This window comes from Myotis yumanensis, unplaced genomic scaffold (genome assembly GCF_028538775.1).
Source record: "Myotis yumanensis isolate MYYU_CA2020_CCGP unplaced genomic scaffold, mMyoYum1.0.hap1 SCAF_5, whole genome shotgun sequence".
Lineage (NCBI taxonomy): Eukaryota > Metazoa > Chordata > Mammalia > Chiroptera > Vespertilionidae > Myotis > Myotis yumanensis.
In genome coordinates, this window is record NW_027223756.1 from 82,946,416 (window position 1) to 83,082,907 (window position 136,492).

At 52.8% G+C, this 136,492-nt stretch overlaps 10 protein-coding genes and 1 pseudogene across 17 annotated transcripts in view; 4 read left to right on the forward strand and 7 right to left on the reverse strand.

Annotated features, from left to right (window-relative positions):
• Positions 1-11,739: 11,739 nt before the first annotated feature.
• MRPL4 (mitochondrial ribosomal protein L4) lies at positions 11,740-20,871 on the forward strand. 3 transcript variants are annotated; one of them, XR_011471574.1, is made up of 10 exons: positions 11,740-11,830; positions 11,915-11,981; positions 12,055-12,205; positions 14,179-14,230; positions 15,411-15,528; positions 16,487-16,593; positions 16,697-16,806; positions 16,881-16,957; positions 18,035-18,242; positions 20,708-20,871. XR_011471574.1 is itself a non-coding variant. In XM_070415999.1 (9 exons), exons 1-9 carry the CDS (start codon positions 11,774-11,776, stop codon positions 20,722-20,724), a joined length of 756 nt encoding a protein of 251 aa, XP_070272100.1. In that variant the 5' UTR covers positions 11,740-11,773; the 3' UTR covers positions 20,725-20,871. The 3 variants fall into 3 exon arrangements, 2 of the variants coding, with proteins under 2 accessions (XP_070272100.1, XP_070272099.1); XM_070415999.1 differs by lacking the exon at positions 18,035-18,242; XM_070415998.1 differs by lacking the exon at positions 20,708-20,871 and having other exon boundaries at positions 18,035-18,994.
• A 7,579-nt stretch (positions 20,872-28,450) lies between these two features.
• On the forward strand, positions 28,451-39,925 carry ICAM1 (intercellular adhesion molecule 1). Its single transcript, XM_070416000.1, has 7 exons — positions 28,451-28,558; positions 30,678-30,938; positions 36,506-36,814; positions 37,177-37,464; positions 37,543-37,797; positions 37,982-38,230; positions 38,320-39,925. Exons 1-7 carry the CDS (start codon positions 28,492-28,494, stop codon positions 38,487-38,489), a joined length of 1,599 nt encoding a protein of 532 aa, XP_070272101.1. The 5' UTR covers positions 28,451-28,491; the 3' UTR covers positions 38,490-39,925.
• Positions 39,926-40,046: 121 nt separating this feature from the next.
• On the forward strand, positions 40,047-41,418 carry ICAM4 (intercellular adhesion molecule 4 (Landsteiner-Wiener blood group)). Its single transcript, XM_070416001.1, has 3 exons — positions 40,047-40,514; positions 40,633-40,938; positions 41,078-41,418. The coding sequence occupies exons 1-3, from the start codon at positions 40,121-40,123 to the stop codon at positions 41,194-41,196; spliced, it is 819 nt and encodes a 272-aa protein (XP_070272102.1). The 5' UTR covers positions 40,047-40,120; the 3' UTR covers positions 41,197-41,418.
• Positions 41,419-42,756: 1,338 nt separating this feature from the next.
• ICAM5 (intercellular adhesion molecule 5) lies at positions 42,757-49,324 on the forward strand. 2 transcript variants are annotated; one of them, XM_070416002.1, is made up of 11 exons: positions 42,757-42,838; positions 43,763-44,032; positions 44,207-44,527; positions 44,805-45,092; positions 45,371-45,625; positions 45,750-45,998; positions 46,488-46,730; positions 46,819-47,097; positions 47,176-47,415; positions 48,003-48,269; positions 48,907-49,324. In XM_070416002.1, exons 1-11 carry the CDS (start codon positions 42,757-42,759, stop codon positions 49,179-49,181), a joined length of 2,769 nt encoding a protein of 922 aa, XP_070272103.1. In that variant the 3' UTR covers positions 49,182-49,324. The 2 variants fall into 2 exon arrangements, with proteins under 2 accessions (XP_070272103.1, XP_070272104.1); XM_070416003.1 differs by having other exon boundaries at positions 49,084-49,324.
• Positions 49,325-51,769: 2,445 nt separating this feature from the next.
• ZGLP1 (zinc finger GATA like protein 1) lies at positions 51,770-54,193 on the reverse strand. Its single transcript, XM_070413936.1, has 6 exons — positions 54,051-54,193; positions 53,453-53,809; positions 52,773-52,846; positions 52,339-52,432; positions 52,062-52,187; positions 51,770-51,916 (listed from the first exon to the last, which is right to left on the reverse strand). Exons 1-6 carry the CDS (start codon positions 54,191-54,193, stop codon positions 51,829-51,831), a joined length of 882 nt encoding a protein of 293 aa, XP_070270037.1. The 3' UTR covers positions 51,770-51,828.
• Positions 54,194-54,661: 468 nt separating this feature from the next.
• On the reverse strand, positions 54,662-59,361 carry FDX2 (ferredoxin 2). The gene is made up of 5 exons (XM_070416006.1): positions 59,076-59,361; positions 58,927-58,981; positions 58,634-58,740; positions 55,329-55,416; positions 54,662-55,082 (listed from the first exon to the last, which is right to left on the reverse strand). The coding sequence occupies exons 1-5, from the start codon at positions 59,218-59,220 to the stop codon at positions 54,926-54,928; spliced, it is 552 nt and encodes a 183-aa protein (XP_070272107.1). The 5' UTR covers positions 59,221-59,361; the 3' UTR covers positions 54,662-54,925.
• Positions 59,362-59,432: 71 nt separating this feature from the next.
• On the reverse strand, positions 59,433-75,091 carry RAVER1 (ribonucleoprotein, PTB binding 1). Of its 2 annotated transcripts, XM_070416004.1 has the most exons (13): positions 74,843-75,091; positions 73,182-73,248; positions 69,799-70,268; positions 66,037-66,228; positions 65,739-65,868; positions 65,299-65,393; positions 64,249-64,336; positions 63,728-63,939; positions 63,325-63,633; positions 61,875-61,949; positions 61,290-61,430; positions 60,822-60,905; positions 59,433-60,732 (listed from the first exon to the last, which is right to left on the reverse strand). In XM_070416004.1, exons 1-13 carry the CDS (start codon positions 75,059-75,061, stop codon positions 60,586-60,588), a joined length of 2,229 nt encoding a protein of 742 aa, XP_070272105.1. In that variant the 5' UTR covers positions 75,062-75,091; the 3' UTR covers positions 59,433-60,585. The 2 variants fall into 2 exon arrangements, with proteins under 2 accessions (XP_070272105.1, XP_070272106.1); XM_070416005.1 differs by lacking the exon at positions 60,822-60,905.
• A 555-nt stretch (positions 75,092-75,646) lies between these two features.
• Positions 75,647-82,357, reverse strand: ICAM3 (intercellular adhesion molecule 3). Its single transcript, XM_070416007.1, has 7 exons — positions 82,016-82,357; positions 81,145-81,411; positions 77,464-77,760; positions 76,845-77,132; positions 76,298-76,552; positions 75,938-76,186; positions 75,647-75,854 (listed from the first exon to the last, which is right to left on the reverse strand). Exons 1-7 carry the CDS (start codon positions 82,098-82,100, stop codon positions 75,661-75,663), a joined length of 1,635 nt encoding a protein of 544 aa, XP_070272108.1. The 5' UTR covers positions 82,101-82,357; the 3' UTR covers positions 75,647-75,660.
• A 5,061-nt stretch (positions 82,358-87,418) lies between these two features.
• Positions 87,419-88,241, reverse strand: LOC139009822 (phosphoglycerate mutase 1-like; annotated as a pseudogene).
• Positions 88,242-89,389: 1,148 nt separating this feature from the next.
• Positions 89,390-109,236, reverse strand: TYK2 (tyrosine kinase 2). 4 transcript variants are annotated; one of them, XM_070416011.1, is made up of 26 exons: positions 109,015-109,236; positions 108,129-108,302; positions 107,592-107,807; positions 104,678-104,801; positions 104,410-104,557; positions 103,902-104,065; positions 101,408-101,774; positions 100,772-100,975; positions 100,529-100,686; positions 98,600-98,708; positions 98,321-98,510; positions 98,137-98,240; positions 97,859-98,041; positions 97,701-97,788; positions 96,702-96,829; positions 95,514-95,649; positions 95,276-95,430; positions 94,008-94,158; positions 93,230-93,327; positions 92,930-93,122; positions 92,556-92,674; positions 91,965-92,137; positions 91,653-91,770; positions 90,671-90,781; positions 90,410-90,580; positions 89,390-90,224 (listed from the first exon to the last, which is right to left on the reverse strand). In XM_070416011.1, the coding sequence occupies exons 3-25, from the start codon at positions 107,785-107,787 to the stop codon at positions 90,446-90,448; spliced, it is 3,552 nt and encodes a 1,183-aa protein (XP_070272112.1). In that variant the 5' UTR covers positions 107,788-107,807; positions 108,129-108,302; positions 109,015-109,236; the 3' UTR covers positions 89,390-90,224; positions 90,410-90,445. The 4 variants fall into 4 exon arrangements, with proteins under 4 accessions (XP_070272112.1, XP_070272110.1, XP_070272111.1 ...); XM_070416009.1 differs by having other exon boundaries at positions 100,772-100,990; XM_070416010.1 differs by having other exon boundaries at positions 100,772-100,990; positions 109,153-109,233.
• Positions 109,237-131,255: 22,019 nt separating this feature from the next.
• The window catches only part of CDC37 (cell division cycle 37, HSP90 cochaperone), a 10,806-nt gene continuing 5,569 nt past the window's right edge, over positions 131,256-136,492 (reverse strand). Inside the window, exons 2-8 of the mRNA XM_070416013.1 lie at positions 135,578-135,859; positions 135,116-135,224; positions 134,892-135,007; positions 134,685-134,807; positions 133,449-133,631; positions 133,294-133,365; positions 131,256-131,785 (exon numbers count right to left, since the gene is read on the reverse strand). Of these exons, the coding sequence (XP_070272114.1) occupies positions 131,636-131,785; positions 133,294-133,365; positions 133,449-133,631; positions 134,685-134,807; positions 134,892-135,007; positions 135,116-135,224; positions 135,578-135,859 (1,035 nt within the window). The 3' untranslated portion in view covers positions 131,256-131,635. The remainder of the gene's footprint in view (positions 131,786-133,293; positions 133,366-133,448; positions 133,632-134,684; positions 134,808-134,891; positions 135,008-135,115; positions 135,225-135,577; positions 135,860-136,492) is intronic.

Genomic DNA, 136,492 nt, shown 5'->3' on the forward strand with positions numbered 1-136,492 from the left:
CTCTCTCTAAAAAATACATTAAAAAACACATTTTTAAAAAATTAAAACTGTTTGATACCCAGACAGTGCAATAAAAAGAAGGGAGAAGGTAGATGCTTCAAAAAACAACAACAATATTATGAAAAAGGGTATCTCCACTCCCATGTGTATTGCAGCATTATTCACAATAGCCAAGACATGAAAACAACCTCAGTGTCCCTCGGTGGATGGCTGGATAAAGAAAATGTGAGCCCTGGCCGGTTTGGCTCAGTGGATAGAGCATTGGCCTGCAGACCAAAGGGTCCCAGGTTTGATTCAGTCAAGGGCATGTACCTTGGTTGCAGGCTCCTCCCCGGCCCAGGCCCTGGTCGGGGCTCATGCAGGAGGCAACCAATCGATGTGTTTCTCTTACATCGATGTTTCTCTCAGTCTTTCCTTCTCTCTTCCACTCTCCCTAAAAATCAATGGGACAATATCCTCAGGTGAGGATTAACAACAACAAAAAGAAAAAGTGATATACATTTTTCATATATATAATGTTCCATTTATGATTTCATATATATAAAATATATATAATGGAATATTATCTAGCCTTAAAAGTAGGGAGTCCTGTCATTTGCAACAACATGAGTGGACCTTGAGGGCATTATGCCAAGTGAAAAAAATCACAGGGAAAGACAAATAGTGCATGGTATCACTTGTCTATGGAATCTAAAAAAAGGAAGTCAAACTCATAGAAACAGAGAGTAGGAAAGTGGTTGCCAGGGGCTGGGGTGAGGGAAATGGGGAGAGGTTGGTAAAAGGCTACGAACTTTCAACAATAAGATGAAATAAGGCCTGAGAATCGAATGTGAAACATGGTGACTATAGTTGATAATATTGTATGATATTGAAATGTGCTGAGAGTAGAACTTAAATGTTCACACACACACAACAACACCTCACAAAAACAGATAAATAAGTGAGGTGATGGATGTATTAATGAAATCAATGGGAGAACTCTTTCAGAATGTATACGTATATCAAATCACTATGATGTGTGCTTTAAATACCTTATAATTTTTTATGTCAATAAAGCTGAAATTAATGAAACAAAAAAAACAAAACTGCTTGATACCTTCATAAAGGGTATTGAAAACCAAAATGGTGAAAAAGGAAATTAAATGGACCCATTAAGCCCTAATCGGTTTGGCTCAGTGGATAGAGCATCAGCCTGCAGACTGAAGGGTCCCAGGATCGATTTCTGTCAAGGGCACATGCCTGGGTTGTGGGCTCGATCCCCACTGGGGGGCGTGCAGGAGGCAGCCCATCAATGATTTTCTCTCTTCATTGATGCAATATAAAAAAATATATTTAAAAAACGGACCCATTAATGCCTATTACAAAATTAAAATGGAGTAGTCTTGTTTGTACTGACTGAAATTGTCTTCAACGTGTTAACTTGAAAAAAGCGCAATGTAGAACAGTTTGCATTGTTTGCCTGAACTTCTGGGTGTATTTATAAGGGCTGTATAAATACACACACATTTGCCTCTCTGGGAGAAGGCACAAGACACCCGTCACAGCGGTTAACCTCGGAGGGGAACTGAGCGGGGGGCAGGAGGATAGGTGAGAGGGTGTCAAACTTTTCATCCTGTGCCCTGTAATACTGTTTGAAATTTTTAGTTCATATTACCAATTCAAAACATTTACAAAGACATAAAAATTAAATAAAAGGTAACAAATCACCAGACGTTTAGTTGTAAAAATCATTCCTGTAAGAATAATAATCATCAATATAAATATACAAAGCACTGCTAATAAAGATATGGATATTATTATTCAACTTATAAATACTAACAAATTTATATTAAGAATAAACGTGTTGCCCGGCCGGCATGGCTCAGTGTTTGAGCATTGACCTATGAAGCAGAAGATCACAGTTCGATTCCCAGTCAGGGCACATGCCCTGGTTGCAGGCTTGATCCCCAGTGTGGGGGCGTGCAGGAGGCAACCGATCAATTATTCTCTTTCATCATTGATGTTTCTATCTCTCTCTCCCTCTCCTTTCCTCTCTGAAATCAATAAAAACAGCTTTTTTGTTTTTACACTATAAGTGCAAGTCCTTTTTTAAAAAAATCTTTATTATTGTAACTATTACATATGTCCCCCATTTCCCCCCATTGACCCCTTCTAGCCTGCCCACCCCAGGCTTTCACCACCCTATTGTTTGTGTCCATGGGTTATGCATATATGCATACAAGTTCTTGGTTGGCCCTAACCAGTTTGGCTCAGTGGATAGAGCGTCAGCCTGTGGACTCAAGGGTCCCAGGTTCGATTCCAGTCAAGGGCATGTACCTTGGTTGCGGGCACATACCCAGTGGGGAGTGTGCAGGAGGCAGCTGATCGATGTTTCTCTCTCATTGATGTTTCTAATTCTCTATTGCTCTCCCTTCCTCTCTGTAAAAAAATCAATAAAATATATATATATAAAAAAGTTCTTAGTTGATCTCTTCCCACCCACCCCCCAATAAAAACATATTTTTAAACAATTTAAAAAAAAGAATAAACATGTTGCCCTGGCCCCATTTTCTCAGCGGTTAGAGCACCAGCCCAAGAACCGAAGGGTCTTGGGTTTGATTACTAGTCAAGGGCATGTATGTACCTGGGTTGCAGGTTCAATCACCTGCTGTTTAGGGCAAGTACGGGAGGCAACACATCCCCGATTTGATGTTTCTCACATCAATGTTTCTCTCTCTCTCCTTTCCCCTCTCTCTAAAATCAATTTACTTATCCTCAGGTGAGGATATTTTTTAAAAGTATTTAAAAAATAAACATGTTTACATGATTAACAAAGAAATGCATAAAGATTATATTAATGCTACATATATGTGTGCAGCATATCCTATATAATAAAAGGCTAATATGCAAATTGACCAAACGGCGGAACGACTGGTCGCTATGACGCACACTGACCACCAGGGGGAAGACGCTCAATGCAGGAGCTGCCCCCTGGTGGTCAGTGTGCTCCCACAGAGGGAGCGCTGCTCAGCCAGAAACGGGGAGTGGGCCTAAGCCATCAGTCGGACATCCCCCGAGGGGTCCCAGATTGGAGAGGGTGCAGGCTGGGCTAAGGGACACACCCCCCCCTCCCCCCAGTGCACTAATTTTTATCCGGGCCTCTAGTATATTCATATAATGCTCTGTGCTGGTTCTGGTGATGCCTCCTGGGTCTCTGCCACCCAGACCTGACAGTCTGATGGAGGAGACAGTGAAGAAGCCAGACAGTTCTAACAGAGTAACAGCGCTTTGATGCGGAGATAAGGAAAGAGACCGTGACTTTGCTCCTTTTCTTGAACCAGATTTCAGTGTCCACTCATTTCAGGGCCAGATCTTGGGGTCCACTGACACCTACTGAGTCCTCTGCCAAGTGAAACGTGTTGCCTGAGCAACTGCTCAAAACCAGGTGTTCAACACACAGGGGACAAGGCAGAGAGCAAACTGGGTCTCTTCTCGACGGGGAGCTATCAGAGCGGAAATCTCAGCTCTTTGTGGGGACCTGAAGACTGGGGAGGAAGTGACCCCCCCACACACTTGCCTGGGCTGGCTCAGCAGTTTGCCATCCCCCCAGGGACCTGGGGGTGGGGATGATGTCAAGGCCACAGACATATCTGGCGTCTGTTAGAGAGACCATGGCTACTAGACAAAGGTGATATCCTCAGAGACACAGAGATACACCCATAAGCAACTTCCGTCCCCTCTTCTCAGCCCTCCCACCTCCCACTTCTGGGGCAACACAAGGTCTCGGCTGGGTCAGCTGAGGGAACGGGCTGGAGAACTGGAAAACACGGGAGGCCTGGATTTCCTGAGAGTCGGCCGGGGTGGGGGAGATGGAGTCACAGGGAAAGCTGCTCTAAGGGGACTCCTGAGAGAGAACAGCAGACGAAGAAGGAAATGGCCCTCCTCTTGGGGAGCTACCAGGAAGGGAAACTAGAGGTGAAGAGACTCGGAGCAGCCTCCACTGGTGATAGGGCCACTGACAATGGCTAATGCTCACGTGACACAGACTATTCTGAGTGCAACTCCGAACCCTCCCAATCCTAGGAGGTGGGGAATATTATCATCATCCTATTGTTTTAAATAGGCTTTATTTTTAGGACAGTTCTAGGTTCACAGCAAAATCGAGCGGAAAGTACAGCGATTTCTCATATACCCCCGCCCCCTGCCCTCAGGCATGCAAAGCCTCCCCCTCTGTCAACATGGCACCACAGAGGTGCGTTGGTTATAATTGATGAGCCTACATTGATACCCCATTAGCACCCAAATTCAGAATTTACCCTGCGGTTTGCTCTTGGTGTTGCACCTCCTGTGGGTTTGGTGAAACATATAGTCACTTGTACGTATACAGAATGGTTTCCCTCCCCTAAAGATTCTTCGTGCTTTTTTTTTTTTTTTAAGACCTAGTTCTTTTTTTTTTAAATATATTTTATTGATTTTTTACAGAGAGGAAGGGAGAGGGACAGAGAGCCAGAAACATCAATGAGAGAGAAATATCAATCAGCTGCCTCCTGCACGCCCCACACTGGGGATGTGCCCGCAACCAAGGTACATGCCCTTGACGGGAATCGAACCCGGGACCCTTGAGTCCGCAGGCCGATGCTCTATCCACTGAGCCAAACCGGTTCTGGCGATTCTTCGTGCTTTGCCTGTTCATCCCTCCCTACCCCCAAACCCCTGGTAACCCCTGATCTTTTTTTTTTTTTAAGAATAGTTTATTGATTTTTAGAGAGAGAGGAAGGGAGAGGGAGAGAGAAAGAGAAACATCAATGTGAGAGGGGAACATCTATAGGCTGCCTTCTACATGCCCCCTACCGGGATCGAGCCCCAAACCCAGGCATGTGATCTGACCAGGAATAGAACCAGCAACCTTTTGGTGCACTGGATGATGCCCAATCCACTGAGCCGCACTGGCCTGGGCACCCCTGATCTTTTTACTCTCTCCACAGTTTTGCCTTTTCCTTCTCACCCCAATTTAAAGATGAAGAAGCTGAGGTACACAGTAGTGGGAGGATTTGAATTTGTTTATCCCCAGTCCTGATGCAGCGACCCCTTCCCTGCCCCAGAGGGTCAGGACAGAAGGATGATGGTCACTACTCGGGACCACATGGGTCGTTGGTGAGATAGGATGTTCTTCTCTGTGATCCAGGTGAGGGAAACCCTCTGATCTCTGATTCTTTGAACTCCCCCAGGTCAAGGAGGCCCAGGCCTGTCCTCAAGCCTCTCTGGCTCTCTGCTGTCACCCCACCCCCAGCTCTCCGCTTTTGGCAGGAGACACTGCATAAAAAGAAGTGTCTGAGACAGGTCCCAACTTTCTCATCATCACCCCGGCACTGGGGGAAGGGGCCCCAGCTGCAGAGAAGCTTTCCAGATGCTGATCTTGGCAGACGTTTCCTCCATCCATGGGCTTGGGGCCCACTTTCAGCTTCAGGGATGGGCCGAGTTCCTGCCACGTCTGCACCAGATGCCGTCTCGGCCCTTCCAGCCTGGGAAGGGTGGGCTCTGTCTTCCGGACAGGACAAGGGACAGGAGAGGCAAGCCGTGAGGGGGAGGGGAACACCTGGGGCCCACTTCTCAGGACCGCCCCCGCCCCCCTCCCCGCCACCAGCATAAATGTAACGGCTCACACATTTTTACGGCGCCAGTTACTGTCCTAAACATTTTGCAGCCAGAACCGGTTTGGCTCAGTGGATAGAGCGTCGGCCTGCGGACTCAGGGGTCCCAGGTTCGATTCCGGTCAAGGGCATGTACCTTGGTTGTGGGCACATCCCCAGTGGCGGGGCGTGCAGGAGGCGGCTGATAGATGTTTCTCTCTCATTGATGTTTCTGACTCTCTATCTCTCTCCCTTCCTCTCTGTAGAAAAATCAATAAAACATATTAAAAAAATAAATAAATAAATAAAAAAATTAAAAAAAAATTAAAAAAAAAAAAACATTTTGCAAATATTGGCTCATGAAAAGCTCACAGCAGCCCTGGCAGTTTTGCTCAGTGGTTAGAGGACAAGCCCGACGAGTCTCAGGTTCGATTCCCGGTCTAGGTCACGTACCTTGGTTGCAGATTCAATCCATAGCCCAGTCAGGGCACGTGGCAGAGGTAATAATCTCTTGTATCGAGGTTTTTCTCTCTCTCTCTCCTTCTCCTCCCTTCCTCCACTCTCTCTAAAAAAAAAAAAAAAAAAAAAAAATCAATGGAAGGGATACTTTCCAGTGAGGATTAAAAAACAAACAAACATCACAGCAGCTGCCCTAACTAGGGAATGGAGACAAACTGCAGTCCCTCCTTACACAGGTCACTCAGGAATATATTTGGAACCACCAGTTCCAAAAGGAAGGAGCCAGTTATAAATAACAACATGGATGAATCTCAAATGCATCATAAGGAGGGAAAGCAGCCATACACCAAAGGCTACAGGCTGCATGATTCCATTTCTATGACGTTCTAGAAAAGGCCAAACTACAGGGACTATGAACAGACCAGTAACTGGCAGGGCCTGGGGGTTAGGGAGGACTTGACTGCAGAAGGGGAAAGTTTTTGGTAATGGAACCATTTTATGCCTTGATTGTGGTGGTGGTTACATGACTAGATATGTCTGTGGAAACTTGCAGAACTGTACACTGATACGGGGAGACTTCATTGTCTCTAAATTGTATCTTAAAACAAAAACAAACACAATCCCTCACAGCTGCCTTACATCAGAAAAATAGAAATATTTCAAACAGAGGGGATTTAATACAGGGGTTGGTTACATAGATACGAAACCAAAGTGTAAACAGGGTGAGACTAGAAATGAGCACATAGGGCCTGGCCAGTGTGGTTCAGTGGCTGAGCGTCGACCTATGAACCAGGAGGTTATGGTTCAATTCCGGTCAGGGCACATGTCCAGGTTTTGGGCTCGATCTCCAGTGGGGGGTGTACAGGAGGCAGCCAATCAATGAATCTCTCTCATCATTGATGTTTCCATCTCTCTCCCTCTCCCTTCTTCTCTGAAATCAATAAAAATATATTTAAAAAAAAAAGAAATGAGCACTTAGGCAGGCCTTATCCAGTGGGAGATGTTGCCAAGAGCCGTTTGGAAGAAATATTCTGGCTTCTCCCATCCTCCTGCCTTCCAATCTACCCTCAGTGCCTGCCACTGGTAAAAGCTGGGCAGAAACCAGTGGACAAGGGAAATGTGTGCAGGGGTCAGCCCCGAGCCACGGGACAGGGTCGGCGGGGGAAGTGGGTGTCTGAGGGTACACAGGCTCAAGCTGGGCACACACCCTGTGAGGTAGGCTCAATTACACCTCACTTCACAGAGGAGGAAATTGAGACCCAATGAGCCCATGTGCCCTCCCCAGGGTTTCAAGCCCTGAGGAGAGTCTGAATTTCTGCCAAGACCTGACTGGAGTGCTGGTTCTGTGCCTTTTTTTTTTTTCTTCTTTCTTTCTTTTCTCCAAATTCCTATTGCGGTTAAACTGAAGGTAACTAAAATGGCATGGAAATGACTATGCAAATCAGGCCCATCCTGGGGGTGGAGGGGTGACTCAATGGGAGACTCCTCCTCCAGGGCTTGGCAGTTACCCACAAACTGAGCTGCAAACACACAGCAGATGTTCTGGCAGGTGGCGAGGGGGCACTTTAGACAGCTCCCCCCAGTAGGTCAGATCCCCCCCCCATCAAGCCTGCACCCATGCTCTGCATCTTCTGAGGGCTGCCCCCAACATTGCAGCCTTGACCTCTGGCCTTTGTGAAAACCTTTGCACAGTGATGGGGGAGCCCTAGGAAAGACCAGATGTTGGGGGGCCCTCCAGTTTATGATGTGTCTTCCCTAAATTGCTGTCATGCTTGTGGCCAGCAGGGTCACAAGGCTGATACTGGAGACAGAGGTTACCTGCTGTTGAGCCTTTGATCCACAGGCCTGAGCTGGACATGTTGACCTTTGACCTCCACCAAGGCTTAGGCCAAAATGGCCAAACTTTGAGCCTTGCAGTATGCAGGTCTCAAGGTCATTATTCCTCTTTCATTAAAGGCTCAAAAATCAATATGCTGCCGGGGGCGGGGGTGGGGGAGAGGTGCAGAGCCCTGTGCAAAGTGCTTTCTGTACATCCTATTTGTTCAATTACTATGTACGGAGAACATACTGGGTGCCCTTCTTAGCAATGGAGTCCAGCAGTGAAAGAAACAAAGAACCCTGTTCTAGGAGCTGACGTTCTAGTGGGGGAGACAGACAAGCATCAGGAAAATAAGAACACGGTGTCGTCTGTTAGTATATGGTGAACGTTCTGGAAACAAATGACACCTGGGAAGGCAGCAGAAAATAAGGTAGGAAGGGAGCAGTGATTTTAGACCCAGTGTCATCTGAGAAGGTGACCTTAAAGGAGATGAGGGAGTGAGCCATGAAGACATTCAGGGGAGAGTGGTCCAGGCAGAAGGAATGACAGATGAAAAGGCCCTGAGACTGGCGTGGGAGTGACAGGTCTGGTGATAAGACCACTGTGGCCAGAAACCAAAGAGTGACAGAGGAGGAGGGTGGGAGGCGGTGAGCACAAGTCCTGAAGGGCCTTGTCGGATGCAGGGAGGACTGTGGCTTTGGCTCTAAGGGAAATGGGAAGTAAGAGGGTTCTGAGCAGAGGAGGGATGTGATCTGATCCCTGTTTATAGGTTCCCTCTGTAGGAGAAAAGGGACAGTGGGGAGTACAAATGGAAGGAAAGAGAACTCTGATCCTCCACACAGCTCAGGGGGGGAAGGTTTGTGTGTGTCACACTTACTAATTAGACCTCCGGAAGAGCTAACCACTTGCCGATAAACGTGCGGCCAATTAGCAGCAGCCCCTGGATTTGAACCTGTGTCTATGTGACTCCAGTGCCATTGGGTAAATTATCATTTACTGGGTACCTTATGCGCCTGTGACTTCAGGGGGATAGAGACCTTAATCCAATGGGAGTGCTTTCTCTGTCTCTGGTAATACCTCTGCAACAGGGCAATGAGAAGGAATTGGCTTCAGAAACATGGATTGAGCCCCTACTGTGTCACAGGTACTAGGCTGCATGCTGGGCTATAGCAGGGAACAAAAGGGAGCAACATTTCTTTCTGACTTGGAACCTGGCTGGCATGGCTCTGTGGCTGAGCATCAACTTATGAACCAGGAGGTCGAGGTTCAATTCCCTGTTAGGACACATGCCAGAGTTGCTGGCTTGATCCTCAGTAGAAGGCGTGCAGGAAGCAGCCAATCAATGATTCTATCATTGATGTTTCTGTCTCTCTCTCATTCTCCTTTCCTCTATGAAATCAATATATATATATATATATATATATATATATATATATGTATATATAAATAATTTCTACCCTGGAGAAGTTTATATTCTAATGGGGAAAACAGACAAAAAGCATTTAAAAAGGGGAGGATTATGTAGGATGCTAGAACATAGATACTGATGGGAAAAGTGGGGCAAGATGAGGGAGTCAAAAGGGCAAGGGGTGGGGACTGCAATTTTAAAAAGGATGGTCAATCGAAAAAGACAAAAAAATAGGGTGGTCAAGACAGGCTTCTTGCTAGAGGTGACCTTTTGAGAAAAGAATCAAAGGAAGTGAGAGATCAAGCCATGTGGAGCTCTGGGAAAAGTATGCTCGAAGCAGAAGGAACTGTGGAATGTTAAACGCACATCCACAATTATTCTTTCAGGGATATTCTTGCAAAGACCCAGACGTGGGTTCAACATAAGTGAAGGAGTTGAAAACAAAGCATGTGGCCATCAGGAAGGTTCGGCTCTCCACCCTGTCACCCCCTACTCATTCCCAGGCTTCGTAAACTATGTTCCCTCAGCCTGGAACACCTTTTCTTCTCTGGACAAACTGCCAATGGACCCTCAACCCTTAACTCCCAGGTTACAGCTTCAGAGAAGCCAACTCTGAGACCTCATCCCACAGACCCTGAAGACAACCCCCGCCAATGCCAATCCCTCAGCCTTCTCCACTGGACTATATCTCAAGGGTGTCTACTGGCTTTACTCCAGTGGTATACAGTAGGTGCCTAATATAATCATTAAGCAACTAAGTGCCATTCCATCATTCATCACAAAAAATCTTAACTCCCTGGCGATCTGCCTGTAAAATCAAACTGGTTCTGAGAGGAGACACACAGCTATTTGTGGTGGTGACTTCTGGGAAGGGAACTGAGTTGGGGTCAGGGGACAGAGGTTAGAGAAAACAGATTTTTTTGGTGCTAGTTACCCATTTGTAATTTTTAAAATATATATTTTATTGATTTTTTACAGAGAGGAAGGGAGAGGGATAGAGAGTTAGAAACATCGATGAGAGAGAAACATCAATCAGCTGCCTCCTGCACACCCCCTAGTGGGGGTGTGCCTGCAACCATGGACATGCCCTTGACTGGAATCGAACCTGGGACCCTTCAGTCTGCAGGCCGACGCTCTATCCACTAAGCCAAACCAGTTAGGGCCCATTTGTAGTTTTAAAATTTTTTTTTACCAGGTGCAAATTACCGACACAAACAGAAAATGACTAAATGAAATTCTGCAAAACAAAGGACTAAAAGACTTTTAAATTGCAAAGAGTGTGGAATTTTAAACACACATTCAGTTATTCTTGCAGGAATAGAATACACAATGAAATACATTGTAAGTTTTAATGATCAATTCATACAAATATTCATGTTATATATCAGTTGCAAAAAAAAAAAAGCCTGTATCTTTAACATGTCATTCAAACCCTCCAGGGTCCACCCTCATCCCTGCCTTGGTTCTTGCCTCACTTTGATGACAAAATTCACCTTTAATAATAATGATAATAATGCGATGTATTCAGTTTTTACCTTGTGACAAGCATGACACGCTTTGCCTCCATTTATTTCATTAAAGTCCCACAACCGCCCCATTTTCCAGAGAGGAAGACTGACTGAGGTCGGTGCAGACCACACCGACTCCCTGGTGATCAGGCCTGACCGGGAAGGGAAGGCTGCTATGGGCTCGTAGCGCCCCTGGAGGTCGTGCGGGGAACGAGGCAGAGGATTTATAAATGAGCATTTGGATTTCTGTTGAAAGGGTGGGCGACAAGAAAGGCGATCCGGGATCTCTGGACTCTCCACTTTGCTGTTTCCTTGGAGAGCCTGGCAGTGCTCTGACGGGACAGGAACCTGGCCTAGGGCGTGCGGGAGACACAGACCTAAACTGGGAGGATGGGGGGGGGGCGGGGGGACGGACACAGCCCGTCCCCGAGGAATCTAAGCGGATAGGCACTGCCCTGCAGGCTCAGTCCTGAGGGCTTCCTGTAGAAAGTAAGACCCCGCAAGTCAACAAACAAGCAAAACCTCTCATTGAATAGAGCAAAACCCGCGGAGCCTAGGCGGCTAAAGTGGGCGGGTCCTGGAGGGCGTGACTTACACCAAAGCTTAAAGGTTATTGGTCAATTCCCTTAGGTGTCCGCCCAGGACCTCCCAGCCATGGGCGGGCCACTTCTGCAGACTTAACGCTCATTGGCTGAACGAGCACAGGCTCTACGAAGGGGAAGGGGAGGCCTGGGGGGCTCCATGCTGTGGGGTTGCGTTCCCAGGTGTCGCAGAGGGCCCTTTAGGCCAGGAATGAAAATGGGGGTCCTGGGATGGCGGTGGGTCTCGGCGTCTTCACTCTGCAGTAGACGCTCTGCTTTTCGGCCCCGAACGTGGGCGGAGCCGGCGGCGGCGCTACGTGACGTCATCACTGGGCGCCGCGCGCGCGGAGAGAGAGCCTTGACCTCGGGGCGTGCGGGGCTGCTTCGCGATGCTGCGGCTAGTCCGGGCCGGGGCGCGGGCCTGGCTTCCGCCCACCCGCTGCCAGGTGAGGCCGGGACTGGGAGCGGGGTCGAAGGACCAGGGTTGGAGGGTGCACGGGTCGCCTCTCATTCTCGCCCACCGTTTACAGCGGCTGAACGTGCTGGCGGAAGAGGCAGTGCAGCCGCCGGAGAAGCCGGAGCCGGTGGCGAGCGCGGGTGAGGTTGCGGGGTCGCCCCTCTTGGGAGCACGAACCCTTTCCCCAGACCCCTGACTTACCAATTGCTGCAGGTCCCCAGGCACCGGTACTGCGAAAATGCGAGCTCCCGGTACCCTCACACCGCCGGCCGGTGCAGGCCTGGGTCGAGTCCCTGCGGGGCTTCGAGCAGGAGCGCGTAGGTCTGGCCGATCTGCACCCCGACGTTTTCTCCACGGCGCCAAGGTGAACTGAGAGCTGAAATGGTGAATTGCGTGGCAAAGGGACAGTGAGCGCGGCTTTAGGAATCAGGTTGACCTGGGCTGCAGCCTCTTTAGTTTCTCCACCTGTCAAAAGGGGATGATGATAGCTTTGCGCAGTGGCAATGAGGTTTATCCGGGGCGCGATTATTGCTAATTGAAAAAAAAAAACGGGGGGATGATTTTTCCTGCGGCAGCGTGGTGAGGTTGAGAGCTGAGAGGTAACTTCCTCTAGGCCGGTTCAGGAGGCAGAACTCTGGAGCTTGCAGGGGTTAGGGATGCAGAACCTCTTTCAAATCCTGCCTTCCCCCATTCTATCAAACATCAGGAGGTTGCCGTGATGATTAAATGAGATAATTCTGGCACATAAGTTCAATAGACATGTTGATTATCATTGCTGTTACTGGTTTTTGCAAAAATCGGTTCCTAACAGTGTCTAAATCCTATCTGTGTGCCCGGCACAGCCTATTTGCATTTTCGTTAACTAGATCTCATAGCAACACTAGGAAGGGGTTCTATTAGCCTTGTTTTGTAGATAAGGAAACTGAGCACAGACATATTAAGAAATTTGGTCACACAGCTTGTAAGCTTTAAAGCCAGGATATCAACCTAATGTGGGCCAGCTCCCAGGGCTGGGTTACTGCTTGCCCAGGTGTATGATGCATCCCATGTGCATAGTGTCTGGTACCATAATAGGTGCTATTAACTCATTACTCCTACTCTTATTGGTATGGTTTGCCTCTGGACAGAGTCCTAATCTAGTAGAAGGTGACAAAGACATTTTAAAACAACATATTTTGTTCTGTAAATATTTATGAAGCACCTATTATACGCCAGATTCCATTCTAGGTGTAGTGAATGAACACTGATGTTGCTTACAATCTAGAGCAGTGTTTCTCAACCTTGACTGCACATTAGAATCACCTGGGAATCTTTTTAAAATCCTGATTTCTGGCCCTCGTTCTCCGGAAATTCTGTTTCTTTGTTACTAATGTTGTGGCTCCACCCCATAACAAAGAAACAGAATTTCTGGAGGATGAGGCCCAGAAATCAGGATTTTAAAAAGATTCCCAGGTGATTCTAACGTGCAGCCAAGGTTGAGAACCACTGATCTAGAGGAAGGGTCAAATAGTAAGTACTTCAGCTTTTGCAGACTAACATCTCCATGGCAACTATTGATCTCTACCAATGTAGTGCAAAAAGCAGCCAAAGATGATACGTAAGCGAATGACCATGGCTGTGTTCCAGTAAAACATATTTACAAAAAGGGGCAGCAGGCCAGATTTGGCCTATTGGCCATAGTGTTCCAACCCCTGGCATACTATTAACTCTGGCAGCTGTGTCCAGTGCAGCCACACAATGTGAGCCACACAATGTGTAATTTAAATTCAGCTGGTAGCCACATTTTTTACAACAGGAAGAAACAAGTGAGATTGCCTTCAATAATATAATTTATTTAACCTGATGTAGCTAAAATATTGTAATTTTAACATGTGGCACTGCCCACAGTTTAGGTGTTCAGTAGCTGCACGTGTGGCCAGTGGCTACTGAATGGGACAGCGCAGGGCTAAAGAGTCAAACCAGTTCACAGAGAAGGTGGCATTAAGTAAGCTGTAGTGGTAGGAAAGGAGGACAGTGTAGCTCTCTCTTTTGCAAGGGAGCTTCTCTGGGTGATAATGTTTGGGCTGAGACCTGTAGGCTGAGAAGGAGCCAGTCAGGGGAAGAGCATTTCAGGCAGAGGGAACAGCAAGTGCAAAGGCCTGGAGGCCAGACTCCATTTGACAGAATGGAATGGAGGGCAGTGTGAAGGCGGCAAGACCTGGGGTCAAAGAAAGGCTGAGGCAGATCACACAGAGCCCTGGCGGGGGAAGGGGGGAGCCTGGGTTTTCATCTAGTGGGGTGGGGACTGTGGGAAGGTGTTAAGTTGAGGGAGACATCTCGTGTCTCCTTCCTCCACAGGCTGGATATCCTGCACCAGGTCGCCATGTGGCAGAAGAACTTCAAGAGAATTGTGAGTGTCCTGAGTGGGGTGAGGTGTGGAAGCCCCTCCGTGTGTTGTCTCTGGACTACTGGGCTTGGCCCCACCTTCTCTCTCCTGACCATTCACTGATGGTCGTTTGCCAGGCATTTTCTGAACACCCGCTGTGCACGGGCATGGTGCTCGAGGACGGGACAGGAGAGATCCCTGCCCTCATGCAGCTCACGGTTTAGGTGGAGAGGTGAACAGGAATCATGTAGTATTACCTGTAAATGTCTGATTAGGGAAGTTATCCCACAGAAGGGATATTTAACCTCAGGTTTGCAGTAAGAGTCACTAGGTGAGCCCAGCCGACGTGGCCCAGGGGTTGAGCGTCAACCTAGGAACCAGGAGGTCACAGTTAGATTCCGGGTCAGGGCACATGTCCGGGTCATGGGCTCAATCCCCAGTGTGGGGTGTGCAGGAGGCAGCTGATCAGTGATGCTCTCTCATCATTGATGTTTCTATCCCTCTCCCTTTTCTGAAATCAATAAAAAATACATTTTTTTAAAAGAACTGGGTGAAGGGGATAGTGGGGCTGGGGTGGAGGTAGCGGGGACAGCATATGCAAATGCCCTGTGGCAAGGGCCAAAAACAGCCCAGTGGAGCTCAGAGGTCAGCAGGAGTCATGGTGAAGACCTTGGGTTTTATGCCGAGATTGAAGAAGCCGTTATCAGTCAGGATCTCTCCACCTTCCGTCTGCCCACCTCAGAAGTCCAGCGAGCTCTCCCCCTGCCACACCCTCCCTGGCTCCTTGTTGCTCTAGGAATAGTGGTTAACCCGGCATTGGAAGTTCCTCATGGTCCCCCACCCTGCACCTCCCTCTGATTCTCTCTCGTGTCTGTCCCCAAGCTCCACTTTCCTTTCAGTTGCAGCCCCATTGGAATTATTCCAAAAAATACTGAGCACCTACTGATGCAGGCAGCAGAGTTCCTCCCTTTCTGAGACTGACATTCTGGAGTGCAGGAGGGAACTCTTGATTTCTTTGTCCTTCCTCCCTCTGAACGTGATCTGTGCTTGTCCTGATAGAGCCCCATTCTCTGTGTCTCCTCTCTGGCTCCCCAGTGGCAGGCCCAGTCCATCCAGGTCACAGCTATATTCCTGGGCTTGGTACCTTTTGGCTGCAATGACATCTGCCTCAGGAACCTGACCCCTCCTCACTTTGTGTCCACAGAGCTATGCCAAGACCAAGACTAGAGCTGAGGTGCGGGGCGGTGGCCGGAAGCCCTGGCCACAGAAAGGCAGTGGGCGTGCAAGGCATGGCAGTATCCGCTCCCCAATCTGGCGAGGAGGCAAGTGGGCAGGGCGGGGAGGAGGCCTTGGGCTAACTCGGGGTCTGGTTGTTTCTTTGTACACATCTGGTGTGATGTCTTGTTGGTCCCATTCCCTCTACCTCATCAGCCCACCTGGGGCAGGGACAGCAAGACTCAGACCCACGCACCTCACTGCCCACATGCAGGCAGAGATCTGAGGGTCGCTCACTTTTCCCCATCCCCTGATTCTCCCTGACTCCCCCACCTTCAGCCAACTCCGGCCTTGGCCTCTCTCATCAGACCATGGCCACAGCCCCTTTTGGCCCTACCTCACATCTCACCTCTCCTGACCCACACGTCACACAACACTCAGAGGATCTTCCTAAACCTCCCAGCTTCTGCGGCCTTTGCATGAGCTTCTTACTTTGTCATTTCAGGCACTCCCCATGTCCCCTTCACACCCTTTCTGCCCAGATAGCTCTGACTTAGTCATCTCCCCTTTGCCTGGTCAACTCTGTTCATCCTTCTGGTGTGTTGGGGCCATACTCCTCCAGGAAGCCCTCCCTGACCTCCTTTGGGTTCCCTGTCCACCCACGCCCACTCCCAGACTCCTGGGCTGCCATGCCCAGCCCTGATTCCCTCTGTAACCAAGCCTCTGTATGAATATGAATGGCGTGAGGGCAGGGATCCTTCCATGTTGTTCTGTGCTGTATTCCCAGAGCCCGGTGGGAGCGTGGACATACAGGTAGACAGCCCTCACTCAGGGTTTGATGGCTGAAGAACCAGAGGCCCAGAGAAGTGAAGTTACTAGTCTCAGGTGATGCCCAATCAGGCCTCCCCTCTCCATCCTAACCTGAGGCCCTGCCCTGTTTGCTGAAGTTGAGCCTGACTGCTGGCAGCCTACCCACCCCCTCCCTCACACCTACCACTGGGGCTAATTTTTTACCTCCAGTTCTAGCTGGGGCCCTCACCTGCTTACACACCTCTGTCCCCACAGGAGGTGTTGCCCATGGCCCCCGGGGCCCCACAAGCTACTACTACATGCTGCCCATGAAAATGCGGGTGCAAGGCCTCAAAGTGGCGCTGACCATCAAGCTGGCTCAGGTATAGCCCCGGTCCCATTGGGAGCCCCTGGGGTATTTGGGTGTGTGGGCCGAGAGGGCCTGGGAGAGGTGGTAGCGCAGACCTCTGTCCTTTCTCCCACCAGGACAACCTGCACATCGTGGACTCCCTGGAGATGCCAACTGCAGACCCTCAGTACCTGACAGAGCTGGCCTGCTACCGCCGCTGGGGGGACTCCGTGCTCCTGGTGGACTTGTGAGCATTCAGGGCAGAGGGGTGGGGGCTGAGCTCCATCCTCCGCAGGGCTCACCTCCTGGCCTCTCTTTCAGAGAGCACGAGGACATGCCTCAGAACATTGTGACAGCCACAGCAGGGCTTAAGACCTTCAACCTGATCCCAGCTGTGGGTGAGTGAAGGGCACTGGTCCACTCCCAGATCCTGGGTCAGTTCAAGTCCTGTATCTGCCTCTCAATAACTGAGTGGCCTTGGACAGTAACTACCCTCCCCAATCCTCAACTGGCCCAAACGGAGCACCGGGAGGATGATGTCTTTCTTAAATGCTCTGATACCACATCGTCCAGCTGCGTTCACAGCGCTGGGCGTGGAGTGAGTGCGAGGGCCCGCTGGCTGTCCCCACCTGGCTCCTCACTCAGAGAGGCTGGATCAGGGGTGTCCTGAGCACGTCACAGCTTTCACCCTGTCGACTGATTTCCAGCCTCCCGATTGCATTCCTGCTGCCTCCTGGGTAGCTGCACATGGGGTCTCAGGCATCTCCTTCCTTCCAGTGGCTGAGGCCCCCACCACGCGGTCACCCTCCACTCCAGTGAGTCAGCTCACACAGTTGGCTCTGTCTTTAAACATATCCAGAATCTGATCGCTTCTTGTCACCCTGAGCCAGCCCCCTGCCTTGATCAGCACAGCCCCCTCTGCCCTCATCCCCACAGTCTGTCCCCCCACCCCAGCTGCCAGACGACACCTGTGAGCACCTGAGTCTGCACGCATCGCTCTGTTGCCTCCAGCTCTCTGTGGCTCCCACTGCACTCTCGGGGGAGCAGGGGGGAGCAGGGGGGAGCCCAAGTCCTCCCCAAGGCCCACCAGATCCTGCGTGACCTGCCTTGTCCCATCCCTACCCTCCCTCCTTCCTCTCTCCTCCCCTATTAACTGTAGCCCCACTGGGTACCCTTGGTACATTGTTTTCCTTCATCTGCTCTGTCTGTGGTCAGTACCCATCCATGGGAATCATGGCCAAGCAGAGGGCAGAGCCAGGGCCATGGGAGGCTGTGAGTCAGAAGCTGAGGAGTTGACAGTCCCTTGCCCAGGGTCCCCCATGGTGAGCTGCTCAGCCAGGGTTTGAATCCAGGCCGCAGCACTCTTGACCCCATGTCAGACCATGGTCTCTCTATAAGGGGAAGTGCTCCGGGGAGGAGGGAAAGGGGCTCCAGATGGGTACAACCCCGTTTGACTACACTCCCTGCCTCCCCAGGCTTGAACGTGCACAGCATGCTGAAGCACCAAACGCTGGTCCTGACCCTGCAGACTGTGGCCTTTCTGGAGGAGAAGTTGCTCTGGCAGGACTCACGCTACACGCCCCTCTACCCCTTCCGCTTGCCCTACTGCGACTTCCCCTGAGCCCCGACCCTGCGCCCCAGGCCCATCCGCTGCCTTCCTTCCGGCAGCACTCTCCATGCCAGGTGCCTGCTCTGAGCCACACCGAGAACCTGGCCGGTTTGGGGGCCTTGTGCCCACCCTGCGAGGGCAGCACTATCCAGGCTCCCTCGTCCCAGGAGGAAGCTGAGGCCGTGCAGAGTGGCTGGGCAGGCCAGGCAGGCGTCACGGTCATGACCAGGAAGGGGCAGCTCAGCAGAGAGCCCAATCAAGCTCCCTTCCAATTCTCTCTTTTCTGTTTTAAAGATAAGCTTTATTTTTTAATTACGGAGGAGAAACAGAGCAGCTCATTGCCATGTTGTGAATAATTCCATCTGGCAAGTCGGGCTCTTTCCTCGGTGCTGGGCACCGTCAGTACCTCTCTCCTCAAGGGGCGACCTCAGTGCTGTTCATAGGAATGTCTCAGCGTTAGCTTCCCTAGAGTGAGCCAGCCTCCAGGGACTCGGAGGATGGGAGCACTGCCCTTTCCTGGGAGCCTGCTGGCACCTCCTGGCTCTCGGGCACCCAGACCCTGTTAGGAGAGCGTGTGCACAGGAAGCTGGGAGCGTGCCTGGGACAGCTAGTGCCCGGGGAGGTGGTTCATAGTGCTGTGCACCTGCTTTCCTAACAGGATCTGGGTCCCATTTGTTATGGTCCCTCAGTCCGATGTGCGGGCTTGAGTCCACCAGCAGGTGCCGTAGGCACACCTGAGCTTCCATCACAATGATTTCCCCTGAGCGCAGAATCGGAATCACTGGTGAATAAATGAGAGAATAAATACATTTTTTAAAACACCAAACCAGTATCCCAATTCTTGAGTCTGCTGATGTCGTTTGCCCCCAAGTTAATTTTTAAAATAATCATAATACAGCCCAGCAGGCATGGCTCAGTGGTTGAATGTTGACCTAGGAACCAGGAGGTCACGGTTTGATTCCAGGTCAGGGCACATGCTTGGTTTATGGGCTTGATCCCCAGTGCGATGTGCAAGAGGCAGTCGATGAATGATTCTCAACATTGCTGTTTTTATCTCTCTCCCTCTCCCTCTCTGGAATCAATAAAAATGTATTTTTAAAGATAACCATCATAATACAGACTATAAATAATGTGGCTGATTTTTTTGAAGTCACCCAGAACTATCTGTCATCTGTGTGCAGGCCCAGCCAGGCCTGGCAGCCACAGTGACCACCCACCAGCTGGGCTGTCCCTCACCAAAAACATCTCTGATATGCTTCTCTTGGGAGTGACTTAAGAACTTGAAACACATTCTTTGAAAATTCTCAGTGGACATAAAGTTTGACCCTTAAAGCACCGGGTTTGACTAAGTAAAAAAAAAAATCATTTGGAGCCAGCAGTAAGGGGTGCTGAGGCTGAGCAGGAAGTGCTGTGTGGGCTTGAGACAGGCTGTCCCCCGCTTTTCCCTGCGCCTCTGACCGACCCTGTGAGGCATCAAGGCCTAAAATAAGACCCAACTGTTGCCCTGACAGCACCTGGCCTAGACTAGATACTCATAACTGGAAGTAACACGGCTCAGTTGTCTACAGCAGTCATCGGGAAACCGAATGATCAACCTCTGCCCAATGGGTTTCAAAAAATGGGTCAGAACATGTTTCCCTCTACCGGAGTCCCTCAGCCAGGTCAGAATGAAAAAAGGGCCCAGGCAGTGTGGCTTTGTGGTTGAGCGTTGACCTATGAGGAGGTCATGGTTCAGTTCTCAGTCAGGGCGCATGCACAGATTGTGGGCTGGATCCCCAGTGGGGGGTGTGTAGGAGGCAGCCAATCAATGGTTCTCATCATTGATGTTTCCCACTTCCTTGCTCTCTGAAATTAATAAAAATAAATTTTTTAAAAATGGAAAAAAGGGGGGTGGGAGCAGCTGGGAAGAGGTCAATGGAGGAAAAAGAAGACATGTAATACTTTAAACAACAAAGAATTTAAATTTTTAAAAAAAGAATGAGTTAGTGGAAAAAAGGGGGGGGAGGCATCAGAAAAAAGGTCCAATGCCTAGAATATGCTTTTAAATAATTGGGGGGGGGTGTGTGTGCTCAAACTGCCATAACAAAGTACCTCAGATTTGGCCCGGGGGGAGGGGGGACTTCAACAACAGATGTATCAGCTCACAACTCTGGAGGCCAGAAGTCAAGATCAAGGTGTCAGCGGGTTGGCTCCTGAGTCTGTGTTGAAGAATCTGTCCCGTCCCTTCCCTGGCTTCTGGTGGTTTGCCGGCAATCCTTGGTGTCCCTTGGCTTGTAGACACATCCCCCCAATTTCTGCCTTCGTCTTCAAATGGCATCCCCGTGTGCATGCGTGTGTGTGTCTGGGTCCAAATTTACCCTTTTTATAAGGACACCAGTCATGTTGGGTTAGGGTCCACCCTAATGACCTCATCTCGAGTTCATCATCTTCAAAGACCGTATCCCCAAATAAAGTCTCATTCACTGGTACCAGAAGTAAAAGGAGTTTCTCTTTTTCTTTTTAACATTATTATTATTATTTTATTATTATTATTTTGCAGGGAGGAGAAACAGTTAAACCTGTGACAGTATGTAAGGGGAGAGATGGAACAAGAAGACTGGCTGTGAGAACTGTGGAAGTTGGCACATACGGCTTCATCATATGTCCTTTTTGCTGTTGCCTATGTTTGAAAATCTCTATAATAAAAAGCCTTTTTTTTTAAAAGAGAGATGGGTGAAGACATTTCTTCAGGGGGAGGGGGGGGCTGTTGCTGCCTGCAAGTCCCTATCCCACCTCTTGGGAAAGGGGATAACCAAGAGCCCAGAGCGGGAGGGGACTTCACAGCTTTTGAAAAGTGTCCTTTGTAAAGGCTGCCCAGGACGTTGGCTGACTCAGGCCAGGAAAGCCGGGACCTGGCTCCTGGGAAGCTTGGAAGGCAAGAGGCAGCTCTGATGGTGGAGCCAGAGGGTCTGCTATGGGTGCTCAGTTGACCTGGAAGCCCTCTGGAAGGGAGAAGACAGCAGATCAGATTCCCCAACCCAGCCAAGGGGTCCCCAGGAAAGGGAAAGCCTCAGAGCTCCTCAGATCACATATCCACCATTTCCACCAGGGGGTGCCACTTGAACACACTGCTGGGTCATCCAAACAGAGCAAAGCCATTAGCCAAGAAGGAACTGCCCTGTCCCCTCCCCCCTGCGTCTGGGCAGAAGGCGTCCAAAGGCTGGCGAGAGGGGGAAATGTGGACAGGAAGAAAGTCAGTGGCAAAGGGAAGCCCTTCTTCCCCATTGAGGCCTCCATCCTGAAGAGGCCTGACCCTGGGCTCCCATCAGACACCAAGTCAAGTTTAGAGACTTGAATGTAGTGCTGATCTGGGCCTGCGTCCCAGCGGGAATTCTCAGACAGGGTAGGGCAAGATTCCGCTACAGAATAAGCAGTGGAGGGAAAAGCATGAATTTTCACTCTACACCCTAGGACCACCAGGGGAGCTGTAATGCAGTACGATCAAGACCTGTGGGAACCAGACAAGCCGTGAATACAGTGGGGCCTTGACTTACGAGTTTAATTCGTTCGAGACCGAGCTCGTTAAGGAGCTTGTTAACTGGAATTACTCCATCAACTCAATGCAAAAAATCGGCCGAGAGACAGCTAGTATCTCAAAAAACTCGTTAGTCGGGACACTCGTAAGTCAAGGCCCCACTGTACTCTCTGCTCTCACATCCACCCTTTGAGATATGTGTTCTCTTAGTTCTACAGCTGAAGCCATTAGGTGCAACCAGGGGAAGTGGCTTGCTGAAGGTCACGGCTTGTGACCGGTCCTCTCAGCTGTGCACAACCACATCCCCTTGGCACCAGCTGTCCCAGGCACTCTCCCAGCTTCCTACGCTGGGCTTGTACACCGGAAAGTCAGAAGGACTGGGAAACCACAATGAGATACTACTTCCCACCCATTAGGATGGCAATAATAATAAAATAAAAAATAAGTGTTGACGCCCTAACCGGTCTGGCTCAGTGGACAGAGCGTCGGCCTGCGGACTCAAGGGTTCGATTCCGGTCATGGGCATGTACCTTGGTTGCAGGCACATCCCCAGTAGGGGGCGTGCAGGAGGCAGCTGATTGATGTTTCTCTCTCATCGATGTTTCTAACTCTCTATCCCTCTCCCTTCCTCTCTGTAAAAAATCAATAAAATATATTTAAAAAATAAGTGTTGACAAGGATGTGGGGAAATGGGAACCCTTGGACCATTGTCCATTGCTGGTGGGGATGTAAAATGGTGCAGCCACTGTGGCAAATTCTGGCAGTCCCTCAGAAAGTTAAACACGAAATTACCATATGACCTCAAATTCCACTTCCAGGAATATACCCAAAAGAACCTACAACATGTTCATGCAAAGACTTATACATGAATACTCATAGCAGCATGATTCACAATGGCCTAAACATGGAAACAACCCAAATTTCTATCGACTAATTAGTGGATGAACAAAATGTGATATGTCCATGCAAAGGAATATTATTCACCGATAAGCAGGAATAAGGTACACCCAGCGGAGGATACAGGGACTCCAATAAATGCTTGTATGCCAATGTTCATGGCAGCATTATTCACAATAGCCAAAGGTGGGAAGAGCCTGAACGTCCATCTAGCTGAGTGGATAAGCAGAATGATATATAGCCGTACACTGGAACATTATTCAGCCAAAAAGGGAAGGAGATACTGATGCATACTAAGACATGGATGAATCTTATGGTAAATGTTCTGAGTATCATGCTGAGTGAAAGAGGTCAGACACAAAGGCCACATATTGTTTGACCCCATTGATTTGATTTATTTTTAAAAATATTTTTATTGATTTCAGAGAGGAAGAGAGAAGGAGAGAGAGATAGGAACATCAGTGATGAGAAAGAATCATTGACCAGCTGCCTCCTGCACGTCCCACACTGGGGAACGAGCCCATAACCCGGGCATGTGCCCTTGACCAGAATTGAACCTGGGACCTTTCAGATGGCAGGCCAACGCTCTATCCACTGAGCGAAAGAGCGAAACTGGCTAGGGCTGATCCTGAGAGAGAGAGAGAGAGAGAGAGAGAACTATATATGATCCAGCAATTCTACTTTTTGGTATTTATCTGAAGGAAACAATATCACTACCTGGAAAAGATGTTCATTATTTACAGTTGCCAAGACATGGGGACAGGTTAAGTGTCCATGAGTTGTGGGTTCAATCCCAGGTTGGAGCACATGTGGGAGGCAATTGATCAATGTATTTCTCTTCTCTCCTCTCTCTCCTCTCTCTCTCTCTCTCCATCTCTCTCTCTCCCCCTTTCTCCCTCTCTAAAATCAATAAATAAATTAAAAACAAATTTTAAAGATGTGGTTCATGCCTGGCTGGCATGGCTCAGTGGTTGAGAACTGACCTATGAACCAGGAGGTCATGGTTCGAGTTCCGGTTGGGGCACATATTGGGTTTCAGGCTCTGTCCCCAGTGGGGGTGGTGTGCAGGAGGCAGCAGATTGATAATTGTCCCTCATCATTAATGTTTCTATCTCTCTGTCTCCCTTCCTCTCTGAAATCAATAAAAAATATATTTTAATTTTATATTTTATTGATTTTTTACAGAGAGGAAGGGAGAGGGATAGAGAGTTAGAAACATCGATGAGAGAGAAACATCAATCAGCTGCCTCCTGCACATCTCCTATTGGGGATGTGCCCACAACCAAGGTACATGCCCTTGACGGGAATCGAACCTGGGACCCTTCAGTCCGAAGGCTGATGCTCTATCCACTGAGCCAAACCAGTTAGGGCAATAAAAATATTTTTTAAAAAAAAATAAAGACGTGGTTCATATATACACAATGGAATGTTATTCAGCCATGAAAAGGGGGGAACTCTTGCTATTTATGGCAACATGTATGGGCCTTGGCATTATCTCAAGTGAAGTAAGTCAGATAAAGACAATACTATACAATTTCACTTATATGTGGACTTTTTTAAAAAAAATATATTTTATTGATTTTTTACAGAGAGGAAGGGAGAGAGACAGAGAGTCAGAAACATCAATGAGAGAGAAACATCGACCAGCTGCCTCCTGCACATCTCCTACCGGGGATGTGCCCGCAACCCAGGTACATGCCCTTGACCGGAATTGAACCTGGGACCCTTCAGTCCGCAGGCCAACGCTCTATCCACTGAGCCAAACCGGTTTCGGCTATATGTGGACTCTTAAAAAGAAGACTTATAGAGATGGAGCGCAAATTGGTGGTTGTCTGAGGTGGGGGTGAGGAGGTGGGGATGATGGGGTAGGGAAATGAATGAAGGAGGTCAAGAGGTGTAAGCTTCCAGTTACAGGATGAATAAGTCCCAGCCCTGGCCAGGCACTTCAGTTAGTTAGAGCGCCGTCCTAGCACGCCAAGGTTGTGGGTTCTATCTCCGGTCAGGGCACATACAAGAATCAACTAATGAATGCATAAATAAGTGGAACAACAAATTTATGTTTCTCCCTCTCTCAGGTCAATTTAAAAAATTTTTAAATATATTTTTTATTGATTTCAGAGATGAAAGGAGAGGGAGAGAAATATAGAAACATCAATGATGAGTGAGAATAATTGATCAACTGCCTCCTAAACACCCCACACTGGGGATCGAGTCCGCAACCTGGGCACATGCCCTGACCAGGGATCAAACCATGATTTCCTGGTTCATAGGTTGACACTCAACCACTGAGTCATGCCAACCAGGACAATAAAAATTTTTTTTTAAAAAGCTAAATCCTGGAGATATAATATACAGTATACTGACTGCCAGGTCTGATCGAATAATTGAATGGATACTCCCTCCCCTGGGAACTTCCCTTTAGGCCACTTCACAATGGACATTCCACTTGCTAAGACTCTTATCTCTCCCCTCCGGAGTTTCCCAGAATCTGGGCCTGCACAGAGAATTCTCCGCCCAGAAAAAGCCTGCCTAGAGTCCTTTAAAAACCTCTGACTCCCCGTCTTTGGGGGCTGGCACCACTTTGGGGCTCACCCCATCTGGTATCTAGATGACCTGATAAGCCTCGTGCGTTCCTCCTTCGGCGACCCTAACAATGACTTAAAGTATTGGGGAGTTGACATTCCTGGAGCAGCCTTTACCCAATGAGGCACAGACTGGTGGAGTCTACCCATAACCAAAGTTCCCGAGTGAAATGCACTCGTTTCCCCCAAAAGGGAAATCCACTAATGCTCATCTTCGTGGTCTCCTTTCTGATTCCCTCTGCCCACGTGTTTCCTGGGGTCACCTCCCAGATAAACTACCTGCACGACAACCTGTGAGTGAAATGCTCTGGGAACCTTTTGTAAAAGCGGTGGGAAGGGAATTCTGGGCTAGAGGAACAGCATGTGCAGAATGCTCAGAGATCAGAGAAGTTTATTTGTTCAACAAGGACGCGTTGATCACCTGCTAAAATGACCATTCATTGATTCAGGTTCTGGGAAGCACAGGGTGCCTGTCTTTCTGGAGTTCACAGAAATGGAGGTCACAGACCATCAAATAAATCGAAAGAATTTCAGCAAGTGAATGAAGTTTCAGTAATGAGCCCACTCGGGCAAGGAACAGGGAGTGAACCAGGAGTGGCCTAGAATCAGGGTGGGGGGCGTCCAGGAAAGCTTTGCGGGGAGACTCGGGCCATAAGCAAATAGGGGCAGGCCACGTCAGGGTTGAGGAAAGAGCATTTCAAGCTGAGGAAACGGCACGGTGGCCACACCAGAGCTCAGAGTGAGGGAAGAGCAAGTGTAATGCCATGGAGCCAGGCGTTGGGCTTATTTCTTGGCCTGCCTGAGACGGCCTGGCATCCTGGAGGAAGCCCTGCCTTTCCTGGCGTCAGAAGCAAAGGATTGGGGACCATGTGCTTCCCTTTTCCTTGGAAACACACAAGGGAGGGTAAGATGGAAAGATTCATGCTCCTCCTGCCAAACCTGCCCCCCATTACCATCCCATTCTCACTCAGGAAACGGCCCTCGGGGTCCCAAGGAGTCATCCTTGACTCAGCCCTGCCCTCATGTTCTAGCAAGTCCAGTCGGCCCTGCTGCCAAAGCAGATGCCAAATTCCACTACTTCTCCATCACCACCGTGCAGTCACCACTTGCCCGAACTAGACAGTCACCGCCTCTCTCATTTGTCTTCTACCCTGTCCTCCCACTCCCTGCCTGGCACTCCTGCAGTCTCAGGAGGGCGCCTGTAGACACCTGAGTCAGGGCTGGCCCGTACCTCCTCTGCTCAGAACCCTGCAGGGCTCCCACCTCACTCAGGGGAGAAGCCAAAGTCCCCCCTCCCCACCCGAGCTGAAAGCACAGGCATCCTCTGCCCCACCCGCTCCCTGCCCTCCTCTCCTCCAACTCTCCTCCTCACTGCACTCTAGCCACTTTGGCTTCCTGACTGTCCTTAAGGCAGTTGCTACCTCAGGGCCTTTGCACATCCCGTGTTCTTTGTCTGATACACTACCTTCTTAATATTGTCACTGCTCCCTCCTCACCTCCCTCTGGTCTTTGTCACATTCTCAGTCTTCCCCAGAATACTCTATTTAAAAGTACATTAACCCTCATATTTCCTCTCCCCTTCCCCGTTTTATTTTTCTTTTAGCACTAATAACAACCTAACACTTCATCTATTTTATTTTTGTGTCTTGACTGCTGCCCCCACTAAGACCATCTCAGTATGATGGCAGAGATTTGTTCTGTTTATTGTGTGTCCCCAGCATCTGGAGTGATGCCTCATAGAGAACTGGCGCTCAATCAACACTGCTCAGCGGTGTGGAGAAGGAAGAGCGCTTTTCTGGCTGCAGGGCGTGCCCGGGCCGCGAGGGGGAGCCAGCGGCTGCGCACTTGGATTCAAGGCCAAGGGACCCAATGAGGCCTGAGAAAAATCCTCCGGAAAATAACACCCCGCGTAGGATTTTCCCAGACTCTCTCGAGGGACTCGGACCCCAGGCCATTCTGGGGGTGGACTTTTGCAGCCTCCACCCTCCCCCAGTAAGAAAGATCCCCGTGGAAATTCCTTAGGAACCATCAGGGTGGGGGGAGCGGGACGCATTTCTGGATGGCGGGTGACTCCAAGCACCATCTCTCCGAGGAAGGGCGGAGGCATCCCCCGGGCCCCTTCCCTTCCCCTTCTGCTGGGCGAACCTGTGGCCCCTCGGAGGTCTCCATGGTGACGCGGCACGCGCCGCACAACAGGAAGCCTTGGGCGGCGCTCTTAGCGATCAGAACCCTCCTAGCCTCCCAGCCACCACGTGGTGAATGATGAGTCTTGAGGTCACACGCACGGCCCGTGCCCTCGGGGATGGGGGACGCGGGGGCGGCCGGTGGACGCGGCGCGGGGCCTCACAGCGCCCCCATCACCCTAACGGAACCAGCCCGGACACATCCCTGCCCATTTTTAGTGCTAGCGCCCCGGGTTCGAGTTTCAGGATGGGCAAGGGTTTGAGCGTCCCTTCTCCCCGCCCCACTTCAGAGCCCAGGAGCTGCCCCCGTTTCCCTTGGAAAGGCAAGGGCTCGAGTGCCTCTCCTCCCGCCTCTGGGTCGGCTGCCTCAGTTTCCCCGCGGAGCCTGGGAACGGCAGGGGGAGCGCTGCATGCGGGGGCCACGTGACTTCCTTCCCCTTTCTGGAAACTAAAGACGCCCCCACGGCCCAGGCAGAAAGGGGAAGCGAGGCCTCGGGAGAGGGGGCGCCATCGGTGGGGGAAAGCGGATCCTGCGAAGTGACGCCGCCGCGTGTCCTCGCCCCCGCGGCGCACGGGATCCTGGAGGTGCCGCTCCGGCCGCTTCTCGGAAATCCCGGAGTCGTGCCCTTTCGGGGAGGGACACCCTTGATGGAGGGTTCCCGGGACCCCACCCCAGCGAGGGATCGTCCATTCAGCTCAAGGGACCTGCAGGCGCTGGGGGTCAAATCCCCTCGCAGCTCGGAGCCCCAGTTTACCCCTCTGTGGAATGGGCACAGGAACAATTCCTAAGACGCGAGAACAGCTGTAAGCTCTCAGCGAGCGCAGCGCAAGCGCAGCATCGAGATGGACCCGGCCCCAGAACCGAACCCCCGGCCCGGGGCAGCCCTGCGGTCGCTACCACCTCTGTGGTCCCTTTGCTTCATTTCGGAAATTCCGGCGCTGCAGCGGCCAGAGAGAGGGCACCGTCAATCCGGAAATGCCAGAACCCTCCTTCCAGGGTTTCCGGGAAGGCAGCACCGCCCCCCATTCCCCCCCCCCCCCGCCCCCCGCCCGGGGCCCTGCTATAAAATGACGCGCGCGCTGCTGGCGCCCAGTCCGCGCAGCCGACCTCAACTCCAAGTTCCCCGCTCTCCTCACCTCGGTCGCGATGCTTCCCGTCGCCGCCCGGTCCCCGTGGCCCGTGCTCCTGGCCCTGCTCTGGGCTCTGCTCCCAGGTGAGTGGAGGACAGGGCTGCTCTGGCGAGCGCTCAAGCGGTGGGAGGACCGGCCGGCCGCCGGCTGAGGTCCAGGCCATTCGTATTTAGGTAGTTGTTTAGGGGAAGGTGGGGCTAGACTAGAACCACCCACATATAATAATCAATGAATACATAGATAAGTGGGACAAAAAAAAAAATCTGTCTGTCTGTCTCTCCTTTCTTGTCTCTCTAAAAATCAGTAAGTCGCCCTGACCGGTTTGGCTCAATAGATAGAGCGTCGGCCTGCGGACTGAAGGGTCCCAGGTTCGATTCCCGTCAAGGGCATGTACCTTGGTTGTAGGCACATCCCCGGTAGGGAGTGTGCAGGAGGCAGCTGATCAATGTTTCTCTCTCATTGATGTTTCTGGCTCTCTATCCCTCTCCCTTCCTCTCTGTAAAAAAATCAATAAAATATATTTTTTTTAAATAAAAAAAAATCAATAAGTCAAAATTTCAAAAACGAAAGTCAAGGCCAGCCTGTGTGGCTCCGTGGCTGAGCATTGACCTGTGAACCAGGTTCGAGTTCATGGTCAGGGCATATTCCCAGGTTGCTGGCTCGATCCCTGGTGTGGGGCGTGCAGGAGCCAGCCGGTCAATGATTCTCTCTCATCATTGATGTTTCTATCTCTCTCTCCCTCTGCCTTCTTCTCTGAAATCAATAAAAAAATTTTTTTTTTAAAAAAGAAAGAAAATCAACCGCCATGGGTTCAAATCCAGACCCTGCACCTCAATGTGTGGCCTGGGGCAATCGGCTGAGCCTCCCGGAGCCTCAGTTTTTCACCTGTCAATGGAGAATGTAATGTCAGTGCGCACACTTTGCCCTGGTTGTTCCTGACCCAGCACAGCTTCTGCCCTCAGAAGGCAGTCATGTGATATGGGACGCGGTTACCCTCTGAGCAGCCTGGACCCCCACGCAGCAAGCACAGTTTCTTCCTCCTTTCCTACCCTTGGGGAAGTCCAGACCTGCTTCTGCTCAGGGGAATTCCAAGCCTGACTTGTCCAAGGACCAGAGGCTGAGAAGTGAGATTCCGCAGCACCCCTCCACCAACTCCAGGGGCGGGGGGAGAAGGGGAACAGAGAGTCTCAGAGGGTGATAGGGTTGGGGAGCAGGAGAGTGGAAGATGGACACCATGGTTACCAGCTTCATAAAACGTTCTAACACAGACTGCAGTCCAGATCCTGCCACTTTCTGGCTGAGTCACCACCCCCCCCCCCCTCTCCGGGCCTCACCATTTTCCTCTGTGAAGTGGGAATGAGCCCAGGATCATCCTCGGAGAGCTGTTTTCACATCTCTCCCACCCAAGATAGAGTGGGCCCAAAGCCGAGGGCAGGAATCTTTGGGGGTGGGGTAGGAGGGACGGGTTCAGACATTTTTTCAGCTTTGGAGGCACCAGGGTCTGAGGGAGCTAACACAATCCCTCTCCTTATCTGTGGCTTCTTGCTCCCTGCCCTGTCCTAGGAGTTACTTTCAATAACAGGGTTCGGAGGCTATACTTACAGATGGGGACACTGAGGCAGGAAAAGGGAGATCACTTGTCAAAGAGAGGGAGGAACCAACGTGATTAGAATGCCTCCATCCCCAAAGGGCTGCCCCCACCAGCTGACCTCTTGGGAGGGAGGACCCTGATGCCATGTTCCTCCTCTGCTGAAATCCTCCAGTGGCTCCCCATGGCCTTCAGAATGAAAAACACATCCTTGGCATGGCTTCCACTGCCTGCGTGATCTTCCTGAGCTCATTTCCCCTAACTCTTCCCCCTTGCTGACTTGGCTGCAGACACCCTGCCCCAGGACCTTTGCACTTGGGACTCATTTCCCTTTTCTCTGGGTCGCCCTTCTCATCATCCATATCTGTGCTCATACGTAACCCGGTCATCAAGTCACTGTCCTATCACCCAGTGTTGTTGCTTGTTTTTTGTCAGAGTTCTTATGAACATCAGTTATTAATTATCTTGTTTGCTCGTGAATTTTTCTGTCTCCCACACTGATGGCAGAGAGTTCTGCCTTATTCAAGGCTGTGCCCCCAGCACAGGCTGGGGACCCAGGAATATCGATGAACCCAAATTGCAATGCCTTTCTCCTCTTCACACTTTTGTTCCAGGGCCTGGAGGTGCCCAAACATCAGTGCACCCCAAAGAAGTCATCATACCCCGGGGAGGTTCCGTGTTGGTGAACTGCAGCACCTCCTGTGATCAATACACCCTCTTGGGTCTGGAGACTCATTTGGACAAGAAAGAAGTGGCCAGTGGGTCCAACTGGCAGATGTATGAACTTAGTTCCGTACAAGGAGACACCACTCCATTCTGCTACTCGGTCTGCGACAGCCTCCAGTCGGAGGCGACGATGTCCCTCGCTGTGTACTGTGAGTGGCTGGGCCCAGGGGCTGGACTAGGCATGCTGGGTGGGGGAGGTGGGCACGGGAGTCCATAGTGGGCTGGGACTGCCTTTGAAGTTTGGTGGTGGGGCCGGGGAGGGTCTCACTGAAGGGCAGGTGGTCACATCTTCGGAAAGTCTCCTTGTCATTTGAAACCTCTTCTCGAACGTCCTTGGGTGCACTTATGAGTATCAACAGGGATTCAGCACATTCGAGAACTGTCTCTCTAGACCAGCGGTTCTCAACCTGTGGGTCGCGACTCCTATGGGGGTCGAATGACCTTTTCACAGGGGTCGCCTAAGATCATCGGAAAACACATATATAATTACATATTGTTTCTGTGATTAATCACTATGCTTTAATTATGTTCAATTTGTACCAATGAAATTGGGGGTCACCACAACATGAGGAACTATATTAAAGGGTCGTGGCATTAGGAAAGTTGAGAATCACTGCTCTAGACCTCTGGCAAGGCCCTAGATCTGACTCTTATATATATACTTGAGGCCTGGTGCACGAATTCGTGCATGTGTGGGGTCCCTCAGGGGTGGCCTGCGGGGATTGGGTCCCAGCTCATGCCCCCAGCCTGGAAGCCCCGCAGCCCTGCCTGGCACCCTGCCATGGCTGGTGCCACTCCCTCACCTGCTCCACCATCTGTGGGGTGATCAGCAGGGCAATCAACCCCTGGCTCACACCTGCCTTGGCCTGGCACCGCCTGCTCACCTGCTTCATCATCCCACCGCTGTCCCCTGCTGCTGTCCTGCTCTCCACGCGGCCCATTAGGCTGGCAGCCCCTCCACTGCCAGTGCCGCGTCACTGATGCCTGCCATGTTCTGCACCGCCCCCTGGTGGTCAGTGCACATCATAGCAAGCGGTGGAACTCCTGGTTGAACAATTTGTATATTAGGCTTTTATTAGATAGGATATATATATAATTGATTTCGGAGAGAAGGGAGAGGGAGAGAGAGAAACATCAATGATGAGAATCATCGATTGGCTGTTTCCTGCACATCCCCTACTGTGGATGGAGGCTGCAACCCAGGCATATGTCCTGATTGGGAATCAAACCATGACCTCCTTGTTCATAGATTGACATTCAATCACTGAGCCACACCAGCTAGGCAAGCTGACTCTAATTTACTTATTTTTATTGTGTTTTAAAATATATATTTTTATTGATTTCAGAGAGGAAGGGAGAGGGAGGAAGAGATAGAAACATCAATGATTAGAGAGAATTATTGATCAGCTGGCTCCTGCACATTCCACACTGGGGATTGAGCCTGCAACCTGGGCATGTGCCCTTGACTGGAATTGAACCCGGGACCCTTTAGTCCACAGGTGGACGCTCTATCCACTGAGCCAAACCAGATAGAGCCAGCTGACTCTTTTTTAAAAGATGCAAATTGCCCTGGCTGGTTTGGCTCACTGGATAGAGCGTCGGCCTGGGGACTGAAGGGTCCCAGGTTTGATTCCGGTCAAGGGCATGTACCTTGGTTGTGGGCACATCCCCAGTAGGGGGTGTGCAGGAGGCAGCTGATCAATGCTTCTCTCTCATTGATGTTTCTAACTCTCTATCCCTCTCCCTTCCTCTCTGTAAAAAATCAATAAAATATATTTTTAAAAAAGATGCAAATTAAAACTAGCCCTGAAGTGAAGTTTTCTTCACTTATTGGCAACAATGGAAAGAATTGACAACAGCTGCGCTGACAAACTGCGAGACGGTAGGCTGTCCTGGGACATTGCTGACGGGGTGGGAGCATGAGGAAGCACAGCCCCAGGCAGGGAAGGGGCCTCAGTTCTCCAAATGACACAGGCACGTGCCCTTGGATACAGAAACCCCACTCCTGGGAACTGGGCTCACATGTGTCTCTGCTCAGAGGGACTGGGGGCGGGGCGGGATTATCCGCTGCAGCTTTGTTTGTAAGGGCAAACGTTTACAAGCCGCTCAGATGTCGGGGCTGGGAAATAACTGCTTTGGCTATACAGTGGAATAGTATGCAGCTGTGTACACGAATGAGGAAGTTCCCTGTGTCCCCAAAAGAGAGTGTGCTAGTTGCTGCACACTCTTAGACGCTGCAGTCACACTCGAAAGAAGGAAGGTATGCCCAGAATGAGCGGCATGCCATTCTGTGTGTTAGGGAGTGGTGGAGTGGGGTGAGGGAGGTTGTGTTTACTGGAAGCGGGGGTTCCAGGAGAGGGCAGGAATGAGTTTTTTCTCCTTGTGCCTTTTTTTTTTCCCCTTTGGGCATTTTGAACGGTGAGCATGAGTTACTATGACCATAGGCAATAAATAAAATTCAAATGAGAACAAAACAAACCAAAAAGGAAGGAAGGGAGGAAGCGGGGGGGGGGGGGGGGGGGACTGGTTGCCTGGCTTTGGGATCAGACAGCCTTAGGTTCCAGTCCCATCATGGCCCTTACTGACTGTGTGACTGTGGGGGACCTGGCTTCTGGGTTGACTTTCACAGGCGACCTCCTGGGATGGGTACAGGGATGCAGGAAGGCATGAAGGGCATTCCATCTTCATGGTGTCTGGGCGAGGAAGCCTTTGGGCGAATATCGGTTTTGCTTCTGATATGGAGGATGTTTGAGCAGATGCTGGCTAGGTGAGGGAAGTCCCCAAACATTCCCAGGGGCCTCTGAAAACCCCAGGGAACTCCCTGGAAGGCCCTTCCACAGCTCAGCCTGGTCGTTGAAAGCCCAACACTTCAGGCGTGGGTTCCTGCCTCTGCCACTTGCTCCCTCTGTGACTCTAGAGACCAGACTGTGCCTCAGTTCCCAGCTCTGTGAAATGGAGCAGGTAGCTGGCGCACAGCAGGGGTGTCAGCTGGGAGACGCTCTGGCTTGGGCCTGCCCCGCCCTCAGCGTAAAGACGAGGGGCTTCCCTGCGTGGCTAAGCTTTCTCGAGAAAGGTTAGAGTGGCGGTTTGTGCAGGAAGTGACCCCTCACCAGGCCTTGAAGGGTGCACAGGCATTCTGGGCAGAGGGAACAGCCTGGGCAGAGGTTCGGAGGGGCAAACATGCTGATCCGGGGTTGGGCGGGCCGGAGGGGCTGAACATCCACAGATTAGCGAGGCTGGAGCTAAGGCTGGCAGGTCCTCGAATGCCAGGCTGGGGAGTTGGGGCCCTCTCCCCAGGGGGATAGGGAGCCACACTTCCAAAGTGTGTGAGCAGGCCAGGGATCTAGATAGCAGAAGGCCAGGCTTAGGGGAAGCCAGAGGACAGTTGACTGTGGGCCTTGTCCAGGCCACACATTTTGTGGCTGCTTACAGGAAAGGAAGGGCAGACAAATATTTGAAGAGCCGTGTGACCAGGACTTTGTGAGGGACTGAAGGTGGGGGGTTGGGGGGGTCAAGGAGAGGTACAGGCAAGACAGACCTCTTCTGGCTTACAGCGCAAAGAGCTGGGCTTGAAGGCATGGGGGCTGAGGTTTAAGGAGGCCTCTCACTCTGCACATTGTGGTTTGCAGCAGATGATTAGATATCAGAGCTGGGTGCCTGAGAGTTTTCTGGGTCTTTAAAAAAAGTGTTTTGTTTTGTTTTTTAATTTTAATGATTTTAGAGAGGAAGGGAGAGGGAGAGAGAGATAGAAACATCAGTGATGAGAGAGAATCATTGTTTGCCTACCTCCTGCACGCCCCCTACTGGGGATCGAGTCTGAAACCCGGGCATGTGCCCTTGACCAGAATCGAACCCGGGACCCTTCAGTCCACAGGCCAACGCTCTATTCACTGAGCCAAACCGGCTACAGCTCTGGGCCTTTTTGGAAAAAAACAGATTTGAAGTGCGTAAGTCAGTGAATTTTAGTGTTTATAGAGTTGTTCAACCATCACCACAATCTAATTTAAGAACATTTTCATTACCCTAAAAGGAAACCTTATGCCCATTGACACTCACTCTTTCAATTTCTTAAATGGATTAATAATAATCCTACCTCCAGCAGCCCCACTTTACAGCTCAGGAAACTGAGTCTCCGTTTCTGCAGCCCTGAGGGCTGGGACTGTTCCGGGGGCAAGTCACTCACCCACAGCCCACAGCAAAGAAGCCGAAAAGCTAGGAACCAAACCCAAGCCCCTGACACTTTAACGGCATTGCCAAGTGATACTCGGGGGCCTCTTGAGAAGGGAACAGTGACCCGGGGCCCTCAGGACGCCTCCCTGGGGAGCCTGGCGGGTCTCAGTGCGCAGTCACAGCTCAGCAGGGCTCTGCTGCAAATGTTCACTGGCCATTCGGGCTCAGAATTCTGTTACCTGGCCTGTGAAAACCGAGCCCACAAGTTGTATCTTCAGGGCTATTCAGAGTTGCATTTGAGGTGTCTGTGGGTTCTTACTTTTTTTTTTGGTTCTTACATTTTTAACATTTCAGAGGGTCACACAGCACACTCAGGAACTTCTTTCTCGCTCTCTTTTTAAAAAAAATTTTTTTTATTGACTTCAGAGAGGAAGGGAGAGGGAGAGAACGATAGAAACATCAGTGATAAGAGAGAATCATTGTTCGGCTGCCTCCTGCACGCCCCACACTGAGCAACCCAGTCATGTGCCCTGACCAGGAATGCAACCGCGACCTCCTGGTTCGTAAGTCGAGCTCAGCCACTGAGCCATGCGGGCAGGGCTGGAACTTCTTTCTCTTGAACGTGGGCTCCTTGAAAGGCCTCCAATCGGTGTGTGTGGTTCAGCCTTATTCCTTCTATAAATATAGAGCGCCTCCTGTGTGCCAACAAGCAACATGAGGGGGCAAAGCAGACAAAGATCCTGCCTCCTGGGATCACATTTCATGGGAGGAAATGGAGGAGAAACAAGTTCACTGAGTCGATGATCTTGTGTGTCAGAGCGTGAATGGGTGCTACAGAGAAAAATAAAGCCAAGATAGGGGAAGGGGAAGCAGAGGTCTCTCTCGTTTATTCTGTCTTTTTTGGTTTTGTTTTTTAGTTTTCTTTTTAAACAATTTTTATTGTTTTAAATTTCTTTTTCTGTTCTTAATTTTTTTTTGTTTGAAGAGCAGAGGTCTTTTTAGAAACAATCTCTAGCCCTAACCGGTTTGGCTCAGGGGATGGAGCGTCAGTCTGTGGACTCAAGGGTCCCAGGTTCGATTCCGGTCAAGGGCATGTACTTGCTTGTGGGCACATGCCCAGCAGGGGCTGTGCAGGAGGCAGCTGATCCATGTTTCTCTCTCATCGATGTTTCTAACTCTCTATCCCTCTCCCTTCCTCTCTGTAAAAACAAAAACCAAAAACCAGTCTCTACTGGGCAGCTGAAATACTGTATTTCACCGGATACCTGGTGATTCACTCTGAGGTTCTTTTCCACTTTTCACTCTTAGAAGCTGCAGTGAATAAAAAAATGTTTTGCCCTTTCACAACCACTTGGGGACTTCTCACTGGTTTCCCCTGAAGTTCTTAACATTCCTGAATGACTTAGGTGGCTTGGGATTAGTCAGCCTTGGGGTGTGTTTGGGGCCGTGAGGCTCCCTGGCCCAGGTATGGTGTCCCTGTGCCCCCTGCTGGTGGGTATCCTTCCTGTCCAGCTCACAGGACACTCCTTCCTCTCCTCTCCCCCAGGGTTCCCAGAGCGTGTGGAGCTGGAACCCCTGCCCCAATGGCAGCCTGTGGGCGAAAACCTCACCCTACGTTGCCAGGTGGAGGGAGGGGCGCCCCGGACAAACCTCTCGGTGCTGCTGCTCCAAGGGGAGAAGTTGCTGAGCTGGCAGCCTGCGAAGGGGACGCCTGTGGCTGAGGTCACGGACACAGTGTTGGCACGCAGAGGCGACCATGGCACCAATTTCTCTTGCCGCACAGAACTGGACCTTCGGTCCCAAGGGCTGGGACTGTTCCAGAACAGCTCAGTCCCCAGGCAGCTCCGAACCTTCGGTGAGGCATTGGGAAGTTTGCGGGAGGACAGGCTCAGGCAGTGCTCCTGCGTGGGGTGCGGGGTTCCTGGGAAGGAGGTGCTCCTGGCCTTGAGGGTACGGAGAAGATAGTGACCTAGATTGCAAAGGCTTCTGGGAAGAGCATGTTCTTGGCCACTGGGGTGGGGTGTTGGGGGATGGGCCGCCTGGGCCACAGGATCTTCTGAGAAGGCTGTGACCCAGGGTAAGGGGGACGAGTGTCCTGAGTCATAGATGGCCAAGTCGCAGAGTCTCCCGGGGAAGAGGCGTTCCAGGTGACGGAATGAAAATGCCGCGGGAAAGGGCTTCAGTTCCCCTCTGTTCACACCCGCCTTCTCTGGCCAGTCCTGCCACAGGTCCGCCCACACCTTGTTGCTCCCGGGATCATGGAAGTGGGCACACAGCGGTCCGTGACCTGCTCCCTGGATGGGCTGTTCCCGGCCTCAGAGGCCCAGGTTCACTTGGCACTGGAGGACCAGAGGCTGAAACCCACAATCAAGTACAGCGAGGACTCCCTCTTGGCCACCGCCTTGGTGGAGGTGGCCCCGAGGGATGAAGGCGTCCAGCAGCTGACCTGTGCAGTGACCCTGGGAAACCAGAGTCAGAGGACTCGGGAGAGTGTGACCATCTACAGTAAGTAGGGACAGGCCAGAGCTCTGGATGCCTGGGGCCAGACCTAGGGGCGGGGCTCACTGCGTGCTCCTCCCCCAGGTTTCCCAGCTCCCAACTTGACCCTGAGTGAGTCTGAAGTCCCCGAGGGGACTGTGGTGAGCGTGGAGTGCAAGGCCCATGCTGGAGCTGTGGTGACGCTGAGCGGGGACCCAGCTAAGCCTCCATTTCCGAGTGCCCAAATCATGCTGAATGCCACTGCTGAGTACAACGGGCGTGACTTCGTGTGTTCTGCTGCGCTGGAGGTGGCCGGGAACGTGCTGCACAAAAACAAGACCCAGAAGCTCTTTGTCCTGTGTGAGTAGGGCTGCTGGACAATGACCCCAAACCTCCAAGGCCCAGGCCCTACGGCTCCATGAGCTCATGTCTCTGGAGTCTACCCCCACCCCTGCCCTGGGTTGCCTACCTAACTCCTCCAGACCTGGGTGGTGAGAGGGGTTCTGGTCCCTGACCCGGCCCTCCTCTTGCTGTGTTTCTCTAGATGGCCCCCGACTGGACAAGGAGAATTGCCCAGGAAACTGGACTTTGGAGGAAGACACCTTGCAGACCCTGAGGTGCCAGGCCTCAGGGAACCCAATCCCCAAGCTGGACTGTCTCCGGAAAGGGGATGGGGCTTTGCTGCCCATCGGGGAGCTGAGGCCTGTCACGCGGGATATTTCGGGCACCTACGTGTGTCAGGCCACCAGCCGTCTCGGTGTGGCCACCCGTGAAGTGGTTGTGAACGTGATCTGTGAGTGCCCGTGTTGGGGACGGGACTGGGTTGGGCAGGGTCAGCGAGCCTGGCTCAGCCCCCATCTCCCCTTATTGTTCTCCCTACAGATCAGCAGAGTAACTTGGTCACCATCATTGCAGTGGCAATTCCCATCCTGGTCATTGCAGCCACAGTGGGCACAGCCGCTTACCTCTATAACCGCCAGCGGAAGATCCGGAAGTACAGGCTACAGAAGGCTCAGGAGGCGGCTGCCATGAAGCTGAACTCACCACCCTGAGCCCGTCTCTGGACAGGGCCTCCACCGGTGGCAGACTTATGCCATTCAGCAGCACCCACCTTTCTAGAATGCCAGGAGAGAGGAGAGAGGCCTCAGCCAGAACACAGGCAGCGTTTAGGGTCATGGCACCTGCACACCATGGCACATTCACACCTGACCTGTAGCCACAGGACTGAGCCAAGACTCAGGGGCAAGACTATGGGCATGACTGTGAGGGATGGCAAAGGCTGACCTGCCAGAGGGGTGTGACGGAGACATACCTCTGACATGGGGACACCCATCTGGAAAATATTGAAACTCACCCTCCTGCATGTGCCAAGGCCCTACAGTCCTGAGAGAGAAGTAGCCCTGCCCAGACTCAGGCAGCATCGAAACCAATTCCCACACTTCCTCTGACAGCTCTGACAGTGCTGTCTACTGACCGGTCCCAGCGCTGGATGATGACATATTTATTCATTTTTCTTTTACCAGATATATATTTGTAAATAGTAGTGGGGGGGGGGGTTTAATTGATTTTTTCATTGAGAGAGGAAGAGAGAGATATGAGATCTGCTGCCTCCTGCACGTCCCCACCCCAACCCCCCACTAGGACCCAGCTGTAACCCTGAGGTGTGCCCTGACCTGAATCGAACCAGTAACCTCCTGGTGGATGGGACAATGCTCAATTCACTGAGCCACACTGGCCGGGCCAGTTACCAGATATTTATTAGTGCCTTCTGTGTGTGGTAGAATGGTAAACAAGAGGAACAGAAGTTCCTGCCCTCAGGCAGCTCAGTCTGATCTCATTCAGGGTCACCAGGTACTGATGTATTGGCTGCACAAGAGTGCCTTACAGAAAGACCAGGTGGGGTGGAATTTCCCACTCCATTGGCCAAACTGCTTCCCCCCCAGCAGGGAAACCAACATGGTTTAGCTGGTGACAGGACAACCCACTGGTGCTGACCTCTGTTAGCCGCCTCCACCCACATGCGCCTCTGCTAGTGCTCACAGTGACAGCTGGTGACATGCTTAAACACGAGTGTCCACTCTGTGATAGCTAAACCACAGGACCCCATGGAACTATGCCCAACCCGTGTGTCCCTGCTTTGTCCTGTTTCCATCTCATTGGGACCATGTTAAGAACCGAACGCTGGCAGCTCCAAATCCTCAAGGGCCCTGCAGACAGCTGGGGTGGGACTGAATTCCAGCTCTTCCTGAAGCCTCTCCCTTGTGTTAATAAAGCTTTTTTCACGGGCCCAGCCTCTCGTGAGTTGAGGGGAGGTGCTCCGTCCAGCTGGAGTTCTTCCTAGCTGTCCTACCACAACCCTGTCCTACTTCCTCCCTCCAAGGAAAGGCTGCTCTTCAAGGCCCATTCCTGAGGCCCTAAACCAAATCAGGGCGTATTGGTAACTTTTGAGACTCTGGGGAAAATTAAAGATTTCTCTCTGGAAAAAGCACACATGTTTGGTTTAAAATGGGGTCTGGGATCCCATTCTTGAGTGGAGGGGGAGGGAGGAATGTCGCAGGGCTCCTGGCCCTCTAGGAGCCTCCGTCTCTCCGGGTGGGGCTGAGAAGGCGGGGCTTTGGGCTTTCTTATCTACAGAGCCAGCCTGGCTTCCTGGCGCAGGGTCTCTCACTACGGGCTCTTTGCCATGGGGTTTCTGCTTCCCCTCTCACTTCTGGTTTTGCTGGCGGTAGCTTACCCGGGAGGCAGGAGCGCGCGGAGGTGCTGGGCTGCGCGGGCGCAAAGCCCCGGAGGCAGCTCTCCCACGCTCTCCGCGACCACAGCGGCGTTCTGGGTGCGCATAAGCCCCAATTTCATAGCCGTGCGGCCGGGGAGTTCGGTGTCGCTCAACTGCAGCAGCAGCTGCCCCCTCTTGGAGGGTTCCACCCTCCATACTGGGCTGCGGCGGGGCCAGAAGCTCAGCGGGCCCAGCTGGATCTCTTTCCAGCTGCTGGATGTAAGGGCCTGGAGCTCCGAGGTGCACTGCTTCCTCACCTGCGCAGGAGTAACGCGGGGGGCCACGGCCAGGATCCACGCCTACAGTGAGGGACGAGGGTTTAGGCCCTCCCGGGGAGACGGGAGGGGGACAGAGATGGGGCAGTTGACAGTCGCGCTAGGGGGCGCCCGCGGACCTTGCTCAGCGGCCCCCTCTTGCTTTAGAACCGCCTCACAGGGTGATCCTGGAGCCTCCGGTCTTGGAGGGCAGAGAGCACATTCTGCGCTGCCACGTGACGCACGTGTTCCCCGTGGGCTTCCTGGTGGTAACTCTGCAGCGTGGCGGCCGGGTCATCTACTCCGAGAGCCTGGAACGCTTCACGGGCCTGGATCTGGCCAACGTGACGCTGACTTACAAGTTCCAGGCTAGGCCCCACGACCTCTGGAAGCCCGTGACCTGCCACGCGCGCCTCAATCTCGACGGGCTGGTGGTCGGCAGCAGCTCAGCACCCGTGACGCTGACATCCTTGGGTGAGGCATCCTTGCAATCCTGGGGACTTGAGGGTGGAGAAGGGTTATGACCCAGGAGGGGCACTGGCCCAGCTTGAGCTCCACGCGTGTCATCACGCCTCCGAGTGCTTCATTCCTAATTCTCACCTCCTGCCCCCAGCTTGGAGCCCTGCGTCCAAAGCCTTGGCTTCCACGTCCATCGCAGCCTTTGTGGGGATTCTTCTCGTCCTGGGGGCCGTCTATCTGCGAAAGTACCTACTGATGCAGTCCGAGGCGTAGAGGGGAGGTCCATGCCGGCTGAGTCCGAGCAAAATCTGGGACAATGTGGAGACCCCCTCCTAAGTCAATAAAGCCTTCCTCAGTCAGCCTGTCCCTCGGCATGAAGGTCCCCCATTAGGGCACCGCCTCGGAGAAGTGGTCTTTTTGGCCTTGTCACAATCACTTTCTCCAAATTCTTCGTCTCCCTGAAGGTATCCGGCGGTCCCCAGTCCTGCATTTCCTGCCGGTGTAGTAAACACATCTCCCGCGGGCATTATCAGCGCGGTGCAGACGCAGACGGGCAAAGCCTAGGCGCCGGAGGGCCTCGGGCTGTGGGCGGGCTTCTGCTGACTGGCTCCGCCTCTACCGCGCAACAGCTCTGATTGGATGTTTTGTTTCCTCTCCGCCCTCCCCCCCCTTTCACTTTGATCCCGTACTTTTCTGGTGGACCGGAGTGGGTCTACCACTGACTTCCATAGTTCACTTGTTAGCTCTGGGGACAAGAGCACAGACGGGCGGGCTCACATGTACATATCGAGGGACGTGGATATGCAGAAGGGGTACCCATGTGTTGACTGCTGGGAAGGAGCAATCAGATGGTCCACGTGGCATGGCACAGACTCGCGTTCTGGCAACCTCTTGATAGTCACAGGGCCCGGAGGCCCGGATGCGGGATCAAAAGTATCAACAGGTGGTCTCCTGGGCTCTCGTGGACACAGTCCGAGTGTGCACTGGATGCCGGCAGGGCCCAGCGGTCCCGGGCTCTGGCCGCCACGCGGAAAGGGAACTCAGGGGTGCTCTTCCACAGCTCGTGCTCTCACACGCCGCCGAGTAGACACGTGCCCGCTGCACTCTGGGTAAATACAGACCCGGAGCCGAGCCAACCCTAATTTAGACGCCCGCGAACGCCGCTGCGCACGCACACGTGCTGCTGACTTGCTAGCACTTTGGTCTCCGCCCCCTCTGTCGCTTGCGGGGGCGCAGCCGGAGGGGTACTGGGGCCTTGGCTGTAATCCTCAGCTCCCCGGGGTCAAAAGGAGAAGGATGGCATTCCACACCCGCCTCTAGAACTGCGCCTACCTTGTCCTGCGCTTCCCAAATCTCTCCTAGCCCATAAATCAATTCCGGCACCAAGGGGCGTTGGTGGGAAGGGCAAAATATGGGGGCGGAGCTCGGAGTCCAGCTCATTTTCACAGCATCTAAACTAGGGGTGGAAGGGGGGTTTGAGATGGTCAATCCAGCATTTCCCCCGACCTCCGCGTCGCCTCCGGGGATGACGCGAGAGCTCGAGGCCGCCCCAGAAGGCTCCGGGCGATGGGGCCGGCTTCCACGTAGACCCCGGGGGTCGCTAGCTCCTGCCCGCACGTCTTCACCGAGGCCGGGAGCCTGGCGCACGCTCGCCCTCCCGCCTCCCCGTCGCCTCTGCCGCCTCCCCCTCCTTGGAAACCAAGTTACCAACGTTAAACCAATCCCTGAGCGCAACTCTGCCTCCTCCACACCCCACCCGCCGCGCCGCGCTGTCCTCGAGCTCAGCTCAGCGCTCGCGCTCCCCTCTCCTCCGGTACTTTCCCCGCGGCGGCGATGCCAGGGCCCTTGCCAGGGCTGCTCCGGGCGCTGCTCGGCCTCTGGGCTGCCCTGGGCCTGGGGCTCATCGGCCTCTCAGGTAAGAGCCCGTCCCGGCTCCGGGTGGACAGGGCGGGGGCGGAGTTCCCGACCAGAGAAGAGGCCACATGCCCCTCCCGGCTCCGCCCTCGCCTCGCTCCCACGCTTCTGCCCCCACCTTGAGCCGTGGGCTTTCTTTATATCTCTCCCTCCAACACACACTGGAGACACAGCTTCTCGACTCCTCGCTCGCCCAGATCTCTACCATACCCCCTTCGAGATCCTGGGTTCTCTTCTGCACCCAACCTTGCACCTCGGAGACCCGGTGTCGCCGGGGACCTCCGCACGCTCCGCTATGCACCATGGTCCACGGATTGGCATCTTACCCACCTGCGGCCCGCGAAGACCCGCTCTCTCCATCTGCCGTCACTCAGAGGCTCTGTTCCCTCCCCGCCCTAGGCCTGGCAACCGAGTTCCTCGAGGTTTCCGCGGTTCCTTTCTTGAGCCTAGCCCCGCGACCTCTTTTCGTGTTCTTCACCCGGGTTTACAGTCCTCCCTCATCCTTGATTCGGCTTCATTTCTCCTTTGCCCTCCCCTCAACCTCAGTCTCCCCTTCTCTCCGTGATAACCCTGAGAACCAGTTGGTCCTCCTTCCCCAACCTGGGGTCCCCTCCTCCCAGGGTGCTTGGGTATGGCGAAGATCCCATCCTTCCTCTCACCTTCCCCCATCCCTCCCATGCGTTCCCACCACCCAGCTGGCACCTTGCAGACCAGGGCCCTCCGCTGCCATGTCCCAGAGGCTCCCTATAGGTTGTGCCCTGGGAGCACGCCTCCAAACCTGAGGCCGGAGCAAGACGCTGGACTGGAGTTCTCTGTCTCCGGCCTCTGCTCCTTCCCCGGGAATGCCGGACTCGGCACAGGGGCGCTAAGATGCCAGAGAGTGGGTTCCCAGGCTGAGCCCGCATTTCTGCATTTCTCCGGCCAGCGGTCGCGCAGGAGCCTCTCTGGGCGGACCTGCAGCCCCGCGTGGCGCTCGTGGAGCGCGGGGGATCGCTGTGGCTGAATTGCAGCACCAACTGCCCGCGGCCCGAGCGCGGAGGCCTGGAGACCTCGCTGCGCCGCAATGGGACCCAGAGGGGTTTGCGCTGGCTGGCGCGGCAGCTGGTGGACATCCGAGAGCCTGAGACCCAGCCAGTCTGCTTCTTCCGCTGCGCCCGGCGCACACTGCAGGCTCGTGGGCTCATTCGTACTTTTCGTGAGTTCTCAGCGGCCACGCTCTAACCCCACTACTTTCCCTCCCTCCCAGGCCCCGCCCCCTGGGTCATGAGGTCCTCCCCTTCAGGCCCATTCTTCTGGATCCCCAAACCCACACCTCTCGGCCCTTGGGTACCACCACACGTTTCCAAGAATCTGGGTTCCTCCCTTGCAGAGCGGCCTGATCGCGTAGAGCTGATGCCCCTGCCTGCCTGGCAGCCTGTCGGCGAGAACTTCACCCTGAGCTGTAGGGTCCCTGGCGCCGGGCCCCGCGGGAGCCTCACAGTGACCCTGCTGCGGGGCGCCCGGGAGCTGGTCCGCCGTAGCTTCTCCGGAGAGTCGCCCCGAGCGCGGGGCGCGGTGCTCACGGCCGCAGTGCTGGCGAGGAGGGAGGACCATGGGGCCAATTTCTCGTGCCGCGCGGAGCTGGACCTGCGGCCCCACGGCCTGGGGTTGTTTGAAAACCGTTCGGCCCCCAGAATGCTCCGAACCTTCGGTGAGTGGGTGTGGGGAACTGAAGGGGACGCAGAGGGGTTGGCCCGGTGCTTAAGAAGTTTGGAGGCAGAGAGGTCCGAATTCTTTTTTTTTTTTTTTTTTTATTTTCCTCTTAAAGTATGAGGTCCGAATTCTTATCCTCACGCCAACACTCACCAGCTGTAAGCCCTTTTCCTCTGGCTCCAGGATAGCGGGATAAGATCGTGCTCGTAAAGCGCTTAGTACACACATGGTGGGTGTTCAGCACGTAAGTTCAAGCTCTCTTCTTCGACTCCCAGCACTGTCTCCGGAGCCCCCGCGCCTCGCTGCCCCCCGGCTCTTGGAAGTGGGCTCGGAAAGCCCCGTGAGCTGCTCCCTGGACGGGCTGTTTCCAGCCTCGGAAGCCCGGGTCTACCTGGCGCTGGGGGCCCAGAGGCTGCATCCAGACATCACCCTCGAGGGGGACACGCTCAGGGCCGCTGCCACAGCCACGGCGAGCGCAGAGCAGGAGGGCGCCGGGCAGCTGGGCTGCAGCGTGACCCTGGGGCGCGAGAGCCGCGAGACCTGGGAGAACGTGACCGTCTACAGTAAGAGGGAGCGGGGCCGGGCCTCTCGGGCTCGGGGGTGGTGCCAGAGGAACGCGAAGGCGGGACAGAGAGTGCGTGGGGTCTTAGTATCCGAATGGGCGGGGCCCACGGAGGGCAAACTGAGTGACGAGAGAGGCGGGGTCTGAGCGGCTGGGCGGGGCTGTGGCTTGACCACCGCCAAGTGGCGGGATGAGGAGGGGCGGGGCGCCGTATCCACCGAGGGTTCCCGCAGATCAGGGGTGTGGTCGGTTGACTCCGAGCGAATGTTCCACCCCTAGGCTTCCCCGCGCCCCTCCTGACCCTGAGCGCGCCCAGCGTCCCCGAGGGGGAGACGGTGACAGTGACCTGCGCTCCTGGGGCCCGAGCTCTGGTCACTCTGGACGGAGTTCCGGCCGCAGCCCCGGGACAGCCCGTCCAGCTCCAGCTAAATGCCACTGCGAACGATGACAGACGCAGCTTCTTCTGCGACGCCACCCTCGAGGTGGACGGGGAGGTCCTGAGCAAGAAAGAGAGCACCGAACTGCGAGTCCTATGTGAGTTGAGCTCTCGCCTCCCCCCTGGTGATCAGGGACCTGCCCAGTCCCCGGCCGTTTGTGGAAGTGGAGCCTTTCCCAGGGCCCACGTGGAGCCTTCTCTATCCCACGTCCCTGCCCGCAGACGCTCCCCGGCTGGACGATTCGGACTGTCCCAGGAGCTGGACGTGGCCCGAGGGCCCAGAGCAGACGCTGCGCTGTGAGGCCCGCGGAAACCCAGCGCCCTCCGTGCACTGCGCCCGGCCCGACGGCGAGGCGGTGCTGGCGCTGGGGCTGCTGGGTCCCATCACTCGCGCACTGGCCGGCACTTACCGGTGCACCGCGGCCAATGTCCAGGGCGAGGCGGTCAAGGACGTGACGCTGACAGTGGAGTGTGAGTGGGGGTGCCCAGGGTGCATCTCTCTGATGCTCAGGGTCTAGGGGTGGCCAGCTTGCAGGGACGAGCAAGAGCAAGGTCTCAGGGATGCCTTTGGGTAGGATTCTGGGGAAGGGACTAGGCTGGTGTTTGGGATTAGGGGAAGACCTTGCATGAGAAAGGGTTGGCGTGTCCATAGGAGTGTGTGGGCGTGGCATTTGGGCAGAGTCTCGGAAAAGTGTGTGCTTCAAGCCATCTAACAATTTTTAGGCTGAAGGTTGAAGCTGGGTCCTGTGGGCGCTTTGCAGGAATCAGTAAAAGGTGCCCCTTCATAGCTCATGAAGCCCCAAAACAATGCATGGCTTGACTGGTGTGAAACCTCTTGGTTCAGCGTCCCTGTGCGGGGAGGGCATAGCCTGCCCAACCCTATGTGGTGGCCGTGGAACAGAAAAGAGGTTCTAGGGACGTTCGGACGATGCCCAAACCCAACAACACTCCCCCCTCCAGACGCGCCAGCGCTGGACAGTGTGAGCTGCCCAGAGCGTATTACGTGGCTGGAAGGAACAGAGGCCTCGCTGAGCTGTGTGGCACAGGGGGTGCCGCCACCCAACGTGAGCTGTGTGCGCTCTGGGGCGGCGGAGGCCATCGAGGGCTTGCTGCACGTGGCCCGGGAGCACGCAGGCACCTACCGGTGTGAAGCCACCAATTCTCGAGGCTCTGCGGCCAAAACTGTGGCCATCACGGTGGAATGTGAGCGGGGGCAGCAAGGGGCAAGGGAGGGTGTGTTTGGGTAACTCTGGTCTGATTTTTAGTCCTTGTGTGACTCTCTGCTCCCCAGATGGCCCCAGTTTTGAGGAGCTGAGCTGCCCCAGCAATTGGACGTGGGTGGAAGGATCTGGACGGCTGTTTTCTTGTGAGGTTGATGGGAAGCCGCAGCCACGGGTGGAGTGCATTGGCTTCAGGGACACCACCGAGAGGGTGCTGCTGCCGCTGGCACCCCCAGACCCTAGTCCCAGAGCTCCCAGCATCCCTAGTGAACCTGCCTCTGGTATCTACACCTGCAATGCCACCAACCAGCACGGCTCCATGGTCAAGATGGTGGCCGTGAGCGTGGAGTGTGAGCGGGGCCCAGGCGGGTGGGAGGAGGGTGTGCCCCATGTGGCCCCTCCCTGACCCCCCTGTGGCTGCTTTGCAGCGCCTCCGAAAATGGATGAGTCCACCTGCCCGAGTCACCAGACGTGGCTGGAAGGGGCCGAGGCTGTCGGGCCGGCCTGTGCTGCCCTGGGCCGCCCCTCCCCACAAGTGAGCTGCTCCCGGGAGGGTGGCCCCTGGCCTCAGCGGATACACGTGTCCCGACAGGATGCGGGCACCTACCTCTGCTTAGCCACCAATGCGCACGGCACTGACACCCGGACCATCACTGTGGGCGTGGAATGTGAGTGGGGGCAGCACCAGAGAGAGGGCTCTCAGTTCCCAGACAGGGGCTTGTGCAGGGAGTTCAAGGGCACCTCCCCCCAGTCCCACTCTCGGGGACAAGGGAAGGGACCCAGAGCTGAGAGCAATGAAAACTCTAGGGAACAGGAGCCTGGCCCCCCTCAAGTCCTGGGTCCCTACCTCCTTCCATTCAATGAAGCGGTACCGACTACAGCCAGACTGTAGGGCAGTGGTTCTCAACCTTCTGGCCCTTTAAATACAGTTCCTCATGTTGTGACCCAACCATACAATTATTTTCGTTGCTACTTCATAACTGTAATGTTGCTACTGTTATGAATCGTCATGTAAATATCTGATATGCAGGATGGTCTTAGGCGACCCCTGTGAAAGGGTCGTTCGACCGCCAAAGGGGTCGCGACCCACAGGTTGAGAACCGCTGCTGTAGGGGGAGGGGGCTCTGATAGGAGGCAGGATCCGCACCTGTGCATCCGAGCAGGGGTGGTGTCAGACTGTGGTGGGTTGAAGCAGGGGACTCGGTCATCCTCAGGGCTGGCACTGAGCCCCAGTCCAACCTCCTGTCCCCTGCAGACCGACCAGTGGTGGCCGAGCTGGCAGCCTCGCCTCCAGGAGGTGTGCGGCCAGGTGGGAACTTCACGCTGACCTGCCGCGCAGAGGCCTGGCCCCCTGCCCAGATCAGCTGGCGTGCCCCCCCGGGGGCGCTCAACATCGGCCTGTCCGGCAACAACAGCACTCTAAGCGTGGCAGGCGCCCTGGGTAGCCACGGAGGAGAGTACGAGTGCGCGGCCACCAATGCGCACGGGCGCCACGCGCGGCGCATCACCGTGCGTATTACTGGTAAGTGGTACCTGCGGGGGCGTGGCCTGAGACTCGGGACACCTGACCTCCCTCTCAATCCCCACGGATGAGATTGGAGGAGGCCAGGGTAGAAGTCACGGGGCCCTAATGGCTGGTTGGGGGTGTGAGGTGGAGGGAGAGGGAGCGGAATGAACTTCACGGGGAGGAGCCCTCCAGGGCTGTGACTGCTGTGGGGAGGGACTTAGTAACTTGGGGGGAGGTTTTCCGCCTGGTGGAGACTTGGTCCAATGCCCCCTCCACTGTGTGGCTGTACAGAAGAGGATTTGGAGAGGGACCAAGGGCAGGGGATGGGAGTGGGGGGACCAAGGGCAGGGGATGGGAGTGGGGGCCATAACCAGATCCTGTCCCCCACTTGGTCTCACTCTGAGACTTGGTTCTTTCTGAGATAGAGGAATGACACGGTCTCCCCCCACCCCACCCTCATCGTTTTGGGGGTGAGGAGAGTTGGTTTCTGGGTATCTCTGCTCAGCCAGGGGCTTATAACCCCATGCGCTGGGTGGCATGTGAAACGGATCATGGGTCGCAGCAGCACTGGGGATGGCTCAGGCTTGGCATCTCGTCAGGGTGGGGGGACGCCCAAGCTCGTCCACCCTCTTTGAGGGGCTCCACCCCGCAGGTCCGTGGCTGTGGGTCGCCGTGGGCGGTGCGGTGGGGGGCGCAGCGCTGCTGGCCGCAGGGGCTGGCCTGGCCTTCTACGTGCAGTCCACCGCCTGCAAGAAGGGCGAGTATAACGTGCAGGAGGCCGAGAGCTCGGGCGAGGCTGTCTGTCTCAACGGTGCGGGTGGTGGCACAGGTGGAAATGACAGCGCCCAAGGTGGAACGGAACCTGATGGTACCGCAGAGACGCCTGCGGGGGGCGAGGTCTTCTCCATCCAGCTGACATCAGCGTGAGCCCACTACCCTCTCCCCGCAGGCCGGGGGATGCCCCCCAGACACATACGGGGGCTTATTTATTGTTCTATTTATTCATTTATTTATGTATTCAACTCCAGGATGTCACCCCCCATTTTCTAACCCTCCCAATAAAGTTTTTATAAAGGACTCTGGGTCTGTGTGGGTGGTCTCCGTGGTGTGGAAGCAGCCCATAGGTTCATAAAACTGTTTTGATTTTGAGGGCCTACTATGTGTTGAGAGCAGTTCAAGACATCTTTGCATGCTGTGACCTGGAACTTCTCTCCATTGCCATTTCCTGTTCTCACTGGACCCCTGAGCCAGGCTGGGGACCACACTCCTTCCCTCTCCCTGCTGCTTATGCCTTGGCCTAGAATTGCCCTCCAATTGAGCTAACTCTAGGGGGTGAGAGCTAGGGACTTCCCAGGCCTGGTTCCAGACGGAGCTGAGGCTGCTTTCCCACGACGGATGGAGCCTCCCTCCCAGGGGTCTGGGCGTGGGGACCCTGCCCTGAGGCCTCGTCTGGATAGTAAAGGAAGGCAGTGGCTGCAGCTATGGTGACAGCCCCAGGATGTCCCTGCCCCACTCTCAATGCTGCCTTCATTCAGTGCCTCAGTTTACCCCCAACCTGCCTTTGGATTTGGCCCATCATGGTTCAGTATAGACACACAGGGTATCAGCCACAACCCCACAGCACACCACTGTGCCCCTCACTCCCCACAGAATAAGGAGAGAACAGCTGCCCCCCCGCCTCAGTCTTCTCCTGTCTCAAAAGCAGGAACACAGATGCAGAGAAGGAAGCAGGTCTGGACAGCTCCAGCTTCATCAGCTGCCCATGCAAACATCTCATGCACAAAGGTGAGAGCAGGAAACGGGGGCGCTAGAGGCCAAGCCAGTGCAGGTGCCCAGTACAGAAGGCAACAAGGCACAGGGGGGGTGCAGCTCCTGCTGTCCGACCTCCCTCCCTCCCTCCCTCCGTCCTTCTCTTCACTCCACCCACCTTTCTTGAACCCCACAAAGTTCTGCCTGCCACAGGGCCTTTGCTCTTGCCATTCTATCTGCTCAGAGAGTCCACACCCCAAATAATCCCATAGCTAGTTCCTGATTCCAAGGTCTCTATGCAAATGCCACCTCCCCAGAGAGGCCTTCCGGAGAACCAGGGCTAAGATAGCCCCCCCTCCCCCACTCCTTATCTCCTTCTATACTTTTATTTCTCTGTAGCACTTGACATTCCATTAGTCATGTAATTAAGTATTTACTGACACTCTAGAATATTGGCTGCACTAGAGCAGGGATCTTTGTTCTATTCAGTGTCTTCAGTGGGGCCTAGCACATAGTAGTTGCTCAAAAAATGTTGACTAAATGGCTCAAAGCAGCCTGGAGTTTGTATATACACAGTCTGAGACCTTCATGTTTTCATGAAGAGGTTCTCCATGCCGGACACTGGGGTGGGAACCTTGGACCTTCAAAGCCAGTGTCCAATGGGGGAGAGGAATGTAAAGAAATGACCCCGGAGAAGTAGAGCACTGAAAATTCTGGTAAGTTCTCAGCAGGAGACCGGCCAGGAGCTGAGGTTGAGCCTGACACGGGTGGGAGGGAGGGGTCTGTTTTAGTCAGGGCTGTCAAAGGGGCTTCTTGGAAGGCTGAGCCTCTCCTCCCCAAGTAGAGAGAAGGTGGCAGCTCTGGGAGGCACGGGGGGAGGGTGTTCTGCACCACGGAAGGGTGAGACCAAATGAGTCAGGGGTATAAGGGCTGAATGTGGGCCCAGGCCTCTGCACAAGCCCACCCAGGAGAGACAAAGAGGGTCTTGCATGGGCCTGTCTTTCCGAGGCATGTGGCCAGGCAAGCCTCAGTCACCCCCAAGGCAGGGACCACCCCTGCCCTCCCCGCATCCCCGCCATCCTGGACTCCCAGCCCTCCCTCTCCCTCCACGTGAGCACTGGCAGTCAGCGTGCCCTGGTGACAGCGGCAGGGCTGACCTCTGCCCAGGGCTAGCTTTCCCACATGGCTTTTGGCTTCAGAATGGGGACACCTCTTGGAGGGGTTAGAGCAATCTTGAAAGAGGGGGAGGGGGACACAGCAGGGACTGGTGCCTGTAAGGATGCCATAGGTGACATTCTGCAGGCAGGGGTGGAGCTGACAGGTAAAGGGCCCACTGTGTCTGTATCACTGTGTACCAGTGTGTCATCTGTGTGTTTGTGTGTCTGTTGACATGTGTGTCTGTACTGTATGTGTGTATCTGTTGTGTGTCTATGGACATATGTGTCTATCGTGTATCTGGACAAGTGTCTGTCAACCCATGTGTCTTTCAATCTCGTGTGTATTGTGTCTCTATATGTGTGTCTTGTGTGTGTGTTGATGCATGTGTCTTGTGTGTGTCGTTCTCGTGTGTGGTGCTGTTTCCCTGTGTGGACGTTGTGATGCATGTGGCTAATCCTCTATGGGGGGGCTGCTGCCTTTACATATATGATTATGTGTGTGTCCTTCACAAACCCACATTCTGGGACTGGGAGAGTGGCAGGTGAGGGCACACGAGGTGGGATCCCCGAAGTCACAGCACTGCTTCTCTGAGGAGTTCTGCTCTTTATTGTCCATTCTATTCATAAACAGCACGAGTTCCTACTGCGAACACTTCCTGAGGGGGAGCTCAGCCAAGCAGGGGCCAAGGAAGAGGCCAGTGAACCTCTGAGACAGGGGCTCTAGGGCCTGAGGCCTGGATCTTCTGCCTGGGGTCCCTGAATGGGGAGAGGGCAGAGGCAAGGCAGGCTGGAGCCCTCAAGACCCAAGCTTTCCCCCCATTCCTCTTAGGAGAGCTTCTTCCCACTCTCCCCCTAGAGAAACGGAGGCAGGACCGGCTTGGCTGGGTGAGGAAGGGCTTACCCTTCCTGGGCGGGGCCTTGGTTGGGGCCCAGGAACATCCCGCATCTGCCACATAACTTCTTGGGCTGCACATTCTTCCTGGGCACCAGCCAGCAGCTGGAGCACCGGGTGCCATACTTCTTGTACCTGGGACGGGGGCACAAAAATCCAGCATTCAGGATGCACCGGGGACACAGAAACCACCACAGGGAAACCACTTCCCCTTCCCAATACCCCATGCCAGCCACGCACAGGCTGATGGGGGACCCTACCCAACTCCCTCCTCCAGTCTGCAGACCTGATACCACAGGCGTTGCAGAGAGGTGTCCCGTCTTCGGCATCTCTCCAGAGCGGGGTTCTCTGGGTCCTACAAGAAGCACAGCGCCTGGGCCCTGGAAAGGCAGAGGCCAAAGGGCAGGAGTCAGAGGCCAAGCGTCCAGGCTCAGGAGGCTCGTGTGGGGTGGGGAAATCTGGGAGGATCTCTGTGAAGGCCCTGCCGGGTGTTACCATATCTAAGACAAAGGGAAAGTCAGGAAGGGAGACAGATGGCAAAGCTTGGCAGAGGAGGAAGCCGGGGGTGGGGGTGACTCAGCAGAGTGAAGGGGGGCACTGAGACTCATCCTGGATGGGTCTAAATGGGGAAGCAGGGTGGGGAGTAAGACTGGGAAGATAGAAGGCACCCCCCCACCCCCCCACCCCCTTATTTATAGCTCTCATGTCTCCAGGACTCACCCAGGGCCTCGCTGCCTCCTGGGTTGGCCTCGGGGCCTGTAGGGGGAGCCTGAGAGCGGCTGCTGCTGGCCAGGCTGGGGGACAGACAAGGCGTTAGTATTGGGGGATCTGAATCCTGTCCCAGAAAGCCTCCCAAAATAAAGATTTGCTACGAAGATATCAGGCATCCCTCAGGCGGCATCTGATGTCTGAAAGGCCTGGCTTTGTCCCTCATTAGGAATAACAATAATAATAATTTGAAGAGATAGTTCGCTTGGGGCCAACCTGTCAGGTTGAAATCCCATTTCTGTCTGCCCTTGCTGTGTGACCCTGGAAAAGTGATGGCCCCTCTGTGCTTCAGTTTCCGAATCTGTAAAATGGGCTTTACAAGGCTTCAATGAACCCACATACACCAAGTGCTGCATGTCGCCTCTTAGCTGTTGCTCCTGACAAATGGCAGCTGTTGTCATTATTGGAGGAAGTAACGGCAGCAGCAGCCTTCAGCGTGGCCAGGCCGGTCTCGTAGAGAGGAGACCAGGCTCAGCCCCGGATGGGACCGGCCATGGCAGCAGGACGGGACTGGCACAGTCTTGCTTGGGCCTTTGGCGAGCCCATGCCTGGAGCGCCTCCCCACAGGCCCCTGTCCCTATCATTGCCATTAGCTGCATAAAGGGCGCCCTCACTCACTGGCCCGTTCCTACCTGTAGCTGTGGATGATCTGAAGGCTCGAATCCGGCTTTATCTGAAACCTCAGCGTCACTCCCGTGAACCGAGGGTCCACTTTCTCGGCGCCCTGGTGCGGGTTTGACTGCTTCCGGGGCCTCCTCCGAGGTGGGGCTGAAGGGGCTGCGGAAATCTCAGGAGGCCCCAGGCTGCCTCCTCGCTGACCAGTTGGGGTCAGCATGGCCCTGGCCAGGGGCGGAGGTTCCAAACCCCCCAGGGCCTTCCGCTCCCAGCAGGGGCCCCGGGCCTGGGTGTCCTGGGCAGGGGGCCCCGCCGCTGTCTCTCGGAGGAGGTGCAGGCTGGTGACGGAGTCCTGACGTGCAGGCCAGAAGGAACTGGGGACAAGGGGCAGTGTGGTCACCCCCCTTCCTGGGCAGCCCTACACAGGCCTCAGCGAGGGCAACTGCATGGCCCCTGGCGACACGGGACCCCACGTATCCCTGGGGATCGGAACCTCTGCTTTGTAAGTACCAGTAACTAACACGGTGGCTCCTGAATAACCTCGGGAATGGAGCCAGGGTCATGACCCCTTGGCCACTGGGCCAATTTGGGAGAAGGGGCGGCTCCTTCACGCACCTGCTACTGGGTCTGAGGCATCTTGGGGTCCTCGGCGCCTGTTGGGCGGGGGGTCCCGGGAGCGGCTCGGGGTCCAGACATGATGGCGCCAGCAGTTCTCGCAGCAGCATCATGGAGAGGTCTGGCGCTGGCTCGGCCTCCATCATGCCCCGGCCCAGCCCCCTCCCCGATCTCGCCCCGCCCCGCGGGCCCACGGATGAGCGCCACCTGGGTGAGGCGCCGTGTGCGTGGTGCGGCGCTGCAGCAGGGGGCAATGAGCCCCACCTGGGGGCGGGGCGCTGCCAGACCCTGCAGCCTCGCCCCCACCTGTAGACCAGCCCGCCCCTTCCCTTCCAACTCCGGGACTCCGCTGGGGGCCCTGCACACCCCTCGTGGCCAGGGCGGCCTGGGCCCCTGCAAATCCCTCCGCGGCTGCAGGGGCGGGGCCTTGCTGCTGACGCACACGGAGCCCTCCAGCCTCCAGGCCCTGGGCCAGGCCTCTGCCTCAGTTTCCCCGCTGGTCCGTCGCTGCTGTGCGAGGTGAGAGTCGAGGGCCTGGAAGATGAAGTTGTAGTTCCGGGGCGGGACGGGGCTGCCCCCACCTCCCCGCCAAGGACACTCGGGATGCTGGATTTCCGTAAGATGGTTTTATTGTCACTCTAATTAGATTCCACCCCTTTCCACACGCAGGTTCTCCGGGGTTTGGAGAGGCTGCCCAGTAGGGGCCCTGTCTCCACCAGAGCCTGGACATGGGGTCTCTCTGAAGCATTTGGCCTTCTTGGTGCTTCTCACATCTCTCGGGCCTGTCCACGCTCTGGGCTGGGCTGGCAACCTGGCTGTTTCTCCAGTCCTGGCCCTTGGGCCACGGGTGTCCGGGACGGTCCAGCTGCCCATTATCAGTGCGGCTTGGGGACGTGACCATCCACGTAGAAGTTCCTGGTGATCTTGGGCAGGGTGAATTCGGCCCCTTCCAGCTCAGGGGTCAGGATGATCTGGCAGCCCAGCCGGGAGTTCTCCTGGAGGAGGGGGGCCATGTCCAGCATGTCATCCTCCCTGGGCGAGGGAGGCAGTGGTTAGCAGTGGGCACGCTGGTGCCGCTGGTGAGGAGGGCTCAGAGGAGCAGAGATCACCTTTCAGGCCAGGGAGGGGCAGGCTGACTGAGTCCAGGGGAAGTGGTTTGAGGGGGAGAAAAGCTGGGGCTGCCCTCAGCTGCTGTCCAGTGGACCTCTGGACACTGGGAAGGAAAAGGCTCAACAGCCAACCCTGCGGCTCCGAGCTGCAAGGGGGCTGCCGGCTCACCTCTCATCAGGAGAAGGCAGGAAGTCCAGGTGGTCCTCGCTCACATACACATGGCAGGTGGAGCAGGCCAGGGACGCCTCACAGGCCCCTGGAGGGCAGCAAGTGAAGGGAGTTTAGGTAAGTGGCATCATCAGGCTGGTGTCACCCAATGAAAGACATAAGGGAGAAGCCTTTTGTTTCACCACGTGCCCCTAATCTTCCCCTCCCGCCTGTATGCCCTGTGGGAGCCCCCCCCTCCCCCTCAGCCCGCTGTTCCTGAGTTGTGGATGGGTTTTGCAAAGGGATGCATGTCCAAGGTGTCGCATTTCCCAAGGACTCCCCAGCAAGCTGAGAGGGAAAGGCCAGGCAGGTTCCCAGTAGCCTCTGAATTTCCTTGCTGTGATCCTGTCACTGTGCTGGGCAAATGTGTTCCTGCCTCCTTTCTGCTCCTAAAGGAGGGACTGGCTCACTCAGCACCAGTGCATTAGGGGAAGGAGACAGGAAATAAAGGCTGAAAGATGCAGAAGCTGGGGTTTTCTGATTGTCCCTGGACACATTCCCAATCCTCTGACTGATGACTGAGAACTGTGCTTGGGGATAATGTCCCTCTTGGGCTAAAACCTTCCAAAGGGTCTTCACAGCCAGAATAAAACCCAAACTCCTCCACTCAGTCCTGGTGGTCCCCCCACCCCTTCACTCACTCCACATCAACCACACTGGCTCCCTGGGCTTGACGCCACCACCACAGGACCGTTGCACTTGCTATACCTTCGGCCTGGAATGCTCTTCTTGCCACTCTTTTTGTGGCCAGAACTTGTACTCAGGAACCCAGCTGTCCTCCAAGTCCCCCTGCTTGTTTCTTGTCCTTCCCCCTTGTTAATTTATTAATTTCTGTACAACACTGATCACACCCTGTCAACCTGTCTTCCTCTCTCTGTACTTGGCACTGAGCCTCACATGGCATGTTGTAGATGCTTGAGAAACATCTGTTATAAGCAAATGACAGGACAGAATTTTCCTTTCTCTTCCAGACATGTCATATAATGAGAGTAGAGAAGCAAGGCAGCCTCCTGACCCAGCAGAACCTTCCTGTCTACCAGGGAGAAATCAGGCCTTAAAACTCCAAGTGGTCCCTAGCATCTCTTCCTTCACCTTGTTTCCCACCTTGTTAGCATCCTCATCCCTGAGATCAAGATTATCCTATCTAATAAAAGAGTAATATGCAAATTGACCATCACTCCAAACACACAAGATGGGCACCACAACATGGCCAGCAGAGGAGGGCAGTTGTGGGCGATCAGGCCTGCAAGGGAGGGCATTTGGGGGGGACCAGGCCTGCAGGGGAGGGCAGTTGGGGGAACCAGGCCTGCAGGGGAGGGCAGTTAGGGGTGACCAGCCAGCAGGGGAGGGAAGTTAGGGGCGACCAGGCCAGCAGGGGAAGGCACTTAGGGGCAATCGGGCCAACAGGGGAGCAGTTAGGCGTCGATCAGGCTGTCAGGGGAGTGGTTAGGGGGAGATCAGGCTGGCAGGCAGAAATGGTTAGGGGCAATCAGGCAGGCAGACAAGTGGTTGGGAACCAGCAGTCCTGGATGGTAAGAAGGATGTCTGACTGCCCTTGAGGGGTCCCAGATTGGAGAGGGTGCAGCTGGGCTGAGGGACCCCCCCCCCCCCCCCCCGTGCATGAATTTCGTGCATCGGGCCTCTAGTCTAATATAAATGTCCCAATTGGTCACTACACACTAACCATGTGTCAGGTACTAAGCATTACACGACATCTGTTTACTCTTCTGTAGCAACCCAAGGAAGAGGGAACTAAGTTATCCCATTTTATAAATGAGAAAACAGAGCCCAAAGGTGCTAAGTACCTTGCTCAGGGTCACACAGCTGGTAAAAGGCAAAATCTGAAAACAGGCCACCTGCCTCTAAAACTCATATTCCAATCTATGTCCTATACTGCCAGCTATTGGATTCCAGAACAAAACTTGAGGCAGGCCTGCCATAACCCGCACTCCACCACCAACATCTCCACCCCTCTAATGACTAAATCAGCCTCCCTATTACATTCATCCAACAAATAACCCTGTACATTTTTTTTTCAGACTACCCTTTTTAGTTGCTGATAATATAATTACATGTTTACTCCCTATTAGGTTAAAACTGCTGTGAAATGACAGGAGCCTTACCTATTTTAGTACATGTTGCCTGGCACACACTAGTGTTCAGTGTTCATAGAAGAGCAGCATAGGTTTAGTGGCTAACATTGCTGGGTTTGAATCTAATTTTGCCACTTCACCTTGGACCAGGTGTACGTAACCTGGGACTCAATTTCCTCACCTATAAAATGTGATAATCTGCCTGGCCAGTGTTGCTCAACCCATGAACCAGGAGGTCACGGTTCCAATTCCTGGTCAGGGCACATGCCAGGGTTGCAGGTTCACTCCCCAGTAGGGGGCATGTAGGAAGCAGCTGATTGATGGTTTCCCTCATCACTGATGTTCCTATCTCCCTCTCCCTTCCTTTCTGAAAATAAATAAATAAATAATTTGAAAATAAAAATAAATAAAATAATAATATATAAACAAAACAATATGACATAAAGTTGTCATGAAAAGTCAGTTAATATGTGTCAACATGCTTAAAGTAATGTCTGCTATTATTATCTTTCCTTCAACAAATACTGACTTAAAAAAAACAACAAATACTGACTTAAAACCTGTTGTGTCTAAATACCATGAGGTAACAGATACGTGTAAACAAGGCAAACAGGGTTTCTGATCTCATTCTGAGGAGAGATGACAAAGAAGGAAACAAAATGGTAAGAAGTGCTATGAGGACAATAAAACACAGTCACGTAAGAGGGAGGCTGGGCCATGCGCACTCTAGGTCACTGAAGGGGATGCTATTGTCAAGAAGATGACATTTACATTGAGACGTGAAGGATGAGAAGAAACCAGGAGATCTGATGGAAAATCACTTCAGACCCTGGGGCGGCAAATGCAAAGGTCCTGAGGCAGGAATGAACTAGGCAGTTTGAGGAACAGCAAGAAAGCCAGTGTGGCGAGTAGAGGGAGGAAGGAAGGAAGGAGAAAGACAACACAAGCTCCCAGGCAGGAGTTGTCATGGCTTCCAGTAAATGCTCAATAAACAACGCCGGGGAAGGAACCTTGAGGGCTCCCTGGGCAGGGGATGAGGCAGTGCTGAGGAGTCTAGATTTAGCCCAGGACCGTGGGAAGCCATGGAGGGTTAATCAGCAGAGAGACAACTAATTTGTGTGTGTTGTTTCCAAGGAATGAAGGGCCTCGGAATTCCCTGTGCCTGGCTCCCACCTTCCAGGTCCACCCCATGGCGCTGGGCCAGGTGGAGAACATTATCCCCGACTCTGCCTCTCACCGGGATCCGCTGGCCCGACCGGTCTACGAACACCACGTTCACCCTGAGGACAGAGGTTTGCGGATGCCGCATGGACGCGGGCCCGGGTTCCGGTGGAGTCCAGGCTTAGGGCAGGGAAACAGGACGGAGCGCAGGGGGACTCTAACGGTGAGGCTGCGGGGAAGGTGGGGACCGGGAAAACCTCGGGGCATTAGGAGTGGGGACGCCTCCCGCCCCCAGCCGCACTCACACGTCCCCGGGCCGCTGGGGGCCGCTCGGTTCTTCCTCCACCGCCGAGCGCGAGCCTAGAAAACACAGTTGGGTGAGCGGCGCACAGCGCCCTGCGGGCATCCGACGGGTTAGTGCTGCCCAACCCCGGACCCGAGGCGCCGCAGGTACCTGTCACCCGGAATTTCCTGGCTGTCGCTGGTGACGCCGCCTCCCCGGATCCCCCAAAGCCCCCAGGACGGCTCCACCAGCGCCCTTTGGCCACCCGCAGCAAGAACCCAGCACTCACGCCACCCCGCGCCACGGAGGCGGCCATGACAGGCGTCACGTGACCCGGAACTGGGGCATGCGCGGTAGCGCGCGAGCGAGGCGGGCTAATTACCCCAATATAAGCGCCGACGGCGGTGGGGCAGCAACGGCTGGAGTTGGGGGGCAGGGGCAGCGACCGGATCTGGCACACCAAGACCTGCAGGGGCCACCCCAGCCCTCCCACCCAGGCCCACTGTCTCAAGAACCAGTCAGCTCTGCTTTCTTTAAAACCATTTACTTACAAACTTTAATTCAGCAAAGGTCTGTGTGAGGGGATGGGGGACCCCCAGAGTAAGAAGGAAGCTGTGGCCTGGCTGGCCAGGGGCGGGGCCAGGGTCACTTCAGGTCAACAGGTCCTGCTGGTGGGCAGGGGCAGAGTTTATCTGCATGGAGTTGTGTGATTCCAGCAATGGTCCAAGGGGAGGCCAGCTCCAAGTGACCTGGCCAGGGATGGAGGTGCTCATCTTCCACATGGGGGGAGTCAGCAGAGGCTCAGTGAGGTGCACAGTGCCGGACTCCCATAGACAAAGAGCAGGGGACTGGTTTCAGTGGGCAGAGGAATGGTGGAGTTGGTTTGCTAAGACCAAGGCTTTGGCCTTCTATTGACCCCAGGGTGGGGACCCTGGGTAGAGGGACCCAATGCCCAGGCCAGAGCTGTTTGGTCCTGAGTCAGGCTTCCAGAGCTTGACGTCTGAGAAGCTCTGGCCAGGGGGTTTGGGGCCCGGCTTTAAGGCATCAGAAGGCAAGGGGACTGTGGCAGGGAGCAGGGCACCCAGAGCTGGAGTACAGGCCAGACTGGGCCGGCAGAGGCAGGAGGCAGCTATGCCTGCAACAGACATGAGAGGAAAAGAAAAGAGCCGAGCCATTTCAAACCGAAGAGTGTGGAATGGAGGCTCAGACATGTTGAAACTTGCAGGTATAAGACCTGGGGGTCGTCCTGGATTGTTTAAAAAGTAATAAAAATTAGAAAAGGAAACAAAAGTCAATTGTCAAAGTTAAAAAAGGGGGATAGTCTCTGATCCTCACGGGAGGTCAGGGAAACCTCCAAGGCACTCGAAAGGCCAAGATACAGGAGCGACGAGGCAGAAGAGGGCTCCCCGAGAGGCAGATGCTGGCGAACACAGGGAGGGCAGAAAGGGGCCCAGCCTGCTCTCTCTTAAGGCTGCAGGGTTTCCATGCTAGGAGCAGACCAGAGATGCAGAGTAGCCCCCGGACTCTCCCATACTTCTTGGGCTCCAGCTGGTTGGTCAGCAAAGTCTTTCAGAGATTTTCTATTACTGAAAGGAAAAAACAAAAAAAAAAACAACACAAAACACCAGAAAACCCAGAAGCGATTTGGTGCAGGCCCTGGAGCATCTCTGGCACTAGCCCCTTAGAAAATCCTCTTGCGCTTCAGGTACGAATCTGCATAATGGCCACCAAGGCCTTGGGAGTGCTGTCCCACATAGCTGCCTTCTGGGCTGGGCTCTGGCGAGGGCAGCAGGTGGGCAAAGCTGCGTTTCTGGCCACCCAGTGGCGTCTAGAAACAGAGGAGAGGGGGTAGCAAGTCAGGGGCCACCTGGGGATCGCCGTTCCCCAGCTGTGTGTGCCCTCAACCCTTGCCCGTACCTTCAGCAGGTGGCTATGGCCATTGGGCCCAGGGCCCAGGCCCAGGAGCCCTTCTCCGGAGCCCAGTGGAGAGGAACCAACCGCCTGGCAGAAATGGGAGATGGGATAAAAGAAACATCCCCCAGAGCAAAGGTCAGGACTTCAGGTTCAAGTCATGCCTCTGCTGTTTACTCGCCATGATTGGGGGCATATTAGCCCTGTCTCTGAGCTTCAGTTTTTTCATCTGTCAACTGGGGCTAAGACCATCCAACCCCTGGCTTCTGGGAGACTAAGCGGAGGCTCAGAAGGCTGGGCAGCACCAGGTGCTACACACACAGGTGCATGAAGGCTGTTCTAATTCACCTTGGCTCTAAGCAAAACTGGTCCCTGCCACCACCCTAGCCTTGACCTAGGCACCGAGCGTCACAGGGATCCCTTGCATCCAGGTTGTCCCTGGGAACCTGTGCTTGGCTGGGGGAGGCTCCTCACCTTGTTAAGGTGGCTTTGCTTGAGGCCAGCCTGCAGGCCGCTGGTGAAGTAGGAAGTGGGCGAGCCCGAATAAAAGTGAGAGAAGGATCCCCCACCACCTCCACCACTCCGTTCGCTGAAGCCACTGGGTGGAGGGGACATCTGCAGAGAGGAGGCAGGCTGAGTGAGGCAGACTATTGCAGTATCCACCCGCTTTTGTAAACCACTCCTAAATGACTCTGGACTTTGGCCAACAAGCAGAGGTGCCTGCCTCCCTTCTGCCTCTAGGGAATCCTGGGATCACCACCACGTGTATGTACACAGGCTGGCCGGCTGGAGGGTGAGTTCCACGTGAAGCTTGAGGCCCCCAGACAAGGCCCATTTACCAGCCTACTGGCCACCAGGTATATGACTAAGGCCCTGTAAATTGTTGAGCTTCAGCTGAGCTACAATGTGAGTGTAGAGAACCACCCACCCACCATCCCACAGAATGGTGTGAAATGATAAAATGTTTGCTGTTCTAAGCCACAAGTGGTAGGACCACTTGTTATGCAGCAAAAGCTAACTGATACACCTGGATGGTGGGATTTAAAGGGCAGCTCTTACTTTGTGTCGGCTGGGTCCGTGAGGCCCGAGGGCTGGCTCCCGTGGGTGGGAGAAGAGCCGCCTAGGTCCCATGTCCTGAATCAAAGTGGGAGAAAGTGTGTTGGGTTGGGGTCTGCACCAACCTCACTCTTAGCTGAATTCTCCAGCACAGATGTCATTAGGGAAGTTTGCCCCTTCCAGTAGTGGGGAAACTCGACCTGTAGAGTGGGGTAATGAGAAGGAATGTGCTCTGTCCAGGGATGGCTCCACCTAAGACCCAGAGGTGAGTGCTATGAAGTCATGTGGCCCCACTGGAGCCAGGTGTTTGGAGTTTTCAAGGCAAGCTGAGCATCAGGGTTGTGTGAATGCCTGCAGTTTTTATATGTTGGTATCAGCGTTTATTTCAGGTTTTTTTTTTTTTTTAATAGACTTCACTATCAATTGTTATTTTTTTATATATAAAAGGCTAAGTGACCGACCATACGTCCGTCCAACCATCTGGTACATATGACGTGCACTGGCAATTTAAAAATAAATGTTGACTCATGCATGCGCGATACATATAAAGCTCTCACTGGCACCAATCTAGACAGAGTAGGAATATTCCTACCTGAACCCGTTTTTGGACATGGTCAGTTATATATTGCTTTCTCTCAAGTTTGAAGAGTGCGTGGCATTAAAGTTGTAAATACTTCATCACAAGGGAAATTAGTCAAGCACTCTGAAAGTGTCTTTACTCTTAATGTGGTGTACAGGGAGATATTAGAGTAAGTTTAATCAATTTATCAGTCGTTTTTATATCATGTTTTTGGTTTTTTTTGTATCATGTTTTTGTTTTCATATCATGTCTTTGTTGTTGTTATATCATGTTGTTATTGTTTGTTAATCAATTTATGTATTATTTTCATATACATTTTACTAATTTTCTTTCATCTCTGACACTTCTATTATAGAGAAAGGACGAATAGCGATATTAAATTATTTCTTCTAATTGATTTCCTTTCAATGTGCACGAATCCATGCACCAGGCCACTAGTTTTTTTTATAATACAGTGTGGGTCAAACATAACACAGGTGGCCTGCAAATGGCCAGTCTGCAACATCTGACCTGGAAAACGTTGGAGTCATAGAAAGAACAATTCCCCAGGGACAGAGACAGGAATCTCAGAGGGGAGAGGAGAGAGAAGGGCAGAGACAGGAAGCTGAGCCCTGTCTCTAAGGAGAAGCAGAAGTACAGCCTAAGGCCTCTTGGAGAGAAAGACAGACAGGAAGCAAGGTCTGATGTGCAGAAACAGACAAGAGACTGAAGGGCAAGGACTGTGTCTGGCATGTTCCCCACTGTCACAATGCTGGGCCTGGCACAGTCAGTGCTAGAGAAATATTGGTTTGGAGAATGACTTGCTCCCAGGGGACAAAGGGCTACAGCAGCCAGCCTTCGGGAGGGCTGACAACAGGGCAGAAAGATACTCACCGAAGGGTAGTCGAAGCCATAGCTGTCAGGAAGCCCTGGTTCGGGGGGCAGGCGCGTGCTGGTGAGGGGGCTGAGCAGGCGGGACTTAAGCTGGAAGGCTTTGCTGCTGCCACCACCTCCACCACCGCCACCTCTGGGGACTGGGGGGTTAGGCAGGGGGCCCTCAGCTGGGCGGCGGCTTCTCCCGGCGCCTCCCCAGCCCCGGGCCTCCTTACTCGCCAGATTGCTGGCAGGGAGCAGGCTGTGTAGGTTCAGGTAAGGGTTCAGGGGGATCCGGAAGTCCTTGGGGGGCTCCCCCAACAGTGAGACCTGTGGCGAGAGGGCTGGATTCGAGAGGGTTCCTGACGGGAAACATCGCAGGGCAGGAGACTGGAACAGTGCTGGGCCCAGGACAGGACCTTACCCCGGGCGGTGTTGGCAGAGGTCCACTATCTTTCTGTAGGCCTCTGAGGCCAGTGCCTAGGAGTCCCACAGGGGCAGGGGGTGTAGTGAGCTGGGCTGCTGGGGGACCCAGGCCCATGGGTTCTCGGTCACCTCCGGAAGGACCAAGCAGTGGCGGTAGCAGGGGTGGTGGCTTCCCTCGCCGGGGTGGCAGCTCCGGGGGCAGGCCCCCTCCTACAGAGAGAAGAATGTCAGTGGCCCCAACACACAGGACCCTTCCCTCCCAGGGTCCTAAAGCATCTGCTTGGACCAGGGTGAACTGCTGAGGAACAACTATGCGCTGGGCACTGAGCAAGCCCTCTGAGTGTATCAACTCCCAGAATGCTCATGGGTTCTCCCACAAGGTGGGCACCAGCTGACAAACACAGAGACCCAGAAAGGTCAGGGCACTTGCCCAAGGCCATGCAACTGGAAATTTACCACCCAACAGGGAAAGGGGAGCAGGATGGGCCCAGAGAGATGACAAGGGGCAGGGTCTGTTACCTGCAGACAGCTCCCCAAGGAGGTGGTTGGCCGACTGGGCACCAGGCTGCAGGGGGCCCAAGGGAGAGTCTCCCAGGATCCCAGGCTTCTGGGGACAGAGCACAATCAGCTGGTGATGGGGGCAGTGTGGCCTTAGCAGCAGACAGGTATTGCCCAGGGTCTCAATGCCCCGCACACCCAAACTCAGCCCACGCTGTTCACGGGTCCCCCAATGTCTGTGACACCCTGGCCATCATCCATCTGGCCAGCTAGTGGTAACCAAGGACCTCCTGCATGCCAAGGCCCACCTGAGACCCAGGGAACATGGACCATACACTCAGTAGTCAGGGCCTACCACCCCAGTGTTAGTATCACACACACACTGTGACAATCCTTAGGCACCCACCAGCCCACACCCAGCCTCCTGCTCATTATCACGGAAGGAGTCATTCTTAGCTACACATGGATTCAGTCAGTCTCTTAGACACACGAAAGTCCAAGCCCACAACTTCACACTGTCAGTTATCATCAGACATACACATGCCACTGACAGGGCCCCAGTGAATCAAACCAGACAGGGTAGTACATGTATGTTCTATTTTTCTGTGTCCATCTATGTGTGGTGTGTGTGTGTGCGTGCACGCGCACGCACATGTCTCTGTCTGACACACTGGTACCATACTGAGGTGTGGTGTCTATTTTTGTGTGTGTATGTGTCTCCATGTATATCAGTTTTTGCATGTTTGCATGTGTCTCCGGGTGTGCACTGAGGTGGTATGGTATGTCTATTTGTGTGTGTGTGTGTGTGTGTGTGTCTATTTTTGTGTCTTTGTGTGAGGGAGTAGGGGTGAAAGGCCATTCTATTCCCTGGTGCGGCCAGGTCTTTCTTCCCCAAACTGAGTCCTGGGTACCTGTGACAGGTCAGGCCCCATATCAAGCACCAAGGACGCAGCCAGATGGCCCACAACCCCGAAGGCGAGGCCCAGATGTGAGTACTGTTTGAAACTGAAAGGGAAGGGGCTGTGGCAGCACGTGAGTGAGGAGGGAACCTAGGGCCCACACCCATGTTACCTTCTGACCCTGGGTTTGCAGGGCCAGCTGCAGCAGCGCCGTGGACAGAGCAGGCCCATTGAGCAGTGGCATGGCTGGAGGGGCACCCAGGAGACCTGGAGGGAGACCCGGGAAATGGGCGGTGATCCCTGGATGGAAGTCCCCCTCTGCAATTAGAGGCAGCCCTGCGCCTGAAGCCATGAGAGAGCAAGTGAACAGCCCAAAGGAAGGGCCTGGGAAGGGAGTCTGCCCTGGGAAAGAATGGCCCCTTTCCCACCACCTTGCCTCACTGCAGGCTGCAATGCTCCCACCTATGACCCCATGCAGGTGACCTCCATTCTTAACACAGCTCTTGCTCATGGGGCTCTTGTTACAGGGAGCTCAGGTGGGAACACAGTCCCTGGGAGATGCCCGGCTGAGAGGCTGGGGACCCCGCCCACTGTCCACTTGACACGCCTTACCCTGCTTGCCTCCTGAGTTGCTGTGAAGCAGGGGATTGAGCAGCAGCTGGAGGGAGGCGGAAGGCCCCAGGTTGTTGAGCAGCTGCAGGATATTTGGTTCAGGCAGGAGCCCTTTGCCCCGATTGAGGGCCTGAGGAGAGAAAAGGACGGTGGTTCAGAGCCCTGCCAGGCCACAGAGGTGAGGCCTCATCCTTCCCTATCGCCCCCAGGACCTGAGTGGTGACCGCCAAGAGCCCTGATTTCTCAAGGAGAGCCTGGCGCCCAGTTTCCCATTCCCACTCCCTGGGTACACACTCACCGTGGCCTGGGCAGCGATGAGCGCAGCCAGCATGCTGCGACCAGGGGGCCCTGGGGCACAGAAGGAGATGCGCAGGTGGCTACCCCCCAGGGCCAGGCCATCTGCCTCCTGCTGCACCTCTTCAGCCATCTCGGCAGTCTCATACTCCAGCACAGCGAAGCCCTTCAGCTGCCCATCCTGGCCGTACGCCAGCTGGTGAGGGTGGGGGGAGGTGGATGTGAGTGCCAGGGGGGCAGTGACCACTCTCACATAGAGTGACGACTGTGACCAGGCATGGATCCCGATTAAGAGAGACCCCCTCCCCACCAGAGAGGGTAGATTTTTGGGCCTGGCACTGTTCTGAGCCCTGTTCCTCATTAGCTCACTGAATCTTCTCCATGGCCCGGAGAAGCTGCATCCTACCCATTTTTCAGAGGGGGCAACTGAGGCTCAGAGAAGTCACACAGCTGGTGGGAGGACAACGCTGGGACCCATCTCACAGGGATCAACTCCCTTGGGCTTCATGCCAGTGTCACTTTGGGACTTTGAGATTCCCGAGCAGAGGAAGCAAGCTGAGGTTGCAGGGCTGGGAGGAGGGGCTGGCTGGAAAAGAGGCAGGTGGGTGGCTTTGGAGCACCACCAAATCAGGAGCCTCAGGCCAAGGACACTGCAGCCAGGGCTGGGAAGGCACACAGCCTGGGGGCAAAGCAGGTGGCCTCTGAGCTCAGGCTGGTGGTGAAAGGTAACAGCCAGTGAGCCACAGGGAACAGAGGTGCGATCACGGGCAGACCAGGGAGGCCTGTGCATCCCCCTTGATTACAGCCATTTGGTACTTTAGCTCCTCCTCCAGGCCCTTGGGCCAGATGTGTCCCCAGACTGAGAATTTTTAAGAAATCAGAAAGGGAGAATGCCACACATATTATATATTACGTATCAGTCACTCCAGTGGGGTCCAGGGCACCCTGAAAATCAAACATGCAAATAGCTCTGCATCAAGACACAAAGAGAAAGGCCACGGACAGGCCCACATTGGTTCTCTGCTGCTAGACCTCTTGGTTTTCAGGATATTGTGAGTGCTGGCATTGTGGATGGGGGCTATCCCAGGGAAAGCAGATCCTGGGTGAGAGCACTCAGCTGGGCTCTTCACTGTGTCCAGATGCAGGCACTGTCAGCATGCCCACTCTGCAGATGAGAAAACTGAGGCTCAGAGAGTGGCAGTCCCTTGCCCAGGCCACAGAGCTGGAGCTGGGATCAAGCAAGACAAAGCTGATACCCTTAACAGGACTGGCCACCTCAGGGTGGCGATGGCTGTCCCAAGAACTAGTATCATTTCTCTGGGTTCCGATTGATGTAGTGTGGTTTGGGATCAACCCAATGTCCACCAGGAGGGAATGGTCCAGAGTCCATAAAATGGAATATGGCACAGCTGCAAAGGGACTGAGAAAGCTCTCATGTCTGAACACAGAAAGACGCCCAAGACAGAATGAGTGGAAAAACCAAACCAATGCAGGCACAGCAACGAATGGATCAAGAAGAGAGGAATGCAGGAACACACAAACACAATTGTTGAAAATGCTTAATAAAATCTCGCTGGAAGGACACAACAAACTGGTACAAGCAGGGGCTCTGCAGGAAAAGTGCTGGGGGCCCGGAGGGAGCCTGTACCACAGAATGTGCTGATTTCCAAATGTGATTGGACTGTCCTTTCAGAAAAGCAACTAAGTGGAAAGGCTTTTTTCACAAGGTCTTGTGAAACCTGCTTTATACATATTTATAACATTCAAGCATTTTTAAGCAACTCTGTAATGAAATAAAGCAACTATAATATGTAAATTGGCCTGTGAATAAATGACAAAGTGCATTAGAGTGAGTTGCTATGGGACTTTGGTCTCATCTTGATTATGTTGAGAATAAAGCCCCCCATCCCCAGGACGAGAGCAGATTCCCAGAGTGGCATCAGCCATCGTGGGAGGCAAGGGCACCCAGTTAAGAGCTCAGGCCCTGGAGTCAGCTGCCTGACCTTGACTCCCAGCCCACCTCCAACTGGCTGGCCGGCCTGGGCAGGTGCCCATCCCTGGCCCTCAGTTTTCTCACCTGTAAGGTGGGGCAGCTACTGTATCTACCTCAAAGGGTAGTTGTAGGGATTCAATAAGATGTTCAACAAGGGCAGGGAAGGGTCCCACTCCAGCCATAGTAGCTCAGGGAGGCTGTCGGCTGGGGCCTGGCTTTGCATGCCAGGCAGGGTAGCCTCTAGCCATCAGCCCATCTCTGGCCAGGCCCCATACCAAGGCCGGGACACACATCTTCTCACAATCACAGATGAATAGAGACTCAGAGGGTCAAAAGGCAACCAGATGGGGAAACTGAGGCTCAAAGAGAGAACTTGTAGTTCTTGCCAACCTCAACCTTCGCATGAGGAAGTAGCCATCGAACTAATTCATCTATGTCCTGAGCCCCACCCAGGGCCTAACACACAGTAGGTACAGGAGCATGAATGAATGCTGAGAGAGCAAGGAGAGGAGTTTCCTACACATGTCCCATTCCCCAGGTCCTAAAACCCATTCATAGAGTGGGCCCCACCTAACACCAGAGCTGGGGTCTGAGTCAGGCTGCAGTGTTCCAGTCCTGGCTCCACCATGTCCTGGCTGCATAACCTGGGGCATGTTACTTGACCCCTCTGTGCCTCAGTGTCCCCACCTGAAAATGGGGATAATACCTGTTACAGGTGTTACAGCATAAAGGGACTGCAATAACGTGCTCAGAATCCAGTGAGTGCTAAAGGAACGTCTGCCTTGGCGGGAGGGAAGGGCAAGACCATCTGGGGCTCTGCCAGGGCTGGGCCTGGCCTATGCTCACCCCACTGTGCTTGTCACGGGCACACATACAGAAGTGCCTGACAAATGTGACTTGGATGAACCAGGGATTGTTTTGCTAACCAATGTGTGAACACTGAATCTCTTAAGAATGAAGTTGGTCAATCCATTTTCTAACCTTAAGGCTAAACAGACTGTGGGCTCCTCCCGAGCAGTCTCCCCAGTGCTGGGCCTGGGACCCAGTGGGTGTTCAAGAGACAGCTAATGAGTGCAGGCGTGAAGGTGAATGAGGGATGAACAAGCTTTCTGCCCAGCTTTTACAAAGGCAGCCTCACTTGCACTTCACATGGGGAGAGGCCAGCGAGGTTAATCCAGGCACTAGGGAAGCGGTTCTCAACCTGTGGGTCACGACCCCTTTGGCGGTCAAACGACCCTTTCACAGGGGTCGCCTAAGACCATCCTGCATATCAGATATTTACATTACGATTCATAACAGTAGCAACATTACAGTTATGAAGTAATTTTATGGCCAAACCAATGGATACGGACAACAGGAGGATGAAAGCATGAGTGGGGGGGGAGGAGGTTGGGGGTTAACTGCGGGGGGGGGGGGTGGGGGGTGGGATGAGGACACACTTGTAATACCTTAACCAATAAAGAAATTAAAGGTTAAAAAAAAAAAGAAAATAATTTTATGGTTGGGTCACAACATGAGGAACTGTATTTAAAGGGCCAGAAGGTTGAGAACCACTGTCCTAGGGGGAATGCAGGGATTTGAACCCCAGTCATCTGGCTCCTGTCTGAGCTCCACCAAGTGGCCTAACAAGAACCCCATTCAAAATGAGAACGTTAACACTTTACTGAAAAGGGATCCAGGAGATTGGGGAGGGAAGGTGGACCCAAAGGACCCCTCCCAGGTGCTCCAGGCCTGGCATCTGCTCCAAGGTTCCCACTCCAGGCACAAGCTCACCTGGCAGAAGGTCGGTGTGTGGACAGCCGACAGAGCCCGACGCAGGGCGTCCACATCACTGAAGCCAGGGGGCAGGCGGTCAACACAGAGGCAGCGGGAGTGGAGCAGGGCGGGTGTCAGCTGTCCCGCATCTGTCCAGTGCACATAGAGGGTGCGCGTGCCCAGCGGCTTGCCCAGCAGGTCCGATTTGGCACGGGCAGCCGAGTCCTTCTTCATGTACTCGGCAAAGCCATACCCCTTGGAATGGCCAGTGCGCTCGCTATAGACCAGGAAGCAGCGCTCCAGGCTGCCGAAGGGCCGCACCAGCTCCTCGAACTGCTGCTGAGTGAGGCTGGGGGGCAGGTTGGCCACGCAGAGCAAGGCATCAGTGGGCTGCAGCTGCACAGATAGCTCGCGCTCCCGCAGGCAGCTCTGATGGAAGGTGCTGATGGCGGCCTCGGCTTGCTCCCCGTTCAGCAGGGTCACAAAGGCTGCAGCAGGAGGGGGAGTGGGTCAGTGGGGTCCCGGAGGGCCTGCCCCTCCGCCCCATGGCTGCCCGCTCTTACTTCTCCTAAACCATGTGTGATCTCAGAATACTGACCCACTAAGACACCTCAGGCCCCAGTGGACTAGATAGCTGCCAGCCTTGAGCAACTCGTGCAGGTGCCTTCTACCTCCAGGAGGCCTGCTCCCTGCCCTCACCCCCTAGCCGTTCTCAACCTACTCATGAGCTCACCTGCCCTCTTCTATACTGTGCACCTGGCTAGGTGACAATAGGTGAGTAACTTGGGTGACACAGAGAGTAGTGGTCAAGCACATTGTCACTAGAGCCTGGTTTCAACTCCAGCTTAAGTGGCTGTGGGGGTCTCAGTTTCCCCATCTGTTAAATGGGAATAACTTACTCCTCATAACCACCATTGTGCCAGCAAGGAAATGAGTGCAGAGCAGGGGCACCCCTAACAGAGGGGAGGAGTCCGGACTTGAACCCAAGCAGACAGGCTCTGCACCCCATCCTCACCACCTCTCTAGGCCAACACCTCTCACCTCTCATGTCCGAGCCCTGGCCTAAGCCTCAGTCCTGCTGCCACTCCTGGTTTGCTGTCCAGCCAACAGCTAGCTTTTCAAAATGATTATCAGAATGTGCCATGCCTTATCCAGGGGCTTCTCACTACAGGCGACAAGGGAGCCTGTGTGGCCTATCTTTGCTAACCTCCTCTCCCATCTCTTGTCGCTACTTCCTGGACTATGCCAGGCACATGGCTGCGCAGGCCTTTGCATCTGTATTTGCCTGGAACACTGACCTCCCCTTCTTCACCTGGTTAATCCTGATCCACCCTTCAATCTGACTGCAAACATCACTTCCCTCATGAAGCCTACTCTGACTGCTCCTATTTCAGATCACAGCTCTGGGCTCCCACAGCACCCAGTAGCTTCTAGTCCTATGACCACTTCACCTTCACACCTGCAGTTGTGTGAATGACATTCTCCCCACAGACTAGATCAGGGGTGGGCAAACTTTTTGACTCGAGGGCCACAATGGGTTCTTAAACTAGACCGGAGGGCTGGAACAAAAGCATGGATGGAGTGTTTGTGTGAACTAATATAAATTCAAAGTAAACATCATTACATAAAAGGGTACGGTTTTTTTTTTTTTAGTTTTATTCATTTCAAATGGGCCACCTCTCTAGGCCAACACCTAGAGAGCCGTAGTTTGCCCACGGCTGGACTAGACCATCGCTGTTTGGTTCACAGCTGTGTCCTGTGTTCCAGCATATACTGGCGCTCAATAAACATTTAATGAAAAACACTATTGCCCTGACCGGTTTGGCTCAGTGGATAGAGCCCCAGGCCTGCAGACTGAAGGGTCCCGGGTTCGATTCCAGTCAAGGGCATGTACTTTGGTTGCGGGCACATCCCCAGTGGGGAATGTGCAGGAGGCAGCTGGTCAATGTTTCTCTCTCATCGATGTTTCTAACTTTCTATCCCTCTCCCTTCCTCTCTGTAAAAAGTCAATAAAATATATAAAAAAAGAAAAACACTATTAATAAGAGTCACTTAACCTCTGGAACCTCAATACCTGGCATATACACAGAAGAGGTGCTTAGTAAACAGTTCTGACTTGTTGCCCCTGCCAGTGTTTACTAAGTATCTACTGGGTGCCAGACACCCACAGCCTTTTTAGCTATTTTAACATGTTTTACCTTGGGGCCAACCCAAGCAGGTCATGCCCAATTTGCTGTGAGAAAACTGAGGCTCAGGAGGGGTGAATCACTTGCCTCTGGCCTCCAAGTGAGGACAGACCAGGACTCGAACCCAGGACTATTTGTCTCCAGGTCCCAAGATTTTAACCACTTACCCTAGCCCACCAGGTAGGTCTCCAGGGTCCCCGTCCTCACCTGCTTCTCACCCACGTTACAGATTGCAAGCACAAGGCCTAGAGGACACAGACACCCACTGAGGGTCTCCCACAAGGTGGGGGGTGCAAGGCTGACAAGACGTGTCCCTGTTCTCATGGAGATGACCACTCAGTGCAGGAGGCAGTGAGTGAGCCAGCAGTAACAGCCCAGAGTGATGGAGAGAGGCACTCAAGGGCACTGTTGAGGAGCTGCCTGCCTGCATGTGGATAGAAGAGGAGACAGCTAAGAACAGAGGCAGAGGGAACGCCTGCAAGCTTTCCACTGAGGAGGTGGCAAGGCCGGGACACATCCTTGCAAGATAGTGTCAAGAGGAGCCTCAGACAGGTCTTAAGGAGAGAAAAACAATCAGGTTAGGATTAGGTTTTTTTGTTTTGTTTTTATATGTTTAATTTTTAAAATTCATTTCAGAGAGAGGAGAGAGAAATAGAAACATCGATGATGAGAGAGAATCATTGACTGGCTGCCTCCTGCACACCCCCGACTGGGTAGCAACATGGACATGTGCCCTGACCAGGAATCGAACTCTTGGTTCATGGGTCAATGCTCAACCACTGAGCCCACCAGAGGACCAGAATTGCAATCAACTGATCAAATGTGATAGACCCTGGCTCCCTGGGGGAGGGCAAGTAGGAGTGTGAAATCATGGAGAGGCCAGTGGTGACTGCCATTTTGACAGAGATGGAGGAGCACTAATTGTTCTGGAGGTCTTGACAAAGACCAGACAGGCCTAAGTGACTGGCTGGGGGTATGGTGTGGGAAGTGGGGAAGCTCAATGCTCAGGTATCTGGCTGAGCAGCCTGGAGGAAGAACAGGAATATCAAGACTGCTCCATAACGAGCACCCAGAAACGATTGGGGCAACAGTCTGTCTTGGGCCGGCCTAGAGGATGTTGAGCCCAAAATTCAGGAGAGAAGATGCCAGGCCAGAAAGCACCTGGCTTCAGGGACTGTCACCCTTGCCACTAGCCCACCCCACAGCCCCACAAACCTGTCCCTTTGTATTTGTCCACAAAACAGTACTTGAGCTCATAGTCGCTGAGCAGGTCATGCACTTCCTGCAAAGACAGAAGCCAAAGGACAGGGAGTCACCACGGGCTGACGGAAGCAATCCAGCGCAACCTTCACATGGAACAGCTACAGAGGCAGGTCAATTATAGTCCCCATTAACAAAGGAGGAAACTGAACTCAGAACAGTTACTTGCCCAAAGCCATTGAGGCCACACCTGGCAGAGCCGGGATTCAAAGTCTAATTGCAGATCCCATGTTCTTAACCAACACAAAATACTCTTAGAGTCAGGTGGGTCTGAGTTCAAGTCCTAGCTCTGCCTTATGCCATTAGGGAAGTTGTTTAACCCAGGGGTCGCCAACCGATGGTCCGCGAGTTCCAAAAGGTTGGCGACCGCTGGTTTAACCTGTCTGACTGACTTTCAACTGGAAGCCTGACTCCTTTCAAGATTACAAGTTAGGTAATAACAAACCCATCTTGCAGATGAGGAAACAGGCTCAGAGAGGTGAAGGTCAAGACAGCGGCAGGAATGCCACCCAGGGGTACCTGACTGCGGACCCCGTATACTTGAAGCCCACACTGGGCGGCTTCACGTGCTTCCCAGTTCCCTCCCGCTGACACGGCCGCCTTCTTGTAAGCCAGCTGCGGGGGCGAGGCTCTACGGCCTGCTTGTGCCAGATACACTGTGCACCCTGCAGGAGAGACAGTGTGTTCCCAGCTAAGTGATGGCAGGTGCTAGGAGGAGGGCTGACTCTAGGAATAAACCAGACCATGCCTAGTGGTGCTTGCCCCAGGTCTGTCCCCGAGTCACGCCCTCCCCACACTTTGGTGGCCTTACCACCCACGTGCCCACCGACAGGGAGGGTGAGCCAGCGGCAGATGTGTCGGTGGCCCAGAAAGGAGGAATCCTGAGCAACAGGAAGAGAGAGAGAGCCCATTCCACCACCGCAGGGCAGGGCAGGCCAGATGCAATCTCCTTGGGTCCAAAGAGCACTGGAGAGCCCTGCACCTGCAGGCCCCAGGAGAAGAGCACCCCTGGCCAGACCAGCCAAGGGGGGGGCTCCACACAACACGGGCCCCTCCTTTCTTTCAGGTCTGTGGGCTGGAAGCAGGAGACCCCTTTTTCCAAATAAATTCTGGGGCTTTGGGAGAAGAAAGGTCTCAGGAGCTGCTACTACTTCCGATCTATCTCTAAGAGGAGTTCATAATCCGTACTCTGAGCCAACCCTGAACTTCTGACTATGCGGTCTCGCCACCTCATGGCAGAGGGGAATGAGGATAAACACAATCAGAGCAGGGAGCTCCTGGCGTCTCTATTCCCACAGTCCGGGTCTAGCTGCCCATTCACAATCCCCCAACGTGGCCTAGGCTGCCCGCCCACTTCAATCACTAGTGCTCTTCCAAGCCCGTGGTCGCCGTTTACATCCTCCCTCAGTCCAAAGTTGGTTTCTCCCTCCATCACCGCCCCCCCCCCCCGCAACAATCCGCCCTTGGTCTCTCCCAAACCCTCATGGATCCTGCGTTCGGACTCTCCCGCCGACGCCCCCTACACCCGAGCACGCCAGCGTCGGTGTTGCCTGGTTCCCCCCCGCGCACGCGCACGGTGGTATTTCCCGCCACGCTCCCACACCGCCCCCCCATACCTGGTTGGTCACGTCCCCCGGGAGGCCCCGGATCAGTATCTTGCGGCGGTTACGGAACTGGCGCTCGGTGTGTTCCAAGCGTTTCCTGATCTCCTCTGGATCTAGCGGCTGCAGTTCTTCTTCGGGCGCCCGGCGCTCTGGGGCATCGTCAGCTTCAACCTCGGCCCCAGGCTCCGGACTCAGCGGGGGCCGGTGAGTAACGGACACGTCGGCCGCCATCTTGGGAAACCCGGCGCCTTCTGGGACCAGCGAGCCAAGGCGGAGCGGCATAGAGCGGCAACGAGGGCGCGTCCGCCTATTGGCCGAAAGAAGCTCCTCCCCCTTCTCTTCAAATCTCTCAGCCCATTGGCTAGGGCGCAGCCCGCCTCCCAGAGTTTACGCCCTCTCGGCGCACAGCCTCCGCCCCTTACACCGCTGAGATGTCACTCAATAGACGCTCAGCGCTGTTGGGGATCCCCTTAGCGCAGGTGGAATCCAGCCTTAGACTCCGGCGGGGCTGGTGTGGTTCAGTGGTTGAGCATGGACCTATGAACCAGGAAGTTACAGTTCGATTCGCGGTCAGGGCACATGTCCGGGTTTCAGGCTCGATCCCCAGTAGGGGGCATGCAGGAGGCAGCCAATAAATGATTCTCACTCACCATTGATGTTTCTATTTCTCCCTCTCCCTTCCTCTCTGAAGTCAATATATATATATATATATGTATTTTTTAAAAGCCACAGACTCCGGATTTTGAGCACTTTATTGTTGCAGAACCTGATGATAAAGCCAACAACCCCCCCCCCCCCCCCCCCCCCCCCCCCCGTCTTTGGCTGGAGGCTCAAGATGGTGGTTCCCCCAGAGGCTCCTCAGCTGTTTTAGACGTAAGGGGAAACCCGGCGTTTCCCTGATTCACATGGTAGATGTCTCTACGCTTGTGCACCCCGAAGACATAAATTGAGGCCGGAATGGCAGCCACAAAGCCCAGGATGGTCAACACCGCTATGATGATGGTAATGGTGATGGGGTTCCGCTCTGTGTAGAGAAGCAAGGAGTAAATACTCGTACCCCTGGCCCTAGGCTTGCCCATTTAGACCCGCAGGCCCCCCTCAGCTCACCTTGAACATTCATCACCACAGTGACGGTGTGTGTGCCCAGTGAGCTGGCCGCCCGGCAGTTGTAGGTACCACTATAGTTTAACCTGACACGGAATGGGATCCCGATGGGGACCTGGGCCATGGAGCCTTCGTGCAAACACTGTAGCTGGGGATCTGGGTTGCCCTGGGCTTGGCACTGAAGGATTTGGGTCGTTCTTTCTTTCCACATCAAGTGCTGAGGACATCTGGCTGGGTCAATCTTGGGACCATCTGTGGGACCACCAAATGATCAGACAAACCCAAGGTCCAATGGGGCAAGAGAGAATCAAGTCTCTCCAAATCAGGAGAGCAAGGAATTAAGGGTCAGAGTGACCTACTCACACAGTACACGCAGCTGGACGCTCCTGTTCTTGTGCAGGACCACCCCATCCACCTCGAGGGCAGCACTGCAAAAGAAGCTGCGTCTGTCGTCCCTCTCAGTGGCGTTTAGCTGAAGCAGCGCGAGCTGTCCCGGGGCTGCAGCGGGAACTCCGTCCAACGTGACCTGGACTCGGGCTCCAGCAGAGCAAGTCACATTCACTATGGTCCCCTGACGGATGGTGGGCTGGCTCAGGTTCATGACGGGCCCCCAGAAGCCTAAAGGAGTAGCATTGCCTGGGCGTTTGCTATCCACTCCCTCACATCCACTAAGCCCAGCCCTCCACCCGAATTTTTCCCCTCGGGGTAACCAGGCCTTGCCTTTTAGCTACTCTGGGGCCCCACCTAAGCTGGGGCACTCAGGCCATCCTGGAATGAAGGCCCCTGCCCCGCCCGCGCGGGAACTCCTCCCACGTTGGCTTGGCTTCTCCTGTGCCTTGTCCTTTGGGCTAATGAAGCTCAGCCCCCTTGCCCTCACCTCTGCAGCAGTATCGGCCCCGGCCCCTCTTACTATAGATGGTCAAGTTCTCCTGAGTCTCCTGGCTCTCGCCTCCCAGGGTCACATTGCAGACAATCTCCTGAGCCCCCTCCAGCTCCGCGCTCGCTGTGGCTGTGGCCCTGGCCGTCAGCTTGTCACCGTTGCTCTCGACTGTGGCATTCAGCATCTGGCCCCCCAGCGCCAGGTGGACCTGGGCCTCTGAGGCCGGGAACAGCCCGTCCAGGGTGCAGGTCACGGCCTGGGATGTTCCCACCTCCAAGAACCGGGGAACGAAGAGATGCGGAGGCGTCACTGGCAGGACTGGGGAGAAGAGTGGGAGTGAGCTGGAGGTCTCACACAGCCGTGGACACCCCTTTCCCTGTGACACACTCATACCCCCCAACCAGGGTTCTTCTTTCCCAGGATACCCTGTAACCTGGATCACCCCCTTCCTAGGACACATCTATCTGCACATACTCCTCAAAAATTCCTGCCACCATGGGAATTTTTGAGGCCGCCCGTCCAATGGCCAAGGGCAGGCCTTCCCAGAAGCCCTTGAGGTCCAGGCCACCCCATTCTCAGGAACCTCAGGGCCAGGGTACCCCTGCTCTGGCTCAGCTCATCACCCACACTCTGCAGTCCCTTCCCTCACCGAAGGTTCGGAGCTGCCTGGGGACTGAGCTGTTCTGGAACAGTCCCAGCCCTTGAGACCGCAGGTCCAGTTCCCAGCGGCAAGAGAAATTGGCACCATGATCATTTCTGCTGGCTAGCACCGTGGTGGTGACCTCTCCAACCGCCAGCTGCTGGCTCAGCACCTCCTGCCCCCGGAGCAGCAACACGGAGAGTTTGGCCCGGGGTGCCCCGCCTGCCACCCTGCAGCGCAAGGTGAGGTTTTTACCCACAGGATTCCAGCGGGACAGGGGTGCCAGCTCCACACGCTCCGGAAACTCTGCGGGTGGGTGGTAGAGGGAGGGGAGAACAGAACTTATCAGTCAGCCTGGCAACCCCCACCCCAGGGAGTGGAGAGGACCCGAGGGTGGCCCAGTGCAGAACTGTGAACGTTGAGTTGATAAACCTAGAGGGCTTAGAAATGGGCTAGTGGAAGTGTTTGCTATTGTCCTTAGCACCAAGATGATTATTTCCTGTTTTGTCAGACAGGGAAATAAAAGATTTGTTTACAAGGACCTTACAGTAAATAAAAAGGAGCCCTGGCACGTTTTTGCTTAGTGGACCGAAGGGTCTCCAGCTGATTCCCTGTCAGGGGCACCTGCCTCGGTTGCAAGTTCTGCAAGTTCAATTGGGGGGTGTGCGGGAGGCAACCAATCGATGTGTCTCTCTCACATTGATGTTTCTTTCTCTCTCCCTCCCTCCTCCTTCCCTTTCACTCTGAAAATTAATGGAAAAAATATCCTCGAGGTGAATTTCAAAAAGAAAAAAAGAAAGGGAAAGGGTACTAACGCCTATGACCACTTACGATGTTAACAGCAATTATAAAAGTTCCTATTTAGAGCTTTCCTTAGATTTTGCAAATGTCATCCAGGCATCCACCTTCATTCACATAGCAACTGAGTAAAATGTTCTCTATTATTCTTTTTACAGATGGAGAAACAAGCCCAGAGAGGTGATCTGCCCAGAGAGGCACATCCAGGAAGGGGCAGAACCCGGGTTAGAATGTGGGTCTCCCAAACTTTGGACCTGTGTGTCCACCTGCCTCTTTGGTGTCACATCTAGGGATTCCCCTGGCCCTCCTGCCAGCTTCTGGCCTGGACTCTGGCCTTGGCCTCTCTAAGAGCTTGGCCCAACCCTTCCCCATCAGTCCCAGGTGCTCAAGACTCTCACAGTCTACTTGCCTGAGGCAGCCTCTCAAGGTGCTCTGCCACAATCTTGGGGGGCCGGACCCCTCTAGGCTGGGTCCTCTCCCAGGTACAGCTGCAGTGCCTTTCTCAGGCACACAGACCACATCCTTAACCTCCTTGGGAAGCAACTTATGCTCACCTCCGACACCTCGAGTTTGGATCTCAAGCTGTCAGAGAGGCCCATGGACTGGCGGCTATGAAAAATCTTTAACATCTTACTACAATTTTAGAATATTTGACAAGGAGGCCTCCATCTTACTCTTGGGCACCACTGGTCAGGGGTAGTGTTATCCTGGTAAATTCTGGTTATGCTTGGGCTCTCGGGGGCGGGGTGGGAGAGCCCGGATAAGGAGCATTTGCCAGTTTCTGTGGTGTAAGTATCCCCACCATGGCTGATATCAAGCTACCCAAAGTGAGATAGAGTTGGGAAGAGATGAGCACAGTCAGACCTCATGAGCCAGGAACAACAGGCTCCCACACAGCACTGGCCAGAGGCACCTCATAGACACACAGATCCATACGGGTAGATAGACACATGCAGATGTACACATTACACAGAAATATATGTGGATACAAACATATATGTAGACACATATTGACACAGACATTCAGAGACACACAGATATTGAAACAAACACACTTGCCCCCACACACAGATAACACAGGCAGTCACACATGGAGATATAGATACAATCATGGAGATACACACTGAGAGACACAGGCACACACACACACACACACACACACACAAGCACTAACACATACACACACGTACACTCCCACAAACATAGACAATAACAGATACATATGCTATGGACACACATGTAGGTACACAAATACGTATAGACACTGGCACCCACACAAGAGCATACACATGGGTACTATACTTATCCACGAAGGCTTCACAAAACAGTAGGCACCGTGAGTGATCTAGTCTGTTGTATGCCTTTTTAAAAAATATGTTTTTATTAATTTCAGAGAGAGGAAGGGAGAGAGAGATAGAAACACCAATCTGCTGCCTCCTGTACGCCCCCCTACTGGAGAACAAGCCCACAACCAGGTCATGTGCCCTGACCAGAAATCGAACCAGGACCTCCTGGTTCATGGGTCCATGGGTCCACACTCAACCACTGAGCCATGTCGGCCGGCTCTTCATTGATTTTTAGAGAGAATAGAAGGGAGGGGGAGAGACACACACAGAGAGAAACATCTATGTGAAGGAGACACATCAATTGGTTGCCTCAGGCACACGCCCTGACTGGCCAAGACTCAGTTTGCAACCAAGGAACATGCCCTTGACCAGAATTGAACCTGATATCTTCAGTCTGCAGGCCAACGCTCTAACCACTGAGAAACCGGGTAGGGCAATAAACTATCTATATAAAAGCCTAAGTGACCGTCGCAACCGAAGGGACAACTGAACAGACTGCGTGGGGTGACCAGGCCAGCAGGGGAGTTAGTGAGGGGCAACCAGGCCGGCAGGGGGTTTAGGGAAAGATGACCAAATGATTGAGCAGCAGGCTGCATGGGGTGACCAGGCTGGCAAGGGGGCAATTAGGGGTGACCAGGCCGGAAGGGGGGGCAGTTAGGGACGATCAGGCAGGCAGGCATGTGAGCGGTTAGGAGCCAGCGGTCCAGGATTGTGAGAGGGATGTCCAAGAGGTCCTGTATTGGAGAGGGTGCAGGCTGGGCTGAGGGGACCCCCCCCCCCCCGTGCATGAATTTCGTGCACTGGGCCTCTAATTCTAAATAAAAAAACAAATAAATAAATGCAGAGAAACTCTTGGGAGGACCCACAAGAAACCAGTGCCAGGGGGATTCCCAGTCTGGAAAGGAAGGCTTCACCTGATAATAAGTCTTGGGAGCCAGACTGCCAGCTTCGCCACTCAGGGGCTGTGAACCCAACAAATGACTCCACCCCACTGAACCTCCATTTCCTTAGCTGTGAAATGAGGCTCATAAGTGCAGCGCTCCCTCTCCCACCCCTCGCCCTGGGATCTTTGTAAGGATGAGTGAGGGCTAAAGTGGGTTTATACACTTAAAACAGTGGTCACTGCCAGCAGTGCTAGGTAAATGGAGATTTGACATTGATATGCTTTTATACTTTTTTATTTTGAAACCCCATTAATTTATTACCTGCCATAAAAATATAAGTAATCAATAAAAGACATGTACTATCATTTTTAAATGCCTCCTGGGACCTAAATAAATTGATTTTACACTGTTGCTCTGTCATATGCTTGAGATGCATCTGTCTCTGTCTCACAAACACACACACACACACACACACTCACACTCACACTCATACACTCACACACACACACTCACACACACTCACACTCACACACTCACACTCACACACTCACACATGTCCAGGTCCAAACTCTGGGTCAGAGTCCTGGTCCATTCCTGCAAATTCCAGGCCCACTCCCCCCGACTGCCTGAGGCCAGTCCCCGCTTCAGGCACATCCACTCACGGTACACTGTGATGTCAGAGGAGTCTAACATCTGCGAGCCGTTGCAGATGCTGGAGCAGAAGATCTCACTGTCACTGGTCACATTGCTGAGCCGGTAGGCCTTCCAGCCCAGGCCTTCGCCCGCTTCCTCCTTGAACAGGGATGTCTCCAGGCTGATGAGTTCCGGTTGGGAGCAATCTGTACTGCAGTTCACCAGGAGGGACCCTCCAGCAGGCACCACCGGGTTCTGCGGCTCCACCCGAAGCCGGAACGCCTGCCCCTGGGCACCTGCGGGAACACGGACGCTCCGCTGCTGGATCCAGTGCCCCCCAGCCCCTGCATCTTGAGGCCCTACCATCCAACACCTCCTCAACCTGAGATATGGTCTTTGCCTTCATGGTGCCTCCAATTCAGTGGGGAAGACAGGTGATGGGTCAGAGACAGGAGAGCTCAGAGGGAGGCCTATAGGAAGGAGCCTATAGGAGGAAGTGAATGAGGGAAGCTTCCCGGACAAGTACAGACAGTTTTAAAGGGTAAGTAGGAGTCAGCCAAGTGAAAGGGAAGAGTGATCCTGGTAGAAGGAAGAGTGTAGGCAGAAGTCAAAGTTTCAGATGGAGCTGAGAGAGAGGGAGAGAGAAAGAGAGAGAGAGAGAGAGAGAGAGAGGAGTTGGGTGGGGAGGACAAATCACATAATCACATGCAGGGACTGGGCCTCAGGAAGCCCTGGCTGAGTTAAGGTCCCACAACTTTCTCTCCAGGACACTGGTGAGCCCCCAGTCAGATTTGAGTTTAAGGAAGTGTTTGCAGCAGGATGTGGAAAGTTTCGCTTTCTCCGGTCCCCCATTCTCTACCAGCCCCCAATTCTAGCCCTCCCCAAGTTGACTGGCCTTACCTGGAGCCAGCAGCAGGCAGCAGACCAGAAGCAGAGAGATGAGCGGAGTCCAGCAGGCCCTGGGCAGTGGCCCCAAAGGCACCATGGTGGCCAGCCTATGGAGGACAGTGCCTTAATGTGGCACTGGGCAGGGCAGAGGGGAGCAGGCGGGGCCACCCACAAAGCACAGCGGATAAGATTGCAGAAGTTCAGGGGCGGCACCTTGCCCAGGCCTGGGGAAGGGCGGGGGTGAGGGGGTGGGGGGATGTTCTGTGGCCCAGGAGGTCCAGAGTGCGAACCCAGCTAGGGTCCAGGGAGGTGGAGGGCTCTAATGAATCGTCCACTGGGGGGGCCTCAGTTACACTTCTGGCTCCCAAATGAATGCACAGGAAATGAGAACTCAATCCTCTTCCTTTGTTCTCGGTAGGGGTGGGGGGTTGGAGGGGGGGGAAGACACCTCCTTCCTGCTGAACTTAGGTAAGTGTGAAATTGCGCAGACACTTCATTTCTTTCATATGACCTTCTCTCCTTTCCTTCCTTGTGATCAAATCGGCCTCATCCCCCTCCCTGACTTTCACCTCTCCCTTGCTGGTCCACTCCCTTAATCACTAAGCCTTCAGGACAATGAGGTTCTGGACGGCATCAAATAATCTTAGGAACAAAGCGTCGGGTCTAGTGACCACAGAGGAAGATAACATCTAGGCCTCAGTTGTATTTCAGCTCTAGACCCAAGAAAATGGACCGATACCCCCCACCAAATCCTTGCAAAACCAGACAGAATGGAGCCACGGCTGACGTGAGGACCAGATGCAATGATCAGCTACCCCTTCCTTACCCTGGCCCACCCAGCAACATTCCCCTATGTAGCCCATCCCCAGAAACCATGGAGGAGCCAGATCTTTGCACACAAGCTCCAGGCGTAGCACCATTCCCTTAGCAAACCGGTACTTTCTTGGCTGCGAACTCATGTTTGCTTTGACGCGAGCAGGTGACCAAACTCCTTTAGTTTAGTAACAAAGGCGAAGGTGTTCTGTTCCTAGAGAAAAAGGTAATGGGAGTCTGGCTGGCGTGGCTCAGTGGTTGAGTGTCAACCCATGAACCAGGAGGTTATGGTTCAATTCCGGGTTAGGGCACATGCCTGTGTTGGGGGCTGGATCCCCAGTGGGGGTTGTGCAGGAGGCAGCCGATCAATCTCTCTCATCATTGATCTATCTATCTCTCTCACTAACTCCAAGAAATCAATAAAAAAATATTTTTTTTAAAAAGGTAACGGGAGACCACCTGCCTGTGTCCTTGAAGTGATAAGGTGGGATTTCAAGGCAACATTTCAAGAGAACAATGAGGGACTTCTAGGCAGGGCCTCAGGGATTAACGTGAGATCCAACATTCTTAGGGGACAAATAAGAGATTTGGAGGTGATAAAGAGGGGTCCCCTAAGATGAGTAAAGCCATGAAAATGAACAGAGCCCACATTTATTGGGCTCCTGTGCCAGGCTCTGTGTTGGCCACTGGAGTGGCTCCTGTTGGGGGAGCCACCTTTGAAGATTGTGGCGGATCCTGCCACCTTTGGAGGTTTTGGGAGATCCCCGAATTCCCTATGCACAGTGCTGAGGTGGAATTGTTAGGGGACAGCTGAATCCTGAGCCACCATCTGTCAAGGATGCTACTTGTTTTAGTTTAACTTTTAAAATTGATTTTTAGAGAGAGAGGAAAGGATAGTAAGAGAGAGAAACAATGTGAGAGCAAAACACTGATCAGCTGCCTCCTACATGCTAGCAGCCCTGGCATGTGCTCTGACCGGGAATCTAACTGGCAACTTTCAGTGTATGGGACATCACTGGAGCCACACTGGCCAGGGCAAGGATGCTACTTGTAACTTGCCCCTGCCCCTGTTCTCATCTCTCCCTTGCCTGCCCCTCCAGGCAGTTGGTCTTTTCATCCCAAGAGAACGGACCAGGCGTCAGGTGGCCACTCCCACCTCCATCTGCTCCATCTCTCAGGCCTCCAGTCCACCTCTTGTTCCTCTGATCTGAGCGCCAGTGAGAGACCTTGTTGAGGGCCTTGACGGTACTAGCATTCATCCACTCTCCCCACCACTGAGGCCATGCCCTCTCCTCTCTCACCTGGGGCACCACTCCCTCCAATCAGGGGTCTCCTCTGCTGCCCTGCTTCCCATCCAGTTCCCAGATGGTGCTGAAAGGGCAACTAAAACTCAAAAGTATTTGTAAATAATATATCCGATAAGAGATTCTATCCAAATTGTAAAGAATTCTTACAACTCAACAACAGCAGCCAAAACCCAATTAAAAAGTGGGCAAAGTTGAATAGACATTTCTCCAGAGAAGAATGACCAATAAATACATGAAAAGGTGCTCAACATCATCAGTCATTCGGGGAATGCAAATCAAAACCACAACGAGATGGTGCTTCACACCTATTAGGATGGCTCCCATTAAAACAGCAACAACAACAAAACACCCTCAGAAAATAGCAAGTGTTCACGAGGATGTGCAGAAACTGGAACACACACACTTTGCTGGTAGGAATATAAAACTTTGTTCCTCCAAAAGTTAAACAGAATGATCCAGCAATTTCTCTCCTAACAGAATTGAAAGCAGGGACTCAGACCCTGGCTCGGTAGCTCAGTTAGAACATCATCCCAATATGTCTAGGCTGGGAGTTTGGTCCTCAGTCAGGGCACACACAGAATCAACCAATGAATGCATAAATAAGTGGGACAATAAATCAATGCCCTCTCTCTCTCTGTCTCTCTCTCTCTTTCTCAAGAATAAATAAATAAAAATAAAAAAGAGCCCTAACAGGTTTGGCTCAGTGGATAGAGCGTCGGCCTGCGGACTGAAAGGTCCATGGTTCGATTCCAGTCAAGGGCATGTACCTTGGTTGCGGGCACATCCTCAGTGGGGAGTGTGCAGGAGGCAGCTGATCCATGTTTCTCTCTCATTGATGTTTCTAACTCTCTATCCCTCTCCCTTCCTCTCTGTAAAATATCGACAAAATATATTAAAAAAAAATAAAAATAAAAAAAGAGCTGAGACTCAAACAAATACTTACACACCAATATTCATAGCAGCATTATTCACAATAGCTCAAAGGTGAAAACCACCCAAATCCCATCAACAGATGAATGAATAAACAAACTGTGTTGTATACATACAATGGAATATTATTAATCCTTCAAAGGAAAGAAAATTCACCCTGCTGGTGTGGTTCAGTGGTTGGGTGTTGACCCATGCACTGAGAGTTTGCTGGTTTGATTTCCAGTCCATGGACACAGAAATAGTGTGGTGAAGGCCTGGGGGCTGGGTGGAGGGGGGCAAAGCAGGGGGAAATGGGGAGACATCTGGAATACTGTCAACAAAAAATAAATTTAAAAAAGGAAATTTTGATACATGCTACAACATGGGTGAACTTTGAAAACATTATGCTAAGTGAAATAAGCTGGGCACAGCCAAACAAATATTCCACTTATACGAGGTCGCTAAAAGAGGAAAATTCATAGAGAAGGTAGAATGATGGTTCCCAGGGGCTGGTGGAGGAGGGAAATGGGGAGTTAGTGTGGGATGGGGGCAGTTTCTGCTTGGAAAAATGACAACGTCCTATAAATCCATAGTGGAGTTGGTTATACAACATTGTGAATGTATTTAATGCCACTGAATACTACACCTAAAAATGGTTAAAATGGTAAAATTTATGTACATTTCAACACACACACACACACACACACACACACAGCATTTACTTATTTTGATTTGTGTCCAAAACGTGAGATGGATTGATGGCTCAGGAATGAATAAATAGATGAATAGATACAGTATGATAAAGTAAATTTAACAACATGGCAATTGTGAAATCTAGGGGTGTTCACTGTACCATTCTTCCAACTTTTCTGTGTGTTTGCAATCGTTCAGAATGAAGTAAAAACTGCATCCCTGATGGGTTTAGGTGGCTACTCATGTCACAAAAGGAGGGACAAGCAGACCTTGAGTATCTCCTGCTAAGAGGGCACAATGGCCTCTAGGAAAGACTTGCCAAAAAAATGGAAACTAGACCAGCCGGTGTGACTCAGTGGCTGAGCATCCACCCATGAACCAAGGGGTCCCCAGTTTGATTCCTGGTCAGGGCACATGCCTGGGTTGCAGGCTCAGTCCCTAGTAGGGTGCGTACCGAAGGCAGCCAATAGATGTCTATCATTGATGTTTCTATCTCTCTAATCCCTCTCTCTTCCTCTCTCTCTCAAAAAGAAAATCAATGAAAACATTTTTCTTTTTTAAAGGAAGCTGAACTGGTTCATCTGTTGGTCAAGATAAGGACAGAGAAATGCACTGAAACCACACCACAAGGATGACATCAGATTGGTAAAGCCTAAAGGACAACCCCATTTCCTCCACGAATATGTGGCAAGGGGGGAAAAAAGAGGAAGACAAACCAGCCCCCACCCAAGTGCAGTGTGTGACCTTGTTTGGATTTTTATTTGAACCAACAAATACCAAATGTTTGGGAGACAATTGGGGAAATCTCACAGGCTACCCAATGATATCAAGGAATTGTTAAACCTTTTTTTTATTTTTTATTGTACATCACTCCTTTATCATACTGATCTGAAAAAGATTTAGTAGTTATGCTCAAAATGCTTACTGGGCCCGCGTGACAGGACCAGCAACTGGAACATGATTCAGAACGCACACCATGAAAGACACAGCTGGACATGATCAAGTGACATTTCACTGCCATGAGACACGGGGGCCGGGGAGGGATTCTAAAACACAGCGGGGTGACTCCTACCGGCCAAGGAGCTCTCTCACCTTGGTGTGAGGAATGGCTCATTTGGTGATGACCCCATGAGGGAAGAGTTCAACCGCCACTAAAAACCCCAGAAGGGTTTTTGTTTTGTATTATTTTATATAGATATGCTTTCTTTTTGTAAAAGTCCATGCAACACGTAAACATTCAGGATTGATCCCGATCTTCTGGAGCCAGCTTTTTGGGGATCAAGGAGGAAATGTTTGTTGGAATCACCAGGCGTTCATCTTCCGCTGGAATGACCAGAGCCCCCAGTCAGTTCACCTGACTGCAGAGTAGCACAGGACTGCTCTCAGGAACACAAACAGCCTCTCTTGCCTCTCCTCATTGGTCACGCCTTAACATGGCTCCTCCCTAGCCCCCTGCTCTCAAGCAGGTCCTTAGTCATAAACAAAACACCAGCAAAAAACCAGTTATTACCCTTGGACTCTCTTAGATAAGAGTATCCCTCGGCCGGGACGGAGGACCCAGGCCCCAGAGGTGCCATTCTGACTAGATTGCATGAAGGGAGTAGGTGCAGGAGACAAAATGGCTAAAGCAAAATTGGGAGCCACCAGACCCCATCTGCAGCTACAACCTAAGATGCCTACAGATGTGGTCAGTGTGACATGTGCACGGGAGAGATGCAGAGGAATGGGATGGTAGGGAGGGTGTCCTTGGGAAAGTCGTCTGCCTGCTCGCCTTCACTTCTTGGCCTTGCCCTGGGCAGCCACAGCCTCCATGGCTTTGAGCATGGTCTCTTCATCCCCCAGGAACTGCATGGGTTTGATGGGCTTCAAGTTCTTGTCCAGTTCATAGACAATGGGAATACCAGTCAGCAGGTTCAGCTCCATGATAGCCCCTTCAGATGACTGACAATGCCCCGAAGGCTGTTGCCATGGGCTGCAATTAGTACTAGTTTCCCCTCCTTGATCTGGGGCGCTATTTCTTCATTCCAAAAGGGCAGAGCTCTGCAATAGTGTCCTTCAGACTCTCAGAGGAGGGTAGCCGATCTTCAGTGAGGTCTGCATACCTGCGATCCTTACTGATGTTGCTGTAGAAGGGATGGTGGGGCTCCATCGGTGGTGTTGGGATATCATAAGAGCGCCTCCAGATGTTTATCTGGGCCTCGCCATGCTTGGCAGCAGTTTCTGCTTTAAGACCAGTCAGACCCACATAGTGCCGCTCACTGAGACGCCAAGCCCTCACTACAGGCAGCCACATGTCTACGGCATCCAGCACCGTCCAGAGGGTCCAAATTGCTCTCTTCTGCACTGAGGTGAAGCAGATGTCAAACTCAGCCGGCATTTCGCAGCGCCTGCCCGCTTCGCTTTGCCACCTCGTGCCCAGCTGGGCTCAGGTCTGCATGGTACCAGCCGCTGAAGCGGTTCTCCAGGTTCCACACGCTCTCGCCAGGCCGGATCAGCACCAGCTTGTAGGCAGCCATGGTGGCGGTTCCGAGTGCGGCGCAGACTCAGGAATTGTTAAACGTTTTAGGTGTGAAGATGATATTGTAGTGATTGTTTGTGGTTACATCTTTTTGAGGTATATATGGAAGCTTTTACAGATCAAATAATATATCTGGGATTTGTTTCAAAATGATCCAATGGTAGAGGCAGGGGTGGGAGTAAAGTCAAAGCATAACTGGCCACGGACGTTGGAAACTGTTGGTGCTGCCTGTTCATTACATTATTCTCCCTTGTTCTGCATATGCTTTAAATTGTCCATATAAAAGTTTTTTAAAAATAATTCTTTATTGGTGAAAGTATTACATATCATATAAAAGTTTTTTAAAAAGCAGCTGCACAAAAATAGGCCAAGATAATTTTGAAGAAGAAATAAAAGATCAATCCTATCAAACATCAAAACGTTTTCTAGTGGCAATGTCTTTCCCAATTACCAAGTTAGATCCTGCAAGCAGCTATTCCTGCTGGGAATTTGCCCTACAGATACCCTTGAATGTGGGTGGAACGATATGCACCCATGGCTACTCACTGCAGCAGCGTCATGGATACAGCAAAGGACTCGAGATAACTACATGAAGAGCAAAGGCTGAGCGATAACTACATGACCCCCAGCGAGGACTATAATACAACCATAAATAGCACAAGCAAATACTGTAGACCTGGATGTATGGGACCACCTCCAAGACAAAGAGAAAAAAAGAAGCAGAATCCAGACTAGAGTTGTGTATCCTTGCATATGCTACCATTTTGCAAAAGATAGGAAAGTATAATATGTGTACGGGTTTCCTTGTATCTGGATGAAACATCTCTGGAAGCAAAAACAGGAAACCAGATGGCACTAGTTGCCTCCAGGGAGGTGATAGCGGTGGCTGATGGGCAGGAGAGAGACATGTCACTGCTTATGTCAATATCGGGGGGAAAATAATTACAAGGAATATTTAATTCTGAAAACTGTTATAAAAAGCAAATGCCGCTAGAATCCTGTGTAATTGTCCACTCAGGAGAGCTTGAAGGCGTAAGGTCTTGAGAAGTCCTATGGGAAAGCAAATTACTCAAATGCTTTTCACAACGTGGCTGACATATAACCCGCCTCAAGGATACCTCTGAAGGAGAAACACTTTGGCCAACACCAGATTAACAAGATCAACTGTTTATTAAGTAGTTGTTTGCATATCTCTCAGCTAAGCACTCGACATACACAATCTCTTTACATTCGTCTTCCGCGACAGCAGGCGTGACCATCCCCAGCTCACAGTTGAGAACGGAGGCCCAGATAAGGAAGGTCACTCGCCTGAGGTCGCACAGGGAGGAAAGGGTGAAACTGGCAGCCTTACCGAAGTGGCATGTGGCCCCCGAAATCCTTTGTTGGGATATATAACAAGCAGTTATTGGGCGCCTTCTGCGTCCCTGGCACTGGGGATCTAGAGGTGAGCAGAGGTTGAACGGTCGCATGTGGCTTCTCCCGTCGTGTCTCGCTGCAGCTGCAGCCCCAGAAGAGCAGGCACTTGCTGAAGAAGGACCCAAAGACCAGAGTCCCCGGCAGAGGAAACGAGTTTATTACTCGCTAGTGGAGATGGTGGGCTCCCAGGGCGGGGCTGGGGGAAGGCATGAGGGTTGGATTCAAGGGACTGATTAGCTCCTTGTTGGTCCTGGGTCTCTCCAGAGCCTGTGGAAGGCTATGGCTGTGGAGGATCCTATGGCTTGAATGTTTAAGTCCCTTCAAGATTCAGGCGTTGAAACCCCAATGCCCGATATGATGGTATTAGGAGGTGGGTCTTCGGGAGGTGCGAAGGTCCCTCATGAGTGGGATTAGTGCCCATATACAATAGGCTCCAGAAAGACCCCTCGCCCCTCCCACCTGGAGAGGGCGCAGTGCGAAGGCGCAGGCTAGGAACCGGGAGGAGGCCCTTTGCCCACGTGTAACAATGCTGGCATCTTCAGCGTTGACTTCCCAGAGCCCAGAACTGTGAGAAATGAAATTCTGTTGTGTATAGGCCACCCGGCCTATGGCACTGTTAGGACAGCGTGGATGGATGAAGACAAGGAGAGTCAGGTCCCAGACCTGGGGTCTCAGCGGGTAACACATGGGCAGTGGGTGAAGCCAAAGTCTCCCTGGGCAGAAGGGGGAGGCCCTCTCAGTGGGTACTACCTGCTCGACTCCCAGAAGCAGAGCTGCTGGCAGGCTTTAGCCGACACTGAACACTGAGGGGGCCTGGCCCTGGTACTTCTCGTGGGCCGTTTTCAGGATGGGTATGAGGTTCTGGAAGGTTGGACGAAATGAGGCCTCTGCCTCCCAGCAGTTCTTCATGAGGACATAGATCTGGGGGAGGAAAAACGGGGGCTGTGGTCGCTGCTCTGTCCACAGTCTGACGACAGGGACAGGGGAAAAGTGTGTGTGGGGGGGTCTCACCTCATGGGGACATTTCTCTGGCCGTGGCAGCCTCTCCCCTCGTTCCAGCAGCTCAGTGAGCCTCAGTACCGTCATCTGCCCCTGGGTGAGGCCTATGAGCTCGATGAATTTCTACAGAAGAAACAAGACAAGTCTTCAACAGGCAGGACCGCCGAGGCAGAGGCCAGGAGCTTTCGGTGGGACCACAGGGGTCCTAGTCCTGTCTCTATCACTTCTCAACTGCATAACTTTGGACTTAGGATCTCACTTCCTTAGGCTTCAGTTTTCCCATCTGTAAAATGGGGTAAAAACATCAACTACCTGGGATGATTGTGAAAGTTAAATAAACTCATATTCATACATTAAGTCTGAGTCAGGTGATGGCGGTGTTATTAAACCTCCCGGCAAGTTGTTTTTGCCCGGACAGGATCTTTATTTCCCCTTCCTATATAGGTACTATCGTTGACTTTGGGAATAAACATTTAACATATTCTTTGCTCCTCCCCCAGCCCAGGCCTGGCCAATTATTATGGCCCATGGATACACAGTGATTGGCTCCCTGGAGGACACATGAGCCAAGCTTGGCCAATCAGAGAGTCCTGAGAATTAAGCGGGGAAGAGGACCCCTTTTAACCCCTCACCTGAAGGAAATGGGTGCCTGGAAGGCAGGGTGGGTGGGCAGCTGTTGCCACAAGAGAGGGGGCCTGCCTAAGAGATGCTACCACAGAGAACAGCAGAGCTGAGACGGAGAAAATGGGATTCATGATGACATGAGGGTCTAGATTAAGCTGTGCCCCAACTCTTCCCTCGAGTGCAAATAGCAGAATAAGCTGTTCCGATTTGAGTGGGTTTCTGTCACAGCCAAGCCTCACAGTCCCATTTTACAGACCGGGACCCTGAGGCTCTGGTGGATTAAGCACTGGCTAAGCTGGGGGAGTTGGGAATTGAACCCACGGCTTTCTGACTCCTCTGGTACGAGGTGGCCTGTGGGCCCGGCTCTCACCGAGGGGGGGCTTTGGCTGGAGTCACAGTAGGTCAGCAGTTCATACATGGTGACTCCGAAGGACCAGACATCGGACGCATAGTAGAACTTACACTCCTTCAGACACTCAGGAGCGTACCTGCGGGGAGCGGGCAGTCAAGCCTCGGGCCAGACCAGGATGGAGTCCTTAACTGGGGCTTGGGAGCCTCTTGGCCCCTGTTAGGGCCCCATCCTTAAGAGAGAGCAGTTTCCCTGAGATAAGGCCTTGTCAGCTGAGACCCCAGCATCCACCTCCACCCTGGCACCCCCTCTGGCTGGGTCTCGCCTGGTCACCAGAACACGGGGCTGTCCCCATCCTCGCGCACGCGGTAGTAGTCGTGGCCTTCGGGCACGGCCTTGGCGAGGCCAAAGTCCCCGATCTTGACCAGCCTGTCGTTGTCCAGCAGCACGTTGCGGGCAGCCAGGTCTCGGTGGACATAGTGCTGGGTGTGCAGGTAGGCCATGCCCTAGGGGCGAGGCGGGGCAGGGCGGGTCATGACCAGTGGAGCAAGGTGGGGGCCTGAGGAGCTGTGACCAGGATGGTGGGGGACAGTCAGGGAAGGCTTGCAGGGCCCTGGAGCAAAAGCGGGCAGTGTGGCAGGTGGAGCCCAGCAGGACAGCAGGGGCAGGGCCACAGAGGGGCGAATTGGGAGGGGCTGGGCTGCTGGGCTTGGCCCAGTGAGCAGAGGGAGTCTCCAAAGTGGAAACTAGGCGGGTTGGCGACCCAGCCACTGGGTTGTGGCCAGGTGATGGGTTGAAGGGGTAAGTACAGAGGCGAGCTGGCCCAGGGGCGCCCAGGGGCGGAGCCTGGCAAGCAAAGGGCTGGGACACTCAGGCCAGGCCAAAAGGAAGGGGCAGCTCTGTGAGCAGGCGTGGTGGGCCTACCTCGCAGATCTGCTGGGCGAACAGCAGCAGCTGGGCCAGCCCTACGTGGTGCCGGGGCAGGTAGTCTCGGAGGCTGCCCAGAGGCACGTACTCCATGACAAGCTGGACCGATTTCTCGCCTAAGGGTAACAGAGGCAGGGGCTGGGGGCCGCTCCCCTGAACCCTGCAGTTCCCACCCCAGGGGGCGGGGAGGGGAGCCAACACCTGCCCACACTAGGCCTAGTCCTCAGGTAGAATGGGTCCATCCTAGAGGGAGGGAGCAGAGCCGGGGGGTGGAAAGGAAGCCGCCCGCTCCTCGCCTACGAACAGTGTCCTCCAGCCTGGGGCTGAGAGGCTCAAACCGGCCAGGCCCTCAGGCCCTCATGGCCGCCCACCTTGGTCCTCACAGCAGCCCTTGTACTTGACGATGTGCTCGTGGTAGAGTGTGCGCAGGATGTCGATCTCCCGCCTCCAGCTGGTGCGGAGCTGAGGGCCGCAGTCCGCCTTGAGAGCCTTCACGGCCACCATCTCGCCGGTGCCTTCGTTGGTCGGGTCATAGCAGTACAGGCTGACCTTGCCAAAGTGACCCTGGCCCAGATGCCGGAGGGTCAGCGCCCCGTTGCCCCACCCCCAACCCCGGCTTTGCCAACATGCAGGTCTCTTTCTAACAGCCAGACCCCTCCACTGGCCCTCACCTCACCCAGATCCCGGATCTTCTTCAAGTAGCGCTTGTGGAAAACTGTGGGGTCTGACGCTGGCGAGGTTGGATTCACACACAAGATTTCAACAAGATCTGAAAGAGCCACAGTGGGTGAGGCCGGACCCTGACCCCTTACCCGGCAGGCCCACACTCCGGGGCACAGAGGGCAAGTGACGGCTTCCCCCAGCATCCAACCCAGAGATCAGGAAAGCTTCTGCAACAGCTGGAAAATTCCACTTCTAGTCCAAAATGCAGAGTTGGCTGCATCAAACTGACACCTGGGATGTCCTATGACTGGGTAAAGGGCACAAATTCTTCATCAAGAGAGAAAGCAAGCCCGACCAGCGTGCTGGAGTGTCAACTTATGAACCAGGAGGTCACGGTTCGATTCCTGGTCAGGGCACATGCCTGGGTTGAGGGCTCGATCCCCAGTGGGGGGCGTGCAGGAGGCAGCCAAGCAATGATTCTCTTTCATCATTGATGTTTTTCTCTCTCTCCCTCTCCCTTCCTCTCTGAAATAAATTTAAAAAAAAAATTTTTTTTAAAGAGAGAAAGCAAAACCAAAAAATTTTGAGGGTCTAATTCACCCAAAAACGTGTGGCTGTCCCCCAACAAAACATTAAGAACTCGGGTCATTCTCATCACCCCCTTAAGTGACTTAGGAGCCAGCACACACCCTGAGCCACCGTGCAGAGATCCTGGGTGCACTGAGCCTGTGTCAGCAGGGTTCCTAGCCCCTCCCCCCAAGGTCCCAGCACTGGTTTGGGGCTCACTTTGGGGCTGAAGGTGAGTGAGGTCACGAAGGATGGTGCGGAAGGAAGGCCGCTGAGCCGGCTCATAGGTCAGGCACTGGCTGGTGAGCGTGGCTAGCTCCGGGCATGAGGGTTCAGGCAGCTGGTGCTGCTTCTGGTAGAAGTACTCCTTCTGTGGAGACGGGGACCTGAAGAGTGAGTGACCCCACCCTCCCGAGGCCCCTTACCCAAGAGGCAGAGCTAAATCCCCAGAGTGGCAGGGCTAGACCAGCCAGGTCCTTGTCCCGTCATCCCCAACTTACAGATGAGGCAACCGAGCCTCGGCCGACTTGCCTGCCGCAGCAGAGCCAGGACTTGAACCCAAGTCCAGCAGACTCTGCTATGAGGAGCACTTCACACTTGGCCCTTCCTGTCCTGGCTGCCACCCACCTTTGCTCCCAGCTCTGCAGACGCAGCTCCCAGAATGCACCAAAGCCTCTGGGTCTTTGAATAAGTTGTGCTGAGGCTACCCTTCCCTAGCCTGGGCCACTGCGCTATTTCTGTACTTAGACTAAAACTTCCTGGCCCTGGCCGGCCAGCTCAGTTGGTTAGAGCATCATCTGATAAGCCAAAGTTGCAGGTTTGATCTCTGGTCAGAGCACATACAAGAATCAACTAATGAATTTATAAATAAGCAGAACGACAAACTGATGTTTCTGTCTCTCTCTCTCCCTTCCTCTGGGAAGCCTTGCCGGATGCCTCCGCTAGGTCAGGGCTATCCTCTGGGACCTCCCTCCAGCCTGTGCTCCCCCATCACTGGCCTGGTCACTGTATCTAAAACCGAAGCAGTCACTTATTTTATTATCTTTTATTCTCACCCAAAGATATTTTCCCATTGATTTTTAGAGAGTGGAAGGGAGGGGGAGAGCTAGAGAGAGAAACATCGATGTGAGAGACACACTGATTGGATGCCTCCTGCACACTGATCAGGCCGAGGATTGAGCCTGCAACTGAGGTACGTGTCCTTGATCAGGAATCGAACCCTTGACCCTAGAATCCTTGAGCTGACCGACACTAACCACTGAGCAACCGGCCAGGGCAGCAGTCCCTCCCTTGCTGTGTGCCACAATGACCTTTGAGGTCGGGACTATGGATCACCCCAACTGACAGATAACCTGATGAAGCCTCAAAGAGATGAGGCGACATATGTGAGGCCACAGGCCAGAGGGGGCAGCTCCGGAGCCAGACCACTTGACCCCTTGGAGGTGCTGGCCCCTTTGTGAGAGGGCCCCAGGGTCACCCACATGTACCTCGGCGGGGCTACGGTCCTGCAGGGGGGCCTCCCCATCGAAGCAGATCTCCAGGAGGGTGGCACCGAAGCCCCACTTGTCAGCGGCGGTGCTGAGGCTGTTGGCCCCACCAAACAGGCACTCGGGGGCCATCCAGGGGATCCGCTCTACCCGCTCTGGGGGCCAGGGCCAGAGGTCACCAAAGGTGAAAGGAGTGGGGTAAACCAGTCCCCATGCCCAGCCCGGTCCCAGTCCTCACCCTCCCTGGAGAGGGCGCCCAGGCCCATGCCAGGGTCGCTCAGTTTGATGAATGGGCTGGTGCCCTCCGCCAGCCCTAGACGTGCCAGCAGGATGTTCCGGCCACACACGTTACCATGAGCCAGGCGCTTGTCCTCCTGGGGAAGGAAGGAGAGGGGCATGACCACTAGGGGCCTCTAGGCCAGTGATGGCGAACCTTTTGAGCTCGGCGTGTCAGCATTTTGAAAAACCCTAACTTAACTCTGGTGCCGTGTCACATAATAGAAATTTTTTGATATTTGCAACCATAGTAAAACAAAGACTTATATTTTTGATATTTATTTTATATATTTAAATGCCATTTAACAAAGAAAAATCAACCAAAAAAATGAGTTCGCGTGTCACCTCTGACACGCGTGTTATAGGTTCACCATCACTGCTCTAGGCCCTGTCCCCACCCCATCCCACAGGGACAGCCCGTGTGAAAAAGACAACCAGGGTCATTACTGGGATCCCAACCCATGTCATTGTGACCGGACACCACGGGCTGCCCAGTGAGTCCTTCCTGTCCTCCCAGAGCTGGTGGGTAAGACGCTTGGCCTGGAACAAAAGGCCAGAGGACCCCACTGCTGTCCTCGGACCCACGCCAGGCACGCCTCTCACTGCTGTTCCTTCTGCCTGGGCCACACCTGGGGAATCCTTCTCCATCCCTTCTATTTAAAACTTCACCTCTTCCCCAGCTTGTAGCACCTCCTTAACTCCACCCCCACTCTCCCAGAATGGTGCTTACTTCTTCCTAACATATTATGTAACACTGAATTATTATTTCTTGTTTATCTCTTTAACTAAAAACACTGGCTCCCCAAAGGATAGAGGCTTCTGTCTGTTCTGTTCTTTGTGTGTTCCCAAGGTCTATGGCAGAGCGTGGCACACAGTGGGTGCTCTGGAACCCAGGGTGAGAGAACCAGGCAGGGCCGGGGATGAATGGCAAGAGAGAGTGACAGAGGCAGCCGAGGCCAGGCCTCACAGGACACCAAGTGGAGGAGTTAGGTGTTCTCTCAGGGGAGAAGGGAGCCACGGGGGTATGTGAGCAGAGGAGGTTGTGGAAAGACCTCCTGGGGCCAGTGTGTGGATTGAAGGATGTGTTGAGGCCTCACCACCCAGAACTGGCCCACCCTGCTGACCCAGGCCCCGCCCACAGGCCACACACCAGGTAGCTGAGGGCACTGGCCAGCTGCTGGGCCACTGCCACCTTCCAGGCCACGGGCACCCGGCCCCTCTCCCGCCGCAGCCACACGTCCAGGGGTCCATGCTCCACGTACTCTGTCACCATGATATCTGCAAAGGCCAGCTGCTGCAGGGGCTGCCCACCTGCTCCACCCTCCAGGGCGCCGGGGAAGGAACATGGGGGCTGGGACTGGGGGGGGGGTCTGGGGCTTGCGAGTGACTTTGGGGAGAGAAGAAACGCAGGATGGAGCATAGGTTGAGGGGGGTGCAAGGTGAGGCAGAGGCGAAGGGTGTCATTTGGGTCCAGGGAGAGTCCGGGTAGAGAACAGCTGCATGTCAGTGAGAAAGGTGAGGGTGGGCCTGAGGACCTGGAGCCGGGTGCAGACGAGTGCAGGTACAGGGCTTGAGACGGGGGCATCAGTGATGCTAGGATCCCACAGGGTGGAAGTGCTCGGGGTGGAAAGTATGTAGAGTCGGGTGCAGGCCGGTGTTAGGGGAAAGCAAGAGAGATGGACACACAGGTTCTGTGGTCGCCCTGGGCAAGGAGTTTGAGTTACACAGGGGTGGGGCAGGGCCTGAGGCCTTGGAGGCCTGGAGTGCCCAACACGGCTGGGGTCAGCATGGGGTCACAGTCCTGCTGGGGTCAGAGGGCAGATGGGGGCTGGTCTGTAGAGGTATCTGGGTGGTGGATGAAGGATGGGATGCAGTCAGGAGTCGGGGTGTGGTTGAGGGTTGGGGTGCAGGTAATGGCCACGGTACAGTCAGAGGCTGAGCTGCAGTGGGTTGGCATAAAGTCAGGGGTTGGGGTACAGGTGAGCATTGGTTAGTCACAGATTGCGGTATAGTCAGGATGTTGGTCAAGGGTCGGTGTGGAGTCAGGGATCGGGACGCAGTCAAGGGTTGGGGTACAGCCCTGGTAGTGGGTACAAGTGTGGGGAGTCGGCCTATAAATGGCAGGGCGAGTGTGTTGGGGTCCACTCACTTTGAGAGCCGTGCACGCAGACACCGTGGACGAAGGTCAGGTGCACGTGGGACACCTGGCTCATGAGGCTGGCCGTCTCGTAGAAAGCCTGTGAGGGCAGGGCAGGTCAGGTGGCCGCCGACCCTGCCGCTCTCCCGACCCCCATCACTCTGACTTACCAGGGCGATGTCATGGTGACTAGTGTCTAACACCTTCAGCACCACTCGCAGCTCCTGCCCATGGCCCCCGCCGGGCAAGGTGGGGTCCCCAACATATGCTTCGTCCTCCTCAGGGCCTCCGCCCCCAACTCTCAAGAGGCCCTCATACACATTGGTCCTCGTGCCCTGGCCCAAGTGGGACAGCTGGGGGAACATGGCAGGGAACATCTCCATGACAACAGCTGGTGACGGCCCTCCCCGTCCCCCCTGTGCCCCAGGGGCCCCACACCCACACACACCTGGGTGAGGTCATCCTGGCAGACCCGGTGGAAGCTGAGCTGGCTGAGGTTGAGAGACCTGGCGCTGGCTTGAGGCCCCCGCATGATGATGAGGTTGGAGATCTCTGGGGGGGCGGGAGCAAAGTCACTGAGGGCTGGCGTGGGGGGAGCTACCCCCACACCCTGTGGCCCCCTGTCATCAGACCTCCGGGCTGCGGCAGGCAGCAGTGGCGCAGGGAGAAGCAGTGGTCACCAGCCCGCAGTGAGCAGCCCTGCAGGGCAGCCCGCAGCTCCCGCACGCTGGGGAAGGACCGGTCCCAGCTCTGCAGCCTGAAGGTGCCCTCACACAGCTCAATAGGGAACTTCCACAGGCGCAAACGCGGCGTGCCAGGTGCCTGGGGTGGGCGGCAGGACAAAGGCGGTGAGCAGGGGTCTAGGCAGGGAGTACACCCAGCCCAGCCCAGAACCCCCGCCCCAGGCCCACCTGGTCCTGTTGAGCCACCGTGAGGATGAGGCGGTTGAAGTGGCTGGTGCTCCAGTGGATAAGGTAGAGGCCATCCTCGCGCTGCATCTTGGCCAGCACAAAAGGATCCCTGTGGAGGACAAGGGCGGCTCAGGGGGCACTGCTGGGCCCACCTGCCCGGAGAGGCACACTCCCAGCTGGGACAAATGTCAGACACATCTGCTTAAGTGGTGACAGAGTCTGGGACACACACACACACAGCTAGAACAGTCACACATGACAACTCACAGAGACACAGGCACACTTGTGCGTGCCTGTCAGACACCATCACTGACATAGTGACACTCACATACAGATAGGAATCAGCTGTCAAATGCTGATGGGCACACACCCAGCCGTACACTCACCGGGTGACACACAATGAACAGCCTGTCCCACAGCTGACCCTAGACACAGCTGCTTACCCAGCATAACAAGGCAATGCAGGGCCTCAACAGCCCAGACCCAGAGGTGACAGCCGCCATGAGCAGAGACACTACAAGTGACACCGCTACACAGGCCCAGACGCCTGCATGTGCGGCGCACACACTGCTACAGACTGAATGTTGGTGCCCCCATGAAGTTCCCATGTTGAAGCCCTAACCCTCAATGTGATGGTATGGGAGGTGGGGACTTGGCAGGGTGATGATGTCATGATGATGGCGCGCTCATGAATGGGATTAATGCCTCATGAAATGGACCCCAAAGAGCTCCGTGTCCCTTCCCAACATTTGAGGACACAGCGAGGAGAAAGCTGTCTTGAACTAGGAAGTGGGCCCTCAGCAGACACTGGGCTTACTGGTACCTTGAACCTGGCACCAGACCTGGCCTCCAGGACTGTGAGAAATAAATGTCTGTTGTTTCTAAGCCAGCTGGTCTGTGGTAGTCTGTTAGAGCAACCTGCACAGACTAAGACACACTGACGCGGCCACGGACGCTGTAAGAGCGGCACACACCTCGCCGTGACAGGACACAGTCTCCGGAGGGAACACGGCCACTGCACCCTCCTCTGCATAGACTAGGCTCGGACCTCTCAGAAACCCTCAGGGGCAAGTCCCAGGGCTACAGGTAGGACAAAGGACACCCAGGCACAAGGCCAATGACCAGATAAGCTGACAGTCACTAACCACGACCTGGCAGCATGCAGGACGGCCACGCAGGCATCTGATTGTCATATAAGCACTGTCACTTCATAGCCTCGACACCACAGGTCCACACAGAATCGCTCAGTGACCCACAATTACCGGGACAACACACCTGTGGGGCTATACACACCCACACATATTTCTGAATGGCCACCAATATTTGTACAACACAGCCCCCCAAAATCACCCATCACATTGCACGTGAAAATGTGCGATGACAATTTTACGTGCAGCCACTGGAGCAGCGACACTGCCACACACCGCATGGGCTGTCAATCATCCGGACACGCACAGCGACAGTCCCAAACCCAGGCCCCCTCAGCACGCCACGCCGCCCACCCCGTGGCAGGTGTTCTCTCCCCCTCTACAATCCCGGGTGCCGCACTTGCATGCATGCACACACACGGACAAGTGCCGCACTCGCATGCACGCACACGCACCGACAAGCACACATGTGGGTGCACCTGCACATAAGCATACATGAGTGAGCACACGTATGCACTCACGGATATGGATGGATGCACACGGAGGTATGCGTGAATACTTAAACACATAATGCATGCTCGCGCAGGCAAACACGTGCTCACACTCACAGGTACAGACCAGACACAAATGCCTGCACACATGTGCTCACACACACGCACCCACACAAGTGCAGGCACACAAACATCTGTACACATCTCACTTGAGCCCCACAGTCCTTCAGAACGCAGGGTCTAGTTGGCAGCTGCCACCACCACAGTCCAGCCTCCCTTCGGACACTCACAGCAGGGGCCCGTGGACACCGTCCTGGATACTCATCACCAGCCGTGGAGGAGCCACCTCGTGGCACAGGTAGTGGTTCGAGTCGGCCGTCAGGCGGAAATAGCCGTCCACCAGTGACACCAAGGACAGGGCGATGGCCGGGGACGGCAGGGTCAGCTCCTACGGGCCACGGGGATGTCAGGCAGGCGTCACAGCTGGGGGTGCCCGCACCCGGCCCTCAGCCCAGCCCCGTCCCGGGCCCCACCAGGCGCTTGTCCTGACAGTGGATGCTGACGTGGCGTTCTCTCAGCACCACGTGGGTGATGTCCCGGAAGTCACAGAAGTAGGCCCATGGCGCCTCCCGCGGCCTGTCCACGGGCTGGCCGCCCCGCTGCTGGGCCTTGGCTTTCTTCCCAGATAAGCCAGCATGAGGATTCCTGCTGCTGCCACCGTCACCACCACCGGGACCCTGGAAACCCAGCACCTAGGGAGGTTGATTTGAGCAGGGCTATGCCTGTTTAGTCCCCCCCACATTCCCCATGGGGGCAGGCTGAGCTGGAGCTGGAGCTGGAGCTGGAGGGACCAGGAAGTCCTAAGTCATGGTGTCACAGGTGGGACCGGGGACCCACATGCCAGAAGCAGGAACCTCAGGGAGGGCAGAGAGGAGGATCCTACCCCTCTCACCGCCAAGTCCAAAGGGGTTCCCAGAGGTACAGACCCCAGAAATCGGGTCCCCAGGGGCAGGCAGAAGACACAGACCCCAGGGAACAGAAGGACAGACCCCAGAGCCATGAGGGGAAAGGGGTCACCATAGTCCCCCTCAGGCACCATGGCCAAGGTTGAACAGGAGCTCCCGCCCGACCCCACCTGGACCCCCAGATGGAAGAGGCACCCTGCTCACCTCTGCCTGTATTGGCCGCCACTGGATGCCGCCATTGCCGGTCACCAGCACCTCGTGGGTGGGCGGTTCGACCGCAGACTTGGGCTTGGGATCTCCAGGGGCCTGCGCACTGTCCTGGATATAGCAGGGCTCCCCCTCGGCCTGGGCTAGCAGCTCCAGGTGGCACACAGGCACACGCTCCGTGCCGAAGCGGGGTGCCAGCCGCTCGAGTGTGGCCAGGTACTTGACCATGACGACGTGCTGGGAAAGGCTGTCCGGCTGGAAGGCATGCAGGAACCTGCGGAAGATGATCCGCAGGCGCAGCCGTGTGAACGCATTGTACTGCCGGATCTGTTGCCGGAAAGAGCGCGGGATACAGTCCTTGAAGCTGTGGAAATGACCGAGAGGGGCTGGTTAGGGGCCTGGGTTGCGGGCCTGGCTGGATGACATGTGGTACATGACTCAACTTCCCTGAACCACAGCTGCCTCGTTTAGAAAATAGGCAGGCTGTCGTGAGGTAGAAAGAGAGAATAAAGGGCCAGCACAGGGAGGCTGGATGGTGTCGGGGACCAGGGCACAGGACTCAGGAGGGGACTATGGGGCGGAAATCCCGGTTCTTAGATAACTAACTTAAGCTCTATAAGGCTGTGTCTGCTCCTCCGAAAAATGAGTGCCAACAGTGCCCACCTATAGGGCTGATGACAGAATAAGAAGGACTGTCAGTGTCAGCTGTTATTACCACTGAAGTTGCTATTGTATCTATCACTAATATTATGATCATCAATAAAAAGAACAGCTCTGGGAGCCGCTCTGCTCTTCACAAAGCCCTGCCCCATTAAGCCATCTCCCCATCACCTACCAGGATAGCCCCCCTAGATCACATGTTTCCAAGCCTCAGTCTCTATGTCCTTAGCCTTCTCTTCCAACCCCTTGACCAGAGGGACCCTAAAGCTTGAGGTTCTAGCTACCTTCCACCCCCACTTCCAAGCCTTCCAGGGCTCCTTACTGCCCTGGGGAAAAGGCCCCCTGACTAGTGTCTTGCCAACTCCTGCACTCGAGCAATCATATTCTACATCCAGTTCCCCTGGAATTAGGCTTTTGCCATCTTCTGCCTCTGGGCCTTTGTATATGCTATTCCATCTGCCTAGAATGCTTTGCGCCAAGATAGTCCATATCTGGATAAAGATGACTCAACCTTTAGGTCTTTTTTAATTTTTATTTTAAATATATTATTATTGATTTCAGAGAGGAAGGGAGAGAGAGAAAGAGATAGACACATCAATGATAAGAGAGAACCACTGATGGGCTGCCTCCTGCATGCCCTTCATTGGGGATCGAACCCGAAACCCAGGCATGTGCCCTTGACCTGAATTGAACCTGGGACCCTTCAGTCTGTAGACCAATGCTCTATCCACTGAGCCAAACTGGCTAGGGCTCAACCTTTAGGTCTCAGCAGAAGTATCACCTCTCCTGGGAAGTGTTCTCTGGTCTCCAGGCTGGATAGGCTGCCTCCTCTGGGTTTGCTAGCACCCTGGGCTTCGTTTGCTGCTACAACCCTAGTCCTCCAGAGTGATAACAGGACAGGGACTGAAAAATATGTGCTTTAAGGAGAACTCCTGGTCCTGAAAGACCCAGCTTTCCTGCTGCCTCGTCCAGGCAGTGTGCCCTGACTATTCCAGCCTTGGCAATGGAGGTAAACATAGCTAACTCCTTCCTGCCCTTGAATACTAGGAAGTTCTCCAAGCTCACCCTACTCTAGCCACACCTCCTCCAACATATCAGGCACAGTCGGCCTCAGGGCCTTTGCACTGGCTGTCCCTCTGTACAGAATTCTCTCCTCCCAGACATCCATATGGCTTCCTCCTTCACTTCCTTCAAATCTTTGAATGTGAACATCGCCTGCTCAGTGAGAATCTCCCCAACTACTCAATTTTAAATTATATACCCCTCATCCCAACATTCCCCTTTTTTCTCTTTTCCTACTTAATGTTCCCCCCGTTGCACTTTATCACCATCTGTAACACTATACATTTTACTTTTTCTTTTTTTTCTTTTTTTAAAAATATATTTTATTGATTTTTTACAGAGAGGAAGGGAGAGAGATAGAGAGTCAGAAACATCGATGAGAGAGAAACATCGATCAGCTGCCTCCTGCACACCTCCCACCGGGGATGTGCCCGCAACCCAGGTATATGCCCTTGACCGGAATCGAACCTGGGACCTTTCAGTCCGCAGGCCGACGCTCTATCCACTGAGCCAAACCGGTTTCGGCTATACATTTTACTTTTGTGGGTTTTTTATGGCCTGTCTTTTTCAACAGATGTGAGAGCCAAGAGGGCAGGGATTTTTGTCTGACTTGTTCACTACTGTGTCCTCAACAACCACACCTAGTGCCAGCATACAGAAGGTGCTCAATAAATGAAGGCATGGCAGCATACAAGGTCTCTGCCTTGGCCCCCGGATGCCCACATATATCCATCCACCTCCGCAGTGTCTCTGCCCCATGCCCAGGCACCTGGTCTTCTTGGCCACCTTCTCCAGGGGAACACCGCGGCAGAGAGCAAGGTGACAGAGGTGCAGAAAGGCCATGCCCAGGCTCTCGTTCTTAAAGTGGTGGATCTCTTCCTCACTCGACAGCTCCCACAGCGATGCCACATCATTCACAAACTCGTGCTTGCCCTAGGGGTGGGGAAATCGGATTGAAAGGGAGGCCCGAAAACCTGTTCACTCCTCAGCTTCTGGCCACTTTGGGAGGGGAAAGAGGGACTTCCCATTTTCTGCAAAGGCTAAATATACAGCATGCATGCCTCCCATGACCATGCCTGTGGCAGACATCACTAATCGATCACAGCACTCTTTCCCACGCAATCCTAAGACTCTCAGAACCCTTTGGTTCACGTAGAAAAAGGACCCCAGGTTGTGTGAGTTGAAACCTGCTAGCTATAATTGTAGAAAGAAAAGGGGCTGCCTCAACTGCTCCTCAGTCCCCCATAAATAATCCCACTTCCCAGCCCTGCTCCTACCTGCTCAAAGAGGTACTCAAAGGAGGCTGGGTCCAGGAGTTGCACCCCCTGCTCTGCCTGTTCTGACGAAGCCTCGGCCCCTGGGGGCCTGCAGCGGTACACAGCTGGCTCCTGAGGATTTGTGCCATGCCAGTTTCGGAAATAAAACCTACAGGAAGGGAGGGGCACAGCTAGGGCTGAGTACCAATTCAGCTCTAGGAAGATGGGATTCATGGGGAGAGAAGAGACAGAACAAAGGGGACAAGCCTTCCCACAGGCCTTCACCCACCTCATGCGGAAGTGCAGTGTCAAGTCTGTGTCTCTGGAGACCTCAAAAATGTGGTTTGGGGGCAGCCAGACCTGGGCCTGGGCATCAAAGAGGGCAAAGAGATTGAAACAGGGTGGAGTGATGCCTGGAACAGGGAAGAAAGAACATCTGGTGTCAGCATCTGCGGCCATGACCTACGGGCCCCCAGACGGCTATCCCCTTTCACAAGCCTTCTCTAGGCCTCCTCCCCTGCTGACAGAGAATAATGCAATATGTTGATCATGCTGTGGCCTCACAGCAGACCACATTTTCCAGCCTCCCTTGCAGCTTGGATGGGGCCACTGGATTGGTTTCTGGCCAATGGGATGTGAGCAGACAGATACGCATACTTCCAGGCCTAGAAATAAACTCTCCTGCCATCTTCCCTCCCCCATCTGACCTGCATTTAATTTTAGGTACCTTTACTGTTTAACCCAGGAAAATCACAGGTTGGAGGTGGGGGGGTTGCTTGTTAGTGCAGCTAAACCTAACCTAGACTGACTAACACAACTCTATTCTGATCTCTCTCTGAACTGCAGCCGGGAAAACATACCTAACTACCTCCTGGCTACCTCTTCCGGGAAAACATACCTAACTACTCCTGGCTGTCTCTTCCTGGATGTCACAAGCTCCCTTAGAGGTGCTTGTTCCAAACAGATCTCTTCCAAGCTCCCCACACCTGCCCCTCTTGTGCCCAGTTCTTTTTTAAATACGTTTTCATTGACTTTTTTTTTTTAACAGAGAGAAAGGAGAGGGAGAGGAAAGGAAAGGGAGGAGGAGAAAGAGAGAAAGGGAGAGAGAAAATCATCAATCAGCTGCCTCCTGCATGCACCCCGACCCACCTGGACCGAGGATCAAGCCCACAACCTGGGCATGTGCTCTGACCAGGAATGGAACTGGCAAACCTTTCAGTACCCAGGACGACACTCAACCAACTGAGCCACACCAGCCAGGGCCTCTGTCCAGTTCCTAAGCCAGGACTTGGTCCTTGTTCTCAACTCCTCCCACCCTTTTCACTTCAGGTGGGTAAAAGTCCTGCTCTTTCTATATCCACCATCTCTCTAGGATCCAGCCACTTCCTTCAAATCCAAAGCCCAGGCCGAGTCCAGCCTCCGGACTTGCTGTCATTCCCCACACTGGCCATCTGAGGCATTTTTTAGCCACACATCACTTAATTTTTTTATATAAGAGTCCTTTCAGAATAATTCATAATCACCTAAGTACCAGCCGCCAGATAAAGAAGTAAAACTTAGAAAGTACAATTGAAGCCCCATCTACATCCACTTCCTTTTTCCTCCCACAAAGAGGTAACCATATTCTTGAAGTAGAATTTATTATTTTCATATCCTCTATGATCTAGTCTTGAATATTATAAACCAAAAATGTGGTATTATACCACCAGTACCCCGCGATTTGCTTTTTCATGCTACCTGATGATACTTGTAACATTGGTTAAATTCCCTTTTCGTGGCTCTATGGTATTCCAGTGTTCAACTATACGGCTGTTTATTTGTGCATTCTCCTGCAGAGGGACTTTAGATGGTCTCCCATTTTGCACTAAGATAAACGAGGCAGCTCCAAACATTCTCATGTGCGTCTCCAGGAACACATGAGCGGAGTGTCTGGATGGTGAATATCTAGGAGCAGAGCTGTGTGGCCTCAGAGAATCCACATTCCAACCATGTTAGATGATGCCAAATTGCTCTGTCACTGCATCCCGGTGTACTGCCTCCCGCAGGAGAATGCCTCCCTGTGAGACAACTTCCTAAAGCCCATCTGACTGCTTCATTCTCTGGCTTAAACATTCCATGGCTCCCTATTGACCCTCATCACAGAATAACTATGACCTGGACCTTACAATTATGGCCTGATTTCAATTCCTACTTTCTCTTTCAAATTCTTGAAACTGACACTCCAGTTACTCTTACTTTTGCTTCCTCAAATAGAGCAGGCTCTCCTCACACATGCTATTCTCTCTGACGGGCGTGTTTCACATCACCCAGCACATCCATCTGAGTTCTTTTAAGAATCAGCCACTGATTGAAAAGTACAAGGTGTTGTAGAAATCCTCCAGAAGGCCCCCCATCCAGTTATGGGGGAGGGAGTTTGAGAGGACTTCCTGGAGGAAGGGGCATGTAAGCAAAGTCCCCTTGGAGAGACCTCCTCCTCCTCTGGCAGAAGAAAGCATACTTTTGAGCACATCTACTACAGGCTCTTCCAGGTATTCTCTGGTTCCTTACTGCTCTCAAGAAAAAGCCTAAACTCGCAATTCCTCCCTCTGGCGTTTAAGGCATTCTAAGATCTGGCCCTGACTGACCTCTCCCCCATAATCTCCCACGTGGAAATCACCTCTGCCATGGCCTCCCTACTTCCACCCTCACCCACTAGTATGTTCCCCCTACAGCAACCAGAGAAGACCATGAACACCTGAGTCCAGTCACGTCTCTCCTTTGCTCATAGTCCCACCTCACTTGGAGTAAAATCCAAAGTCCTCCCTGAGGCCCACAAGGCCCTGCATGACCTTCACTGTTTCCCCCCCCCTTTCCCTCACTTACTCCTGTCTCCTCTCATTCAGATCTAGCTGTTGCTGACAAGTTCCCACCTCTGGGCCTTTGCACATGCTGTTCCCTGAGCCTGGTACTCATCTTCCCCCAGATAACCCCATGGCTCCCTCTCTTATCTCCTTAAGTTTTAAATTTCCTCTATGATCTATCTCTGCCCTCCTACACAGTTTTCTTATTTATTATGATCTCCCTATGAGAATATCAGCACTACAAAGGCAGTGATTTGGGGCTGGCACATAGTAGGCACTCACTCAATGACTTCTGAATGAACAGGCAGACGATGGATGAGGTTCAGCCGTTGCCCAAACCTCCACCCCTGCCATGGGACTCACCGACTTTGTGTGCGATGTGAATGCAGACCTCCTCTGCGGTCAGTGTGGCCTCGCTGAAAGTGACCCAGGGCTCCCTGCTGCCAGGGCCAGCCCAGTGCAGGAACACCTTCAGGCCTCCTGTGATGGCTGTGAGCTGAGTTTCGTCCCCATCGGGCTTGCTGCCCCCGGCGGTGGCCCCCCCATGGCACAGAGACATGCTCTTGACAGCTGGCTTGGCTGGGAAGGGACAACCCATTAGTCCCCAGGCCTCAGCCTAGAGGCTCCTGTTAGCACCTCAACCTGCTGCCCATTTAGACTGAGGCCCGAGGGGATATTCTGAACTCCCCTTGCTATGCAACCTTGGGCACCCAATTCCCCTCCCTGAGCCGCAGTTTCCACAAGTTTGAGGGAGTTGGGGAATGCATCCCCACCTTTTAGACCTGTCATGAACAATAGCAACATCCACCTCTTTTCTGGACTAACTAGCACCAATACGAAAATCTGTTCTCAACACATTATTCCCAAAATAACCAGGCAGGCAGGTGTGGACAAACGAACCTGGGGGTTGAATCTGGACGCTCCCTGGGTCCAGCAAGTTACTTAGCTACTCCCGGGCCTCAGTTTCCCCATCTGGAGAATGGAGATGCTGAGATGGTTGCCATCAAAAGATGGTCGTGCCGCTTCACCACAATTCTGCATGTTCCTATGTTCAGCACAGACCTTGATATAGGCCTGAAGAAAATAACAAATATGACAAAAACAAGAGTAAAATCATTATTATTGGTTTCATCCTCATGATGGCCTTTTCTCTTCAAGCCTTCCACATCCACCCCCATGAGTGACCCCTGGCCCTTGCCTTCCACATCCACCCCCATGAGTGACCCCTGGCCCTTGTGACTTGCCCAATCCTAGGAGGGGTTCAGTCCAGCTGGCTCTTCCCGAACTAGTTCCCAGACTTTTGAAGGCCAGGCCCAGGCCCCAAGCCCCCTGAGGTCTCCAGTACCTCCAGGGAGGGGCTGTCGCGCCACCGATCTGACTGACTTAAGACCAACGGTGGTGGGAAGAGGAGAATGTTGTCATAGCATAATAATCGGATTCCCCAGGAATCAGCTGCTCTCTCTTAGCCTGTTTCCTCATTTGGAAAATGGGCATATAAAGGTCTCTCCCTCGAAGACTGCGGGGAGGATTCACGGAGATGAGGCAGGAAAAGGCTGTGCACAGGGCCCGGGCCCTTGATCAATGTCTACTATTACTGTCTATTAACGTTTAAAATAAGATCGCGGGGACGGGGCTTTTGGGGTGCCCATCCTTCCTCGCCCCCATTGAGCCCAGACCCAGCTGTGACGATGGGGTCGGGATGAGGTCTGCACTCAGGAAGCGTGCACACCACACATCCAAGCCCCCAACCCTGCCGGCAGGGGCAGGAAACGTGACGGGCACCCACCGGGCATCGACCGGTCCGGAGGCAGCTGGCGCTCCTATCCACCTCCTGCAGCGCGCGGCCAGTCCCGCGCCGCCCGCGGCCGCATCCTTCCAGATGACTTCCGGGAGGGCACCCTCCCGCGGCCTCCGCCACACTCACCCTCTCCCGGGGCTCCGGCTCGAACCCGGGACCCGGTCCTGCCACCACGGGCAGCCGCCAACTGCTCGCCGCCAAGATGCCGCCTCCCTGGGCCACCTGAAAAGGCCACCCTCATTGGCTGCCTCCCTTTCCGTCACACGTAACCATTGGTCTTTACGCTGCGACAGAGGCGCTCCTATTGGTCCCTGGTTCGCCTTTCGCTCAACCGCGATTGGCTCGATCGGCTGCCGGAAGTGCCGCAGCGTCAGCGATTGGCTGACTGGAGGGGGGGGGACGCAGAGGGCAGTCCGCGCCGGCGGGCGGAAGAGTGCGGGTTTCTGGGGATTCGGGGTTCTTCGGACTCTGTTTACCGTAGACTTCCGGCCTGACCGCCGCGAGCCCAGATCCTCTTTTCCGAGGTCAGGGCTGCAGCTGCGCGCCCTCCAGCCTCCAGCCCCGCCATGTGACTCCACCTTCCACCGCCTCGCGTCTGCCTGGCCAACCCCACCTCGCCGGCTGAGACCCCCTCCTCGGATACCGGAGGCCTTTCCCTCCCCGCTGTTCACGTCTCCTTCACCCTGTCCTCGGAGGCCCCCTTACTGCCAGTAGCAGCGTGGATGTCCCTCCAGATTTGAGTTCTAATCCTCCCCCCTCCACCACCCCCAGTTTCCTTGTCAGAGAAGGAGATCCTGGCGGCAGTTCTGAGTGGCGGCTCTTACACCCATTTCTCAGAGAGAAACAGGCACAGAGAGGTGCCAAAGACCCTTCCCTGAACCAAATTGTAGTCTCTGAGCCTTCTTTTCCACTAGCCTTCGACCTTGGCCTGTGTTCTGTCTTTGCCCAGTCCAGTCTGAGCAAAGACTCCTTCTACGTTACTGGTTCCCAACGTGGGGCACACGCCCCCCCCCCCCAGGGGGACAATTTGATTTTTAAGGGGGGCAATTCGAGAATGAGTTATTAACAGTGAATTTTTTTTTGCATTTCTTATGGTTCTAGGGGCCTCATATACAGTATATAAATATATAGTGACATTTATGCATTTCAGTTCTCTTACATGTTTTGAAGCTTTATTTGCTATTTTTAATATCACTTAATGTTATTTTTAAAACAATTTCTTAGTGGTTTCTTCCTCAGTACTTCAACTGTCCTTTCGTTCTTTTATTTTTCTCTTTCATGGATGCCATGGTCTTTGGAAGCTTGTTTAGACCAAGTTAATGGCCTTTTAGGCTCCCTCCACGTGAATAGGAGTTCACTTTTTGAATAATAAGAATCATATGTCACGGGGGGCGGGGGGGGCGGGCATCAGGATTCTAGAGATGCTTAAGTGGGGCATGGCCAAAAAAAGGTTGGGAGCCACGTTCTAAGCCATCCCACCACCCTTGATATCTGATCAAGTTCCTCGTCCCTCATCTTTGATGCATATAAGCCCTTGGCCTCTCTTTAGCAAGAATTCTCAGTTCAGTTTAGCAAGAGTCCCTCTACCCTCGATGTAGTCATTTCCCATCCATAGACAACACCCCCTCCCTTGGCTCACAATCCCCAGCTGTCTTTGCTGTATTCGGCGAGGAGCCTGAACTCTCAACCCTGTTACAATCCCCTATTGCAATAGACCCGGCTCAAGTCTTCCTTGCCATTTTAACAAGCGTCAGAATAATTTTTTCTTTAACAGGGGTTGAGTAACTTTTTCAGGTCACGGCACAAAAGGGCAGAGACAGGTTTATTTCTAGAGTCGGAGCCCTAACTGCTGTGGCCAGGGGCACATAGCTACGCCTTTCTGAGTCTGAGAACGTATGAGGAAAGATAGATTCTCCCTCACAGGGCAGTTATGGGGATCCAGTGTGAGATAGTAGAGACAGCCTGGTACCTGGGAAACTGGGCTGAGGGATTCACCCTGATGAGGGCATAATATGCAGCTGGAGGGAAATGGGGGGACTTGTGCTGACATGGAGGCATCGCCAGAGTGTCTAACAGTGGTTCTCAACCTTCCTAATGCCGAGACCCTTTAATACAGTTCCTCATGTTGTGGTGACCCCCAACCATAAAATTATTTTTGTTGCTACTTCATAACTGTAATTTTGCTACTGTTATGAATCGTAATGTAAATATCTGATATGCAGGATGTATTTTCATTGTTCGTGACCCACAGGCTGAGAACCGCTTTATAGACTCTATAATAAAGGAGAGGGCCCAGCCAGCATGGCTCAGTGGCTGAGCATCGACCTATGAACCAGGAGGTCACAGTACGATTCCGGTCAGGGCACATGCCTGGGTTGTGCCCTGCATCCCCAGTAGGGGGCGTACAAGAGGCAGCCAATCAACGATTCTCTTTCATCATTGATGTTTCTATCTCTCTCTCCCTCCCCCCCCCCCTTCCTTCCTTTTTCCGAAATCAATAAAAATATGTTTTGTTAAAAAGGAGTGGAATAAAAGGGATGTATTGTTGTTGAAGGAGATCATCAAGAGGCATGACTACCAGTTGGCCCTGGAGCTGGACCTGGACAAATCAGAGGCTCCTCACCTCTGCCCTGTCTTTGGAATGTACACTTCACCTACTGTCCCCTCAGTGGGGTCTGTGCCAAGGACACAGCCTTGGAGAGGAAGGTGTTGTTGAGTCTGACATGCTTGACCCCGTTAAGGCCTCTATATAAACGTTTAAGATTCTGGTGGGCAGGGGCGGGGCCTACCCATCTGGTGGTCGTCCCAGACAAGCCGCGCATGTAAGTCCCTTTGCTTATTAAACCCGCCCCGTTGATCTGGGTGATCTGCCCTCTGTGTGGGGGCCAGTTTACAAACGAACAGTTGTATTTCATTGTGCCTGCTCAGCCCACCTATGTAAGGACTCAAGAGAAAAACGGAACTATTGGGTAGCTCAGAAAGAGAAATCTTAGGGTCCTTCCTGATTCCCCCATTTCTCTCACACCCACCTCTGGCTCATAAGCAAAAGTGGGCTGTTTCCCTATTCCCCATCGTCACACACCTAGACCAATGCAGTTGCTTCTGGTCTGTTCCAGGGCTCCTGCCCTCACCCCTCACAGTCTGTCCTCCCTTCGTTGCCCAGGGGGCCCTGTGAGCACTTGAGTCAGACCATGTCTCTCCTCTACTCAGGACCCTCCTTGGCCCCTACCTCACTCAGAGGAAAAGCCCAACTCCTTCCCGTGGCTCATAGGCCCTGCGTGACCTGCCCCATTCCTTTTCTGCCCTCACCTCCTCTCATTCTCTGCCCCCCCGCCCCCCGCATTCACTCTGCTTCAACCACAGGGGCCTCCTCGCAATTCCTCCAACACGCCAGGCACGGTCTGGCCTCAGGGCCTTTGCACTGGCTGCTCCCTCTCCCTGGAATACACTTCCTCAGATTCTTTATGACTCTTCCCCTCACTTTACTTAGATCTTCAAATACTAAATTGCTGTTTTGTGCAAGATTTTCAACTTTACAAAAATATATCCTACTGTTCATGTTCTGTTACTTGATTCCATGTACTCAGGGACACATTCTTGAGAGTCATCCATGTTAAAGCAAATGGTTCTAGAACATTCCTTTCCTCTGCCTTATCATATTCCAACATACAGATCCATAGCTCAAAACTTAATTGTCCATTCTCCTGGTGAAGGCCTGTGGTTTCCAATTTTGTTGTTAAGAGGAACATTTTTTAAAATTTTTTTAAGATAAGAGAGAGATCGAAGTTTATTTCTTTTTTTAAATTTATTTTAGAGAGAGGATGGGGTAGGGAGAGAGAGAAACATCAATGTGAGAGAGGAATATCGACAGGCTGCCTCTTGCATGCACCCAACCGGCAGCTTAGGTATGGTGCCTGATCAGGAATTGAACCTGCCACCTTTTTGGTATACACTTCGAACAACTGACCCACACCGGCCAGGGCACCAGAAGCATTCTTGTGTGTGAGAGGACATCTGGTTGTTTTCTTTTTTGAAAACCATTCCAGAACCTCTTCTCTTTTACAGGTGCAAGTGGTCAGGCCCAAGGCCTGACTGTATGGGTACAGAACAGCAAAGCAATTGCAATGCACAGTTCCGATGGACTCTTCTGCTGAAGTCAGGGCACTGAGCGGGGAGGAGTGGTTTCCTGGGGTTTCGAATGGGAATAATGAGCAGATACAGATGATCCTGAGAACTTTGAGTCCGTGAGTACCCTTCTCTGAAGAAAATTTTGCATGTATGATTCTGTGATATAATAAAACATATATATTTGCTCTTTATCCCTGATTCCTGGCACAGAGCTTCTAGAACGCTTCTTACTTCCAGAGGAACCAACCATATGACTAGAAGGTTGGAACTTTCAGCTCCACCTCCACTCCAGGGAGAGGAGGAAGGCTGGAGACTGGATTTAACCACCAAGAGCCAGTGACTTCATTAGTCGTGCCTACGTAATGGAGCCTTCACAAAACCCCACACGACAGGACGCAGGGAGCGTGTGGGTTGGTGAACACAGCCATGTGCTGGGAGGGTGATGGGCCCCTACTCCACGGGGACGGAAGCGCCTGAGTCTAGGCCCCTCCCTGCCCCTGATCATCTGCATCCTCTACAGTGTCCTTTATAATAAACTGGGACACCTCCGAAATGTTCCGCTGGGTTCCACGAGCCATTATAGCAAATTACTGAACCCGAGGAAGAGGTTGTGGGAACCCTGCGTGGGGACTGCTATTGGAGGCTGAAGGGGGCGGGGGCAGTCCTGCGGGACTGAGTCCTTAACGTCTGGATAGTTAGTGTCAGAACGGAGCTGAACTGTAAGACACTCAGGTGGCGTCCACAGAAAACTGGAGGATCTCTTGGTGTGGAAAACCCATTCACTAGGTGTCGGAGAGTTGTGCGTAGGGAAACAGCTTTCCTGGACCATGCATTAAAAACAAACAGCCGAAACCGGTTTGGCTCAGTGGATAGAGCGTCGGCCTGCGGACTGAAAGGTCCCAGGTTCGATTCCGGTCAAGGGCATGTACCTTCGTTGCGGGCACATCCCCAGTGGGAGATGTGCAGGAGGCAGCTGATCGATGTTTCTCTCTCATCGATGTTTCTAACTCTCTATCTCTCTCCCTTCCTCTCTGTAAAAAATCAATAAAAAAATATTTAAAAAACAAAACAAAACAAAACAAAACAAACAAAAAAAGAAAACAGAAACAAAGAAACAACAACTTTCACCCTAGCCTGTTTGGCTCAGTGGGTAGAGCGTCAGCCCTCAGACTGAAGAGTCCCCAGTTCAATTCCGATCAAGGCCACGTACTTAGGTTACAGGATCAATCCTTGGGGCTCTGGGGCAAGTGTGGGAGGCAATCTACCAGTGTGTCTCTGTCACAGATATCGATGTTTTTTTTTCCCTCTCTCTCTGCCTCTCCTCCTTCCATTCTCTCTAAAAATCAATGGAAAAATTAATCCTCGGGTGAGGATGAACAAAAAGCAAACAAACTAAAAAACTTTCACCCAGCTGGTTTGGCTCAGTGGGTAGATAGAGTGTGGGCCTATAGACCAAAGGGTCTCGGGTTTGACTCCAGTCAAGGGCAGGTACCTGGGTTGCAGGCTCCTCCCCAGGCCAGGTCCTGGTCAGGGCAAGTGCAGGAGGCAACCAATCGATGTGTTTCTCTCACATCAATGTTTCTCTCTGTCTTTCCCTCTCTCTTCCACTCTCTCTAAGAAATCAATGGGAAAACAAATAAATAAGTAAAAAATCAATGGGAAAATATCCTCGGGTGAGGATTAAAAACAAAACACATTGCCTTAGCTGATTTGGCTCAGTGGATAGAGCGTCGGCCTGTGGACCGAAGGGTCCCAGGTTCGATTCCGGTCAAGGGGACATGCCTGGGTTGCGGGCTCGGTCCAATGTGCAGGAGGCAGCCAATCAATGATTCCCTTTCATCATTGATGTTTCTACCTCTCTCTTCCTCTCTGAAATAAATAAAAATATATTTAAAAAAGCAGCAACAATAATAAAACATCAACTATTCAGGCTAAGAAACAAACCCTCACCACTCCCCAGAAGCTCCTCATTCTGAACCAGCAGAATCATCTCTCTGTTCCGGGGTCTGCTGTCGTCTTCATGGCCTTTCTGACGACCTGACATCTCACTGGCCGTTTCTTTGAGCACTGACTTAGATGCCTGGCTTCTCTCCTAGGATGTCAGCTCCACGAGGGCGGAGGGTCTGCCTGGTTCTCCACTGCGTCCTCAGCACCTGGAGTTGTGCCTGGCACCTCATAGGTTCCAAGAAGCTGGTGGAAGCAGGGGGAGGGCAACCCCTTCACCCAGTTGCCAAACAGCCCCCACCCCACCCCCTGCACCTTCCTCCTCCCTCCATCCCTGATGATTCTGGCCTTCCCAAACCGATTTTTTTTTAAATCCTCACCTGAGGATACGTTTATTGATTTGAGAGAGAGAGGAAGGGAGAGAGAGAGAAAAAAAAACCCCCATCAGTGTGAGAGAGAAACATCAATCAGTTGCCTCCTATACTTGTCCCAACCTGGGATCAAACCCGCAACCTAGGTATGTGTCCTGACCGTACACTGAAACCTTTTGGTGTACGGGAGGATGCGCCAACCAACTGAGCCACCTGGCCAGGGCCCAAACCACTTTTGATCTTCTGATTCCTCTTGAGTTGGGAGCAGACCGAGTCCCTCCCAGGCACCCCAGTTGGGGGGTGGGGGGGGGGGACCTGTCTTTTTATTTTTTTCAGACAGGAAGGGAGAGGGAGAGAGAGATAGAAACATTAATGATGAGAGAGAATCATTGATCAGCTGCCTCCTGCACGCCTCCCACTGGGAATCGAGCTTGCAACCCAGGCATGTGCCCTTGACTGGAATCGAACCTGAGACCCTTCAGTCCCCAGGCTGACGCTCTATCCACTGAGCTAAACAGGCCAGGGCGGGCCCTGCCTTTTTTAACGACACCCCAAGCCCCCACCTGTTTCTCCCCTTTCCCGGGCTGCCAACTTCTAACCTCAGTAATGACCCTTCGTGTGTCTGTTTAGTTCTGTGTGCAAAGGGGATGTTGTGGAGACGACCCCTCCCCCGCCGCCTGGGCCCCCTCCCCTTTTCCACTTAGTCGTGGCCACTCATGCAAGCAGGACCAGGAAGAGTCAGGGAACTTCAATTTATTTAAAAGAAATACACACAACAATTTAAAAAAAGAGCTGGGCTGGTGTGGGTCAGTGGATTGAGCATTGTCCCATGGACCAAGAGGTCCCAGGTTCAATTCCCAGTCAGGGCACCCATCCGCAATGTTTCTATCTCTTTCTCCCTTCCTCTCAATTTAAAAACCAATAAAAACATGCCCGGCTGGTGTGGGTCAGTGGCTGAGCGTCGACCTGTGAACCAGGAGGTCACGGTTCTGCAGGGGGTAGCCAATCAATGGTTCTCTCTCATCATTGATGTTTCTATCTCTCTTTCCCTCTCCCTTCCTTTCTGAAATCAATTAAAATTACATACATACACACATAAAGGAAAGAAATATAAATATAAATAAAAATAAAATATAAATATAAATCAATAAAAACATATATATATTAGAGGCCCAATGCACAAAATTCGTGCAAGAGTAGGCTTTCCTTCCCCTGGCTGCCGGCACCGGCTTCCCTCTGGCACCCGGGACCCGGGCTTCCCTTGTGACAGAGTAGGAAAAGTTTTAGGCCTGCTTAATTACCTAGCCACCTCAGCAGCTTGACAGCCTGTGCAAAGTTTCTGGGAACTGAGCTCCCACACCTGAGCACCGGCCCACAAAGAACAAACAGATCAACACACCTGAACAACAGCCCACAAAGAACAAACAGATCAACACACCTGAACAACAGCCCACAAAGAACAAACAGATCAAAATTAAGAATCGTCCTGACCTTTAAGTTACCCAGAAATCACTAACAGGAGGATGATGAATAGCTTGGCTAAAACTATGCAATGAGCTTTTGTGACTTGGCTTTGCTTGCTGTGGGAACCTGAACGCGGATGCAGTTGTCCCCTTTGAATATTGGACTCTGCCGATGGTCGGGGCCACTTCTCTCTTGGGCTTCCCCAGTGGAGGAGCGGACACTGGCCGGTCACTAAAGACTCTCTAAATCTTTTTTTTTTTTATAATATATTTTATTGATTTTTTACAGAGAGGATGGGAGAGAGATAGTCAGAAACATCGATGAGAGAGAAACATCGATCAGCTGCCTCCTGCACATCTCCTCCTGGGGATGTGCCCACAACCCAGGTACATGCCCTTGACCGGAATCGAACCCGGGACCTTTCAGTCCTCAGGCCGACGCTCTATCCACTGAGCCAAACCAGTTTCGGCAAGACTCTCTAAATCTTAATCAGTCTGGAGTTCTGGTCATTCTGTCACTCGCGCTCCACAACACCCTCACAGCCCCGGCTTTGTCCGGAAGGTAGTCGGGAAGGACATCCGGTCTAATTTCTAATTAGCATATTATGCTTTTATTTTATATATATATGTGTGTGTGTGTGTATATATATATATGCTGGTGGAGTGAATGGCCTGGGGAGCTCTGTGGAACCAAGCTACTGTCCTGTCTGCTTTGAAGGGCTGGCCATGGCCTTCTGACCTCAGCTTCCTCTCTGCCACTGGGAGTGTAGCAGCAGGAAGCCGAGGGTGCCAGATTCTTTAACAGCCAGCGGAGGGGAGGTGGGGTGGCCTCTGCTGGGCCCGGAGGCTGCGCTGCTACGGAGGACAGGATGTAGCTGGGACCTGGTGTCTACTACTTCAGGAGGGACTGACAGGAAATGATAAAGTGACTAATAATTTTAACACTAATGGTAATAATCCCAGTAATAATAATAAATTATAATAATAGCTCCATTGTCCTACCCTGGATGCTGGACCAGGGCTGGGTACTTAGAACTCTTCCGTTCTTTCTTTCTTTTTAAAAATATGTTTTTATGGATTCTTAATTTTTTAATTTATTTATTTATTTATTTATTGTTAATCCTCACCCAAGGATATTTTTTCCTCAACTGAGGATTTTTTTAGAGAGTGTGGGAGGGAAGGAGAGAGACAGAAAGGGAGAAAAACATCAATATGTGTGAGAAAGACACATTGATTGGCTGCCTCCCACACTCGCCCCAAGGGCACCAGGATTCATCCTGCTACCTATGTACATGCCCTTGACCGGAACTGAACCCGGGACCCTTCAGTCCGACTCTCCAACCACTGAACAAACCGGCTAGGACTATTTTTATTGATTTTAGAGAGAGGAAGGGAAAGGGAGAAACATCCATAAGCTGCCTCCCGCACGCCCCGTGCTGAGAATCCAGCCTGAAACCCAGGCATGAACCCTGACCCGACATCAAAGCAGTGCATGGGTCAACTCTCAACAATTGAGCCTCGCCGGCTCTCCAGTTCTTTTAAAGTGGGACCAGCCCCCCTATCTGACAGCTGAAGAAAACAGAGGTCATGAGAGCTGCTGGGAAGGTTGGCGTGCTGCACCCTACATCACAGAGTGGAGCCCAGCAGGAAGGCTACAGGTCACCCCAACAATGATCCGGTTTGCCCAGGACTGCAGGGGATTCCCAGACAGGGGACTTTGGGGTGAAAATTGGGACAGCTGGGCAAACTAGGATAATTAGCCACCCTTCCCCAGTGGGTTTCCAGGAGGAAGCTAGAATCAGGGTTTTCCCCGGATTCCAGAGGCCTGCAGGAAGTGGCTTCCCCAGAGCTCCCAGGAGACCAGGGAAAGGCCAGGAGTTGGTGAATTAAAAAGAAAATCCCTTTGCATCATTTTGAATTGGAAGGTTCAGGAAATAGTCCCTCCCCAAAACAGCCATGAGGTTGGCTGGGAATTCTTCCAAGAAAGTGCCACACCCTGTGGGCACGTGGGCACGTGTGTGAACACACGACCTCTGGAAAGTTCCCAGGAGCAGGCCCAGCTTGGACACTGGGGCTGGTCTCAGGTGCCAGGGCTGACCAGCAGACCCTGAGGGACTGATGAAGGATTACTCTGACACACATTTCTGTGAAAGAGAGGGCTAAGGGACTGCCTCGCTATAGGAACCAGACAGCCTCTTCAGGCTTTTATTGTAACAGCAGTTTGAGATAAGGTTTAACATTTAGATACCATCAATAAGGTAAGCATTCTTGGGAGGACACATGCGTCTGCAGTGTCCTTTAAGCAAGGATGTCTAAAGATTAAGCATAAAGATTACGGTAAACACCCAGGGTCTGCATGTACAGACTTGTTTGGAAAGGTCAAAGAACAATTAGGGGCGACCGCCTTCAGCCAACTCCCCTAGGCCAGAATTTCCTCCTTACAAACTTTCCAGCCAAGTCTTCTGTGCTCCCCCACACTCGGGAGGAAACAGAGGTATCACACACACAAAGACTGGAGCCAGAGGTCTGTGTTCAAATCCTTGCTCAGCACTGTGTGATCCTGGACAGTCCTTGAATCTTGCTGTGTCTCAGTTTACTCCTCTGCAAAATGGGGCTAGTCAGAGCCCCAAACTCAGAGGTAATGAGAGTCCCAAACCATGTAAAGAGTTTAGAACAGAACCTGGAGTGAACTGAGTGCTATTATCTTTTTTACTTTTATTGATTTTTTAAAATATATTTTTATTGATTTCAGAGAAGAAGGGAGAGGGAGAGATAGAAACATCAGTGATGAAAGAGAATCATGGATTGGCTGTCTCCTGCACGCCCCCTACTGGGGATCAAGCCCACAACCTGGGCATGTGCCCTTGACCAGAAGAGAACCTGGGACCTTTCAGTCCACAGGCCAACGCTCTATCCACTGAGCCAAACCGGGTAGGGCTGTTGTTCCACTTACTTATGCATTCATTGGTTGCTTCCTCTATGTGCTCTGACCAGAGATGGAAACCAAAACCTTGGCATATCGGGACAATGCTCTAACCAACTGGGCTAACCGGCCAGGGCCTATCTTTTTCATTTATTGACATTTCCTGGCAATCTTTTTTTTTTTTTTTTTTAAATATATTTTATTATTTTTTACAGAGAGGAAGGGAGAGAGATAGAGAGTTAGAAACATCGATCAGCTGCCTCCTGCACATCCCCCACCGGGATGTGCCCGCAACCCAGGTACATGCCCTTGACCGGAATCGAACCCGGGACCCTTCAGTCCGCAGGCCGACGCTCTATCCACTGAGCCAAACCGGTTTCGGCCATTTCCTGGCAATCTTTCCTTTCCACTCTATATAGATCTATTTTGTGGGAATGTCTTATGATGAAGTACTCCAGGCATTCAGAAAGGTGCAGAAATAAATAAAAACATCATCTAGGCAAAAGGTGGAAACAACCCAGGTGTCCACCAACAGATGAATGAATAAACAAAATGTGGTGTAAATATACAATGGAATACTATTCAGTCATAACAAGGAATGGAGTTCTGACACATGCTACAAAGTGGATGAACCTTGAAAACATTATGTTAAGTGCAAGAAGCCATAAGAACAAATATATGTGATCCCACTGACATGAGATCTCTAGAGGCGTGACATTCATAGAGAGAAAGTAGATGGTGGCTGCCAGGGGCTGGGGGAGAGGGGTGGGGAGTGAGTGTGTAATGGGCACAGAGTGTCACTTTGGGAAGATGAGAAAGTTCTGGAGATGGATGGTGGGGATGGTTGCACAACAGTGTGAATGCCACAGACCTGGACACTTAAAAAATGGTGGAAATGGGTAATTTTCTTTATATTATGTGTATTTTATCACACGTAAAAAAAAAAAATCAATCAAGGTGCCCTAACCAGTTTGGCTCAGTGGATAGAGCATTGGCCTGCGGACTGAAGGGTCTTGGGTCAAGGGCATGTACCTGGGTTGTGGGCTTGATCCCTAGTAGGGGGAGTGCAGGAGGCAGCTGATCAATGTTTCTCTCTCATTGATGTTTCTAACCATCTATCCCTCTCACTTCCTCTCTGTAAAAATCAATAAAATATATATTTTTAAAAATCAGGGGGCTGGATATGGGTGAAATGGATGAATGGGGTCATACAGTACAAACTTCCAGTTATAAAATAAATAAATCCTGGAGATGTAATGTATGCCATGTTGACTATGGGTAACAATATTGTACTGTATATTTGAAAGTTGCTAATAGAGTAGATCTTAATAGTTCTCACCACAAGAAAAAAATTTATTTTTGTAACTGTGTATGGTGAAGGATGTTAACTAGACTTATTGTGGCAATCATTTTGCAATATATACAAATACCAAATCATTATATTGTACACCTGAAACTAATATGTTATATGTCAATTACATCAGAATTATGTATTTATTTTGAAATATACTTTTATTGATTTCAGAGAGGAAGGGAGAGGGAGAGAGAGATAGAAACATTGATGAGAGAGAATCATTGATCAGCTGCCTCCTGCACGTCCCCTACTGGGGAACAAGCCCGAAACCCGGGCTTGTGTCCTGAAGGAGAATCGAACGGAACCGTGACCTCCTGGTTTATAGGTCCACGCTCAACCACTGCACAACACCAGCCGGGCATGTCAGAATTTTTTAAAATCTAAAAAGAAAATCACTTTTGTGCCATCCACTCAAGTAGAAAAAGAACACAGCGTACATACCAGGGAGAATCTCTGCATTCCACTCTCCGCTTGTATTCTCTGAGGGAGCCGCTGTCTGGAAGGGGAGCTGTCCACGGCTGCCGCTATGCAACGAGAGGAAGGCTGCTTTCCCCTAGTCCAGTGGTCGGCAAACTCATTAGTCAACAGAGCCAAATATCAACAGTACAACGATTGAAATTTCTTTTGAGAGCCAAATTTGTTAAACTTAAACTATATAGGTAGGTACATTGTTATTAACTTAATTAGGGTACTCCTAAGGCTTAGGAAGAGCCACACTCAAGGGGCCAAAGAGCCGCATGTGGCTCGAGAGCCGCAGTTTGCCGACCACGGCCCTAGTCAATAAGTACACATCCCTTGAACACCTATGGTGCGCGTGGCCCTGGGGCACAGCAGAGAAGACAGATAAAACGCCCTCCCTAGTGACGTGGGCCTTCTAGGTGGAAAGACAGCTGAGAAAACAGTTTACATATATAGTGCAGCAGACGGCGACACAATATGGAAAAAGCAAAGCCAGGAGATGAGACTGAGTCGCCCGAGCTGCCTTTCTGGCCGGAGGTGAAGCCACAGGGATGTGAGGGGAAGGGTGCGCCAAGCCGGGGGCACTGCCCGGGAGAAGGCCCAGAGGGAGAGCCTGTCTGGAACTTTTTGTCATTCCTACTCACCTGCTGGACTCTGCAACTTGCCAGCTCTGTCCAGACTCGTTTCTCTTTAAATATATAACATTCTATTTTCAGAAATTTGACATCATACAGAACATACAGTTTTGTTTCCTTACTAATTAACATTCACCTGAGCATTTTTTTTCATGTGATTAGAAGTTCTCCATGAGCGTAAGTGTAAAAAGTGAAGTCACACTGGAAAACATGGGTGGATTTGCCTTTTTTAAAAATTGAGATATGCCGTCCATATTTCTGTTCATGAATTGTATCCATATGGATGCAAATTGCTTGAATTCACTTGGTTTCATGGCTCTTTGTGCAGCATCTTACACATCAATACGTTACAATTTACTTGTCCCTTATCCCAAGGGTACACGGTTATGTGGTTTCCAATTTTATGGCTTCAGTGGCTCCAAGAAGCATCCTTCTACCACCATTCCTTTCTTTTTAATGTTATTTTCTTATATTTATTTTTAAATAAGTAATTCATTCACATGATTTCAAATTGAAAAGGCACAAAAGGGTTTTGAGGACAAGCCTCCACTCTGCCTCTGACATTGAATTACTGAATTCAAAACACACTTATGGGCCCTGGCCAGGTAGCTCAGTTGGTTAGAGCATCGTCCCCATACACTACGGTTGTAGGTTCAATCCCTGGTCAGGGCACATACAAGAAACAACCAATGAATGCATAGATAAGTGGAACAACAAATCGATGTTTTTCTCTCTCAAATCAATTTTTAAAATGCTTATGGTTTAGTGATTCCTCAAAAAATTAAAAATAGATTTGGCCAGCATAGTTCAGTGGTTAGAGGTTGGCCCACACACTGAAGGGTCTCGGGCTCAGTTCACAGTCAAGGGCACATACCTGGGTTGCAGGTTTGCTCCCTGCCCAGTTGGGGCTGGTGCAGGAGGCAGCCAGTTGATGTGTTTCTCTCTCTCTCTCTCTCTGTCTCTCTCTCTCTCTCTCTCCCTCCCCCCCTTCCGCTCTCTCTCTCCCCTCTCTCTTTCCCTTCCGCTCTCTCTGAAAAAGCAATGGAAAAAATAACCTCTGGTGAGGATTTTACAAAATGGTTAAAATGGTAAATTGTATGGTATATACATTTTACCACAATATAAAACAAAACAAAACAAAAAAACAGATTTATGCAGTTTCTACTGTGTGCTGAGTTCTAGGCCCTGGGATCTGGCCATGAATAAAACACAGGAATCCCTGCCTTGGAGGATCTGACATAAACCAAATAAATGCTAAGAAATGGGATTTAGGGTGTGGGGTTGGGTGATTTTAAGTGCTAGGAATGAAAGAAGCTGTGCACATAGGGGTACTTGGTACAGAGTCTACCCTGTTCTATGCACCCAGCACCATTCCAGGCACCTAGCAGGAGTCCCAAATAGTTGTTGCCTATGAGTAGCTATGGAATGAGGGCTCCCTCTGGTGGCCACAAAATAAGCAAGTTGTATTGCTTAGCTTCCATGTCCTGGTTTCTGTTGGGTTCTGCCAGTGGGAAGCCTGGCGGACCAGAGGTGGGAGACAAAGCAACAAGGGGTATCTGTCCCCCCACCTCCTGACTCAGCCACAGTTCAGGCAGTGGCTGTGTCTCTCTATGACCACACATCCTGCAGTGAGTTCCCTCCCCACACCCCTTAGTCCTGGACTTATTCATAGCTCTCTGATGCTGCTAGTTCTGGGGCGCCTCCCTTAGCAGAATAACATATCCATCCCCAAAGAACCTGTGAATATGTTATGCTACAGAGTAAGGGAGAATTAAGGTTGCAGATGGAATCAAGGGTGTTAATCAATCAATCAATCAATCAATAAAAGAGGAGGAAAGGATGCTAATCAGCTGATCTTAAAATAGGGAGATGAGTCTGGGGGGCTCAATGTTGCCACAGTGGTGCTTAAAAGTAGAAGGGAGCCTGGCTGGCATGGCTCAGTGGTTGAGCATCGACCTATGACCCAGGAGGTCATAGTTTGATTCCCGGTCAGGGCACATGCCCCGGGTGTGGACTCCATCCCCAGTGTGGGGGGCGTGCAAGAGGCAGCCGATCAGTGATTCTCTCTCATCATTGATGTTAATATCTCTCTCTCTCCTTCTCACTTCCTCTCTGAAATCAATAAAAATATTTTTTTAAAATTTATTTTAAAAAAAGTGGAAGTGAGAGGGGGAAAAAGAGACAGGAGTGATGCGATTCAAGGACTCATATTTACCATCTTTGAAGATGGAGGAAGGGGCCACAAGCCAAGGAATGCAGGCCTTCCCTAGAAGCTGGAAAAGGCAAGGAAGTGGTCCCACCCAGAGCAGCCTCCAGAAGGATCACAGCCTGGCCAAGGTCTTCATTTCGGTAAGACTTCTGACCTGCAGAACTAGAAGATAATGCATTTGTAGCTACTGAGTTTGTGGCACTTTGTTACAGCGGCCATAGAGAACTAATACACTCAACATATGTGTTTGTTTTCCAACCCCGCTCGCATCACCGATACCAGTCCCTCCACTCTTCTGAGTGGGATTCTTAGTGTTTCCCACTAAGCCAGAGGTTCTCAACCTGTGGGTCGCGACCCCTTTGGCGGTCGAACGACCCTTTCACAGGGGTCGCCTAAGACCATCCTGCATATCAGATATTTACATTACGATTCATAACGGTAGCAACATTACAGTTATGAAGTAGCAACGAAAATAATTTTATGGTTGGGTCACAACATGGGGAACTGTATTTAAAGGGCCAGAAGGTTGAGAACCACTGCACTAAGCAGTCCTGCTTCTGGGAATTTTTCCCACAGGAAATGGTATCCAAGGGTATTTCTTGAGGCAGTGCTTGAAAAAGTGGAGATTAGAAAAAACCAAGTGTTTGTCAAAAAGGACTGGTGAGCCCTAACCGGTTTGGCTCAGTGGATAGAGTGTTGGCCTGAGGACTGAAGGGTCCCAGGTTCGATTCTGGTCAAGGGCATGTACCTTGGTTGTGGGAACATCCCCAGTGGGGGTGTGCAGGAGGCAGCTCATAGATGTTTCTCTCTCATCGATGTTTCTAACTCTCTATTCCTCTCTGTAAAAAATCAATAAAATATATTTTTTAAAAAATCTAATCTGTAATTAAAAAAAAAAAAAAGGACTGGTGAAGTAAATGCTGAGATGTGCACATACTGGTGCTTTCCAGGCTGGGGAGACAGAATGAGGAAGTGCTGATGGACCGTTAAGGAAAGTTCTGCAGATCATATTGTTCATTGAAGCAAGACGTTTCAGCTTGTAGAGTGGGCTACGTTTTGTGTAAAAAGAAAGGGAAGTGGCCCAGACAGCATGGCTCAGTGGTTGAGTGCCAACCTATGAACCAGGAGGTCAGGGTTTGATTCCGGGTCAGGGCACATACCTGGGTCACGGGTTTGATTCCCAGTGTGGGGCGTGCAGGAGGCAGCCGATCAATGATTCTTTCTCATCATTGATGTTTCTATCCCTCTTTTCCTCTCTCTTCCTCTCTGAAATCAATTAAAAAATATATTAAACAAAACAAAACCCTCTGTAACTGCCCTAGTCGGCTTGGCTTACATTGGCTTAGGGCGGCAGTGGTTCTCAACCTTCTGGCCCTTTAAATACAGTTCCCCATGTTGTGACCCAACCATAAAATTATTTTCGTTGCTACTTCATAATTGTAATGTTGCTACTGTTATGAATCGTAATGTAAATATCTGATATGCAGGATGGTCTTAGGCGACCCCTGTGAAAGGGTCATTCGACCGCCAAAGGGGTCGCGACCCACAGGTTGAGAACCGCTGGCTTAGAACATTGGCCCACTGACTGACGGACCATGGGTTCGATTCCAGTGAAGAGCACATATCGCGGTTGCAGGCTCAATCCCTGGCCTGGAAGGCGTGCGTGCAGGAGGCAACCAATGTGTCTCTCTTAGATAAATGTTTCTCTCTCTGTCTCTCCCTCTCCCTTTCACTCTCTATAAAAAAAAAAAAAAAAGGAAAAAATACATACTAGAGTAAGATTAACAAGAAACAAGACAAAAACTCTGTAACTAAGATAAATACTTAAATACTTTAGTGCAGTATTTTCAAACAGCACAATGAACATAAAAAATGTCCATAATAAACAAAATATTGAAATTTTAGGAACTAGCGTGCTTAGTTATAGTGGAGCCTGAGGCAAAAGGAAAAATCGGGAATATGGATTGTCTTTGAAAGTTTTCACAGAAAAGAATTAAGAAGTTGCCCTGCCCTAACCGGTTTGGCTCAGTGGATGGAGCATCGGCCTGAGGACTGAAAGGTCCCAGGTTCGATTCTGGTCAAGGGCATGTACCTTGGTTGTGGGAACATCCCCAGTAGGGGGTGTGCAGGAGGCAGCTGATGGATGTTTCTCTCTCATCAATGTTTCTAACTCTATTCCTCTCCCTTCCTCTCTGTAAAAAAATCAATAAAATATATTTTAAAGAAAAAAGAAGAAGTTGCCCTAGCCGGTGTGACTCAGTGGATGGAACCTTGGCCTATGGAGACCCAGGGTTCAATTCCGGTCAAGGGCACATGCCTGGGTTTCCAGCTCCTTCCCCAGTAGAGGGCGTGCAGGAGACAGCCAATCAAAGGTTCTCTCTCATCATTTATGTTTCTATCTTTCCCTCTCTCTTCCTCTTGGAAATCAATAAAAAATTTTTTTTTTTAAAAAAGAATTAAGCAGTTGACAACCCTGGATGAGTGAAGTTTATCCAGGGCCTTAGGCTGCCTTCCCCCACCCTGCCCTCCAGATCCACCACCTGCCTTTCTCATCTATATGAAAAGCACTGGGAGATGCAGCTCGCTATTGCCCCCTGGTGGTGATTAGCTTGTGCACAACAGCATTCTGGGACCCTTAGTTTTGGCAAATGTTTGCTTAGAGCCCCCTGTATGCTAGGACCACCTGTGGCGCTGTGAATATCTCAGGACCAGGAAAGACTCCATCTGTGCCCTGGTGGCACTCACAGCATAACAGAGACAATACACAGGTTGGCAAAGCCAGGCACTTGGGCAGGTGAGGCAAGCTGCCTGGGGTCAGGAGGGGCAACTCAGAAGGCTGGTGGAGGGCCTCTGGGAGGTGGCACTGAGCTCTGGTCTTAGTGACAAGCATGCTGGGGTGGTATCCCCCAAAAGGGGCGGGCAGAGGGCTCCATTGGTTTGATATTTCATCTCTTAGGCTAATGTGTCCATGCTCATTGTACTATTCTTTAAAGCCCTTTCTGGGGCCCAAATATTTCGTTACCTTTTAACAGGAGCCCCACTTGAGGACCTATAGGGGTGTTCAGGCAGAGGGGCAGGCATGCACCAAGGCCCACATCCTGAGCACGTGCCAGGCACCTGCTTGCCAGTAGCATTATCTCCTTTCACAACTGTGGGAGGAGGGCATTACCATTATTCTCATTGTACAGAGGGGAACACTAAGTTGTCCAAACTCACACTGATGTAAAATTTCAAGTGCTCTCAGATCAGCAGGGCATAGAGGGAGTGGGCAAAGGGCCACAAGGTGAGGGGACACAAGGTGAGGGCAGGGAGGTGACTGGGCGATGGTTCTGGGCCTGGTGAGCCTCGGGAGGGCTTTGGCCGCTGCTCTGAGGGAGGAGCGTGCCCTGACTCGTGTTCATGTGCATCTTCTGGCCACTGGCCATTGGGGTCTGGTGTGGGGCCGGTGTCCAGGCCAGAGGTGCTGGGGACCTGGACCAGGGTGGAGGCCTGAGAATAAAAAGATGTTTTGGAGGCAGAGCTGCCCACATGGAAGGCGAGACATGGTGCAGGAGACTTAGAGGAACAAGACAAGTCAAAGCCCGAGAGGCGAGAGGCAGGTGAGAACCTTGATCGGAGAGAATGGAACAGTATGTCTGGAGTGAGCACAAGAGTTGCCCAGATAGATGGAGGGCTGCCGGGAGCCGGTCCATCCTTGCTGCTTGACACAGTCGCTGCAGAGAAGAAACATCTGCACAGCATATGTTTCAAGGGACCTGGCGTATATAGCATATTGTTCTTAATATGTTTGCTCTCCTTAGCGCCATGTGTTTTAACCAAGGTCACCTCTCCGAGAAAGGTTGTTTTCCCAGGTAGGGATTTTTCCCTGAAGTTAAGGAGGGGATAAAACCTCTTAACTAAGTGCCAGGCGGGTAGTTAATCACTTTAACTACAAACAATCACCCTTAAGCTACATAATCTTTACTCCCTGGAATGGAGATAAGAAACGCCCTAACCTTTGCAATAGAAATTGCCAGGATTAAAATCAACTGGTATAAATACAGATGTAACAAGACAACAAGACACAGAGCCTAGGGACAGGACTTGGCTGGAGATCCTAGACAGAACCTAAAGACAGAACCTGGCAACAGAACTTGGCTGGAGAACCTAGACAGAACATGGCAGGAGAACCTGGATAGAACCTGGCCGGAGAACCTTGCTACAGAACCTGGCGACTGAACCTGGCTGGAGAACCTGGAGAACCTGAACAGAACTTGGCTGGAGGTCCTAGCTAGAGATCCTGGCTAGGCTGCTGGCGGGAGAACCTTGCTATGCTGATCAACTGAACGCTGTCTCCATGTCATTCCTTCATCGCCTACTCCGTCCACACCTTGGGGAACCCCTGGACCCGCTGGGGTTGGACCCCAGCATCTGGCGCCCGAACAGGGACACCTAGGTAAGCCCCCCCGCACTCGGGACGGATAGGACTCCACCGTAGAAAGAGGGTGGATAGTCTTCGCCGACTCCGTCCACACCTTTGGGAACCCCTGGAGCAGGATTCCCCTAGGTAAGCCCCCCCCGCCCCCATTGAGAACCCCCCCACTCAGGACGGATAGGACTCCACCAGGGTGCTACAGACCCCCCTATAGAGGATAAGTAGGGTAAGAAGGTGGATAGTACAGAACTTAGATTGAGAAGATGTGCCATACTGAGTCCAAGAAAGAAGACTGTATTGATCTTTAGATTAAGAAGATGTGCCATACTGAGTCTAAAGAAAAAAGACTCTGTATTGATCTTTTAACACATATGCTTGCTAGCAGAGGAGTTAAGGTTACTCCCAGTCAGATGGAATGTTTTATACAAGAAGTGTGTCCATGCTTTTCTGAGGAAGGAAAGGTGCCGGAAAGGTAAATGTAGAGGCATGGGAGAAGGTAGGCCAAAGGAGCCTTATCCTTAACCCCACTGCAGCCTTTCCACCCCGGAAAAGTGCAGGATTGGAAAGCTCTCCCTGGGGTGATAGATCAGGACTCAGGTAATAGCTGAAGGAGCCAATCCTACTCTTAAAATGGATTCAAGAGAGCATTTGGGGTTTTTCTTTTTAAATGCCTGCCTTGGATTGAGTAAATGCATTACATGCATCACCACAATGGACCCAGAGAAGCTCCTTGTCCCATCGTTCCAAAGACTTAGAGTTGCCCTGATGACAGAAAAACAGGAAAAAGAAGAAAAGAAAGGCTATGGAAGGGACTGAGGTGCCAACATGGGGTTGGCTGAAGAAGTTAACAACTGAGGCCCAACAGATGGTAGAAAAGCAAGAAGTGGAAGCTACTCTCTCAGCCAAGTCCGAGGACTCTGAGTAAATCAGCAAAAGAAACTTTCATTTAGCAGAAACTCACTTATTTCGTCAAATGGAAACACTTACTGACTGGAGCCTGAAAGGGACCTGATGTACTTTTAACCTGGGGGAGAGGAGATGCTTGTATATTTCCATAGGATGCAGACTCATCTGTGTGGATTCCAGACTGTCTAATCTGACCTTATGTCACACCACCCTCCGTCTCCGCCTCATCCTCCTCCCCGGTATCATCCATATCGTCCGACCCAGAGGGCACAGCTGACTCCTCCCCGGACACCGACACCACCATCAAGCACGGCCCTGATGGACCCTTTGATGCAGCCCTTCAACTCACTGACGCTTCGGGAAGCCCGTCGCCAATGACGCTGCCCGCTAGCCAGATCAACAAGGACAACCAAACCCCCGACTTGAGGCCAGCAACCTTCTACAGGAACAAGGCTCCATGTGCGCTCCATCCACTATGTTTATAGCTATGCTCGCTATCATTGCTTGTCAGTCTTCTTCCGAGTCTTAAGCAACCCAATCAGAGAGGTGGCCGCTGATTTACATGCACTATCATTTAAAAAATAAAAAAGGGGGAATTTGCCGGGATCCGGTCCATCCTTGCTGCTTGACACAGTTGCTGCAGAGAAGAAACATCTGCACAGCATATGTTTCAAGGGACCTGGCGGATATGGCATACTGTTCTTAATATGTTTGCTCCCTTTAGCGCTATGTGTTTTAACCAAGGTCACCTCTCCGAGAAAGGTTGTTTTCCCAGGTAGGGATTTTTCTCTGAAGTTAAGGAGGGGATAAAACCTCTTAACTAAGTGCCAGGCAGGTAGTTAATCACTTTAACTACAAACAATCACCCTTAAGCTACATAATCTTTACTCCCTGGAATGGAGATAAGAAACGCCCTAACCTTTGCAATAGAAATTGCCAGGATTAAAATCAACTGGTATAAATACAGATGTAACAAGACAACAAGACACAGAACCTAGAGAGAGAACCTAGGGAAAGAACATGGCAAAAGATCCTACACAGAACCTAGAGACAGGACTTGGCTGGAGATCCTAGACAGAACCTAGAGACAGGACTTGGCAAAAGATCCTAGACAGAACATGGTGGGAGAACCTGGATAGAACCTGGATACAGAACTTGACTGAAGAACCTAGACAGAACCTGGCAGGAGAACCTGGCGATAGAAACTGGCTGAGGAACCCAACTATGATGATCACCTGAATGCTGCCTCTGTGTCATTCCTTCTTCGCCTACTCCGTCCACACCTTTGGGAACCCCTGGACCTGCTGGGGCTGGACCCCAGCAGAGGGCAAAGCGTGGGACTCACAGGTCTGGTCACCAACACTCACCAGCCTCCCCATTCCCACCCTCGAGAAGAGCTGTGCCAACAGCCCGCGAGACGCTGTACAGAGCATCTGAAATCCTTTATTGGAATATCACTGCTGTTTACCATAGAGGAGACTGACAGCTGACAGTGGACACTGCCTGGAGCAGGCCCCTCGGCTGGGGACCCTCCCCCACTCCTGTGGATCGGCTTAACCACCTCTGCTCCTTCCTGCACCCCAGGGCCTTTGGCATAATGCTAATGGGGGAGCTCAGGCAGTGAAGGCCCTTGACTCAAAGCAAGACTTGGATGAGTGCGGGGGGTAGGGCATGGGCAGGTCTCCCAGGCTGGAGGGTGGGGGGAAGTGAAGGAAGCCAGGAGCTAGGGCAATGGCATCTATTTTCGTTTTCTGAAAAGGGGGGCATGGAAGCCTGCAGGCAGGCGGGCGGCAGCTGGGCAGGTCACGCGCTGACATCCTTCTCATCTGGCTTGACAGCTTCCAGCAAAGGGTCCCCGGGCCCTGCCTCCTCTCCCTCCTTGGCCTCACTGGACTTGGAGTTGGGGACCCAGAGGCCTGAATCGATGCAGCGCTGCATGTGGTACTTTGCATCCTGTGGGGAGAAAGACAGACAGGTGAGGCCAAGCTGCCCCCTCCAGGAGGAGCACCTGTCTCCTGCACATCCTAAAGCCTGCTTACTGCTCACTCTAGAGGGCTGTCTGCAGTGATGGAAAGGAGCCATAATCTGTGCTGTCCAACACGGTGGCCACCAGCCACATGTGGCGATCAAGTAAGTCAAATGTGGCTAGTGCAGCCCGGCTCAGTGGTTGAGTGTTGACCTATGAAACAGGAGGTCATGGTTCGATTCCCAGTCAGGGCACATGCCCAGGTTGTGGGCTCCATCCCCAATACAGGGCATGCAGGAGGTAGCTGATAAATGGTTCTCTCTCATCATCGATGTTTCTATCCCTCTCCCTTCCTCTCTTAAATTAATAAAGTTAAAAAAAAAAACAAAAAACCCCTAACTGGTTTGGCTCAGTAGATAGCGTCGGCCTGCGGACTCAAGGGTCCCGGGTTCGATTCCAGCCAAGGGCATGTACCTTGGTTGCGGGCACATACCCAGTAGGGAGCGTGCAGGAGGCAGCTGATCGATGTTTCTCTCTCATCAATGTTTCTAATTCTCTATCCCTCTCCCTTCCTCTCTGTGAAAAATCAATAAAATATATTAAAAAAAAAAAAAAAAAAAAAAGAGCATGACCTCTGTGTACCAAAGACAGGCAGTGAACCTCAAGCCAGAGTTTGAAGATCTAGAAACCCCAGCACAGATCCTCTGATTGGACCCAATTTACATATGAGGAAACCAGTATGGCCAACCATTAAGCCAGTTGTCAGAAATGGGGTCAAACCAAGCTCTATTAAGACTCATCTCTCAGCACTGCTACTGCTCCTACAATAATAAACAGCTGAGGTTTACCAGCATCTACCATGTGCCCAGCCCTTCCCATGCATTTGGCCAGTTTATATCAAAAGAGAATCTGTGGCCCTAGCTGGTTTTGCTCAGTGGGTAGAGCGTTGGCCTATGGACTGAAGGGTTCCAGGTTCGATTCTAGTCAAGGGCACATGCCAGGGTTTTGGGCTAGAACCCCAGTGGGGGGTGTACAGGAGGTGGCCGATGAGTGATTCTCTCTCATCATTGATGTTTCTTTCTCTCCCTGTCCCTTCCTCTCTGAAATAGATAAAAAATACATATATATTTTTAAAAAAGAGAGAGAGAATCTGTGGTTTGATGGGGTATCTGACACTGGGGAGGAACCCCCTCATTGGGCCACCTTGAATCACTGGCCAGCTGGGGTCAGTGGGGTGTGCTGGCTGTGCTCACAAACAGCCCACAGTGAAGTGATACTCAGTCTGGATGCCGAGGACACAGTAGGTGCCTGTGGTACGAAAGCCTGGCTGCCTCATGTGCTGGCCACAGTGACCCAGCCTCCCGTATTCCTCCCAGAAGCCCAGGAGACCCTTCTATCAGCAACATGGAGAGCTGGGGGCAGGGGAGCTGAGGGACACACTGCTGGCCTGCCGCTCAGCCTGGCTAGTGGGTGGGCCAGGGATGCAGTTACTTACACTGGGGTCCATCTTGCTAATGGCGTCTTGGAGCATCTGCACGTCCTTCACGTCGAAGCATTTCTGGAGTTCCTGTGGAGGCAGAGGGGCGGAGGTCAGGGCTTGGGCCCCTGGGACTCCGCAAGTCCTGCCTGCCTGGGGCTGGGGCTCCGCACCTCAGGGAGAGACTCGTAGACTTCCACGGGGTCCAGGCCACCAGGGCCAAGCCGCTTCTTGCGTTCCTCCTCCTCGTACTCCTTCATGGCCTTCTCGATGCGCAGCTTGGCGCGGCCCCGCACGCGCTCCTTGAAGGCCTCCAGCTCATCGTTGAAACCCTCCATGTACTGGCGGTCGGCTGTCTGTGGGGAGCGGGAGGCAAGAGGGGTTTGCCAGGCAGGACTGAGGGATTCAAGACCCTCCTATGCCAGTCCTCAGAGACACCCTGGGGCTGAGCCTCTTCTCTATTCCATCTAGTCTCCGCCTCTAAGCTCAGACTGTACCACCTACACAGGCAAACCTCGAAGGTACTGCGGGTCGGTTCCAGACCACCGCAAGCAAGTAAACATCGCAATAAAGCAAGTCACACGAATATCTGGTTCCTCAGTGCACATAAAAGTTATGTTTACAGTATGCAATAGCATTATGTCTAAAAAATGTACCTACCTTAATTAAAAGATACTTTATTGCTAAAAAATGCTAACCATCATCTGAGCCTTCAGCGAGTCGTAATCTTTTTGCTGGTCTTGCCCTAGTAACATCAAAGATCACTGATCACAGATCACCATAATGAATATAGTAATAACGAAAAAGTCTGAAAAACTGAAAATATTACCAAAATGTGACACAGAGACATGAAAAAGGGTGCCGATAGACTTTAGCACAGGGTTGTCAAAAACCTTCAATTTGTAAAAACACACAACACCTGCGAAGTTCAATAAGGTGAAGTGCAATCAAACGAAGTGTGCCTGCCTGTACGCTGATGCCACCTGCCTGCACGCCCCCTGCACCACAGCCCCCCTCAGCCACTCCTTGACGTCCTCCTGAGGGGATTTTCGTAGACACCTCCAACTCAACACCGCCACACCTGAGCCCCGGATCACGCGGCCCCGCCCCCAAATCTGCCTTGCCTTGCCCTCAAGCTCCCCAGCTCAGCATACGGAGCTTTGTTCTTCCAGGTGCTCAAGGTAAGAAACCTGGAGGTGTCCTTGACTCTGTCCCTCACCCTCTTTTCAAAATCTGCCTGGAAGCCAACAAATTCTCACCTCCTCCATGGCTCAGCCCTCTCCTGATGTATAAGGTTCTAATCACAGAGGCCTGGGCCCCAGTGGACATGTGTTTGCCTCCCACCGACGACCGTAGGCTGGTTCCCTGAGGACCACCCCCACCTTGCCCGAGCTGCTCAGGGCCCCTACCTTGATCTTAGTGAAGAACTGCCGGAAGCAGGCACGGGGGTCCACCTTCAGGCTCTTGGCCAGCTCCAGGATGAACTGCATGACAATGGTCTGGTGCGCCACCTGCTCCATGAGTGCACATTTCTGCCCAAGGAGAACCAGCACAGTGTCACCAAGTGGCAGCCTAAGGGTAGAGCCTTTCCCCAGCCCAGGGCCTGCTCCACTCACCTCCTCCACCTCTAGGTCAATGCACCAGATGACCAGGTAGTTGGCTGTCTCCTCGCACACCAGGTGGGCGTTGTCTGACAGGTACTTCTGACTGTCATCCCAGCGGTGGAGCATGCCTACGACAAGGTGTTGACAGGGTGCTGGACGGACCCAGAGGCAGGGCCAGCCCCCATCACACGCAACCCCCTCAGGCCCCCACTGCAGGAGCCCTGCACCCAACTCACCAAAGTGCTTTATCTGTTTCTCATACTTCTCCACAAAGGTCTTGTGTTTCTGTTCTCTCACCTCTTCTGAGTCCTCCTCCACCTGCTCCGGCTTGGTATTGACCATGCTCTGTGGGGGGGGGGGGGGGAGGGGGCGGAGTGGGCTGGGGTGAGGCCTCGGAGTGCCTTGAACATGGCCGGTGGGCCGTGGCCGCCGTGCCCATCCCATCCACGGCGGAGGCAGGGATGGCGCCATGAACATCAATGTGGCAGGAGCACGAGCATGGCACCTGTGGCCTCGGACGAGGGCCTTCGGGCCGATCAGAAGGGGACCAGTGGGGTGCTCCATCCACTTGGCATCCCTGTTCCCCCCGCTGCCCCCATCCATCTCTCCCTTAACCTGTGCAGTCCTCACCCCCCCACAACCTCCAATGGCCACGGAGCCCATCCAGGGGTGCGAGTGCCCCGCCAGCCCCCGCAGACCTTGCTGAAGCCGTCCTTGCTGAGCGTGTCCACATTCCAGGGCATGCTCTTCTCCTTCTTGCGCATCTCCTCCAGCTTCTGCTCCCAGCTCCGCTCCTCCTTGCGCAGCTGCTGAGCCTCGGCCTGCAGCCGCTCCAGCTCCACCTTGCTGCCCTCGTCCTCAGCCACCTCCAGCTCCTTCAGCTTCCGCTGGCACTCCACCACCTTGCGCTTGCACTCGCGGCAGCTCCTGTCCAGCTCCTCTTTCTCCTTCTGGAACTGTTCCATGCGCTCCACCCGGGCCTGTGGGCAGAGATGGCCCATCACTCTGGGGAACGGCCTGCCCCTTGACCCTGGCCCCACCCCAGCCAAGGGCTTCCGGGATATACCTGGGATGGTCACAAGGGATGTCTGCACCAACATGTGTCCTGGGTGCCCGGCTTCTACCCGAACCCCGAGATACCTACACACACTTGAGTCAGGTCCCTCCTCTGCTCAGAACTCCTCATGGCTCCCACCTCACTCACAGCAAAAGCCCAAGTCCTCCCCATAGTCCACAAGGCCCTGCACACTCTGCCCTGCTACCTCCATGCCTTCACCTCCTCCAACTCCCCTGCCCCACAGCCACCTGGCTGCCTCAACCTTTCTTGAATGCACTCCAACCTCAGAGGCTTTGCACTGGCTGTTCCCTGGGCCTGGAAGGCTCTGTGCCCGGATCCTCCTCCCCCCAGGTTACTCTCTCGCATCCCTAGCATCTTGGCTCACATGTTGACTTATAGGTGAAGCCTTCCCCGAGCACCTTACTGAAGAGCAGGACCTCCCCTCACTCCTGTCCTGCATTACCTTCCTCCTCAGCACATGTCGCCTGCTAACATCCAGTGACAATTATTTACCATGTTTTGGGCACTGTCCCTCTCCAAGGATACTGGCTCCCCA

Coding starts and splice junctions, on each gene's coding strand:
- ICAM3 (XM_070416007.1), bottom strand. CDS start 82,100: ATGGTGCCTTTGGGGCCACTGCCCAGGGCCTGCTGGACTCCGCTCATC. Junction 77,133..77,463: donor CAGGCAGCTCCGAACCTTCG/GTGAGGGAAGGG, acceptor TCTTCTCCCCAG/TCCTGCCAGTGACGCCTCCG. Junction 75,855..75,937: donor TGTGGTGATGAATGTTCAAG/GTGAGCTGAGGG, acceptor TTCTCTACACAG/AGCGGAACCCCATCACCATT.
- RAVER1 (XM_070416004.1), bottom strand. CDS start 75,061: ATGGCGGCCGACGTGTCCGTTACTCACCGGCCCCCGCTGAGTCCGGAG. Junction 63,940..64,248: donor CCTTGGGGAGCTGTCTGCAG/GTAACAGACCCT, acceptor TTCTCTCTGTAG/GAGGGGGCCTGCCCCCGGAG. Junction 63,634..63,727: donor CTCTGCCAACACCGCCCGGG/GTAAGGTCCTGT, acceptor CTCTCGCCACAG/GTCTCACTGTTGGGGGAGCC.
- MRPL4 (XM_070415998.1), top strand. CDS start 11,774: ATGCTGCGGCTAGTCCGGGCCGGGGCGCGGGCCTGGCTTCCGCCCACC. Junction 11,982..12,054: donor GGAGCCGGTGGCGAGCGCGG/GTGAGGTTGCGG, acceptor CAATTGCTGCAG/GTCCCCAGGCACCGGTACTG. Junction 12,206..14,178: donor GTTTTCTCCACGGCGCCAAG/GTGAACTGAGAG, acceptor CTTCCTCCACAG/GCTGGATATCCTGCACCAGG.
- ICAM1 (XM_070416000.1), top strand. CDS start 28,492: ATGCTTCCCGTCGCCGCCCGGTCCCCGTGGCCCGTGCTCCTGGCCCTG. Junction 36,815..37,176: donor CAGGCAGCTCCGAACCTTCG/GTGAGGCATTGG, acceptor TTCTCTGGCCAG/TCCTGCCACAGGTCCGCCCA. Junction 37,465..37,542: donor GGAGAGTGTGACCATCTACA/GTAAGTAGGGAC, acceptor CTCCTCCCCCAG/GTTTCCCAGCTCCCAACTTG.
- TYK2 (XM_070416009.1), bottom strand. CDS start 107,787: ATGTCTCTGTGCCATGGGGGGGCCACCGCCGGGGGCAGCAAGCCCGAT. Junction 96,830..97,700: donor CTGCGTGCACGGCTCTCAAA/GTGAGTGGACCC, acceptor TGGCCTTTGCAG/ATATCATGGTGACAGAGTAC. Junction 93,123..93,229: donor AGATCCGGGATCTGGGTGAG/GTGAGGGCCAGT, acceptor CATCTGGGCCAG/GGTCACTTTGGCAAGGTCAG.
- ICAM5 (XM_070416002.1), top strand. CDS start 42,757: ATGCCAGGGCCCTTGCCAGGGCTGCTCCGGGCGCTGCTCGGCCTCTGG. Junction 47,098..47,175: donor GGTGGCCGTGAGCGTGGAGT/GTGAGCGGGGCC, acceptor GCTGCTTTGCAG/CGCCTCCGAAAATGGATGAG. Junction 47,416..48,002: donor CATCACTGTGGGCGTGGAAT/GTGAGTGGGGGC, acceptor TGTCCCCTGCAG/ACCGACCAGTGGTGGCCGAG.
- ICAM4 (XM_070416001.1), top strand. CDS start 40,121: ATGGGGTTTCTGCTTCCCCTCTCACTTCTGGTTTTGCTGGCGGTAGCT. Junction 40,515..40,632: donor GGCCAGGATCCACGCCTACA/GTGAGGGACGAG, acceptor CTCTTGCTTTAG/AACCGCCTCACAGGGTGATC. Junction 40,939..41,077: donor CGTGACGCTGACATCCTTGG/GTGAGGCATCCT, acceptor TCCTGCCCCCAG/CTTGGAGCCCTGCGTCCAAA.
- ZGLP1 (XM_070413936.1), bottom strand. CDS start 54,193: ATGGAGGCCGAGCCAGCGCCAGACCTCTCCATGATGCTGCTGCGAGAA. Junction 52,433..52,772: donor AGGAGGCAGCGAGGCCCTGG/GTGAGTCCTGGA, acceptor CTGCCTTTCCAG/GGCCCAGGCGCTGTGCTTCT. Junction 51,917..52,061: donor CAAGGCCCCGCCCAGGAAGG/GTAAGCCCTTCC, acceptor CTCCCCATTCAG/GGACCCCAGGCAGAAGATCC.
- FDX2 (XM_070416006.1), bottom strand. CDS start 59,220: ATGGCCGCCTCCGTGGCGCGGGGTGGCGTGAGTGCTGGGTTCTTGCTG. Junction 58,741..58,926: donor CCCCAGCGGCCCGGGGACGT/GTGAGTGCGGCT, acceptor CTCTGTCCTCAG/GGTGAACGTGGTGTTCGTAG. Junction 55,417..58,633: donor CCATGGGGTGGACCTGGAAG/GTGGGAGCCAGG, acceptor GCTGCCCTCCAG/GGGCCTGTGAGGCGTCCCTG.